The following is a 144,179-nucleotide window of genomic DNA, read 5'->3' on the forward strand; positions in this document are numbered from 1 at the left end:
GGCAAAAAGAAACACTACGGAAGTATTACACATATCCTTACCAACTAGTCTGCAGTGGAAAATTAATTAAGCTGTTCTGATTTCCGTCCTGCATAAGCGGTAAAGGACATATTCCCGAATGCATCCTATCTCAAGTCATATGAGTTCAAACCCGCTGTTAGCCAAAGTAGTGAATCTTTAGTGAGTTCATCTCACCAAAGACGAAAAATTCTCACCATTCGGCCACAATTCCACTGCGCACGACGTCAAGCAAGCCATTTCGCAAAGAGAGTGGGTACACAGAAGTCGTCCTCGTGATTTTTGGCTCGTTCTCTTCTCCTGCCGAAAAAATAAAGGCGCATGTAGTCAAAGCAACATTTACTACAAAAACCACTTTAACTTCCAGACGTAAATCAAGATAAAAGAGTTTTAGTACTTACAAATAAGATCTTGCTGGCGGTACGAACAGCGTCGGAGCTCTCCTAATATATGAGTGTGGCTTTTCGCGTGCACAGACTATGAAGGGTGCTAGCTCGAGTGTGCATGTATTTTCGTCGCGTTGGTTGTGCACGTGGTTGAGCTCCGCCGTGCAGTCAAGAATGCCTTATTGTGATGAGTCGCGCGGTTCCAAGACAAGCAGTGGAGACGATGGTGTGTGTGTGTGGGGGGGGGGGGGGTGGCTGGAATGGAGAGAGTAATTTTCCTTTATACAGGTTTTGTGGTTCCGAGAAAAGTCCTCGAGCTGAAAGGTGGAGACAGGGAGGTGGAGGAACAGCGAAGCGCGTAGCTGCGCGCGAGGGAAAACAGCTTTGAGAAAGTGACAACCAAAAAGAAAAAATAGCGCTTCGCGGGGTGGGGGGTTAGCCCGCTACCTGGAAAAGGGCACTTCTTAATCTCATCCGCCCACCTAACTTTCTGCCGTCCCCTGCTACGTTTGCCTTCTCTTGGAATCCACTCCGTTACCCTTAAGGACCAGCGGTTATCTTGCCTCCGCATTACATGCCCTGCCCAAGCCCATTTCTTCCTCTTGATTTCAACTAGGATGTCATTAAAGCGTGTTTGTTCCCTCACCCACTCCGTCCTCTTCCGATCTCTTAACGTTCCTAAACGTGCTTTAGGAACTTATGATTAGCCATTCATTGGCAAAGCCAGTCCCCTCAACTAGGGTCTAACAACAGCGCTTCAATGATTCTCCTATGCTTTCGCGGCTAACGAGTCAAGATTCGCTCTAGTCAAGATGCGAATGTCCGCAAGAGTCTTGAATAAACAGCGCGAACGAAGACAAGCACAAAAGACAAGAAAACGGACCACACAGCGCTGACTAACAACTGAGCGTTTATTGCTGATCACACAAGAATAAATACATAGATGTCGGCAGAGAGGGAAAGGTTTACAAAGTGCAAAAAAAACATAAATATGACAACAGCAACAGAAGCGCGCTTGAAATCAGCGGAGATTATCAGCCCCCAGGAGTGACAGCCCTTTTTGCAGTAGTGTTAGCGAAGGAGTGCTTATACATGCATTTCCCTGCTTGAATATGTTGTAGGCCTCGATAATTTCCCTCGCAGTTTTTTCCCGATTTTTGGCAATGACCTTGGTTTCATGATTTAGCGGTACGCACTGTTTTTTCTCTGTCTTTGCCCATTCACAATCCGGGCAATGAATGCCGAGGTGACCGGAAACTACTTTTGACACTTTATAGCTGTGTTCGCTCAGCCTTTTATTGATACATCGTCCCGTCTGTCCAACGTACAGCCCTCCACAGGGCAGAGGGATGTTATAAACAACCCCCTTATCACAAGGGACGAAGCGTGACTGGTGCTTAGTTGTGCACTTCGCCACTTTTCCTTTGATCTCATTAACAGATCGGCACAAACCAGCTGCAAAAACAGCTGTCACTCCTGGGGACTGATAATCTCCGCTGATATCTAGGGCGCTTCTGTTGCTGTTGTCACATTTATGTTTTGTTTTGTTTTTGTTTTTTTTGCACTTTGTAAACCTTTCCCTCTCTGCCGACATCTATGTAGTTATACTTGTGTGATCAACAATAAACCCTCAGTTGTTAGTCAGCGCTGTGTCGTCCGTTTTCTTGTCTTTTGTGCTCGTCTTCGTTCGCGCTGTTTATTCAAGATGCTTAACCAACTAGCCCGCCAAAACGTGTTACCGCAAGAGTCTTCGTGTACAAAATCATGAGCGTCTACACTAAATCAAGCAGAAAATCGTCGCATCTCCTACAAAAAGCGGCACCTGTGGCTGTTTACACCAACAGCTTAGCCGGACTTGTGGCCATAGAATATGCGCTGCCTTGCATTGTAGAGGCAATCTACAAAGAAGCCGCTGCCTAAAGGCAGCGGCTTCTTTGTTCCGGAACAGGCGAGGAACGCTCTGGCGATTCGTGAAAGCGCGTTAGGGTCGTCGTTTTTATTTTCTTGTATTTTACCTTTTCTGCACTGCTCTCCATCGTCTTTGTCTCCCAAATTCCCTTCCCCATGCAGAGCAGCGTGCAAATAATTTTTAAACACCAGCTTAAATTCTCTGCTTTTCACTAAAGTGTTACTCTCTCTCTCGCTCAACAGGCCCCTAGTTGGCCTACGTATACTTGCATACCATTAGTGAAAGCCATTAGAGCTGCGCTGTTGTAGAGAAAAGGAGACATTCAACGTTGAAGACGCTTCACTGTGCCTCCACAACTCTTCTTATTGCTCGAGTATCCGTGGGTAGTTCCGCTGCCAGTCCCGAAGAAATGCTGCCAATCCCGAGGTCAACTTGCTTTCTGTGGCAGGATTGTAGTTCAAGTACACGTTAATGTTCTCCATTGCTTGAAGCCGAAAGCGAGATTTGGTGAGGCTCTAGGTGGCGACGGAAATATACACCTCTGAATTAAGTTATTCTGCGCGAAAGTTTGTTGCAGCTGTTTCATTCTTTCTTCTGATAGTTACTGCACCTGTGATGCCCCTGTAAGACGCTTGATACTTTGCCTTTAAACTTTTTGATCGACAAAATAGTTCATACCATAAAATTATTAGGGTGCAAATTTTGACTATAGAGCGCTCTATAACTGCTGCTGCAAAAAAAATTGCCCCTTAGTGTGCTTCCTGAGTGATATGCAAAGGTGTGATCATGAACTGTAATTCCCACGGCAATCCTTATATTTAGCTAGCCTTTGTATAACGCAGTTTGTTGTTAATTCTTCAATTCAGTTTATGGTTTTGTCGCCAAAATGTAATAGTCTGCCCATCCATGCGGGGATCAAAATGTGCTTCGTACTCTTTAAGCGTACATGTATACGCGACAAATGTCTTTTCATAATTTTAATATATTTCCTTTTTGCCTTATAAATGCAGGCAAACTTCTTTTGAATTCAAACTTTAATTTGGGTTGTAACCAGCCGTGCACGCATTACAGAAAACAACCCATTACAATTACGTCATTTCGAAATTCAAGTGATTTCAGAGGGCAATTATAGGTCCATGAAAAAATAACTTAACAACCACAGAAAAGCAATCGATTAAGGTTACTTTTTATCAGTCTGTTAATTGCAAAGAAAAACTATGCACGAAGGGGATGAGCTGGTGCGGCTTCATTTATCTACAGCCTTGTCCGCTGTAAAGTAGGTTTGCGCCCACATTCTTTCCACGTTTCCTTGTGAACACATCGGTAGATATATAAGAGTGTCTTGATGCGCGAGGTGAAGGCAAGCGCGCTGGCTTAGTATACGAGCCAGCAAATCAGGACTAGTCAAATAGTCGCCGTGTTTCTAATGCGGAGAAGTCAACGGGTGCGGCCTTACCGTAGTGCGACCACTATAGCTCTAACCGGAAATTATTCCGGGCAACAAAAGTTTGGCCGCTGAATTTATGCTCTCGAGATTATACCGCTAGTTACACTTCGTTTTTAGTAGAACTGCAACTTATGGGTGGTAAGAGATTACTCATAAAACATTATTAGGACAACCAAAAACATAACCCCTTCCAGAAACTTAAAATGCGTTATGAATTTCCACTGAATTCTCTATTTAAAACAAGTAATAAATTACTGGCAAGGCATGACGCACAAGACTATGTATAGCTTCTAGATCTGCAACAAATGTCTGAACGTCTCTAAAATATCCGATGTCTCTTTTTCAGGACATAATAGGATTCTAACCGCACTTGTTACGATGTGTAAACGGATGCTCTAAACGGCGCTATATTCCAAATACTGCAGATTCTGAACAATAAAGAACTCCTTCGCAAGTTATTTGTATTTTTGTACCGTGAGCACGAAAACAACATCTTATTACCCGCAAATATCTCACATTCTATATCACAGGGCACAAAAATGCATACATTTGCATCGCAGAAAGAAACGCATATATTTGCTGCAAACAACGCAAAATGATTTGAAAACTGAACGAGCTTTATCTCTTTACAATTCCATTTTTGAAGAGCAAAGGTGTAGAGTGCTCTGGAATGGCTCAAAGATACCTTCACTTAGCACTTGGCTCCTGGTTGTGCTATGGCCTTCGCCGTCTCTTTCTTTGTAACATGGCCAATTCACCCGATTTTCCTGACGGCTTTCGACGCATGACGAGTGTAACAAACCACGTCTCTTTTGAGCACGCTAGACGACGGTTGCTCGCGTGGTACTCTGCGTGCCCTCTGTTTCGTTATTATACTGTTCCCTATAGAAAATGATCTCAATTCCTTCGCTCCTTAAAGTCTTTCAAGCGCCGAGACAATCGCCCATTTTTGGAATTAACGGTGGGTTTGGCCACCTTATTAAATACCATGCGTCTATATAAACCTTCTAAGAGGCTTTCTGCTGGCCAGTTACTGTGCTCCATCGCACGGCTATTGCGGTAGCACTTGTCACCCAACTTCGCGCACTATTAAGAGTGAAGTTCCCAGACACCCTAAGAGCGTGTGGGGATAGCAGTCTCGGATTCAAAGGAGATGCCGTGGACTCAGCGTGGAGAGCTCGGCGGAGACCAGCTACCAAGTGACGAGGTTTTTGGTCGTTTGGTGCCCAGCTTCCGCCGGTCGCAAGCCAGAGAATGGATCGGAGCCAAAGCTTCAAAAACAAAACAAAGTTTATACTGCAATGAGACGATACAGAGGATTTCCAAATCACTAGTACAAACACATGCAAAGTGATTAGCAAAACAATACAACTCGTGCAAAGTTAAACTCGAGAGAGAATACAATACAAAGGCAATATTGCACCTAAAGTGCACTAACACAAGAGAGAGAGGCAAACAAACAAAACACAATTAGTTCACCGGGCACTGCGACAGTCCGACGACCAGAGGTCCACGACGATGCCGTCCCGCAGACTGGCGCACGTTGCCTCGTTGGTCCGCAGCTGGTCGAGTGGTGTGGTCCCGGGAGTCAAACGGTCGCGCTTCTCCAAAGCATAAAGGCGGCTTGGACTAATCTGTCAGCGGTCAACGTCCTTCTTTTATAGGCTCGCTCATGCATATGTTTGTTCTACGCGCCAGAGTAGACGCGCACATACACTCAGCATCGGCTGTGCTGTCTCCTTTTCCTCTTCACACCGGCCGCGCGTTTCCATTGGTCAGAGTCGGGGGTCCCTTCTCGAAGGTTCAGGCTAGTTCTGGTGTAGTGCCGTCGCCGATGTCCGAGTGCAGAGGAGGGGGACATGTCTTAACGCAGCAAGGCTACGCCCTTTTCGCCCGGTTAGCAGTAGAAGCGACTCGGACGTTCGAGAGAATTCGGCGGCATGGATGCCTCATTCCCTGCCCGCACGCCGTATCGGTGAGCGGTGGTGGAGGGGGCAGCAACGCACAACAGGTTAGGTTCTATGCGGGGGTTCCCTTCTCCCCCGTTTTACGACCGCGCCGGCGAGACGCTTCCGCGCAGCGCTGTTTTTATTTCTTTTTTCCAAAATTGCGCCGAATTTTGTGACAGCACTGATCCCGCCGAGCATTTGGAGGAGCAGTAACGAACAGAGGTCAGTGCAGACGCCGATTTAAAAAGCGAAGCGCGCATGGAAACCAATGAAAACTCGTAGAGCTGGAAGGAGCGGCGAATTAGAATGGTCTCAGGCGCTGCAGCACGAAACCTTTCTTTAGGGCGTGGCGCTGCCTGTGAAATAACGCGTGCCCATAGTTTGAAACCGTAGTTGAACCTTGAGGATAGAGAAATTTCGGAATGTCTTCATATGAGTCAGCTTAAATTTCACTACCCGTCATGGTGGCTCAGTGGAAGGGCGCTTAGATTCTTAGGCGGAATACCCGAGTGCGAACCCAGCAACTCCAACAGTGCTTCGATGGAGGCCAATCGTACACTGCATCGGCATTACGGGTGATATCAGCGCAAGTTAAATCCCAATCGGTGGACGAAATTATTCTACAGCCCGTCATTACCGCTCTACTTTCTCTATTTCTTCTTTGGCTCCGTGCTTCACCCCTTCCCACACAGTGCAGTTGAGGTGTCCACAGAGAAGTGAAGCAGCTACTGCACAATGTTATCGCTCGAATACCAGTTTCCTTTTTCAGTTTCGACGTTTAAGTTCACTCCCGTTAACGATAAGTATTCCCCTCAATTTGGCAAGAATGGCTGCTAAAATGGTTCACAATAATAATGGATTCGAGATATCTGTGACTGAAGTTGGATTTAGCTACAGCGATGTTGTAGAGGTAGAGCATCCGCCTCGTATGCAAGAGAACCGGAGTTCGAATCCCGGTGCCATGTAATTCTCCAACGGAGAAAAAACGCGTGTCGATGGAATTGCATAGCCAGGCCTAGAGTGCGGCCTGATTTCGGTGACCAGAACCGACAACGCACTTCTTCACCAGAACAGGATTTGGCCACCCTGGTGTAGTACTTGGCCACAACCTTCTATGAACAAACCACTCAAACCTCGGCCCTCAGTTCCCAGCGGCTGAGGAGCAACTGACCAAGGCGGCGGTCAGATCTGTGACGCAGCGGAGGGTGCTAAGAATCTCTGGCTCCGGACAGCCCGCCATTGGAGACTGAACCTGGCAACGTTTAACGCAAGAACCTTATCAAGTGAGGCTAGCTTAGCAGTGATGTTGGATGAATTAGCCGGTATTAAATGGGATGTCATAGGCCTTAGTGAGGTTAGGAGGACAGATGAGGTGTATAGAGTACTAAAGGGCTGGCATGTACTGTGCTATCGTGGATTAGCAGATAGGCGAGAACTAGGTGTGGGATTCCTCATAAATTAGGACATCGCTGGCAACATCGAGGAGTTTTACAGTATTAATGAGAGAGTGGCAGCTATCGTAATTAGGCTTAATAAGAGGTACAAGCTGAACGCGGTGCAGGCCTATGCGCCTACATCAGGCTATGATGATCAGATAGATGAAAGCTTCTATGAGGAAGTGGAATCGGCAATGACCAAAGTAAAATCACAGTACACTGTACTGATGGGCGACTTTAATTCGAAGGTAGGTAAAAAGCAGGCTGGAGACCAGGCTGTAGGTGACTATGGCATAGGTTCTAGGAACAGTAGGCGAGAGTTATTAGTAGAGTTCGCAGATAGAAATAATTTACGGATTATGAATACCTTCTTCCGCAGACGATCAAACAGGAAGTGTACGTGGCAGAGCCCCAATGGTGAGACTAAAAATGAAATAGACTTCATACTGTGTGCTCACCCTGGCATCGTAGAGGATGTGGAGGTCCTCGGTAAGGTCGGTTGTAGCGACCACAGAATGGTAAGGTCGCGTGTTAGCTTAGATTTGAAGAGGGAACGGAGGAAACTGGTGAAGCGAAAGGCTATTAACGAGTTAGCGTTAAGAGGGAAAGCAGAGGAATTCAGAATGTCGCTGCAGAACATATTTTCCGCTTTAACTGAAGAAGACGACCATAGTGTTGAAACAATGAATGATAATCTCAAAGCTATCGTAACGGAGTGCGCCGCAGAAGTACGTGGTAGGATGGTTCGACAGGATACCAGCAAGCTATAACAGGAGTCTAAATATCTGATTAAGAAACGCCAAAGCATGAGGACGTCTAACTCCACAGACAGGATAGAACTAGCAGAGCTATCGAAGTTAATAAATAGCCCAAGATAGTCGACATAAGAAAGATTCACATGGAGAAAATCGAGCATGCTCTAAGGAACGGAGGTAGCCTAAAATCAGTGAGGAGAAAACTGGGCATAGGTAAAAACCAGATGTATGTGCTGAAAGACAAAGAGGGCAATGTCATCAGATATATGGATAAGATAGTTAAATTAGCCGAAGAGTTCTACACAAATCGATACAGTAGCGAATGCAATCATGAAGTTACTGAAGGAGGCAGTCGAGCACAGCATTAGGACATCCCGCCAGTGATGAAGGAGGAAGTAAAGAAAGCCTTAGGACCAATGCAAAGAGGGAAAGCAGCTGGTGAGGATCAGGTAACAGCAGATTTGTTGAAGGACAGAGGAGAGGTTGTGCTACAAAAACTAGCCACCCTGTATACGCAATGCCCTGTGAACTCGGGAGTACCAGAAGCTTCGAAGAACGCTAACATTATCTTATTTGATAAGAAAGGAGACGTCAAGGACTTGAAGAATTACAGACCGATCAGCTTATTGTCCGTTGCCTCCAAGTTATTTACTAAGGTAATCGCTAATACAGTGAGGACAACCTTGGACTTTAGTCAACCAAATGATCAGGCAGACTTTCCTAAAGGATACTCGACAATAGACCACATTCACACCATCAATCAGGAGATAGAGAAATGCGCAGAATGTAACCAACCCCTATATATAGTAAGGCTGAGATCTGGGCGAGTTGGTATGCATTCATTCTGGTGAACAGCGCAAAAAAGGCGGGACAACAACAAGACAAGCGCTGACTATCAACTGGGTTTATTGAAGGACGGAAGGGTATATATACAAGGGTGTATATGTTTTTGTATATATACCCTACCGTCCTTCAATAAACCCAGTTGATAGTCAGCGCTTGTCTTGTTGTTGTCCCGCCTTTTTTGCGCTGTTCACCAGTATGAACCCTATATATAGCCTTCATTGATTACGAGAAAGCATTTGACTTAGTGGAAACCTCAGCTGTCATGCAGGCATTGCGGAATCAGGGTGTGGAAGAGTGTTATGTGAAAATATTGAAGGATATTTATAACAATTCCACAGCTACTATAGTTCTCCATAAAGTCAGCAATAAAATTCCAATACGCAAAGGTATCAGGCAGGGAGACAGGATCTCGCCAATGCTCTTCACTGCCTGCTTACAGGAGGTATTCCGAAGACTGGAATGGGAACAGTTGGGGATAAGAGTTAATGGAGAATACCTAAGTCATTTGCGATTCACTGATGACATTGCCTTGTTAAGCCACTCAGGACAAGAAATACAAAGCATGATCAATCAGTTGGACAGGCAGAGCAGAACGGTGGGGATAAAAATTAACATGCATAAAACCAAAGTAATGCTCCACAGCCTAGCAAGGGAACACCAGATCGCAACTGGTAGCGAGATGCTGGAAGTAGTAAGAGTTTGTGTCTACTTAGGGCAGGTAGTGATCGCAGATCCGGATCATGAGAGGGAAATAACTAGAAGAATAAGAATGGGGTAGAGCGCATATGGCAGGTTCTCTCAGGTCATGGATGGTAGCTTACCAATATCCCACTATTCCCAACGCATTCCTGAAGCGTTATGCAGAATGGTGTGCCAAGTAGTTATGCATCTTATTTAACAAATCACTAAATGAAGGATCATTACCGGATGACTGGAGAACGGCAAGAATCAAACCAATTCACAAAACTGGACACAAAGCATCTATTCAGAACTACCGTCCGATATCGTTAACATCTACAGCATGCAAGGTTTTGGAACACATCATTCATAAACATATAGCAGATTTTCTTGAACAAAACAATTTTCTAACTAATGCACAGCATGACTTCAGACGAGGATTTTCCACTGCCACTCAGCTAGTACAAACTATACATGATTTTGCGCAGGCAATAAATGAAGGAAAGCAGACTGACGCTATATTTATGGACTTTAAAAAAGCATTTGATAAAGTTTCGCATAACAAGCTTCTTCACAAATTAGGTAATGTACTAAAAAATGACAAATTACTCGCATGGATTACAGCCTACTTAAGAAACCGTCGTCAGTTTGTAGTAGTAAATAATTGCCCTTCCCCTCCAGTTCCTGTTGATTCCGGCGTTCCCCAAGGATCTGTTCTTGGGCCGCTCCTCTTCTTGATTTTTATTAATGACATTGTCGATAACATCTCAGTTTCTGTTAGATTGTATGCTGACGATTGTGTGTTATATGAAAAGATTACTACTACTGAGGACCAAGTACGGTTAAATAACGATTTAACTAAGATAATAACATGGCGTGACCAATGGCAAATGTGCGTTAATTATGATAAAACAGTGTTCATGCGTATAACCCAGAAAAAGAAGCCTCTTTTGTTTAACTATACTGCTAAAAACAAAGTTCTCTCTCAAGTGAATACTTACAAATACCTAGGTCTGCGGATCTGCAATAACCTCTCCTGGACAGAGCACGTTGACAACGTTACAGCTAATGCCCTACGCAAACTATTTTTCCTCCGACGTGCTCTGAAGCTCGGCCCCCTCAGTGTACGTTCACTTTCGTATAACACTATTATTCGCCCTATGTTAGAATATGCCGTCATAATCTGGGATCCTTTCACTAAATCTAACATTGCTAAATTAGACAGAGTCCGAAAGAAAGCAACATGGTTCATTTACAATTCATATAACCGCACATCTATCACTGCACTTCTTAATCAAAGTGGTTTGCTTCCAGTCTCTCACAGAAATCGCATCTGTCGTCTAAAAGTTTTATTTAAGTTAATCAAAGGTCAGTACAATATTGACACATCCAATATTATATCGTTCTCCTCAGGGTACAACACAAGACAACGTATTGATTTTACAGTAACACCATTAAACGCACGAATTAACACCTTTAAGTACTCCTTTTTCCCCAGAACGATTACAGACTGGAATAATCTAACTAATGATGCAGTAACACCAACTTCACTAAAAAGGTTTGAAAGCCACCTTTAACTTTTTTATAATGTCGTACCGCTACATTTCTTTGTTTCGTTTGTACTTTTTGAAATTGTGTTCTTGATCTTAAATTGTTGATCAATTGTTCTTGTATTGTTTGCTTGTTCCTGAGGTCGTTTTTGTTGTTTCTAGAATTTATGTATTGTGTGCCCACCCTGCGAAGGTCTTGTAAAAGATCGCAGTATCAATAAATCAAATCAAATCAATCCCTGAAGAGAAAAGTATACAACAGCTGTATCTTACCGGTACTCACCTGTGGGGCAGAAACGTGGAGGCTAACAAAGAGGGTTCAGCTTAAGTTAAGAACAACGCAGCGAGCTATCGAAAGGAAAAAGATAGGTGTAATGCTAAGAGATCGGAAGAGGGCGGAGTGGGTGAGGGAACAAACGTGGGTTAATGACATCTTAGTTGAAATCAAGAGGAAGAAATGGGCTTGGGCAGGACATGTAATGGGAAGGCAAGATAACCGCTGGTCCTTATAGGTAACGGAGTGGATTCCGACAGAAGGCAAGCGTAGCAGGGGACAGCAGAAAGTTAGGTGGCCGGATGAGATTAAGAAGTTTGCGGGGATACAGTGGCCGCAACTGACAAAGGACAGGGTTAATTGGAGAGACATGGGAGAGGCCTTTGCCCTGCAGTGGGTGTAGTCCGGCTGATGATGATGATGATGACGATAATTACCTTCACGGTTTTAGCCAACTCATTGTTTTTACTCTAAGCCGAGGACATGGGGCAGAATTATTTCTGACGGTGGAGGTAGGCAGAGGGTTAAAATGCCCCCAAAATTTGAAGATCGCCTAATCTATGACAGTGGAACATCATATGAACCTCATTTCGAGCTGCAAAGCCCGGCCGCAGATAGCGTACAGATGGAGACCATGCTTGTCCTGTCTCCAGTTTGAAGCCTGCTAACTGTAGCAGGCGGCAGGTCGCAGCTGGCTTTCTAGTGCGCCAACCTTGGCAGCACCCTGCGGTCTAGGTGCCGCTTGCCAGCTTTTTTGTGAAAAATTGTGCCTTCCAGACTGGGCGCTAGAAACTGGTGGTCTTTACAACACGATGCAGCCGTGAACAGACTTCACACACCCGTCCTAATAACTTCTGACGGTGAAGGTAGCCGCTGGGGTAAAATCCTCAAAAATATGGAGGTCGCCTAATTAGCATTATCTCTGAGAGTGCAAAATCATATCAGCCTTGTTTGAAGCTGTAAAGAACGGCCACAAATAGCGTATAGATGGAGACCATGCTGCGCCTCTCTGCACTTTGAAACCTGCCAATTCTAGCAGGCGGCAGGGCGCAGCTGGCTGTTTAGTGTGCCAACCTTGGCAGGAGCCCGATGCCTAGATGCCACTTGCCGGCTTGTTTAAGGAAATTGTGGCATCGAGACTGGATGCCAGGAAGTGGTGATATTCACAACATGACGGGTAGAGAACAGTGGAGCGCTCCGCGCAATGAGCAACACAACCCGCCTGTTAACAGAACCCAACAGAACCCACGGAGCCTTTTCGTTTCAGATCTAAAGAAATTACTGACGGCATTTTAAAAGGCTGTGAAAGGCAGCCACGTTTATATGACATGCTCTCGCGCTTTATTTACCAGATATGTTCTGCTCTCTGCTGCGCCGTATGAATGAAACTGTTCTATGGTGGCCTTTACAACATGATTGAGCCGTGGCGAGGCTTCACGCACGCGACAGAATTATTTTTGACGGTGAAGGCACGCGCTTGGTTGAAATGATAGAAAATTTGGAGGTCGCCTAATTAGCATTATCTCTGACCGTGGAACGCCATATGAACATGGTTTGGAGCTAAAAAGCACGGCCACAGATAGCGTACTTTGAAGATAATAGTGACGAAACACCGCAGCAATGGTCTGTTTTCACTGATTTAAAGCAGCCCTCCAAGCCTTACAGTGTGCTCTTCGACATGGATCCCATGACAAACTGGTTGCGCAAATCCAATAGCTACACCACATAGCCGTAATGAAGGGCACGATATTATCGATCAATGGCTGCCAGGGCACAGCGGCATTGCTGGGACCACCTCGCGGGCGAGGCCGTGCGAACAGCTCACAGCGAGGGGGATTTTGTGTCCATCCCCATCTCGAGATCCGAAGTTGCGGGTAGGCTTTGAACACTGGAGCTAGAAACCCCGCTTGCCTTGTGGACTTCCAGCCAGTTTTCGAAACAGGGTCTATTATCATTGTATTCTGGACTTCTTTGTGAATGCGCCGTTCTCTCAAGAAATTCTCTCCGCCTTGCGCTGGAACCCCCGCTCACGCCCGCTAATGAGTTACAGATTCTTGGACACTGGTCATGGAGATCATCGGCGGTGAAGCCCTGCCAGGCCCTCCTGCGGTTCATGCGAGTGTCAGGCCTGCTCGGCAGGCTGTGACTTTGCCTAAGCCTTTTCCGTTTGTACTTATTCTGATCTCTCCCTTTCCTCCCTTACCTTTATATCCCCTCATCCCTTTCCCCCAGTGCAAGGTAGCAATGGTTTCAGCTACCAGTTAACCTCTCTACCCTTCCTCCACCTCTTCTTCTTCCTCCTCATCCTATGCACATCAACGCTGATGTCAGCCTCCCGCTTCCAATTAAAGGAAAAACGATTGTCGCAAATAAATTACGTATATTTTTCGCCGTTACTTGAGGTTCGGTCTTGCCACCCGGGGTGTTTTCTTTCTTTCGGGCTCTTTTTTAATGGCGCCTAGCGGCACAAGATAAATCGTTTCGTTCTATGGGCTCCAACATCCCAAGAAATTTAGGTTATATGGGATACTGAAGTGGAGGGCTCCACAATATTTCGACCACATGAGGTTCATTAACATGCATTATCAGCACATTGTTCATGAACCCACCTCCTTCGTGTCAGCAGACGAGCATCGTAGCTATTCAGCCACCAGAGCGGCAGTAACAACATAAACGATGACGAGGTGAAACATAGGTCTCGACGGCTCATGACAGCCTTGCCCCACGGAGAATCATCATGTTTATGAGTCTAATATGTTCGGAGTTGTCGGACTTAAGTCAGCTAGGAATTGGGAAGCAGGAGCCGCGGCCCTATGTCTGACGGTTAATTGGTCCACCTATAGAGTTAAACCGCAGCAAGGTTTAAGGCGAAACCCTTTAATGGCTCATGCTCGCGGTCTCCGTCCATTCTCGCCGTGTCCGTCCTTGCGCTGGAACCATGCCAACTGTGGCCTCTCCTCCGCGCAGCGGCGCAACCTCCTCCGTTATTTCCTTTCCTCAAATTCATTTTGTTCCGTACGGGTCATTTTTCTGTTCCTTCTTTCACTCCCACATCCTCTCTTCCTCAGCAAACGGATGACGGCTGTCCACCGAGAGATGCGAGACAGTTACTGCGTAATTTCCTTTCCTCAAATAGAATTTTCATTTTCTTACCCGCCGCGGTAAATTGGTAAATTTGTTTTTGAGGAAATGAAATGGCGCAGTATCTGTCTCACATAGCTCGGCGGACACCTGAACCGAGCCATAAAGAAAGGGAGGAAGGTGGGAGTGAAAGAACAAAGAGAGAAAGAGGTGCCGTAGTGGAGGTCTCCGGAATAATTTCGTCCACCTGGGGATCTTTGAAGGAACCAAGTTGCGCTATAAAATAGACAGCTACAGGAAAAAGCCAAGGAGACAGACAGAGCGCAAACTATCAACTCAGTTTATTTGTGTAAAAGAAAACATAAAAGAAAGCGGTGATAAATGTGTAAGCGACACTTCTGTCAAACTGTATAATAAGGAAAAATATTTTCTGCGCACCTGTTGTTGACCAGGAGTTGAATGGCTGTACCCCCTCTCTCATTCCCCTATTCTTTTGCTGTGATTATGACTATATAAGGCACTTTCAAAAAATACACAAATAAACTCAGTTGATAGTTTGCGCTCTGTCTGTCTCCTTGGCTTTTTCCTGTAGCTGTTTTTTTTATAGCGCAACTTGGTTCCTTCAAAGCAATGCACCAACTTGCCCAAAAAGAAGTTCTTCTAAACTACCTGGGGATCTTCAACGTGCACTGACATCGCAAAGCACACGGGCGGCTCTTGCGTTTCGCCTCCATAGAAACGTGGCGGCTCAGTGGTTACAGCGCTCGGCTGTTGGCCCGAAGACGCGGGTTCGATCCCGGCCGCGGCGGCTGAATTTCGATGGAGGCGGAATTCTAGAGGCCCTGTAGTGTGCGATGTCAGTGCACGGTAAAGAGCCCCAGGTGGTCGAAATTTACGGAATCCTTCACTACGGCGTCGCTCATAGCCTGAGTCGCTTCCGGACGTTAAACCCCAATAAACCAAAACCATTTTCTTCACTACTGCCCTTCTCACAGCCGCAACAACAACACAAAAGCGCGATTCAGGCATCCACTGACCCAGGGAGCCAGTTATGAGCGCTTCCTTTCCTTCCGTCCGGCTCCTACTCCTGCTTGGGCCAAGCAGGAGTGGTATTCCTGCAGTATTCCTGCAGTAGGCCTGCCGTATTCTGAAATAAATAAATAAATAAATAAATAAATAAATAAATAAATAAAATGATCGGAGTGTAAAACGTACAACGCCAACGTCTATGAGCACAATGAACGCCGAACGGACAACGGCGACGGCGACGCCGCGAAATGGGCGCCAAAGAGCTGTGCTCTAAAACACTGCAGTCAAAATAGAGACCGCAGTCGCCAAATACAATAAAAAGCACACATGCCGGAAGCCCGCCACGCGCCAAGCGGTTCGGGAAATCGGCGGTGGGTTGACCACAAGGCTTTCGCCAAGCACACTTTAGAATTTCCAAAGTGTCTTCGGTAATTTTTTTATGTCCTTGTGGACTTTGCGCTGTTTTCCTCTGTGATGAACTATATACTTACTCGTTCAAGATGCGTTATTCGTTCTGACAAGCTACGCCAAAAGTATCATCCATGGGCTTCTCCTTTTTCTTACATGCATTAATGATCTTCACTTCAGTGCTTCATCTAGCAGTCTTCAGTGATGACAATGCCGTCTCCCATCCTGCAATCGATACCAATATTAAGACCCTCCAGAACAACTCTCCCTGCGCACGAGAATAGTGCTGCACTAATGTGTTTTACTTCTAGGACACTACAAATTTCCAACATATAAGACTTTGCGAAAACAGTGATATTCACTTATTTCTTGCTAAAATACTCAGTAAGCAAAAATTACAGCCTCTCATGGTTTCCGCATATTAAACCTCCTACAACCACCAAGGGTCTAGTTAGTTGACAATAATAGGGAATTGACGGGCTCTTGACACATATATGAAGAAAACAAACAGTCACTCAAGCCGAGAAAAGCAAACGACAATTTTGCTAGTGAAAAAAGCAAATACATTTCATTATGCTTACCTCGCCTTCAGTGACTGTTGTAACACCGTGTTTACACAGTAACGTCATCTGAGCAACGCCTGCTGAGCTACTCGATTTCAATACTCTAGCACAAACTCGACCTGGGGTTCCGACCTGGGGTTCTCGCGGGAGCGCATGCACTCATTCAGTGAAATGACGCAGGCCTACAAAGCCGAGCGTCGGCTCTACCCCCCACCTCATCCTTCCCTCGACAATTACCATCAGACACTTTGGAGGCGGCTCCAAACACGCACTTTGCCCTTATATATATACTTATATATATACTTATATATACTTTGCCCTTATATACGCTCGCGATATCACCCAGTCCACACGAACCCTTCCTGTACCCTCTGCCACCACCCCAAAGCCACCCTCGACCATATTCTTTTCCTCTGCCCGGCGGATCCTCCCCCGCGGGGCCTGGAGCACCTTACCTCATGGGAGGCTTGGGAGACCCTACTGCGCTCCGAGGACCCGGCCAAGCAAGCCATCGCCACCGGCTGGGCTGCCAGCGTCATGAGCCTCCGGGACATGAACGTTTGAGTGCAGTGGGGCCGTGCGGGGGCCCAAGGACCGACGTGTCCAAAACTCCCTTGTTATAAATAAAGTTTTCATCATCATCATCACAAACTCGGCTGGCATATGCTAATGCCACATGCCTGTGTGACACCATTATAACTTCGCTGAGGTCTTTGGATAAGGTCAAAATCAAGTTGCCAGTTTTATTCTCCCAGACAATCCTTGATGTCCTGTGACGCAGCATTAAAATGAAATTTTAAAATTCTTTCAATTCAGGCACGAACTGCAGGCTTTTCTGCTCTTTACGACCGCTAACCAAATGACCTGTTACAATCCCAGGTTACCCCACACGAGCCTCAAAAACACTGTTGAGTTTTGGCTATTGTTATTGCATTTCAACGCCACTTTTTGTACATGCCGCATTGAATGGTCTTCATTCAATCCGGTCTTCCAAACAGCTGTGCTCACTCGCCTCTGGTCCTTCAAACTGGTCACTGCAGAAACCTCTGCAGTAAATGATGAGCCGCCTAGCGCCTACTCTGTAAGCTGCTTACGAGCTTACCCCTCAAGTATTGGCATTTAGGGCAGTTAAGCCTGAATGAATATTAAAATAAAGAGGCCTGATTAAAGACACTTACTGCGGAAACCAAAACAATTGTATCTGGACTACGTGCCCACTGAGATTTTTCCTGATAACCTATTTCAAGCAATATTAAAGCAGACTTACGCAACAGTTGCGTTCTCGTTAAATTCTGTATTGTCCACAGGCTACCTCTGTACGACGAAATTCATGCACTCTAGAGCTTGACATTCATTACAACTCTACTCTGCTCTTGCTTCTCTTCGCACCAAGTGTAGGTTCGGGTCCATATTCCTTGGTATCGGTGCTACTTTGATGGTGTTTCTGCATTCATCTGGTGTCGTCTCCGTGCTTTGTGTCTACTGTATTGTAGCTTCACCGCCGTATCTGCTCAGGAGCCTTCTGCCCGTGGCCGACAATTTTAGTCTTTCGATTTGTGCTATCATTTGCGCTTCTTGGACAAAGCACACTGGCAACTCGAAACCACACTGTGTACGTAGACGCCGCTACATACACTGGTAACAGAAACCACAAGAAAAGCAAAGTGGCAACGGTGATCAATTCGGACCTAAAAGAAATCACCAGCGTGTAAATCCGGAACTGTACGGTAGTCGAGGCCGAAGAAGCAGCCGTGGCTCTAGCGGCAGCGGAGGGCTACCGATCCAACAGATCCTTAACAATACTTATCGATCCACAAGCTACAAACGGCAGAATCAGCCAGACCGCGCTCCTCATTCTCCGCTCAAGAGGCAACACCGAAAACAACCAGGCCAAATACACGGTAGTTTGGGTGCCGGCACATACCGAAATTACGGGAAATCAGGAGGCCGATAGGATAGCTCGAGGTTACGCAACAAACCGAGCATCCAACATTCCCGACCCCGCTGAGGAACCAGAGCCGGTTGCCCAAAGCTATACAGACATCTTCACTATTACAGAGGGATGAGACGAAAATACCTGCCCCCACACAAACAACTCAATAGACAAGACGCCGTAGCATGGCGACAGTTACAAACAGGAACATTCCCGTGCCTAAACATCCTAAGTAAAATCTACCCCGCACAGTACAAGAGCGAGTGCCCGTGGTGTGGAGACAAACCAACATTATACCATACCACATGGGCATGCCAGAAAATAGACAAGCTATTCAAAATTAAAAACACGAGTGCGGAACAGCGGGAGAGTATGCTTTCCAGCGACATCCTGAAAGTCCAGCAAGGCCTAGTAAGGCGTGCACGCAGGGCAGCTACCCTCACCGGAGCCCTGGACTAGGGGAACCGACCCTGATGATAATGCCACGTTGTAGTGACGGCAGTCCAGCGTTCAGGAATACAGCAACAAGGCTTGCAAACGAAGCTCTACGAATTGCAAAAACAGCGCAATCAAAGACGAGACACAAAAAGGACAAAACACTAGCGCTGACTAACAACCAAATGGTTTATTGCTACAAGTGAGGCAGCATATAAATGAAATGGCACGAGTAAAAACACCACATAAGCATGAGAGAAAGATACCGCACAACCACACAACTTGACTAAAAAAAGGCACGTCACTGTTTAAGATACGCAAGTTCCTTTGATAGTAGATTTATCGATGGGCTGCTGATACAGATGTTACCAAGCTCTTTGATATGACAAGCCTCCGAAATGAGCCTTGTGGTCTCATCTTTATAACGGGCGATGATAGTGGTCCGACTGAGGTGCGCTTCGCAATCTTCACACACAGCACAGTGCACAGCAAGATGGTTTCTGCGAGACTTGTTCTCTATACCTTTTGCATGTTCACGCAGCCTATCGATGATGCATAGTCCCGTCTCACCGATGTAGAAACTGCCACAAGAGGTCGGGATCTTGTAAACGACACCAACACGACACTGAACAAACTTCCGCTTATGCTTCTTCTGGCAGCCTTTTTTGCTTCCATCCTAATTAACACGCTTGCACAATCCGCTAAGTTTATTCCTGGCTGAAACAACCAGCCTAATGCCTCCTTTGCTCACTATCTCCTTTAGATTGTGCGAAACTTTGTGCACATACGGGATGCACACTGTTCTTTTTCTTTCTGCCAGACCCGCATCGGTGCCCTTGATCTTTCTCACACTACATTCTGCAAGCAGGGACTCAGCCACATTTGAAACCATCTTCGTGGGGTATCCTGCTGCAGATAGCCTGTTCACCTGTGCGTAGAAACGGCCTTTTGTCTGATGCAGACATGATCTTTGTAGTGCGGCTCTTAAGCATGCCTTGGCGATACCGCGCTTAACAATCTTCGAGTGAGCTGACCGGAAAGGGAGAAGGCTCTTCCTGGACCGCGGCGAGTATGCCCAACAAATATGGTTGTTATAAATTGTCAGTTCCATGTCTAAAAACCTGAGCCTATTATTAGAGGGCAGCTCTGAAGTCAATTGGAGGTCATTAAGTTCATAACTGAACACGTCAAAAATCTCTGCAGCCATTTGCTGTGCGTCATTAGTGCGATATAAAATTAGAAAGTCAACATATCGCATTATCTTAACAATGGGGGCGTCATCGAGATTAGTTCGAAGATACCCGTCATAACTTGCTAGAAGTAAATCGCTTAGTACAGGAGCGATGCTTGAGCCAATGCAGACTCCTTGTTTTTGGATAAAAAATTTACTGTCTATAGTGACAAAGGTTGATTTCATGTAAAAACTTCGCAGTTCTAAAAACCTGCTAACGTTCATTCCACATGCGTTTTGGAATCTTTCTCTCATGCTTATTTTGTGTTTTTACTCGTGCCATTTCATTTATATGCTGCCTCACCTGTAGCAATAAACCATTTGGTTGTTAGTCAGCGCTAGTGTTTTGTCCTTCTTGTGTCTCGTCTTTGATTGCGCTGTTTTTCCAATTCGTAGAACATGTACCAACCAGCCCGTATTTGCCCTCTTCTGGCAAACGAAGCTCTTTATTTGGGCTGACTTGCGCCCGCAAAAGAACTGAATCACTCGGCGGCGGCGTAAGCAACAAACGTGCTCGTCAGTCGTCTAACTACGAATGCCCGCTGCTCGCGGCATCGTTCAATTTAAAGCCGGCAAGGAAACTTCGAAATAACAGGTCGAGATCATCTAGAGTAATCTAGAAACACGTAGATGCAGCTGTTCATGGCTGTGAACAATCGAGATTATTGCACTAAGGTATTTGTTTGGGCTAGTCGGTACATTGTTAAAACTGAAGGCACAGCGCACGAAAAACAGGACCAAGATAGGGACAGTGCTGTGTTTGTCCCTATCTTAGTCCTGTCTTTCGTGCGCTGTGCCTTCAGTTTTAAATCGAGATTAGTCCGGTCGCTTCTCGCGTCACGAACAAAAATGATAACACCCCTTTTCTGCAGCCTTGCGCGAACGAACGGACGCTACAATGATACGTGGCATTACCCCCCTCCCAAAGAAGCATCGTCTCAAGGCTTTAAAATGAAAATAAACATGGAGAATGCAAACTTTGAGTCCTTTAGCGTTCATAATATGGCTTCAGGCGTACGACATGTACGACTTCCAGGCGTGTGCGGTGTCGCTGAGATGCTGTCGTGCCGTCGGGGATGACCTTATAGTCGAGGTCACCGATGCGACGGAGAACCCTGTACGGGCCAAAGTATGCAGAAGGGTTGAAATGCGGGCCAGTTGGTACATTGTAAACGAAAAAACCAGTCACACAAGATGACGGACAAGAAGAGTGTACACACAGTACAGTCGTTGTGGTGTGTACACTCTTCTTGTCCGTCGTCGTGTGTGACTGGATTTTTCGTTTACAATGGGCCAAAGTAGCGTCGCAGCAACTTTTCACTCTGTCCACGGCGGCGAACTGGCGTCCAAACACGATCACCTGGCTTGTAATGCGTGTCTCGTAGGCGCAGATTGCAGCGTCGCGCGTCGGTGTGCTGCTGGTCTTGAATGCGAAGCCGCGCAAGTCTTCGGGCTTCCTCGGCACAATGAAGGTAGGCGGCGACGTCGAGGTTGTCTTCGTCAGAAATGTGCGGCAGCACTGCGTCGAGTGTTGTAGTGGGCTACCTGCCGTATACCAGCTGGAATGGGGTAAACCTAGTTGTCTCCTGGACGGCAGTATTATAAGCGAAGATCACGTAGGGCACAATGGAGTCCCACGTCTTGTGTTCGGCGTCGATGTACATGGAGAGCATGTCTGCGATGGTCTTTTTCAGACGCTCTGTGAGTCCGTTGGTTTGTGGATGATAGGCAGTGGTCCTCCGATGGCTTGTCTGGCTGTAGTTTAAAATGGCTTGCGTCAGCTCCGCTGTAAACGCCGTTCCTCTGTCTGTGATGAGCACTTCCGGGGCGCCGTGTCGCAGGAGAGTTTGTTCGACAAAAAATTTTGCAACTTCTGTTGCGGTACCACAAGGCAACGCTTTTCCTTCGGCATAGCGGGTCATGTAGTCAGTGGCTACGATGATCCACTTGTGACCTGATGAAGAAGTCGGAAAGGGGCCGAGGAGGTCCATCCCCATTTGCTGAAAGGGCTTAGTTGGCGGTGGTATGGGGTTCAGGAGTCCGGCTGGTCTAGTCGGAGGCGTTTTGCGTCGCTGACACTCACGGCCCGTTTTCACGTAATGGGAAACGTCGGTAGCGAGCCGAGGCCAGTAGTACTTCTCCTGGATGCGGTGCAACGTGCGAGCAATCCCGAGATGCCCAGCAGTCGGCTCATCATGACATGATTGCATAATTTCTTGCCTGAGATTTTTGGGCACGACAAGAAGATGCACTGTCCTGTTGGGCGCGAAGTTCTTCTTCAGGAGGATATTATTGTGAAGGACGAAGGACGACAGTTGGCGCTTGAACCCCCGGGGAGGCGATGTGGTCTTGCCTTTCAAATAATCAACCAGGCTTTGCAACTCAGGATCCGAGCGCTGCTGCTGCTGCGCGAAACTGCTGGCGCTTACTGGCCCTAGGAAAGCGTCGTCGTCTTCCTCTTCCGGTGCTGCATCTACGGGGGCTCGCGATTGGCAGTCTGCATTGGAATGCTTGCGGCCAGATTTGTAGACTACAGTTATGTCGAATTCTTGAGGACACAGGCTCCAACGAGCAAGGCGGCCGGAGGGATTTTTCAAATCAAAAGAATTTCAAAAGATTTTTCAAAAGAATATTTGGCAACAGATGCGGGAGATTTCATTTCCTGGCGGAATGATTACCTTCTTCAAGCACCGCCCCCGTTCCATGTGACCTGCCCGGACCTTCGTTTAAAAGACCGACAGCCAGGCTTCAACTTCAGTGGGCACAGCGGACCGCACATAGGCATGTTGCCTTACGCTTCGTTGTTCTGCTTTGCACAGGTTGGTTGTTATTCTACTACAATTAGAAGTGATTGCCGCGGTCTTTTGGTCCTGCCGTGCCCACAACGCTGTGTTATCATTGCCCAAGACGTGTTTTGTGTTTGCGCGCTGCTTTTATGTGGTGACATTGAATGTAACCCTGGGCCTGATAATTCAAATGAGGACAGTACAGAACTATTAAAGCAGTTGCTTACAGCTCATTCCAAGTTAACAGCAGAGATTGTAGCCCTCAGAACACAACAAGAAGATTTGGAAAAAACAATATCTGACTTAAACTCTCGCTTTGCGGACTTTGAAAAACAAACAGAACGTATTGATAATATGGAACGCACAATTCACGCCTTGCAGTCGAAACTGGTCTATATGGAAGATTACAGTAGACGTTCCAATTTAGTCGTTTTTGGTGTAAGCGAGGAACCAGATGAGACAGAATCTGATCTAAAACAGAAGGTTCTGACTGAAATTTTCTCGGAAACACTTGATGTCCATTGTACTTCTGTCGGTAGAATTCATCGTTTAGGAAAGAACACTGTCAACAGGCCTGTGATCATATTTTTTCAGGATTACAATGAAAAGCAAAAAGTCCTTAAAAACGCTCACAAGCTCAAAGGAAAAAAAGTATCTATTCAGAATGACTACTCAAAGGAAACCCTCAGGAAACGAAAACTATTATGGGATAGTACTAAAACTGAGAGAGACAAGAAAATGAAGGTGACCTTAATCAATGATAAGTTGCTCGTTGCTGGCCAGATGTTTTCGTGGGATGATACCACTAGCACAAGGGTGAAACTGCCATCGCGGAACACACGAAAAAGTGAATGACGTAGTACGCGGATCAAGAAGGAATTAAGACTTATAAACCTTAATGCGCGGAGTATAATCAACAAAAGCGAACAGCTTGAGGCACTTCTTCTTGGGTACAATCCACATATCGTCATCATTACGGAGACATGGCTTCGCGATGAAATAGATAACAAAGACGTTTTCCCTCCAACTTATCAAATCTATCGGCGTGACAGATTATCAAGAGGTGGTGGAGTGGCGGTTTTGGTTAAAAACAATATTCATGCGACTTTAACTCGGCAAATTGATGACCATGAAAGCATTTCCCTAAAGCTATCTTTTAGGGGCCGTTCCATTTTTCTATTTGCTGTTTACCGAGCTCCAGATTCCCCTCCTCAGTTTCTACGCGATTTGTCGGAACACATGTCATCATTCAAACATAAAAACGTAGTTCTTGTCGGTGACTTTAACTTACCTAACACTAATTGGGAGTTGGCCTCATCTAATTCACGACACTGCGCAAATGCTGAACACTTATTTGATATTATGCTGTGTCACAATTTGAAACAGGTAGTCGGACAACCTACACGTATTCAAGGCTCATCTGCTTCCATTCTTGACTTGATTTTTGTGAACCGCTCTTTTGAAATGTTTTCTGTTTCGATCCATCAAGGACTATCTGATCATGAGTTGGTGTATTTCACTTGCGATTTCGTCGCTGATAAATGTGCCGTACCGTCCAAAACTGTGTTTGTAAAAGATTTCTCGCGTGCCAGGGATGAGAGTGTATTAGATTGTTTAGATCTGTGTCTCAGCACCTTTGTCGGAACTGACACATCTGATCTCTGGACCAAGTTTAAAGACATATGCACATATTGTATCAACCAATTTATTCCATCAAGAGCTAAAAAAAGTGGCAAATCTAATCCCTGGATTACGCGAGAAATCTTGCATCTCAAAAGAAAACTTAAACGCTTAAGGAGAGCCCGTGTCCCTCACAACATCATTCAAATGAAGCAGGCTTCTTTGACCAAAGCTGTTGCGGCTGCTAAGCGACATTACTTTCAAAACATTTTGCCAAATTTTATTCGTAACGCTCCTCAGAAATTTTGGAATTTTTTAAGCAAAGAAAAAAAATCTCTGCCTGCGATGATGCATGAGGGCACGTTGCTCACCAACAAAAAATATATTGCTGACAAGTTCAATTCATATTTTCACAGTGTGTTTTCCCAACCTGCAAATAATTTCACAACTCGTGATTCTTGTTCCCAGCCTGTGCACGATCTCGTATCTCAACCTGGTATTTTTGCAATGCTTTTGAATCTTAAAACAAAAGCAACTCCTGGGCCTGACGAAATACCTAATTCATTTTTACATCGTTATGCTGAGATGGTTTCGCACTTTCTTGCTATCATTTTTCGTGCTTCTCTTTTGTCTTCAAGTCTACCACCCGATTGGAGGGTGGCCCGTGTCGTTCCCATACACAAAACAGGTGATGCCGCATTGTTTAATAATTACCGTCCCATATCGTTGACCTCTTCATGCTGCAAACTTCTTGAACATATCGTAGCCAATTACATTAAAACATTTCTCGATGACAACAACAAATTATCGGCTTTTCAGCATGGTTTTCGCAAAGGCTTTTCTACGGTCACCCAACTTACATCCGTAATTCATAATTTCGCTCAAGTTCTGGACAATTCCGGCCAAATAGATGTCATATTTCTAGATTTTAAGAAAGCTTTTGATTTAGTTCCGCACAATAAACTTATCCATAAACTTGAATCTGTAGGTCTTCCTTCTTTTATTGTTAATTGGGTTGCGGCTTATTTATCTAACCGATTTCAATATGTTAGTATCGATGGTCATTGTTCTAACAAACTTCCAGTCACTTCTGGTGTCCCGCAGGGCAGTGTCCTTGGGCCATTACTGTTTCTAATCTATATTAATGACATTACAGACATCATCTCTCATCCTGTTCAAATTAGGTTGTTTGCCGACGATTGTGTTTTGTTTAATGAAGTTAAAGTTCCAGGCGACCAAATTTTACTTAATCATAACCTACAGAATGTTAGTGAATGGTGCGTTAAATGGGGAATGGAACTAAACGCTGACAAGACAGTATTTATGCGGATCACTAATAAAAGAAACAGTCATTCCTTTTCATATAATCTTCCCACTCGGCACCTTTCAGAAGTCAAAGAATACAAGTACCTAGGAGTAACACTAACGAATAATCTTAGTTGGAATAAACATATTGAAACCGTATGCTCTTCTTCGTTTCGCAATCTCTGTTTTCTTAGGCACAAGTTAAAACAAGCTCCACCTAACGTTAAGCAATTGGCATATTACACCATGATTAGACCAAAACTTGAGTATGCATGCACTGTTTGGGATCCTCACACAAAGACTAACATTAATGCCCTAGAAAAAATTCAGCGCAAAGCAGTTCGGTTTATATTTTCTAAATATCGCACCACTGACTCACCATCTGCTCTGTTGCTTCAACATAATATACAGTCCCTTGAAACTCGGCGTAGAATACTAAGGTTAAGATTTCTCTTTCTATTGAAAACTAACAAACTGTCAATGGCCCCCGATTTGTATCTCCAACCGATAACGTCCAGGTCAACCAGAAACAGGCACACTGAATCGTTAAAACCTTACTTTGCCAGAACTAACATATTCAAATTCTCTTTTTTTCCCCGCACTATTAACGAGTGGAATCAGTTGCCACCATCATCAACAGTTGACATTGATGCCATTGAACAGGCCGTTCATTGATTTTTTTTTTACTTGCCTTGTACTTTTTGTTTTGTACTTTTTTGTATTGTGTTTATTGTGCCCCTCCTGCCAGGGCCCTTCACTGGGCCTGCAGTATGTCCTAAATAAATAAATAAATAAATAAATAAATAAATAAATAAATTGGCCAGCCAGCACAGAGCAAGGTGATTGCTCACAACCTCGAATGGTCGTCCGTATAGGTAGGGGCGAAATTTGGACGTGGCCCAAATAATGGCGAGACATTCTTTCTCCGTCGTCGAATAGTTGGCCTCGGCTCTCGACAGTGAACGGCTTGCGTACGCGATAACTTTCACCTGTCTGCCATTTTTCTGAACGAGGACCGCTCCTAAGCCCACACTGCTTGCATAGGTATGAACTTCGGTTTGGGCGTTTTCATAAAAGTGCCCGAGCACAGGAGGGGACTGTAAGCGGCGCTTCAGCTCGTTGAAAGCTTCCTCTTGCGGCATTTCCCATATAAAAGGCACGTCAGCCTTGGTAAGTTGGGTCAAAGGTTCAGCGATGCGCGAAAAGTTCTTGACGAATCGCCGGTAATAAGCGCACAATCCAAGGAATCTGCGTATAGCTTTCTTGTCATCAGGCTGTGGAAACTCTTCGATCGCAGCCGTCTTCTGGGGGTCTGGGCGAACTCCATCCTTGCTTACGACGTGACCCAGGAACAGCAGCTCCTCGTGGGAGAAGTGGCACTTCTCTGGTTTCAGTGTCAGGCCTGAAGACTTGATCGTTTCCAGCACTATCCGAAGCCTTCTGAGGTGGTCTTCAAAGCTTGAGGAAAAGACAACTTCATCTAAGTAGACTAGGCAAATCTGCCACTTCAAGCCTGCGAGCACCGCATCCATTACTTGCTGAAACGTCGCTTGGGCAGAGCAGAGGCCGAATGGCATAACCTTGAGCTCGAAGAGTCCGTCTGGCGTGATGAACGCAGTCTTCTCGCGATCTCTTTCGTCGACTTCAATTTGCCAGTAGCCGCTCTTCAGGTCCATCGATGAGAAGCACTTAGCGTTGCATAGCCGATCCAATGTGTAGTCGATGCGGGGGAGGGGGTAGACATCCTTCTTCGTAATACTGTTCAGGCGGCGGTAATCGACGCAGAAGCAAAGGGTGCCGTCTTTCGTTTTCACTAGGACAACTGGTGCTGCCCAGAGGCTCCTTGATGGCTGGATGATGTCGTCACGTAGCATTTCCTCTACTTGCTTGCGGATAGCTTGGCGTTCTATCGGCGATACGCGGTAGGGGCTCTGCCGCAGTGGTCGGGAGTGCTCGTCTGTGACAATGCGGTACTTAGCAAGCTGGGTTCGTCGCACATTTGATGCTGATGAGAAGCAATCGCTGTACCTTTGAAGAAGACTGCGTATTTGGTCTTGTCTGCTAAGGGGTAATGCCGGGTTGATGTCGAACGTGGGTTGATAGCCTTGGTCAGATGGTTCTGTGGGTTGGTCGGGGAGAGCAAATATGTCTCTGATGTCTGGCAGCTCGTCGAGGAAAGCGATCGTCGTACCTTTGTTTAGATGCCGGTATTCTTCGGTGAAGTTAGTTAGCAGCACCTGGGGTTGTCCATTTCGGATTTCGGCGACTCCCCTTGCGACGCCCAATCCTCGATCCATGAGTAGCTGGGTGTTCCCCTCGATGACGCCTTCGGCATTTTCGATGTCTCCAGTACCTATGCAGGCGAGAACACTTGATCGGGGCGGCACGCTCAGTGCTTCGTCGAAGACGTTTAAAGCAACGTGATGAGTCGTGCTCGTCTCAACAGGTATGGCTTTGTCTGCGGAAAGCTTGATCGACTTAGATCGAAGGTTGATGATCGCCCGATGTTCATTCAGGAAGTCCATTCCCAAAATCAAATCTCGCGAGCATTTCTGTAGGACCAGGAAGGTTGTAGCATAGGTTCGCCCATTTACTGTAACTCTCGCGGTGCAGCGTCCTGACGGCGTAATAAGGTTACCACCTGCGGTGCGGATCTGCGGGCCATCCCAAGTTGTTGTCACTTTCCTGAGTCGGACAGCGAGTGGCCCGCTCATGACGGAGTAGTCAGCTCCCGTGTCGACCAAGGCAGTCACCGCGTGACCGTCGACCGTAACTTCAAGGTCACCTGTTCGCGTTTTCGTATTATATGTGGTCTTCGGTGTACGATCTCGGCTTCGTCGAGCAGTGAGGCTGCGGTGTGCGTACTCCGACGTTACTTCACTGAGCAGCGGTAAAAGCTTCAAGTCTGGCCGCGTCGTCGTCGTCGTCGTAGTTTAGGCATGGTCTTGAGTACTCGTCGATGGAGGATCATTGTCATTGCGGTTAGAAGCAACCTCACCTTCAGAGGCTGCTTTACTCAGTTTAACCTTCGGGGGCTGTTGGAGCGTCCACGCACGGCGTAACGTCGGCTAGGAGATACAAAGCGCGGGGACGACGGTGACGGCGAACGTGATAGGCGGCTCGGCGATGAACATTCTTCCCGACGCAAAAATTCCTCGATTTCGGCTGGTCGCTGGCCGGGTCGGGGACGTGGAACGTCGTAAGAGAACCCTCGGATGCCCAGTCTTCTGTATGGGCAGTGCCGGAGGATGTGACCTGCTTCGCCACAGTGGAAGCATAGTGGGTGGCGCTGGTCGGGAGTTCTCCACTCGTCGCATTTCCTCGGCTGTGTGGGACGCTCGTATGACGGGCGGGTTGGGGCGAGAGGGCGGCGGTCCAACACAGCTGGTTGAGGGCGATAGGGGCTTGGGTACCGTCGTCGAGGTGCAGGACGGCGCACAGCTGCGGCGTAAGTCATGGCTGGGGGCTGCAGAGGCTGCGTGGGTGTCAGCGCCACTCCCAAGGCCTGTTGAACCTCGTCCCGGACGACGTCAGTGAGCGATGAAAGCTGCGGCTGCGTTCCCGTTGGCAGCAATCGTCGCAGCTCTTCTCGCACAACTTCACGGATAACTTCCCGCAGGTTATCGTTGTTAACTGTGTCCAGGTAGTTTGCAGAGAAGACGCGCTGCTAGCGGTAATATTGGCGGGCTCGGGCGTCAAGAGTTTTTTCCATTGTGGATGCCTCTTCTACCAATTCCGCGACGGGTTTCGGTGGGTTGCGGACGAGGCCGGCAAAGAGTTGCTCTTTAACTCCTCGCATAAGCAGCTTTACTTTTTCTTCTTCCTTCATGTTTGCGTCGGCACGCCGGAAGAGACGCTTCATCTCCTCAGTGTACATTGCAACGGTCTCGTCTGGATGTTGTATGCGAGACTGTAGCAGCTGTTGGGCTCTCTCCTTTCGCACGACGTTCGTGAAGACCTTCAGAAGCTGCTCCTTGAAGTTTTCCCAGTTCGTGAGACTAGCTTCCTCATTCTCAAACCAGATCCTTGCTGGTCCCTCCAAGGCGAAGAAGACGTACCTAAGTTTCATAGCATCATCCCAGTTGTTGAAGACAGCCACACGGTCGAACTGTTCCAGCCATTCTTCGGGGTCGGCGCCAGGCGAAGCGTCGAAGGTTGGTGGCACCCGGGGCTGGTGAAGAATGATTGGAGTGGTCGACTGGGCCAAGGTCATGGTGGACGTTGCTACTGACTTCCGCTTCCGGGTAGGGTCCGGCAGTATCCCGAACTCAGGTGCGTCTCCTTGCAGACGTCGGCTTGCGCGGTGGACTGGACTCAGGTCCTGCGGTAAATGACTCAGAGGGCTGGCGTCACAACTTGTAGGGGGTGTCCGGAACATGGGAGGCTACCCCGCACCTCCACCAGATGTCACGTTGTAGCGACGGCAGTCCAGCGGTCAGGAATACAGCAACAAGGCTTGCAAACGAAGCTCTCTATTTGGGCTGACTTGAGCCCGCAAAAGAACTGAAACACTCGGCGGCGGCGTAGAAAGAGAAGTTTATTTTTTTCTAATGGCAACAAAAATATAAAGCAAAACTGCTGAACTCAATGCTCTGATCAGTCAAGCACATGCGCAGTGACGCAGCACTGAGCACGTCAATAAGGCAGCAAGAAAGCCGACACTCGACCGCCGCGCAGGACGATGAAATATGTCGACCATTTGCGCAAGAACTCTGCCTCGCTCATTGACAGTGCGTCCACGCATGCTTGCTTAAAGAGCCGCGCGCGGAGGCGCTGCAACATTGGAAACATTGCTCTTTGCGGACGCCCATTTAAGGAAGCCGCTCCACGTTGCCGCCACAAAACGACCATGCCGACACAGAAGAGCATATTAACAACAAACGTAAGCAACAAACGTACTCGTCAGTCGTCGAACTACGAATGCCTGCTGCTCGCGGCATCGTTTAATTTAAAGCCGGCAAGGAAACTTCGAGATAACTGGTCGAGATCATCTAGAGTAATCTGGAAACACGTAGATGCAGCTCGGCATGGCTGTGATCAATCGAGATTAGTCCGGTCGCTTCTCGCGTCGCGAACACAAATGATAACACCCTTTTCCTGCGGCCTTGCGCGAACGCACGGCACACACGGATCCGTTCGTCAACTGCCGCACGTGTGTCGTCTACAGCTTTCCCCTTTCCTGCGGAGCCCGCTACATCGGACAGACCGGCCGTTGCTTGAACAAGCGTTTGCAAGAACACAACAACAACTTAGATAAAGGCAATGACCAATCTTATATTGTTACTCATTGTAAGGGGTGCGCAGTGATGAAAAGCAAGAAGAAAAAGTGCACTGCTTTGTTAAGTCAAGCAAAGGTGTTGTATTCTCGCAGAGATCAAACCACGCGGGAAGTAGCAGAAGCATACTTCATCGCAACGGAGCAACGGGGCTGCGTTAGCAAACCTTCGGTTGCTTTAAGTGGTAACGAGATCACGTTTCTTGGCAGAATTTGGTCTTCGGGCGCACGCTAGTTTTATCATTGTCATAGTTTTGTATGTTCAATTTTGTTTTCATGTATAATGCCTTCCTTATATACCCAGGTTTTCGCAATAAAGCCTTAGTTGTGAGTTCAGCGCTTGTCCTGTCGTCGCCTTTACTCTTGTGTCTAGTCTTTTGTGCGCTGTTTTTCAACCATGCAAGCTAAGGAGAGTCGAGCCGCTGCCCAACGGCGCAGAAGACTGGAAAATGTAAATTCTTCCGATGCCGAGGTTGTCTAAGCATAACCGTCGCTTTAGGCTACGTATATCCAGGCATAGCAGAGGTAAGGCACTGCCAATTTTTTGTTTCTTGCTGAGGAGGGGAGGAGGTGGCGCTTTTACCCTCTCCTGGTTATAACGGACGACGACGCCGCGAAACGCAGAAACGGGCGCCTCAGAGCTGCGCTCTAAAGGCCGGGATACATGCGACGTTTTTTGCGACGACATTCGCGCGGCAGAAAACGTCGCGGCGGCGCGACGCCCGGCTGGAGATACAAGGAGCGTTGAAGCGGCGGCGCGTCGCCGCGTATCTCTCGACGCGAAAGCAAATGTGATCAACAAGTGGCAAACACCACTGCGCAAGGTGGTCTGTGAGAACAGCGACGCTGACCATTCTGTTAAAATCAGGAAAGTTTCACTTCGACAACATTGTACAAATTTTAGCATGCGCTGGTGTCCGCTCAGCCGCGGACACCAGCGGTTGCGGTTGTCTTCGACACATTCGCTTCAGGGAGGGAGCGCAGGCATTCCGATCCATGATTCTGCCGTGTTCTCGAAAAAAAGCGACATTTCAAGTCCGATCAAGCGTTTATTTTCACGACAATAACATTTCCGTGCCAAAAACACAGCCTAGCTCCACGGCCATGGCGGCCATGTTGGCGGCGGCAGGCAGAGGACCGGAAGAGCGGGCTTACTGCGCTGCTATTGGCTCCCTTCAACCGCCGCTTCCGGTCTCACCGGACGCCGGGCGTCAAAATCCAGCCGGTCCTAATCGGCAGCGGCGGGCGTTTTTCTCGACGCCGGACGTCAAATCTGCGCCGTCGGGCGAAAGTCGACGACTCGCCGCGGTAAAAACGCTCCATGTATTCCGGCCTTAAAAGTAGTGGCGTGCTTTCACTGTACAGAACAAAGCCATGCATTCCAGCCGAGTGATGCGTGGCTTGACCTGCAAAAATTGCAGCCACACTGTGCTGTTTCTATTTTCGCTTTCGAAATAGACTGAAAAACATGAGAAAAAAAATCAGGATCTGCCCTGTCAGTCTTCTGGGAAATGTTGAACCGTTGCAGTCACAACTGACCTTATTGCACCTTATTGTGTTTATTGACCTTATTGTGTTATTGACCTTATTGTGTTTATTGCAACCAGAGACTTAGATGAGACTGAAATAAATTAAACTCTGACCTAAAGAAGGGTTAGGGTTCGGGAAAGTGGGTAGCAAACATGAGGATCCATAGCGCACGTTAGAGATGAGGGGCCAGATAGTCTGGCTCGTCACTGCCATGGTCACAAGTGCGCGCCTAAGTTCGAGGAGTGTTCAGTGTTATGAAAAAATAGTGATCAAAAAACAAGGGAGATAATTGAGGCTGTAGCGATGGGAAAAAAGGGATTGGAAAATTGTACTAGTGGTCCTTCGGTGTCATTATCAAGGAAAGACTTAGCTTTCCTAGATTTAAGGCAGCGGGCGATAGTGTGAAACGTGCTCACTGATTGATGGCTTGCATTGTGTTTTTTTCTCATTCTTTGACACATCATGAACTTGACAAAATAATCGTTCTTAGTCATCTATACCTGTACGTTGCATGATCTTTATAAGGTTGTCCGCGCCAAATGAAGATCGTTCAGTGAAAGTTTAGCGCTTGTGTTGTGTCCCTTCAATTTTGTGCGCTATAGATCCTCATGTTGATCTAAAGAAAGCGCGAACGGTGTGTTGCGTCAACAAATTTGCAGACAACTAAAACTGCTCCCAGAAAACTTGGAGGCTAATGAAATCATTACTTTCTAAAAACCGCAGCTCGATACCGCAAGAGCTTAGCATTGATGGTGTCACTGATTCGGGGTCTGACCTAGTTGACAAATTAAATGCTCACTTTTTATCTTCCGGCATATCGGGTAGTAGCTGCGGAAATAGCCCGAACGTTGAGTTCTTGACTGACAGAATAGAAGAACCATAACATAAGAGTAGCGCAAAACCAGGACGGCAGACAAAAGGGAAAAGAATACACCTGTTTTGTGGGTGTGTGTTCTCTCCCCTTTTGTCCGTCCTCCTGGCTTTGCGCTACTCTTACGTTATGGATCAATACCGACTTGCCCAAATTTCTACCCTAGAGTAGAATAAAGCATCTTTCTGCAGCCAATTATGCCACATGAAATTGTTGCTGTTATCGTGAAGTTGAAATATGGTCGCCCAAGTTGACGATGAAGAAAGAACGCCGACCAAAGAAAACAAAAACAAAAACAGACGTTTTTTGTCTGTTTTTGTTTTTGTTTTTCTTTGGTCGGCGTTCTTTCTTCATCGTCAACATGTTTGTCCCCGACCAGACGAGTTTTCGTCGAACTCTCGACTTCATGGTCGCCCAAGTGGTTTTGATGACATCGCAGTTCGTTCAGTGAAAGCTGTGTCACATATTTTATGCGTTCCTATTTCGCACATATGCAATCTTATTCTGAGAGAGGGGTTGTTTCCCGAGAAAACGAAAATCGCCCGCGTCTGAGCAGTTCATAAAGGCGGCCATCGAGCAGTTCTTGGAAATTACAGACTATATCCGTGTTACCCGTGTTTTCCAAAATAGGAGAGCAAGTAATAAACTAAGTTTATTTGTTTTTTGGTTAATAAAAGGACCATAACCGAGCATCAAAACGGGTTTCAGAAAGGCAAGTCCGTTGAGTCTGCCTAGCTCAGTATTAAGGAAAAAATAATTGAAAACATGGAAACAGAATTTACAGACTTGGAATATTCTTAGACTTCAAGAAGGCTTTTGATTCTATAAAACAAATAATATTCTTTCCTCAAAGCTAGATCGATATGGAATTCGGCGTATTGCACTCGACTTGATGAAAAGTTATTTGCTGAATCGCTTTCAATTTGCAGGCCTCGGGAACAATAAATCGGGTTTGGGAATCATCAAGTGTGGTGTCCCCCAAGTTTCGATCTTAGGGCCGATCCTATTCTTAGCCTACACGTATAAACGACAGTGTAAATATACGTGCAATATTGGACATTTTTATACGCAGATGATATGAACATCTTCTTTAAAGGAAGTAGCATAACCAGCCTAATAACCCAAGCAAATACATAACTGCAAGGCCTGTCGTCCTGGTTCTGTTGAAATCAGTTGAACTTGAACACTGAAAAAAACAAACTACATTCTTTTTCGTGCAAAAACCAAATTTGCTGATGTCTCGATTCATTCTGTTTTTCAAGGGAAACCGCTGAAACGCGCGAGCGTGCACAAAATTGTGGTAGTATTTTTTGATGAATATTTGAGCTGGACTCGACACCTAACGCAGTTAAGTACTCGTATAGAGGTTACTAAAATCACTGGAATGTTGAATCAACTGAAGTCTGATATACCTATCCGGTTTAAACGCCAATTGTACTACGCGTTAATTTACTCTCGTCTACACTATTGCATATTAGTATGGCGAACTACAACGAGAAACAATCTTGAAAGACTACACGTGGTACAAAAGAACGCTATAAGAATAATCGCAAATAAGCCACGATATGAACACACCGCACCTATTTTTCAGAAATATAAGATATTGACAGTTTTCAACATGTTTCGGTCCATCGTCGCTATGCAGGTGTATCACGGTGTCAAATCTGTTGGTTTAACGTTTCTTGAATCTTATAGACGCCAGAATTATGGTTATAATTAACGTGAAGGCAAACATGTCAAAAACAGAGCTCGAGCATCGTACGCTATAACGTGAAGGCAAACATGTCAAAAACAGAGCTCGAACATCGTACGCTACTCAGCTAGCTAGCCATCAAATTCCCGAACTGCTCAATACATATCCTCAGCTAGTCGACGCCCTATCCAAGTCAAATTAATCATCTGGGTTAGAAGAAACGGGTGAAACACCTCCTTATCAGTGTACAGTATGCATAGGAAACGAACCTTTCTAGCTGTGTGTAGTGCGTACCTACGCTGTGCATTCATGTTTGAAATCATGCTACCCATAGATCCCCCCAAAATTATGATCTTCATAGTGTTATTGTATTAGTGTATTTTTGATAGTGTTATTGTATTAGTGTCTATGTAGGAGTAGTTTACTCCCCTAATGCTCTTGAAGACCTTTCTCTGTGACGGAGAGCACACAGTCTCTATTAATGACCATACATCTAACATAGCTTTAATTAACAAGGGTGTTCCACAAGGCTCAATTCTTGGCCCTGTATTGTTTTCACTCTACATTAATGATTTACCATCCTGTTTAAAGAATTGCAATAGTATACTATACGCAGATGACTCTACCATGCTATCATCGCACCAGGACATTAATCAGCTGATACTTAACCAACACAATGATCTTAATTCTCTTGAGCGCTGGTGCCACATTAATCGCCTGTTCGTGAACGTCACTAAAACTTATTTTCAGATTTTCCATCCCCCTCAGAACCCATTGCCCATCACACCACTTCTATACCTCAATTCTGCTGCTATTTTGTCGCAAGATCGAGCTTCTTTTCTGGGTGTTATCATTGACCCTCACTTAAAATTCCATCATCATGAAGCTGAAGCGTGCAAGAAAATTTCTTATGAGTTACGCGCACTAATTAAAGCCCGAAGCTATTTTCCAGTCCAAACTTTATTATCTCTTTACTAAGCATTCATCCACAGCCACTTAAACTACGGTATCTCATCTTGGGATAACGCCTATCATATTCATCTCTGGCCTTTAATAAAACTGCAAAAGCAAGCCATGCGCATCATAACCTATACCCCTCGAATGTCACCCTCCCGCATTTTGTTCATAGATTTAAACGTTCTACCTATCTCGGCCCTTTATTTTTACAACATTGGTATCCTATTCTTTAAGATTCTTCATCATAATCTCCCGCTAAGCATATTTTCTCCCGGCACGATCATGAGCAACATCGGCACACGTTTTGCGCTGCGTAATAACTTTTTACTACCTAAGGTCAGAACTAACTACGGGAAACAAGGCCTTCATTTTTCATCCGTATCATTTTGCAAATCTTTGAACATAGACATCAAACAAACTAATAGGCTTTTTTTATTCAAGGTCAAACTAAAGCTTTTCCTTCTTAATTTGTGATTTTTTTTGTTTTTGATCCTATGTGTCGCGGCATCAGTGAGTGTTTTATTGTACATTATCCTGCATTACATTGTTTGTATTTAAATATTTCAGTAACTAATATTACACTATGTACCTATATTTATTCTGTGCGTCGCTAATTATTGTGCTGTGTACTTTATAATATGTTGCATATTGAAATTCATTTTCATGGGAGGTCCCGCCCGCGGTCTTGTACCATGGGATCTCTCGCTGTATACAATTGCAAATTTGATTGTATTCCTCAATAAACTTTCAACTTTCAACTTATAGTAATAGTAATTGTAAGGTTATTGCATGCATTCTCTGTGCAGACCGCTTCTGTGTATTGTTATATTTTAGTCCTTATGCTTTTGTTGGTGCGCGTACATCGTTTAATATTGTACTTACTCAGTGCAACACAACCTTTTTGCTTTTGTTTACTTTTGTGCTTTCTGTTTTTTCTCCCCATCTGTGCAGTGTTACTTTTAACCATTGCGCCGTTGTTTGAGTCATGTGTGCAATAAAGGTTCCGAGGCCCCGTCAGACGTTTGGATAGCCTTTTTCCTCGGCTACCCAGACAGGAAAATTAAATAAGTATAAGCATTTACACTGTACCGGTTTCTGTCAAAAATAAATCCATTAAAAAAAATACACTCCAAATTATCAGTAACGTCTCAATTTTTTCGTATTTCCATTTGTATTTAGCTGTAATATGGTAAATTTTGGCTCTTTTTTAATGGATGCATAACTGAGTCATACATTCCGTATAGCAATCAAAAGATACATGTCTTACAGATGGAGTGGGCGCGGCGGAAGCACTGCGAGCAAGGTGCTCAAAATGCCCCGTCTTTTCCTGGTACAGGCTAGTTATGTTTGCACCATACGATCTGACGATCGGTTTCTTGTTCTCTTGCCGTGCCCACGCACATGTCTAAACTGTGCCTATAGCTGCTATGGCTCATGTATGCTGCTTATTTGTGAAGATATAGAGATGAATCCAGGCCCAACAGTTGATGAAATGTTTCAGACACTTATTGAGCGGCAAAAAGACATTAGGCTTCGTTTAGAGGCTACAGAAAGGGCACTGGGCAACTTTGGTGATCGCTTAAATGACAAAGAGGCAAACATAAAAGAGCTGCGGATGAAAACAGATGAAATTGAAAACATAAGCACAACTTTGAATGGTGTGCAGGATGCACTTGCACGGCATCATGCCAGGCTTGAAGATTTAGAAAATAGAAGTCGGAGGTCAAATTTAATTTTTTTTGCGTACAGAAAGATCCTATTGAATCAGAATCAGATTTGCGCAGGAAAGTTATCGATTATATTTTTTCAGCTAAATTGGGAGTACATTGTTCATCTGTAGCTCGAATTCATAGAATGGGGAACAGTTCTTCTAATCGCCCTGTCATAATGTGCTTTCAGGACTATAGGGAAAAGGAGGCAGTCTGGAGCAATGTGTCTAAACTAAAAGGAGAAAACATTAGAATCGATAATGACTACTGCGCGGAAACGTTGTGCAAACGAAAGCATCTTTGGCTAAGTGCAAAACTTGAAAAAAAAAAGGCTGGAAGTAAGGTTTCCTTGATTTATGACAAGCTTAAGGTCGATGGGCGGCACTATGAATGGGATGCTGTTCTATACTCCAGGAGACTGACAGAACGCAACATCAGATCTTTATCTGAAAGTTAATATCCAGATACGTCCGATGTGCCGTTAGTTTATCTCAATGCCAGAGGCATTGTGAACAAAACAGAAAAACTGGAAGAATGTTTGCTCATTTTGGATCCGCACGTGTGTGTCATAACTGAAACCTGGCTACACGAGCAAATCAGCGACGATGACATCGTCCCACCAGGTTATCAGTTATATCGGCGGGACCGAGGATTTAGAGGGGGTGGTGTTCCTGTTGTTGTTAAATCCTGTGTCGATGTTGACGTCGAAAGCCAGATTGCTGAGCATGAAAGCCTTTTTTTGAAAATCAAAGTGAAGGAAATAGCGTTCCATTTGTGTGCAGTTTATCGTGCTCCAGATGCTGGTGAAAGCTTCTTGAGTAAATTGTATGATTGATTGCTGTTTTTACGAAACAAGAATGGGATTGTAACGGGTGACTTTAATTTGCCTTTATTAAATTGGGACAATCTGTATCGCATACGAGCGATATGATCCTTGATGTTATGCTTGCTGTTGGTCTTTATCAAATAGTTACTGAATGTACTCCCGAAACATCAATTCTTGACCTGCTGTTCATTAGCGAAAGATTTAAGAAGGAACGGTTACAATGGAACCCGGTATATCTGACCATTAGTTAGTTCCTTTTTTCTGGAAGGTTGAAAAATTAAAAACACACGCGCTTGATGTCGCTACAGTTAAGGAATTTAGTCGAGCTGACGATGTGGCGATTATTGACTATATTGAAGAAAATCTTGTGATTACATGTGATGATGTGGAAAGCTCTTAGCAACGGTTCGCTAATGTGCTCAGGCATTGCATTAATGATTATGCTCCAGACAGAAAAACATTTAAAGGGCGGAAACATCCATGGATTACTCGTGAAATTATACACATTAAGCGTAGACTTAAGACATATCGTAAAAAGCATAGGACGTCAATGCCGCTGTTTAAAGACATCAAACATGACCCGTCATCAAAAGTGAGCAGCGCCAGGACTAAATATCTTTCGCACACTTTAGCAGAGTTTCTAAAGTCTGATCCGCAGAAATTTTGGCGGCACTTGAGTAAACCTAAAGATGCACTTACCAAAATAAAAGTTGGCAACTCGATTTTCACGGACGCTGCCGAAATAGCTGAGAATTTTAATCAGTATTTTTACGAGGTGTTTTCAGAATTAGATTAATATGAAATAAAAGCAGCGGCTGCACCAGAGGAGTGCATTGAAGTGACTCGTGAGGGTGTCCTGGCGATGCTCTTGAAACTGGAACTAAAAAATCCGCTGGACCCGATGGTCTTCCAAATGTACTTTTGAGGCGATACGCAGAACAAATATCATGTTGCCTCACAGACATCTTTAAACTATCATTAGCATGTGGAAACATTCCTTCAGGTTGGAAAATAACACGTGTGGTTCCTGTATATAAAAAAGGTGACTGATTGTCAGTTTCAAATTATCCGCCTGTTTCCATAACATGCAGTTGCTGTAAGATGTTGGAGCATATTGTAGCCGGCTACCTGCGAAATTTCATGAGTGATCATAATCTTTTGTCTTATAATCAGCACGAGTTTAGGCAGGGGTTATCCCCAGTTACTCAGACAGTTTTCGCTGTGCACGAATTTGCGCGGGTGCTTGATATGTCCGGGCAAACGGACGTGGTTTTGTTTGATTTCAGCAAGGTGCCACTGGTGCCACTGGCAAACTTCTCTATAAGATGGAATGTATGGGTGTGCCTTTTTTATCATTCAGTGGATTCAAGCCTACCTTACAGACAGACGGCAATATGTGGAAACTAATAAGACCGCTTCTAGTGTTGTTAGTGTTCACTCCGGAGTTCCTCAGGGAAGTGTGCTTGGGCCATTGTTGTTTTAATATATGTCAATGATTTAGTTACGGTTGTTCCTGAAGATGTTTCTGTTAAGTTATTCGCAGACGACTGTGTTCTGTTTAAACAAATTTCATCCGAACATGACCACAGCTCTGCACAAAAAGCAGTTTTTGCCATTGAAGAATGGTGTCTGAAATGGGCTATGGGACTTAATAGTAAAAAAACTGTTCTCTTACGTATAACTAGACAAAACTCTCAGTTTGCTGCCTTACTTTCTTCGCGGTAATATGATTTTGGAACTTGAGAAATATAAATATTGTCACGACCAGAGGGGCCGTGAAGATAGGCGTCGGGAAGAACCCAAGACTGGGAGCCTTCTTTTAATTACAGCGCCAGGTTCCAGGACACCGAACAGAACAAGCGCGCCTCGAGATCCCACCGCCGCTTCGTCGTCGTCTTCGACTCAGCGCGGAGGCCGCGCGGCGCGTTAGGCGCGTGGCATTATTCCCCCCCCCCCCTTCGCCCCCGCGAAAGCAAACATCGTCTCGATGTGGAATGGGATATGTACAGTGGGAGGAGGAGGAACAGAAAAAAAAGAATAGGAGTGAGGTGAACTATACAGTGCGCGCTAGATGACATGCGGGGAGAGTCAAGTTCACACGTGGGGTAAGGAGAAAAAGGTACGAAACGAAGCGTGAACACAGCGCTCAGTCACGAGCAAAGTACGGCTTTAAGCGCACTACATGCACGATTTCCGGCCGTTGACGCTGAGGGCCGGCGATCACAGTTCCATGGGGGACAACTTCATAGTTGACGCTATTCAGGTGGCGCAGGACTCTGTACGGGCCAAAACCCCTATTTATAAGCTTCTCGCACAATCCCTTGCTGCGCACGGGTGTCCACACCCACACGTGGTCGCCCGGCTCGTAGTGCACGTCCCTGTGCCGAAGGTTATAGTGTCGGGCATCGGCGGATTGCTGGTCCTTGATGTGCAAGCGGGCCAGCTGACGGGCCTACTCTGCTTGCTCCACGAAGTGGCCAGCTTCAGGGGGAAGCTCTGCGTCGCCGTACGGCAGCATGGCGTCTAGCATCATGCGGACCTCTCTGCCATACACCAGACGGAACGGGGTGAACTGGGTGGTTTCCTGCGTCGCGGTATTATATGCGAAGGTGACGTACGGCAAGACCTCATCCCAGGTTTTGTGTTAAACGTCGACGTACATCGAGATCATGTCCGCCAATGTTTTGTTGAGCCGTTCCGTTAGACCATTGGTTTGGGTATGATACGCTGTTGTTGGTCGATGAGCAGTATGGCTAAGCGCTAAGATGTCACGTAGGAGTCGGGCTGTAAACGCCTTGCCTAGGTCAGTAATGATGGCCGATGGGGCGCCGTGTCTAAGCACGATGTCGTGCATATAGAAGTGGGCAACCTCGGCGGCAGTACCTCGCGCAAGGGCCTTCGTTTCAGCGTAGCGGGTCAAGTAGTCGGTGGCGACTTCGATCCGCTTGTGGGCGGTCGACGAAAGAGGAAATGGGCCCAGAAGGTCCATGCCGACTTTGTCGAATGGTACTTGTGGCGGCTCGATGCACCGAAGCAGTCCAGGAGGCTTGAGCGCGGGTTTTTTTTCCGCCGCTGGCATTGCCGGCATGTCTGGACATAATGATTCACACTTGAAGTAAGGTTGGGCCAGTAATAGTTCTGCCGGATTCGGAACAAGGTGCATGTAACTCCAAGGTGGCCGAAAGTCGGTTCATCATGGCAGGCAAGGAGGACTTCATCCCGTAGATCATACGGTATGACGAGCAGGTAAGTTGTCGGACTTGAAGTAGAGTTCTTTTTATAAAGCACTCCTCTCCGCAAGCAGAACGACGACAGTCCACGAGCGAGGTATCGTGGTATTTCAGGGCACCGACCTTCGAGATGATCGATGAGCAGACGCAGCTCGGCGTCGGAACGCTGTCTGGAAACGAGCTCAGACGTGCTGACCGCTCCAAGGAAGCTATCATCGTCGGTGGCGTCTTGTGGAGGAGGTTCGACGGGAGCGCGGGACAAGCTGTCAGCGTCGGTGTGTTTCCGGCCTGACTTGTAGGTGACGGTGAAATCGAATTCCTGCAGGCGTAATGCCCAACGAGCTAGGCGGCCGCAAGGGTCCTTCAAATTTTTCAGCCAGCACAGCGAGTGGTGGTCGGTGACGATACAAAACGGTCTGCCATACAGGTATGGGCGGAACTTAGCGGCAGCCCAGACTACCGCTAAACATTCTTTTTCCGTGGTAGAGTAGTTCAACTCAGCGCGCGACAGTGCGCGGCTGGCGTAGGCAATTACTTTGTCGACACCGCTTTGCCGCTAACTAGAACGGCGCCAAGGCCGACGTTGCTCGCATCCGTGTGAATCTCTGTGTCGGCATCTTCGTCGAAATGTGCCAAGATGGGCGGCGATTGGAGTCGGCGTCGTAATTCGTCGAAGGCAGCCTGCTGTTCGTTGCCCCAGGAAAATGACGTGTCATCACGGGTTAGGAGCGTCAGAGGGCTGGCGAGCTGGGCGAAGTTTCTAATGAAGCGGCGATAATAGGAGCACAGGCCCAGAAAGCGTCGGACTGCTTTTTTGTGGACGGGGACCGGAAAGGCAGCAACGGCAGCAAGCTTCTCTGGGTCAGCTCGGATTCCGTCAGCATTAATGACGCGCCCGAGGAACTTCAATTCGGTGAACCCAAAGTGGCATTTTTCTGGTTTGAGGGAGAGGTTGGCGGATCGAACGGCTTCGAGGACAGTCCTGAGAAGGTGCAGATGTTCCGTGAACGTTGCGGAAAAAATGATGACATCATCAAGATAAACAAGGCAGGTCTGCCACTTCAAACCTGTTAGAACGGTGTCCATCATTCTTTGGAACGTGGCAGGAGCACAGCAGAGCCCGAATGGGAGGACGCGAAATTCATACAGCCCGTCCGGTGTGATGGAGGCGGTTTTCTCACGGACCCTCTCATCAACTTCTATCTGCCAATAACCACTCCTGAGGTCGACCGAAGAGAAGTACTTGGCTTGACGAAGTCTGTCGAGGGAGCCGTCGATACGCGGGAGCGGATACACGTCTTTCTTGGTCACACTGTTCAGCTCCCGTCAGTGTCCCGTCTTTCTTTTTCACGAGCGCGACAGGAGACGACCGCGGACTGCTTGACCGTTGGATGACGCCGTCTGCGAGCATCTCTTCGACCTGTGTTTGGATAGCATCTCGCTCACGAGGGGACACACGATAGGGCTGCTGATGGATGGGTCGTGCTCCTTCATGCGTGATAATGCGGTGTTTAACTATCGATGTTTGTCGCACTTTAGGCGACGACGTGAAACATGCACCAAACTCCCGCACGAGGTCCTGGAGTTGCCTCTTTTCAGCTGGTGGAAGGCCTGGATTGGTGTCTACGTTGGTGACCGCTTCGGTGTCAGCTCCAGATGTGCCCTCCTCGCAAGCAAAGCATTCGGTCACTTCCTGAACATAGTCGACGTAAGCGATGGCTGTGCCACGAAACAGATGTCGATGCTCATTGCAGAAGTTGGTGACAAGGACCTCTGTACAACCGTCATGAAGGGATCCAGGGCCCCGTGCCACCGCAACTCCCTTAGTGAGTACGAGGGAGACATTAGGCTCGACAACCCGCAGTCCCCTACGTGGCTCGTCACAGGTAACTCTTGCTAGAATGCTGGCACGTGGTGGCACCGTAACGGTATCGTCGGCAACTCGCAGGGCGGACCGAGAACCCTGGTGCGCAGGTTCTCCTGAGGCCATTGCGGTAGAAAATGTCACCAAGCGATTCGGGAGGTCTATGATAGCACCGTCCTCGCGAAGAAAGTCGATGCCAAGGATGACATCGCGGGAACATTCGCGCAGAACGAGAAAAGTGGCAACGAATGTGCAGCCTCGGACCGTAACCCGGGCCGCACACATACCGAGTGGTGCGACAAGATGTCCGCCGGCCGTACGTATGTCGGGGCCGTCCCAGGGTGTCGGCACTTTTTTCAGGGCCGTCGCAAGCCGTCCGCTAAGGATAGAGTAATCTGCGCCCGTATCGACCAACGCGCTGACCTCCTTTGTGTCGACGAGAACAGGAACAAAGAGACCCTTCCTTCAGCGCGGCCCGTCGATGGCTGTTGTGGATGACTCAGTCGGTGCGGCGGCGGAAACTTGTCGGCGTCTGGGGTTGCGTCGTCGGGGCGATTCAAGCGGCGCGTTGGGGAAACTCTTCGGCGATGCGGCGTTCGGCGTCGGGGCGATTGGGTCGGTGCGGCGGCGGAAGCGGGTCGGCGATTGGGGTTACGGCATCGCGGCGAGTCGAAAGGCGCGTCGGGAAAAACCGTACAGCGACGCGGCATGCGACGTCGGGGCTATTCGGTTGCTGCGGCGGTGGAAGCTTTGCGGCGGATCGGCGTTCGGCGGCCTCGCCTCCAAAGGCCGCCGGAGCTAGTTTTCCCGACGAGGGCTCGAGGAACCGCGTTGTCTTGAGGAGAAACAGGGCCCAGAGGGGGAAGAGCGGCGTGGAGAAGGCGATCGCGACTCGCGGCGCGGAGGAGACGGTGAACTACGCTGGCTGGTGACATACTCGGCGATGTCCAGGCCGTGGACGGGGGCTGTCGATAGAAAATCCGCGTAGTCCCATCCGCGATAGGGGCACCGCCGGTAGAGATGGCCGGCCTCACCACAGTGGTAGCAGAGCGGTCGTTGATCCGGGGTGCGCCAGAGGTCAGTCTTCCGCGGTGCCTGGCGCCGATCCGCCCAGTAAGGAGTCGGCTGAGCAGAGTGCACCGCGACCAATGGTGCGGTGTAAGGCGAAGGCCCAGGAGGTGGGGCCGCGCGGCGCAAGACGTCCGCGTACGTGACTGGCTGGACCGGAGTCGGATACGGCGCGGGATCGTATGGAGTCGGTTGCGGCGCCGGCACAACTGCAGCCTCTTGTGCTCTGAGGGCCTGCCGGACTTCCTCGCGGATGACGCTGGAGACGGAATCGACGCGATGGGCAAAGGTTCCTTGAAGGTGCTGCAGCTCCTCGCAGACCACTGAACGGATGAGTTCTCGAAGGGTGTCCGGATTCGTCCTGGGATCATGGTCGAACCGGTCCAACGTTGACAGTGTCGGCGACGGACGCAGTTGCCGGGCGTACTGTTGGGATCTCAGCTGCAGCAATTTCTCCATGTGCACGGCCTCAGCCAGAAACTCTGCGACGGTGTTGGGCGGGTTCCGCACGAGGCCGGAAAAGAGCTGGTCTTTTACGCCGCGCATGAGGTGCCGCAGCTTTTTTTCTTCAGGCATTGCCGCATCGGCGCGATGACAAAGACGCGTCACATCCTCGACGTACATGGCAACACCCCCATTGGGGAGCTGAATTCTAGAGGACAGGGTACGCTCCGCGCTCTCCCGGCGGTCGCTGTTGGCGTACGTACTCAGGAGCTGACGTCGAAAGTCCGGCCGCGTCGAGAAAGTAGCCTCACGGTTTTCGAACCACGTGCGTGCAGAGTCCTCAAGGCTAAAGTACACGTTACGCAGCTTTGTAGCGGCGTCCCAGCAGTTGAAGGTCGCAACCCGTTCGTAGTGCGCCAACCAGTCTTCGGCATCTTCAAACAGGTCACCGTGAAAGGGCTTAGGCGTTCGTGGGGTTTGAAGAGTGAGATAGGTGGGGCTGGCTGCAGGGAAAGTCGGAGGCAGGGCGGGTATTGGCGTCGCCATGAGTGTAGGGGTAGTCGAGGGCGCACCGACAAAAGGGAGGGCCTCGGGGGACAGGCCTCGGATCCTCCGGCTGGCACGATGGACAGGGGTGGTCACAAGAGGCGGGCGCGTCGAGTCGTCCTCAGCAGTAGGGAGCATCGGCCGCACCTCCACCAGTGTCACGACCAGAGGAGCCGTGAAGGTAGGCGTCGGGAAGAACCCAAGACTGGGAGCCTTCTTTTGGTTGGTTTTGGTTTTGTGGGGTTTAACGTCCCAAAGCGACTAAGGCTATGTCTCTCATAGCCCGTAGTGGAGGGCTCCGGAAATTTCGACCACCTGGGGTTCCTTAACGTGCACTGACATCGCACAGCACACAGGCCTCTAGAATTTCTCCTCCAAAGAAATTCTAGCCGCCGCGGCCGGGATCGAACCCGCGTCTTTTGGGCCAGCAGCCGAGCACCATAGCCACTGAGCCACCGCGGCGGGCTGGGAGCCTTCTTTTAATTACAGCGCCAGGTTCCAGGACACCGAACAGAACAAGCGCGCCTCGAGAGCCCACCGCCGCTTCGTCGTCGTCTTCGACTCAGCGCGGAGGCCGCGCGGCGCGTTAGGCGCGTGGAAATATTTAGGTGTTACACTCGACAGTAAGTTAAAATGGTCGTCACAGATGTCAGTGAACGTTAAAGAACCCCAGGTGGTCGAAATTTCCGGAGCCCTTCACCAGGGCGTCCTTCATAGCCTGAGTCGCTTTGGGACGTTAAACCCCATAAACCAAACCAAACCATTACTATCGTTTTAACAGCTGCATTGCAAAAGCTATGGGTTTTACGACGAAAGCTAAAAACTGCCCCAGCCCACATGAAAAAAATTGGCTTACGAAACTTGTCTGCGGTCTTTAATTGAATATGCTTCAGTCGTGTGGGACCCGTATACGAAAAAGGACATAATGGTCCTTGAAAAAGTCAATAAGAAAGCGGTTATGATTATATGCAGAAAATACAAAAGGGAAGACTCTCCCTCCCAGTTAATGATATTAAATAACATTCCTACACTAGGAATCCGCAGAAAGATTAACAGATTGGTATTCTTGTTTATATGATTAAGAGGAAAAAAACTGAAGCTTCCGGAGTGCATTAAGGTCCTCTAGTGAGAAGGGCTCGGAGCGTTCATGACCATTCACTTACTCCCCTTTTCGCCAAAACTAATAGTGTTAAATACAGTTTTTTCCCTAGAACAGTGCAAGATTGGAATTCGTTACCGACATCTGTTTTTTTAATAGTTTTAAATACATTTTTTCCCTAGAACAGTGCAAGACTGGAATTCGTTACCGACATCTGTTTTTTCCTCGCAAAATTTTTCTGATGCGTCAAATCGTCTACTTACCTTCTAATATCCTTTATATGTATGTTTTATATCCATGTGCTGCTAATATTATATAATTTTATTCTTTTGGTTATGTAACAATGTAAATTCACTCCTGCTTGGGCCAAGCAGTGGCTTGCAGTATTCTGAAATAAATAAATAAATTTCATTTATTTGTCCCTTAAAGGCCCGGAGGCATTACAATAGGGGGGGGGGGGCGTACATATAGGTTGGAGGGTAGTGGCAGAGAACAAAAATAAAGAAGAGAGGGGGAAAATGCACGGAGTACAAAAACAGTACAATAATATACAAACTAAAAGCAATAAATAAAAAACAAAAAGAAAACAGGGAACAGTTGGCACTTCAGTGTCGCAGTATGAATGATGTTTAAGAGTAGTGATTAGCTTGTTTCTCATTGAAAAGGTAGCGATCGGAGCATGTTATTATGTTGTCGGGAAGGCCATTCCAGAGCACTATGACGTCAGGAAAAAACGAACTGCTCATTGCGGAGGTGCGGATTTTAATGCGTGCGATTGGGCTACTGTGGTTTAGGCGGGATGACGTACGTGGGGGTGGCTGCAGCAACAAATGACTTGGTGAGCAATAAAAGGAAGAGTGAAAGAGGCATAGACGGGAAATTACGCGGCGAGTTGCTAGCGTTTGAAGGCCGAGGGATTGTTTTAGTAATGTTACGCTGGTATTTCTTGAGTACTGCGATGTAATGAAACGGGCGGCGCGATTTTGAATGGCTTCAAGGTCTGAGATGAGATACGATTGTGATGGATGCCAGACAGATGACGCGTACTCCAATTTAGGACCTACGAATGTTATGTATGCCAAGTTTTTTTACTTCAGGTGATGCAGATTTTAGATTGCGCCGCAGAAAACCAAGTGTGCGCGATGCTTTGGAACAGATGGTCTGAATGTGTGTTGTCCATGACAGAGATGATGTGATGTGTACTCCTAGATATTTATAAGATGATGTCCTGGTAACGCTGACCGATTTTATGTTATAAGTGCTATCAATAACGGTGTTTTTGCGGGAGAATGATACGGATTGGCATTTATTTAGATTAAGAGGCATGTGCCATTTGTCACACCACGTTGAGATAGGGATTACATCCTGTTGAAGAGCGGCAATGGCGCTAGCGCCGAGGATGGGGCTGTAAATAACGAGGATGGGGCTGTAAATAAATAGATACAGCCGTATGACTGCGCTCAGGTGGATGCCAATGAGTAATTATTCTCTTATTACAATTACACTCCACCTTGGGGGATTCCCCTAAAATTTGTTTTATGCAATAACTGCAAATTGGGGAGAGAACGAGGTCTCTTTACGCTACAGCGTCTACTGTGCATGGATACTGAAAAGGCAGGAAAATAAAGGCACTTAATTGCGTCTAAAAAGACAGCAGTGTGGTAGTTGGAATAACTGAAGATCTATCATCTGCCTGATGTTAACTATATCAGAAATAAATTCGAAATTGCCGATTGAAATAGCTAGCCATTGCTACAGATGTATACTGCTAACCTGCCTTGTTCTATTCCGTGACATTGGCCAGGAGAACTCGTAATACGAATATCGTCATCATTCTGAAGTTGTCGCACGTTTTAGGATAGCCCAATTTTCAGCGGGGGCACCATTCGCATATGAGGAGCAAAATTCATAGACCATTTGGAGAACGGTCATACATGGGCAGTTCCTTGCTGAGGCTAGCGATCGAAGAGAAGTTGTACGCGATCGCGATGTGGCGCCTTTTTTCACTTTCTCAAATATAAACAGCGCGAATGTTTAGCGTTTCCCACAGCGCTGTTTCAGGTGTTAAAGCTGGCCTGCGATGCGGCGAAGTTGTGTATTCGTTCCCAGATGGCAGAGTGGCGGCGACGAGATCAATGGCTATCATAGCCGACCGCGATTTTACCATCGGCGAACAATTTCTCAGCTATACATATCTCGATATATCGAGTGAGCCGTAATTAATGTTAGCACTTTTTCCGCAAGATATCTGCGCGTTCTGCTGGGACACATGCCTGTGCCTCGGCACTATATTGAACGGTGATGAGTGCTCGGCGCGTCAGACAGACAGCTGGATTCGCACGGTTCGGCCGTAAGTAGCAATGTGAGTGCACAACACGTCTTCCCCTCAGGATCTGCACGCGCACGAGTGTAGATGGGCAGGATGCATCGGCTTGAACCTCAAAAAAACGATCGTCCCGTTGCCTTAACGCTATCAGGCTAATCTGCACTGATTTCCTATCAAAGCAGCAACTTTCGTTCAGCGACATTGCGGAAGGCAAGTCGTCACGGTGTCTGTCTGGTTCAGCTCGGCTGCGGGAGTGAACGTTAGGCATTGAGTGCACGCCACAAATCTTCCTCTCCGCTCCTCTCTCCCCTCGAGTTCAATGTAAAGCGCACTGTTGTGCGAAAAAGCTACCTTTCTGTTATTTGCAATCGGCGTTCGGCAGCTGGAGCGGCCTCCATTTGTCGCTGTAAAGGCATGGTAGTTTTATACAATAATTTTCATTTTCAACTACACCTGCAGCTTTTCTTAGGGCAGATACTAGCACTGAAATTTGGCTGAATTCTTTTTCAGGGGTGTTTCGTTTATCAGCAATGAACAAGTGTGCCACTGGGCATGATGCTGTGGCAACAACATCGTTACTCTGGCTGACGCTCAATGTCGCAACCGAACTCATGTCTGCTTTCGGTGTTTCGGCCAGTCGTTTATTACCGAATATGCCCGTTGCGAAAGGCAACGTTAGGATGCGGCCTGCGTCGACTAATCGACGGTGGCGACGTCGAGCTGAGGCGAGCGCCTCAGATTCTTGCGTAGCACGTGCTGGTGCCACCTACTCTTCTTCGGCGACGAGCAATGCTCACGCGGTGGTGAAAAACAAAAAAGCAACGAAGACAGCAGAGTTCAATATCACCCAGCCGCCTTGCGTGGTACCCTGGTGCTTCTGTTGAATGCCGTACTTTTAGGGGGAGAATTCTGGGATGTTAAGCCGTAATCAAGTCGGATAGGCCCGCTCGCATATAATGCTGCTTGCCAGTCCTAGCTCTGTCCAATTTTTTCCCCCGAAGGGCGCAATGAAATGTTTGTTCTGCACAGCAAGCTTACTTATATTCTCAATTGAATGCCTAACAAACAGTCAGCGATGGGTACGAGCGTCTGTTATGGCAACAGCTTGTGCCATCATTGCCCCTTGCATTGCCGCGGCCACCCTATGGCAGTTGTTGTTCTCGTAACTAACTTCTACAGCGGCTCCTTGGCAACCAAAAATTTGCAAGGACTTCGGCTCAACGTACGCAGATGCAGCGATAACTGCAGTCACAGAGGCGCCATGGTGCTTTCGTAAAGTCAAGATTATTTGTTACAATGCGACATCTATAGTTAGACTGAAGAGCTGCTTAATCGTCAAAAGAAATACAAGAAAGGACAAATTTATTCCCTACTAATTTTTTTTATTGTCGAGGTAAGGCGGAGCGAAATCTCTGTACACCGTGTATAACCAGTGGACATACAGAAAAACGCAACCGCAGCGGTGGCCTTGTGTTTTAAGCACACGCGTCGCATGCGAGAGGTGTGCATGCGGTTGTACCCACCGGCCAAACAATGGCCGGTGGGTACGCTTCAAGCTTCCCTCTGGCATGGTGGTCGGCTTATTTGGGACGAAACGCTTGGGAAATGTGCCTTTAGTCTTTCCCCTTTCCCTCCACTGTGTATTGAGGGTTATCTTGTGCTACGGCGCTCTCTGACCAAAGCTGCCCTTGCGCCATCAAAATTCATCACCATCAAAAATGCAGTAACAACGGCGGATTACCAGCCATGCGAGGGGTCTCTAATAGAGCGCATTGCAACGTAGGCACAGCCCTCCCTTCGTGACGCAGTTTCTCATCTTCGCTGCATAGTTGGTCATCGCTTTTGATAGAAAGCCGCCAGTGTTGTGCTTACGCTCATTGTGTGCTTGGGTTTTCGTGGAAAGCGTTTTGTTCTTACTTCCACTCGCCACTTGCGGCGATTTGCAGCGATGGTCAGCTCTCCGCCAGAAGGCGAGAAGCAGACGACGATACTCGCACGAAATAGTTCAGAACCGTGCGCTCTCCTCATTAAATGAGATGCGTCCCCCTGCCATAGTGGTGCACGTTAGAGTTGAGATGGAGTATGTTTGCAGTATCGCATGTCGTGTTATCAGCCAGGTCTCCAATGTGAATTACGTTATTGAATCACTTGCGCCGTCCCAGGATATGCGCCATCGCAACTGCAAAAATACACGCACATCACTTCAAGCCGTAGTATGATTCGCCTGTCGTACCTATAACAAAAGTTGACGGGATGCCTCAGTTCCCGCTCGGGGATAATTGCTGTGCAGCAGATGCGCTGGTTCAGTGTTGTGAAAAAAGATATCCACGAAGCGCGAGGCTCGCTGGCACGCGGAACGCTGGGCGTGGACTGTTTGGACGTCATATATTTCCACATACAACTCAGCAAAAACTTCCTCCTACAAGTCTTTTTCTTCAACCTAAACCAAGGAAGCATATTTATTTGAATTTTCCTGCAGCGCCGTGACAGCATAATTGCAGGGGTAGATACATACTACATACATGTCAAACAAACAACATGGCCTGCCCAGTCAGTGATACATGGCAATGAAGAATAAAACAGAAATAAAGTAGTGGCATCAACGTTGAGTACACATCTGTCAGGTCAAGAAATCTATTTCGTGGTCAAACCAGTATGAGATGTCGGTCGTTGGGGTTAGCTTGCGTTGAACTCTCAGTGTTTATCCGCCGAACAATTATAGCGTAAGAAGCCGCCAACGTGTCTACATTTGATCCAGCACGAATTCCTATCCGACAGCTCTCTTGCTCCCCGTATTTCTATTTTTACAATCATTTTGATGATTTTAGCTTTCTAGTACATCGAAGGCCAATATCCTTGCAGCGAACAACAGACAATAGACATTTTTAACTTTTTATTATAAGCGGCGGAGGACCCTAGTATATTACAATGCTGCGAAAGCACAGGTGCTGGCCAGACAGAAGTTGTTTATTTATAACTTTCTGTCTCGAGGTGCACTGTCGTTTCATCTCCGAGCTCGATGCTATTAGCAGCAACGCAGTAAATGACACGAACTATCAGTTCAAGCAGCTGTGACACGGAAATGTCAGGAAGCAGTCACAAGAAGACAGGCGAACGGTGAGGCGGAGGGCCCTAGTATATTACAATGCTGCGAAAGCACAGGTGATGGCCAGACAGAAGTTGTTTATTTATAACTTTATGTCTCGAGGTGCACTGTCGTTCCATCTCCGAGCTCGATGCTATTAGCAACAACGCAGTAAATGACACGAACTATCAGTTCAAGCAGCTGTGACACGGAAATGTCAGGAAGCAGTCACAAGAAGACAGGCGAACGGTGAGGCCTCCCGCTTCCAGCAGACATAAAAGGATTGCTTGGTCTCATCCAGTTATTGCAGGAGTAGTGTGCCGTGCTACACAACACCAGTCGGAGTTGTCTACTCTTTCGTGCGAGATGACCGCCATGATATCTAAGGTTTTTCTAGTGGTTTTAGTCCTACTAGCCGTTAGGTACGAAGGCAAGCACATTCATGACCCTACCGACAGCTTCAAGGTGAGTTTATATAAAGATTTTGTGATAAAGCAAAGCCGATTTTGCAAAATTTACTTTTTTTTTTATTTCGCAATTGTGCCCTTCGGCACAAGACAGTCATTTGTATATATGCAGGCCTGTGTATACTATTAATGGCAGAAATCCTGGTTGGGTCCATATGCCCAGATTTTTCTTCCTTGTGGTCGGCTGGGGTGGAAACCGTGGCGCCGAGCTGTAGCTTGCGTGCCGGCCGAAGTCCGGGGCGGGTTAGGAAGAAGTGAGTTAACGTCGTCTCTGTAATGGTGCGGTGCCGAAAGAGCAAGTCATTAGGGAAATATAGCATGTCCAGGAGGCCCCAACCGCAGGCTTCAGCGTAGCACCCACCCGTATTCTCCGCAAAGCCACCTGCTCAAGGCGAGTTAAAATCGGGAAGATTGGATTCATGTAGTGTTTGAACAAAGGTCAAGCAAAGACCGGTGCGAACTCGCATGACTCCTCTGTTGACTGTTTCCAAGCACTCCCAATTTCTTAGTTTAAGGCGTTGGAACCGTGCTTGGTAAACGAGCCGAGGCTGCAACACAGAGCACATTAACTTCCAAGCCATATTAGAGGAGACACAATCTGCTTTCTGGGCATTTTGGCGAACCAGCTGCATTTTGTAGCGCAGATGGAATCCATGTTGCTGCAGATCCAGAGCTGTCCAGCTCGACACCTGGCACCCGTATCGAAGAGGCTTTAATGAGGAGTTGGTCGTTCAAAAACAGCTATATAGGTGTTAGGCGAAGGAGGCTTCTACCCGACTGGTTTGTAATATATATAAAGTTTGCCTTTCAACCGACAGCGCCAGGCAGATTGGTGCACCGCTGAGTGGTCTTGTCCAGAGCGGTCTTAAGGCCTTTTTGGCGACTAAGGTTCGTGTGTACTAACCAGACTGTTAATCTTCCGCATACATCAAATAAAAAATATAGGAATGGTATAAAGTTTCCATGCCAAAGGAAGAACTGCCGTGTTAAATAATAACCGGACCAACAAGAATACATAAGATACATCCTTATTAAATGAGAAGTGGCCAACACGTTCCTTATCGAGGCATACGGCGATGGAGACACCTTCCAAGAACGAGCTCAAAAAGTTGCATACCCGGGGTGGAAATGCAGCCAATGGAGAATGGCCAAAATCGCTGTGTGGCTGACGTTGTCATAGGCCTTGTGAGACTTCATGGTTAGAAGTGCATGAATTCTGAAAGGTCTGCCTCCTAGTAGCACTCGATAGGCGGTCTCAGATGGGTGGTACCAATGATACTTTTCAAGCCACCGTGAGTGCCGTGCAGCTAGCATCCGTTCTAGTAGCTTACATACTGTGGCACGCCCGGTCTTAGGGATCCGGACTTAGGGATCCGGATCCGCCCTGAGCATGTTTCTACGAGGTTGGTACATCGTCGGTGTTCCAAGTCGTGTTCACAGCCTCAGGTAACTACTCCAGTGCCAAGCCTTCAATATTTTTGAAGTCGTGATTTGTAAGCCTATCTGGCCCACTATCTTTCCACAGTTTCGTTTGGTCTATGCCCACGAGAACCTCAAACATGGTGAACGGCTTCTGCATACCCTGAACATGCAGCGCTGACAGACCAGGGACGAAGGAGAGACGACGCACACAGGCGCTGACACACACAGCTTCAGCGCCCTGTGTGCGTCGTCTCTCCTTTGTCCTTCGTCTGTCAGTGCTGCATGTTCAGGATGTCAAACCAACTTGCCCAGCAACACACCCTGCTCTGCATACCGTTGAGGCCCTCTTTGCTTGTAGGCGAACCCGCTTCTTAAGAAAGAGAATTCGGGTAGGTGAACGGTGCCGGAGTCGGATCGAAAGCCGGAAATCAAGTCCTGGTGACCTTTTATCCGAACTGGGTTCGCATCTGCCTCGGCCCTCGAACGAAGACATGGAGAGCGAGCGGATCCTTGAACTTCTGCTGATTTCCTTGGAACGAAATGTAGGAGCAGTCGTTGACCATGATCCAAGAGACGCGCAGCAGTCCTGCAACCGCTGACGAGAGAGGCGCTTTTCATGCCGGCGTGCCGCAGCTGTTAGCCTGTGTAATGTTTCTCGGCGTTGCGATGACAGCGGGCCTCGAGTGACCGTGAATTCCGCACGATGACGGGCCGCCCGTAAAGACCGATGAAGGTGCAGGCCCGGAGGCGGTCGTCTTTCCTCCGCCAAATTCTACTGAGTTGCTTTGATATGCTATGGACAAAGCTATCTGCGGATTCGGTGAGGCTGATAGCTGGCAGTCGCTGAGTGCGTCATGAACAAGTCCCAGTCTGTGACATGGCAACAGCGTTTACCGCGACGAGCATGGGATGGTGACCGCTGTCCCAGCAGTCTCCACACCACCATGTCAGGTCTGGAGAGGAGGGAGGAGAATGGGCATGATCCAAACGGCGGGTCGCGGTGCCTGAAGAACCGAGAATCTCGAACTCTGCCTCATTATGCCAGGTGTCTCAGCTAAATGTAATTAAGCTTTAAAAAATACGGGGTGTCCAAGCCGTCTGAAACCAGCTGAGGGTTGTTTAGAGTCGTGTGACCCTAGTCTGCAGTATTTTTTTCCGTTCTTCAAGGTTGACTATTTAGTTAAGCTTAATTAACTAACTTTTTAATTATTGACGTGAGGAACAAAGTGTGAATGGAAAAGTTGTAGATCGCTTTGAAAACCAGCTTACTGAGACAATTGCAGCAAAGTAATATTTACGTAAACTAGTTTTTTTACCGACCTTAACCATAACCCGCACAATAAGAAAAAGCTTCCACATTAAAACTATGCCACTTCAACGTCCCAAGACGCGCCGTAAAGAATAAAACCTATTTTTTCTGAAGTCCTCTCCTCGATGAGACTTTGGGTGCCCATTGGGGCAGAGAAGTGAGCGAGCAGCTGGTCGCGTGACAACTTTCTTTTAAGGCCAATAAATGAAGCTACGTAAATCGTAACTTGACGTAAACAGCACTACTGGCTGTTTTTCGAGGAGATCTAAAACTTTTGCTTTGACACTTTCTTCCTGAAGTTAATAATTAAAAAGTTAGCTAATTAAACTGAACTAATGAATTAACTTTGAGGAGCGAAAAAATACTCAAGATTAGGCCACGCGACTATGAAAAACCCTGAGTTGGTTTCACTGGACTAGGACACTTCGCCTTTTTTAAAAGTTTGGTTACATTTAGCTGCGACACCCGGTATATGTCCAGCACTACACTTCCTAGAGATAGCCCCATGTCTGCCTTGGCTTATATTATGATTGCTAACTGAAATAAGGCGTCCCGGGTTATGTGCAACGAATGTGAGCTATCCATCCTAGCTGCAGGCGAGGACCTCTGCCACTATAGGGACGCATGTAGTACGACACAAGAATCACGTCAGAGAAAGAGATCTTCAATTGAAAAACAAAATTCAGCCATCGTTTAAATCTGCTAACTTCCTATTCTGCGTGGGGATGGGATTCGAAGAGAGAAAGACCGAACTGGAGAGGTGTAGAAAATGGTATGACAAAGATTACTGCCTAAAGCATGTGCAGTGAGAGTGCTGAACGGAGGGATTAGTTTTGTCTAGAAGACGAATGTCATCTAAATAATCATATAAAAAGTTTGTAGCGCATATCTGCTGCCCATGGCCGGCTAAGGGTTCTAATACGCAGTCGAGCCTTAGAGGCGCCGGAATGGGGGATTCCATAAGATGTTCAAAATGTTCACGCTCCTCAGCATACGCTGGGCATTCAAACAAAATATGCTCTACTTTGTCTTCTAAGCCCCAGTTATCGCAATACGGTCTTTTCGATTCACCTAAACGGAACTGTAAGGCTTTTGTAAATGCTGTGTTTAGACGAAATCGATGACAAAGAGCTTCTAGATGGCGAGGAAGTTAGGATGATAGTCTCGACTTTAAGTGTGAGTCTATGGACTGCAGAATTCGGTTTTCCTTGTGAGTGCTTTTATTGGATAGTTTTGACGACTTAGACCTCGTGAGTAACTCAACTGGTAATTCCGGCTTGTAATCACGTCAGTGCGGGGACGATGAACTAGCACTACCATAACTTCCTGCCAACTGTTGCACCAAGGCTCCAGTGGAACTCCAGTCAAAGGCTAACAAGTCACTATAGGTATATACGGCTGCCTTTCCAGGCATTCGGGAGGCAGCACTGGTACGGCTGTCTTGCATAGTGGGGCAAGAGTAGGTAGTAAATCCAAAAAGGGAAAGGGGGGGGGGTGAATTGTCTCTTATACAAATAATGCCCACGCAGGAAGTCTACCGAAGCGCAATCGACGCATCTCACCTAGCGTGTTCAGGAAACCCCGGCAGTTCGATTGCACGCATATAGGTCGCTCTTGAGTGTGGTATCCATAGTTACGAAACCAAAGGAAGGTTAGTGATCAACACCTTTGTCAATTGCTGCAGTTGTCGCGCCACGAAGTGTAACAGCTCTATATAATAGAGCTGAGCAGCGTGTGGGGTTGCACAAGGGGCAAGCGATTTGTGCGCATTTGTCTGCGCTACAGTGCATAGCCCATGGCTACAGCGTGAGGGATGGATAACAAGGGATGAGGATAATAACTGGTGTCTTTTTAAAGAGAAAATGTTATCGCTTATAGAAGCTTACGTCCCGCTCATCTGCATTCGAGGGGATGCCAATAAACCATGGTACTCTAATGCGCTGAGGAAGTTGTCGCGAAAGAAAAAACGCCTATTCCGTAATGCAAATTAATCAGGATGCGCTAGGAAGTGGGACAAATACTTTGCAAGTCTGCACGAATAGACGCAGTTATTACGAACTTCAAAACGAAAATTCTACTGTAACAATCTTATAGAGATATGCGGGTAAACCCTAAGAAGTTTTGGAACTTGCTCACGCTCAATAAAAACAGTTCGCACAATATTTCCCTGAAGGCACGAGACGGCTCCGATGTTCCAGTTTCCGAGCGCTCCGACGTCAGGAATTCCTATTTCACGTCCGTGTTTACCCAGGAGCCAACAGCAAGCATCGTTTCCGTGCCAAGTCTAAATTATGCACCTATGCTACCTGTTACCATCACATAAGAGGGAATTTTAAAACTCATAGATAATCTAAAGATATCCACTTCCCCTGGACCAGACAACCTCCCTGCTAACATTTTTAAAGCAACTAAATATTTCACAAGCCAAATCTTGCAACTCATTTTTGCCCAGTCTCTTAACACTAGTCAGATTCCAGACGACTGGAAATTAAGCAAAGTTGTACCTGTCTTCAAAGCTGCAGATCGCTCCTACCCCTCAAATTATCGACCAATTTCACTGACATGTATCTCTTGTAAAGTTTTCGAAGATATAATATACTTGCACATCGCATGTCACCTTGACCACAACCGTTTCTTCTTTCCCAATCAGCATGGTTTCAGGGCAAGTTTTTCGTGCGAAACTCGACTGTTCGAACTTACGACTAATCTTCACTTAAATCTAGACTCTGCCTTCCAAACCGACATAATTTATTTAGACTTCGCCAAGGCATTCGATCGCGTCCCTCACCAGCGTCTCTTTTCCAAACTCTCAGCTCTGTCGCTTGACCCGCTTGTCTTATCCTGGATGCACTGTTTCCTAACTAATCGCTTGCAATTCACCGTCATCGCCAGTCATGCATCTGAAACTACTAGAGTAATCTCCGGGGTTCCCCAAGGATCGGTTCTTGCTCCATTACTCTTTTTAATCTTCATCAACGATTTGCCATCTGGTATTTTATAATCTGTCCTTCATTTTGCGGACGACTGCGTCATTTATCCCCGCATCAACAATAGCAGTGATCAGGAATTATTACAGGATGAGCTAAGCCGAATTCAGAAGTGGTGTTCCGACTGGCTAATGCAGCTCAACGTTTCTAAATGTAAGTTCATGCACATCTCACGTAAACGTTCGATTCTTCATTTTTCGTACTCCCTGAACTCCATAGCGCTGTCTCAAACTAATTCATACCGGTACCTCGGCATCGAGATAACAACCAACCTAACCTGGGCTAATCACATCACGAAACTATGTGCTAGTGCCTCCAGATCACTCGTATTCATCAGGAGATCACTTTCCATGTCCACCGCAGCCACCAGACAACTAGCATATGAAACATACATTCGGACTAAACTAGAATACACCTCAACAACATGGACTCCTCACCAGGCCTACTTGATAGATTCACTCGAAGCCATCCAGAATCGGGCAGCACGCTTCATCACCTCATAGTATAAATCTCAGCTCAGCATCACAGCGTTGAAATCATCTCTCGGCATCAAGTCCTTTCGCAGGAAAACTTCAATTCTTTGTCTTTTTCACAAACTGTACTTTAACTTTCCAGCACTTCGAGAAAACCTTCTACGAGCTCCGGTACGATCATCTCGTCGTTTATTTAACTCCTTAAGCATACAGCGTTTGCACGGCTCCACCAATTCTTTCAAGAAATCTTTCCTTCCCAGTGCGATAGAAAGCTGGAATAACCTCCCCGAACACATCATCATTGAGACTAATCCTTCCAGATTCGGACAGCTCCTAATCGACCATCTCAACGACAAATAATTTTTTCCTGCACCCTATGCTAGCTCCCAAGCCCTGCAAACTGACCAGCCTGTTCTACTTCCGAAGGTTGTAATCGGTTTTTGTTTATAATTCTGCTACACTCTGTCATGACTTGATTATTTGAATTTGTTACTTCTGTCTTTTTCGTCTTGTTCTACTTTTTTTTCTATTCTATACTTTATATTTTCTATATTTTTCTGTATTTCTATATTCCTTCTATATTTCTATTCCTTCTATATTTATATTCATGTATGACTGCTGAACACCCCTGTACCACCTCTCCCCCTTATGTAATTTATTTAAAGATACCCCTAAAGGCCCTCTTTCACGAGGGTATTACATAGGGGGTGGTAAAAATAACAAATTGTATACATAAAAACATTTAACGTGAGTAACAGGGCAAAAAAGAAGCAAGAAAAGAGCAATAACTGCAGAAGGGTTGAAATGCGGGCCAGTTGGTACATTGAAAACGGAGAAAAAACCAGTCACACAAGACGACGGACAAGAAGAGTGTACACACCACAACGACTGGACTAACAACTGATTGGTTGCGAGTGTTGTGCCTCGCGGGACGTGACGAGCTGTCAGGAGCTCGCTGCCTCCAGGAGCACCGCCGTTTGGCAGGCCAGGCAGCGGAAGCGTTCTGGAATCAGCTGAGGGTGCATCTGCCAAAAAAAGAACGGGCAAAGGAAAACAGAGCCTCAGTTGTATACCTGGAAGGTGCGACAGTGCCCAAGGATGTTGATGACCTGCTGAAAAATGGCCCTAAGTACAGCCTCACACCAAGCTTAAGGAGCCATGAGCTGCTAGCCACCGTACATCGGCTGGCTGATAAAGCACACAAGGATGAGAAACAGCGCTGTTTGTCTGAAGGGGTGGACGTTCTTTTGAAGGTTGATGGCAAGCAGTTTGTGCAGAGCAAACGAGCGCTAAACCGAGTTGTCGACCACTTCATCGAAAATGACCTGACCCTCCTCCAAGCGGACAAGGAAGGTGGCTTCGTGGTCCTCCCGACAAAGTCTTTTGGAGAGAAGGCATTGGCTGCTGTGTCGAAGAACTTCGTGCCTACTAGTCGGAAGCCCTCAAGGATAAAGACCGCCGCCATGAAGCTCCTGAAAGAAAACAACTTGGAGAAACTTTCGAATGGTGTCATGAAAAGCAAGGGTGACCGCCTGCAAGTGTTCTTTTCAGCTAAAACACACAAGGTGGGTTGCCCTCTGAGAGCCATCGTTACGGAGACGGGTTCATGGCAGAAGGTAGTGAGCCAATTTCTTCAGCAGCAGTTGACGGCCCTTCCTGTATAGCGTGGCCAGCTCGGCTGCGGTTGTTGACGCACTTAATCTCGGCATCCCCGGTGCCACCACGGCTTTTTCGGTTGACATTGAGGACCTCTTCTACAGCATTCCCCATGATGAACTCTTTGCAGCCGTGCGTGATCTTATTGATTATTGCAGTCCTGTGAACTTTCAGAACGCATGTGGCATGCCGGTTGATTCTTTTTTGGAGTTGTTATCTTTTTACCTGTCATCTACTGTTGTTGAATTCAAAGGTTCCTTGTTCCTTCAGAAAAATGGAATATGTATTGGTTCTAGCGTTGCCCCAGTGCTTTCCCAGATATTTTTAGCAAAATTTGACAGAACACTTCAAAACTTACTTCATGACAAGCGTGTGTGCAAAGTTTTTAGGTATGTGGACGATTTTTTAGTATTTTTAGACCTTTCACCTAATGACACTCTGCCCGCAGCAGTAGACGATGTTTTGACTGCTTTTAAAGCTTCTTCACGCACTCTTAATTTTACTCATGAACTCCCTAGCAATCATTCTATCAGGTTCCTAGAACTGCAACTAACATTCCTTGACGATGGCCATTTATGCTGGATGTTTTCGCCTAGAAGTAAGAAAGCTTTGTTACCTTTCGGTTCTGCGCACTCTAAGATTGTAAAGAGAGGGATTGCGATGAGCTGTTTCCGCAATGCACTGGGAAAAAGCTGTCACCATACCATCAAAACCAGCCTTGACAATCAATGCAAAGGTTTGGAAGCCGCTGGGTTCCCTAAACCCCTTTTGAAGGCAGTGGCTGAATCGCTGCTTCAGAACCTCAAGAAAGGACTCACGAAGAGGACTGACGTTGGGCCAACTGAACGAAAGAAGTTCGAGGTCATGCCGTACGTGCACAAAGTGAGCCACAACTTGAAAAAAGTGGCGGCCAAGCAGGGAGTGAGCATGGTGTTCTCTGCTCCTTGCAAGCTGTCGGGACTGTGTTCGCGCATTTCTCGAGGCAGGGAAAGGAACCACGTTTGCACAACGCAGCATGAGAATCGCTTCACGACATGTGTCGCACAGGTGGTGTACAAGTTCCCCCTCACATGCGAGAGAGTTTACATCGGCCAAACTGGCCGGTGTATTAATGACCGGCTTCGTGAGCATCACTCCTCCCTGGGGTCCGGTGGCGGTGCAAACTTGCCTCGCCATTGCAATGAATGTGGCTGTTATCCTTTGTTTAGCAATGCCACCATTCTTGGTAGAGGCAAGGGAAAACAGGAGCGGGAAATACTGGAGGCATATCATATCGGTTTGTTAGGCTCTGATTGTATAAGCACAACTTCGGTGCGCCTACTTGAAAAAGAATTTGCTTTTTTAGGTCGTCCACGATAGTTTAGATTTCTTGTCTTTGTCTCTTTTGCGCAGTGATTAGTGATGGTGCTGTTGCGCATGCTCTGCTGGCCTTGCTCGGACCATGTATTTTCCAATAAACTTCAGTTGTTAGTCCAGTCGTTGTGGTGTGTACACTCTTCTTGTCCGTCGTCTTGTGTGACTGGTTTTTTCTCCGTTTAGCAATAACTGGTAGTTAGCAACAATCGAAATGTGGCGGAACAACAAGACGCAAAAAACAAACAAAAAATAAAAACATCGGAATAAACAGAACGAAAAGCGAAACTCAAACACATTACGGTGAACAGAACAGAACTAGAAGAAAACTACACATCCCTTTGATTTTTTAAAAGTTCATGAAATGATCTCGCGTTAGTTTCAGTTGCGATTGTGGAAGGCAGCCGGTTCCAGTCAATAATGGTTTTGGGTATGAACGATTTGGCAAAACTTGAAGTGTGACATGTGATGCGTTTGATCTTGAAAGGATGGTCACGGCGTGGAAACACTGCTGTGGGTAAGTGAAAGAAATCGTCGTGAAGCAAAGGATGATGGTAAATTTTGTGAAAAAGAGTTAATCGGGAGAGTTTACGACGATGGGAAATGCTGTGAAGACCAGCACGAGCTTTTAACGCGGTGACGCTAGTAAAACGTGAGTAGTCGGAATAAATGAAACGAGCAGCACGATTTTGCAGGGCTTCTATGTTATCTTTGATGTAGGCTTGATCTGGGTCCCATATGGCGGAAGCGTACTCAGTCTTAGGTCGAATTAGTGTAATATAAGCAAGTTTACCCACGTATGCCGAAGCATGTCGAAGGTTAAGTTTTAAAAGGCCAAGAGAACGGTTAGCAGCTGCTAGAATGAAGTTAATATGATAGTTCCAGGTTAAGTCTGATTGAAGGTAAACTCCTAGATACTTGTAAGTGGAAGTTCTTTCAACTGGTATGTCATTAAGAGAGTATGTGGTTGGGATGCGATAAGAATTTGTAGTAAAGGAGACGAGCTTTGTCTTAAATGTCCCTAACGGGACCTTTAAGGGTTAATAAATGATGATGATAATAGAACAAGCAGCCACCAACGCAATATCGTCACCAACTCACCCAATAAATAACTTCGCCGCACAGTCGATAAGTCACCAGTATGGAGGTGGACAATCGGGCAAATAAGCCTCGTTTTTGGCTGAAGCGTTGGACCTCCGCCTGCAGAACTTCAACCCGTTTATCTAATTCGGCAATGCCATCTGCAGGTTGCTCTGCCAGAACCGAGTTTTGCGTGGTCTGTAAGAACCTGCTTTGTTCCGCTTCAATAGTCATGAGAGTCACGGTGTTTTAGGACTGCGCTATATATTATGTGCTCCAACATTTTACAGTACACACTGGTTAAAGAAGTCGGTCGCTAATTAACAATAAAGATTTTTGGACCACTTTTATGCACTGGTACCACATTATGATTTTTCCAGTCATTTGGCAGAGACGCCGAGTTAAGAGATGTTCAGAACATGATGACAAAGTAATGAGAGATTTCATTCTCTTGTGACTTTAAAAGAAAGTTAGGTACACTATCAGGACCACCGGCAGAAGATGAATTGATATTACTAAGCAATTTTAATATACCTTGGCGAGTAAAACCAATTAAGACATGTTTTCAGTTACAGATTCACGAGTTAATGGAAGTTCTCCGATGTACCTTGGCGCAAAATCACACTGCGAGCAAGCATTAAAGCAGCATGACTTATCGCCATAATTAGTAATGACCTCAGCATCGAGGTCTAAATTCGGAATTCCGACTGGTTCACGTCCGTTGTGTTTTCACAACGTCCACAATTCTTTGGGATTATCACGCAGTTTTGATCCCAAGTCATTGAAAAGCAATGCTTATGAGCTTTAATTTGAGTTTTTAGTGTACAGCCAAGAACACGAATAGACTGCAATGCTGCATGGCGTCGATTTTTTTTGTATGATTCTAGAAGGCGATGTTTTCCCCTGATAAGCATCTGGTCGGCCGCGTGATCCACGGTTTGACGCCGCGAAACTTTCCAGAAAGACCTGTAGATGTGATATAAAGATCAATTAGGCATTCCAGCTTAATCTTGAATACTTCCCAAAGCGTTTGGTTTGGTTTGGTTTATGGGGTATAACGTCCAAGCGACTAAGGCTATGAGAGACGCCGTAGTGGAGGGCTCCGGAATTCGACCACCTGGGGTTCTTTAACGTGCACTGACATCGCACAGTACACTTCCCAAAGGGAACTACAGTCTAAATGCTGGCTTACATGAATAAATTCAGGAAGGAAAGACGCCAGTTCGTTCTTCACTGATGTATAGTCGCCCTTATTAAAATGAAAACCTAACGAGGTCGACCTCTGGAATCAAATAAGGAAAATACCGAACGTTAGCGACAACATAACTGTGGTCGCCTATTCCTGGTATGATCACACTGTCACGCATTACTGAAGGCCGGTTCCAGATCATCAAATCTAACACTGAAGATGAGTGTGACAGAAGCCAACAGCCACAGAAACCAAGGGGCACAGGGGATTTTTTTTTTAAGTTATTTATTTTGTGGTGTTGATCAATTTAGAATATTACTGAAAATGTTATCGTTTAAAGATAACTGATTAGAAAAGCAGAAGAAAAAACAACCACCTGCCGCCGGTGGGATCCGAACCCACGACCTCCGAATTACGCGTCCGGTGCTCTACCTGTGAGCTACGGCGACGGCTGTCAATTCTTCTGCTTTCGGGGGTATTTATGTTTACAAGTATCCTAACCTTGAGAGTGTTCATCAGCGCCACCCACGTTCACAAGCGGCGGACGTAGAACGTCCTGAGTTACCGCAGGTGTGACGTAGAACGTCATCGAACGGAGAGGGTGGAAGCTGCGTGAGAACCCTCTTATGCTTCCTAAGGCGTCAAGGCTGACAGAATCGAGGCCCTCGCTAAGCAATTAAGCAAACAAGGGAAGGGGATGAGGGGCTCGTTATAAATATGACAGAAGCCAACAGCCACAGAAACCAAGGGGCACAGGGGATTTTTTTAAGTTATTTATTTTGTGGTGTTGATCAATTTAGAATCTTACTGAATATGTTATCGTTTAAAGATAACTGATTAGAAAAGCAGAAGAAAAAGTGCTCAGTTTCCCGTGTCGGCTCAGTGATGTACTGATATAGGTCATTAGTAGTGAACTCAATGAAGACATTGAAGAAAGGCTCGTATGAAGAGGTTTAGATCTACCCGAAAAGTTCTACACAAATCTATTCAGTACCGAATGTAATGACCAAGTTACTGAGGGAGGCAGTCGAGCACAGCAATGGGACATCCTGCCAGTAACGAAGGAGGAAGTAAAGAAAGGCTTAGGAGCAATGCAAAGAGGGAAAGCAGCTGGTGAGGATTAGGTAACAGCAGATTTGTTGAAGGACGGAGGAGAGACTGTGCTACAAAAACTAGCCACCCCGTATACGCAATGCTTTGTGACCTCGAGAGAACCAGAAGCTTGGAAGAACGCTAACATTATCTTAATTCATAAGAAAGGAGACGTCAAGGACTTCAAGAATTACAGACCAATCAGCTTATTGTCCGTTGCCTACAAGGTATTTACTAAGGTAATCGCTAATAGAGTCAGGACAACCTTGGACTTTAGTCAACCAAATGATCAGCCAGGCTTTCTTAAAGGATACTCGACAATAGACCACATTCACACTATCAATCAGGTGATAGAGAAATGCGCAGAATATACCCAACCCCTATATATAGCCTTCATTGATTACGAGAAAGCATTTGACTCAGTGGAAACCTCAGCTGTCATGCAGGCATTGCGGAATAAGGGTGCAGAAGAGTGTTATGTGAAAATATTGGAAGATATTTTTAACGATTGCAAAGCTACTATAGTTCTCCACAAAGTCAGCAATAAAATTCCAATACGGAAAGGTGTCAGGCAGGGAGACACGATCTCGGCAATGCTCTTCACTGCCTGCTTACAGGAGGTATTCCGGGGACTGGAATGGGAACAGTTGGGGATAAGAGTTACTGGAGAATACCTGAGTAATTTGCGATTCGCTGATGACATTGCCTTGCTAAGCCACTCAGGACTAGGACTGCAAAGCATGATCAATGAGACAGGCAGAGCAGAACGGTGGGGCTAAAATTAACAAGCATAAAACCAAAGTAATGCTCGACCGCCTAGCAAGGGAACACCAGTTCGCAACTGGTAGCGATATGCTGGAAGTAGTAAGAGTTTATGTCTACTTAGGGCAGGTAGTGATCGCAGATCCGGATCATGAGAGGGAAATAACTAGAAGAATAAGAATGGGGTAGAGCGCATATGACAGGTTCTCTGAGGTCATGGATGGTAGCTTACCAATATCCCTGAAGAGAAAAGTATACAACAGCTGTATTTTACCGGTACTCACCTGTGGGGCAGAAACGTGGAGGCTAAGAAAGAGGGTTCAGCTTAAGTTAAGAACAACGCAGCGAGCTATCGAAAGGAAAATGATAGGTGTATTGCTAAGAGATCGGAAGAGGGCGGAGTGGGTGAGAGAACAAACGCGGGTTAATGACATCTTAGTTGAAATGAAGAGAAAGAAATGGGCTTGGGCAGGACATGTAATGCGAAGGAAAGATAACCGCTGGTCCTTAAGGGTAACGGAGTAGATTCCAAGAGAAAGCAAACGTAGCAGGGGACGGCAGAAAGTTAGGTGGGCGGATGAGATAAAGAAGTTTGCGGGGATACAGTGGCGGCAACTGACAAAGGACAGGGTTAATTGGAGAGACATGGAAGAGGCGTTTGCCCTGCAGTGGGTGTAGTGAGGCTGATGATGATGATGATTTGAAATCAGGCATGTTGAAGTCCCTACCTAAAAGAAAGTCATTCTTTAAGCTGAGTAGAAAATCAGACAGCGAACTGAAAGCGACCGGGTTGGTAAAGGAGGAAGACGGTAGTCTCAGCCAATAGCCAAATTCTTTCTATTGTTTAGGCAAAGGTTGCTCCATACTTACTCGCAACCATATAGGGGCGCTGTTATTAATGAAGAGCTAAAACACGGGCCAACAAGTAAGAAGACCCCTCCACTATGCAAGTGTCGCTCGCTACGGCACGCGTCATAACCGGTGGGAAATATTTCAAATCTGAGAACGGAATTGACCAGCCACTATTCAGTGCCAATTATAATATGAGGTTTTAGAGAGGAAACAAGGGTGCAATTTCAGTTTTGATACTCTTGCAATTCACGACGAACAGTTATCAATTCAAAATTTGATGACGCCAAGGGCATAGAATGAAAGGTGGACATGAGAAGCGGAGCGGACAGTTGCGTCCCTTTTTTGTCATTCTCCAAGCTCGCCGACTCGGTCATGTTCAGAATCATAGACAAAACACTTCTTGTTGCCGAGGAGCTTATCAAATCCAAACTTGGAAGGAAAAGTCACGTCACGTACGTATTGTGAAAGCCTGAAGAGTGCCTTTCTGACTGCGGGCGTGACGTCTTCGCGTATGGCAAACTTAGTGTCCTTTAGGTTAGCACCGCACAATAAGATATTGTCTTTGACTTTATAACTTCAAAATTTAACGAAAATCGGTCGGTGCTTGCTTTCAACAAAACGGCCTATTCAATGAGTCCTTTCGATGCTTTCAGGTGCAACATTTTGGTTAAGAGGAGAAGGGAAGAATTCGCGCGCATTTTTTCAGATTCAGATCAGCTCTCTGTTGCGGAGTCATTTAGACCTAGAATAAGCAACTTATTCCTGCAGGACCTATTGGACGTTAAAAGAGTAGAAAACTGAGCTAGTTGGTTGATACTTCTTGGTGGGAACAGCCGAAATAACAAAACGCAGACACAGAAAGGAACACATCTACGTCTACGTTCTATGTGTTCTACGTTCTATGTGTTCCTTTCTGTGTCTGCGCTTTGTTATTTCGGCTGTTCCCACCAAGAAGGACCTATTGGAAACATCTTCAAAACAGGCCTTAAGATGGGTAACGTCCCTGGTCAATGTGTCAACATACTGTGATGCGTTTGAATCGCCAGCCCTTGCGGCCAGCCGTGAGAAATGCATGTCGTTGTCTAGTGCAGTGATCCTGCCCCGTAAACTTTTTAAGGACGTACTTTTAGCGTCCTGCTGCTGTTTAAGCATATGAAGTTTATGAAGGAACTGTGACTGGCGAAGTTACAGTCGTTTTATTACAGCGTAAATGCCATTAATTACTTATTATCCGAATTCGTATCGTGTGTATAAAAACCGGGACCAGGGTTGCTCTCAACATCACCGCATAATAACAGTAAAATTTTAAATAACAGGCCATGACCATACTTCAACTTAGCAATGAGGTTGTTCCGGCATGACCTGTTTTCAGCGTCATCTATGCGGGTTTCTCGTTTGTGGATTATACGATCCACGTTGCTTGTATCAGCCTACATGTTTTGAGTGTCGTTTCCGAGAGGAAGTAGTGCTTGGTAATCCGTTTGAAGATCGGCCATTCATATGCATAATTCGGTTATCCTTTTATCAGTAGTAGTCACTTGAGTTTTCAGGTCCTGTGATTCGGCTGTTAATTCAGCTTGGCGTGCGGTTAGTTTCTGAAGATCTGCCAGTACCCGCTACTGTTGTTGGGACCAGGGTTAGTTTCAATACTTTAGTTTGATGTTGTAATCCGCCACCGTCAATGCTGCACTGTAAGAGGAAGTCAGGACCTCTCAAGCTGTCTATACAGCTTTTTCCCTGGCTGTCCTCGCAACACCTAGTTGCGGAGATAAACCTTCAACCTTCAATATCTCCTGAAACATGAGCAATGAGTGAATAACACAAGCACCCTCCGGTTAGCAGGCCTACTGGATAAATCAGCACATGCGTGTGTGGCCGCTGGCAAATTATCTAAATTAAAAGGAGAAGCGAAGTAGGCACTAGATAGAGGCAACGCTGAAGTCGAAACTAAAGCGCTCGGTCGGAGATCGACCTCTGGCAGCAACGTTTGCACCTTGGATACAAGGCTTAGGGTGTGCCATGTTGGTTCAGCCGGTCACGTGGTATGTGTCGCATGCCCAGTCGGCTATCAATCAACTGCGATGTTACCGCGTGTATGAAGCGCGCCCCATGGTTGGACGAACGTGGGCACGTCGCAACGCTTCGTCGTGGCACAGCTGCTCGGAGCTTACATCGCCGGCCGGGACGACTTTATTGGAGGGGATGATGGCGCCGACAATGCAAAAAACCATAAACTGAAGAAGCACTTTGCAATTGCAGGTTTTTTGCGAATACGATGACGAACAGGATGACGTACCACTAGCTGAGGGGTTTTCATCAATGGCGGTTTGTTATTAATGCAAAAGCATTACTAGTCCTATTGCAAGAAAAGCCAGTAGCGTGTGTGTGTTAGAGTGCGTACTAGCAGATGGTACAGAAAGTCCCAGTGATGGCAAGATATACACGGTGATGTCATCAAGCGGCCGTACGACGTACACAGCAAGCCGAACACCGCCGTTATATACAGGGTGCTTTTTTGTTACCGTTTACAGATTTTTTTTTTTAAAAGGCGCTGATAGTATTGTGAACGCGCCTTCACGGAATGTATATTCGGCTCGACGGACTCAAGATAAGGCCATAGCGATAAAATTTATATAATTAATCAGCCAAATTTTGTTAATTGTTTTTTAACTCTTTGCTTTACGCTGCCCATTGCAACCGCAATATTTAAGATTGTAAAGATTCAAAGCTAATACAATTTGCAGCATGTCCCTAAGTGCAACAGATATTGAGATATTCGCGATTGAATTTTCAGTCTTTCCAGATCCGATTCGAGAGTGCGCCGGTAATACCGTCCATGATACTACGTAAGATATTGACGAAATTATGACGAACACCGACGGCAGGGAGGCTAGCTCTGACTCCGGCAGGCAGGCGCTCGAGAAGAGCGCATAGTCACTGCCTCCGTGAGCAGCACGCGCTCTTTTTTTGTCATTGGCATTTAACTTGGAGACACGTTTCCTGCCGACAGCGGCTTTGAAAAAGCAGCACGGTGAAAACGCGCAAGATTTACCTTTCCGCTCCGGCTCCGACAAGAAAGGACCCTGGCTTATCGGCTTGCGATTTATTATTTTTCACCGGAATCCCCACTGGTCCGCTGCCGGCTGCCGATTCTGTTTGTAGTCCTTGGTAAGGAAACCGGCCGCACCTTACCACTCACAGCACGTTTCTACGCATTTGTCTCATCTTCAGGTCTATTTTCTCGTCCGTTGCGTCGTGGCATAGGCGACTTAGGCTGCCAGTGCGTTGCCACAAAAACTCTAGAGCATTTTAGCGAAGATAATTTTTCAGATTGCATGTTAAAACTGTCCCATAATTAACAGGAAATATAATTTTGCTTGATTCCAGCTCAGCGGCAACAAAACTGGGAATGGAACTTGATCGTATTGCGCTTTCATGCACTGATTTTCATCCTGCTTATTTTTTCTATGACATAAAGGGTATTTGAAGCATTGTCATTACGGGACAGCGCAAAAAAAGGGTTGAGAGACTTGAAGGAACACAGGACGAGCGTTTACTATTAGCAAATGTGTTTATTAACACGATGGGTATAAATATGCAGCAGATAATCTAGAAAAAGAATCCGTTTCACCGTTAGTGTAAGGGGTGGCTCGCTCACACAGTGACCCCTCTTGGCAATGTAGCAGCCTCGCACAATCTCTCGAGTCTCCTGATACTGATGTTCAGATGATATTCAGATGATTTTCAGAGATTACAGATGTTCTCTCTAGGTGGGCTTCACAGGTTTTATCTGTTTCCTGGTGTTTTCTCGCGTGACAAGCAAGGTGAGCTCTGTGACATCTTTTATCGCTCTGCGGTGTTCAGTCAGTCGCATACTGATGCAACCGCCAGTTTGGCCGATGTACACAGCACCACATGACACAAGGATCTCAGATACCATGTTTCTCTAGCAGCCTGCCATCTGTCTTCTATGCTTGGTTGTTTTTTTTTTATGCGCCGTATTTACACCTAGCGTGTGAATAAACGCATTTGTTGACTGTAATGCATCGTCGGGCGTTCCCTCAAGCTTCTTATCCCTTTCTTGCGTTATTCTTCCATCAAAATTAACTAATACCAACATTACCAACTTTCCACTCTGCGTCACTATGTTTGAAGCAATCTTAATCGTTATACGCTCCCTGCCACAAGAGCTTAGGTCGCTAAGAGCACACAGCTGGCAGGTTGGTTGCTGTTCACGAGATTAAACATAGTACCAGCGCCAAGAGAGAGATGTGCAATCAACAGCAAACACTAACACTAAAGACGCTTGACTTGAGCTTTAACTCGAGCGTTTGTTGTCTCTACTATCCCAGCGCCCTTTGTCTCTGCCATGGTTTGATGGTTCTATGGTACCATGGTTCATTCTCTCAAGAGCGTAGTTCGCCTATGAAATCTGTCGATTATTGCGTATGTTGCGAGCGTGGCTGATCGGGCTAGTTGGCTATTCATGACAGGTAGCAATAGAACGCACCGCAGTTTAGGAAAAGAGGAAGGCTGTTTGCGTATCGTTGTTATTACATCAGTTGTGTAGTAAAATGCTGCATATTTTTGTGCTGTTTTTCAGGCCGCTTATCGTTAGCCTCCACTGCAATGTAAAAAAAAATTTGTGTGGCTTAGCTTGGTTAAGCCCGGTAATTGCGAAAGCAAAAATTGGCCCAGGCTTAGCTTGGTTAAGCCAAGAATGCGTTGCATATTGCGCGGTCTTTTTGCGCGAGGTATTGCTTGGCGGCACTCGATTTTCTCAGCAGCTTTTCCTCCGTGGCGTATGAATGAATGGATGGATGGATGGATGGATAGGAGCGCCCCCTTTGAAACGGGGCGATGGCAACCGCCAGCATGCTCAGCCGTCCTTTTAATTTTTTTCTTTCTTTCTGTTTTTCTTTTTTTTCTTTCTTTTTTTTCACGGGGTTTGGTGACGTGACGTCACGTGGTTTGGTGGCTGCCCGGCCGCGCCCAAAGGCTGAACTGAGCGATTGCAATATGCCACGCATAATATCCGTAGCTACGCCATGGTTCAGCTGGTAGTGTAGCTGGTGGTGGTGCTTGTGGTTAGACTTGTGGTGATGCATCGGTTATACAATCAAATCCTATCCAATCCAACTCATTCCAATACAATCCAAACCAACACAATCCAAACAAATCCAATCCAATCCAATACAATCCAATTCAATCCACTGCAATCCAAATCATTCCACTCCAATCCAATGCAATAAAATCCAATCCAATCCAATGCAATGCAATCCAATCCAAACCAATCCAATCCAATGCAATGCTATCCAATGCAATCCACTCCAATCCTATGCAATCCAATCCAGTCCACTCCAATCCAATCCAATGTAATGTAATCGAAACTAATCCAATCCAATCCAAGGAAGTCCAATGAAATCCACTCCAACACAATCCACTCCAATCCAATGCAATCCGATCCAATGGAATACAATCCAATCCATCTCAATCAAGTCCAATCCAATGTAATGTAGTCTAATCTAGTGTAATCTAATCCAATCCACTCCAGTCGAATCCAATCCAATCCAATCTAGTCTAATCTAATTCAATCTAATCCAATCTAATGCAATCAAGGTCACATGAAGGTCACAATCAAGGTCACACAGTTCGCACTTCGAGTTATTGATCACTTCGCTCTCGTCCTACCATAAGCTTCCATAAGGGGTTCGAACCCCGGACCAGGACGAATTTTTCTTCAACTACGAAGTTTCTGAGAAAGCTGTATAGCTTTCATTTGTAGCCGTATGGCTGCGCTTGGGTGGATGCCAATGAGTAATTACTCCCTTTTTACAAATCTACTCCACCTTGGGGGATTCCCCTAAACATCTGACCAACATGAAGGTCAATGGTGGTCACCTCCGCGGCACGATGGTGGTCACCGGCCGCGGCACGGCAAAGGCGTGAAAGGGCAAGTAGTATTGCTTTCGCAATAAAAGTGGTCTATAAGTGGGAAGTAAAGGGGCCGAGGAATGGAACACAGTGCTCCAAGCTCATGATGCGTGTGTCATGATACGTGCGTTTAGCTCTTTATGACGCTAGTTTATATTGTCTTAGCTCGAAATTTTGGGCTGTTTGAGAAAATAGTCGCTCATTCTCAAGTATAATAAATTCGCTCCACTTATGACTTCGTTTGCCGTTTACGACTGTACAGGCTACCCAATGTGACGCTGTCATCAATGTGATTTGTTGTGTTCGGAAGTGGCTGATTCCGAAGCTTTTATTTTTCGTCAGAACCATGCATAGCACGGAGAAAAATTCAGTCAATTTCCTATATCAATCCTTATATAACGGAGTGGTCTCTGCACGATGCTGGGCCGGGCAGCAAAATAGTTGGCATCGACTCGAGGCGTGACTTAATGCCATTATGAAAGGCACTTGCATAGAACAGATGAGTCTATATGAAAGAAAAAAACAAGAACGGTATTTTTGATGTTCAAACGCTCGCTAAAGGGAGCTTAGTGCAGCTGGATGCAAAGTCTTTGATTACTAACTTAAGCGCGTCTGCGCTAGACAGCTGGCAGGAATATGGACTGGACTATGGACTGTGTCACCTTCATCAATGTAGTACATTTCCTGGAGCGCACCTTTTCTGCTGCCAGCTACAGGGAAAAAAAACTGATGGGAACTAAAATAAGCCGAAAAATCACTGAACCGAACGTGTTCCTATTGCGTGTATCGCTTTCGTGTATTCAAAGATTCTACCATCTTTGCACTATGAATCAATAGGCTCAGCAATTCATGGGCCACAAATTACTATCGGGAACAAAATTCTCTGGACCATGGGCTCCGTAAACGAAGCTGACACGTATGCTATAACGCGGCGCTGTTGGCCACACTTGTGAAGGTGAAAGTGAAAATCCTGTTCTTTCACCTCCTGAAGTATGGTCTCCAGCCGGCGGCTAATAGATCTATAAGCTTTGTTTACAGAACAGGTGGTCCAGAGACTTTTGTCCCCTACTGTACTTGGAAAAGCGACAGCTAGGCAGCTTTCAGTGGCGCCTGTATAGGCAGCTCACGGTACGGATATCCCCAGTATTTCACAAAAGGGCAGCTTATATATTGTCACAAATAGAACCGGAATCAAAAGGGCTAGGCACAAGCCGCAAGCAGAGAAGCGGAGTCCCAGCTGCGAGAGCACGCTAGTCCCTCACTTTTTTGTCATCTGTGCGCCGCCCAGGGGCACCTGGCGGCATTATTCCCCTCACCGCTCCCCCCCCCCCCCCCGCAACAAAAAGAAAGCAAGAACATGAGCGCAATTTGAGCAAACGGGAGGAAGCAAGCAAGCGAACGGTCACGTGCCGCTCAACGGCTGCAGGCACAAATAAAAAGAAAACGCGGAAGAGGCGCTCGTTACTGCGTAAAGTAAGGCTTCATACGCACGACGTGCACGACCTCAGGCTGAGGTCGACTGCGCGAACTCGGCAGAGTGCCATTGGGAAGACTTCTACGTCACATCCGTGATGCGGCGCTGCACTGTGTACGCTCCAAATTAGCGGCTCAGGAGCTTCTTCGACGGGCCTGGGCGAAGTACTGGGGTCCATACCCACACTTTGTCGCCGGGGTGGTAGTCGACGTGTCGATGTCGTTGGTTGCAGCATTGTGCATCCGAGGCGTGCTGCCGTCGGATGTGCATACGGGCCAGTTGTCGGGCTTCCTCTGCGTGCCGGGTAAACTCCTCTGCGCCTGACATGAACTCCTAGTCGTCAGGAGTGCACGGAAGCTTGGCATCGAGCATTGTTTGTACGTCACGCCCGTAGACGAGGCGAAACGGCGTAAAGCGAGTAGTTTTCTGAACTGCCGTCTTATAGGCAAACGTCACGTATGGGAGGATCTCGTCCCAGGTCTTGTGCTGTACGTAGACGTATATTGCGAGTATGTCCGCTAAGGTTTTGTTGAGGCGCTCCGTGAGCCCGTTTGACTGCGGGTGGTATGCAGTAGTCTTGCGGTGGGTCGTGTGACTCAGCTGGAACACCTCGTGCATGAGCTGTACAGTAAACGCAGTGCCTCTGTCGGTGATTACGGAAGACGGAGCGCCGTGTCGTAAAACGATGTGGTGTATGAAGAAATGCGCGATTTGCGAGGATGTACTGCGCGGCACCGCCTTGGTTTCCGCATAGCGCGTCAAATATTCAGTCGCAACTATAATCCACTTATTGCCAGAAGATGATACAGGGAACGGACCCAGGTGACCAATGCCGACTTGGTCAAAAGGTGCGCGAGATGGACCAATTGGATGGAGCAAACCTGCAGGCTTTAGCGGTGGCGACATAGACGCTGGCACGTAGCGGTGGATGGTCGCTGCAGGTTCGGGCCAATAATAGGCCTGACGCACTCGAGCGAGCGTGCGTGCAAACTACAAGTGGACAGAGGTAGGCTCATTATGACACGCGGAAAGGATGTCGTCGCGGCGATCTGATGGTATGACTAGGAGGTAGGTCCGGTCACCGTTACGTGTTTTTTTTTTGTTTAGTATGCCATTGCGAATGCAAAAAGACGACAAGTGGCGGGAAAATGGTCGAGGTACGTTGGAAATATGGCCCTCTAGGTGATCCATGACAGACCGCCGGTCTGCGTCAGCACGCTGCCTTGCCACCAAGTCCGAACTGCTGATCACGCCTAGGAAACGATTGTCATCCTCTGTGCTGTCATCAGCTTTCTCGGCGGGTGCGCGCGAGAGCGTGTCGGCATCTTAGTGTTTACTTGCGGACTTATAGGAAATCGTGTAAACAAATTCCTGAAGGCGAAGGCTCCAGCATGCTAGGTGGCCTGATGGATCCCGGAGATTGGTCAGCCAGCACAAGGAATGGTGGTCTGTGACCACTTTGAAATGGCGACCGCAGAAATAAGGCCGAAATTTCATCGTGGCCCAGACGACAGTGAAGCACTCCTTATCTGAGGTGGAGTAGTTGATTTCGGTGCGCGAGAGTGCAAATCGCGCGAGAGTGTGCGACTCGCGTACGCGATCACACGTTCCACGCCCTCTTTATGTGGAACGAGGACGGCACCAAGCCCAATATTGCTAGCATCGGTGCGTATCTCGGTAGCAGCTTCCTCATCAAAGTGAGCAAACACAGGGATGCTTTCACAGCTCTGTGAAAGCAGTGTGTTGCACGGCAGTCCCGACGAATGGTGTATCGTGAGCGGTTAAACGGGTCAGCGGTTCAGCAATCTTGGAGAAGTCTGCGATAAAACGGCGGTAGTAGGCGCATAAACCCAAGAAGCGCTTGAGCGCTTTCTTTGTAGTAGGACGAAGAAATTCGGCTACGGAGGAAGTTTTCTCGGGATCGGGTCTTACACCATCGGCGCTGACAACATGGCCGAGAAACTTGAGCTTTTTATAGCCAAAGTAGCACTTCTCGGGTTTTAGTGTCAAGTCGGCTAACCGCGGGGCGTTCAGGGTGTTGGTCGAAGGTTTCTGAAAACACCACCACGTCATCTAAGTAAACTAAACAGGTTTGCCAGTTCAGGCCCGCCAGGACAGTGTCCATCAAGCGCTGAAACGTCGCCGGCGCTGAGCAAAGGCCAAAGGGCAACAACTTAAATTCATATAGGTCGTCGGGTGTGACGAAGGCAGTTTTTTCGCGGTCACGTTCATCAACCTCAATCTGCCAATATCCGCTCTGCTGGGTCACGTACTCTTAAATCCCAGGTTGCCGTTGGCCAAATCGAGGTCTTCGCGCATACGAGGAAAAACCCTGCAGGCCAAGCTCTCGATATGGGCGCCGGCGGGACAGGTGACCGGGCTCCCCACAATGGAACCACAAACGCCGTCGGTCAGGGCTACGCCAGACGTCCGCTCTGCGCAGGGATCGTCGGTCACTCGGGATGTGCTGCACTGGCTGCACGGAGGGTAGCGGGACGTCGTAATGGGTTTGAACAAATTCCGCTGGATTTGAGGCAGGACATCGTAGAGCGTCAGCATATGTCGGGCGGCAGTAGTCTGTCTGGATGGCCTCTGGAAATGCCGCCGGATTTGGGGCAGGGCGTCGCAGAGCTTCAGCGTACGTCGAGCGGTAGCAGTCGGTCTGGATTGGCTGTGGTTCGCCGCGTAGTAACGGAGACCTGATACCTTGCTGCACATCTTCGCGGATAGCGCCCATAAGGGAGCAGCTGGTCGTTGGCTGCGACGTACCGCAAATCTTTTGTAGCTGTTCACGGACGGCAGCGTGCATCATGTTAAGGGGGAAGTCGGTATTGCTGTTGAACGCCGGGAGAGATTCCGTAACAGAGGCAGCAAGGACGTACGCGGTGGAACGCTGCCGGAGGACCTGCTCCATCATGACAGCCTCTGCTAGAAACTCGGCCACAGTGCTTGGGGGGCTGCGCACGAGGCCGGCGAAAAGCTGCTCTCTAACTCCACGCATTAGCTGCCACAGCTTTCTGGCTTCCGACATGGCTGGGTCAGCTCGTCGGAAGAGACGCGCAATGTCTTCGACGTACATCGTAACCGTTTCGTTGGGAATTTGCATGCGGGACTGTAGGGCACGTTCAACTCGCTCCCGACGATCAGCGCTGACGTACGTGGCTAGCAGTTGAGGTCGAAACTCATGCCATGATAAATAGTGTCCTCACAGGTTTTCGTACCGCGTACGAGCACCGTCCTCCAAGCTGAAAAAAACGTTCCTCAGCTTGGCGGCGTCATCCCATTGATTAAATGTGGAGACACGTTCAAACTGCTGGAGTCAATCTTCCAAGTCCTCCAGCTGAATCACGTGAAAGCACTGTGGCAGCCGTGGTTCTCGGCGTTGTTGTACGCGGCGCCTTGCATAACTGGTTGAGGGGCAGGCGGCGAGGTAGAGCCAAATGGCCTGAGCTCAGGAGGCAGCCGGCCAGGCGCCGAGGTAGTCTCCAACAGCCCATGCTCAGGGGACCGTCCTAGATTCCGGCGACTGACCAGATGCACTGGCGTGTTGACAGGGAGAAGTCTGGGGTTCTCGGCGTTAGGAACGTTGTACGACATATTCCAGGGCGATTTACCCACCGCACTCCAACACAATGTCACGAATAGAACCGGAATCAAAAGGGCAGGGCACAGGCCGCAAGCACAAAAGGAAAGTCCCAGCTGTTGTTGTTGTTGTTGCCAGCTGCAAGAGCAAGCGGGTCCCTTACTCGCCGCCCGGATACACCTGGCGGCAATATTTCTTGAATTAAATGTTTGAACTAATGTTTTAAACAAACATTATTGTAAACAATAATGTTTTAGTCGACGGCTTGCTTGGTGAGTGGTGTGAAGCTGCCTGGGAGCTAGCAAAGAGGCCAGCTTTCACGGCTCAACGGAGGCATGCAAATTTTCAAGTGCTACTCAGCACCTCCAGCAGGTGCAAAGCATGTGTTCACGACAATCAGTGATGGTGGAAAACATTTATCTTCTACTAAATTATGGCAGAGAAGTGATTGGGGTAGGGCCCTATTGGCCCTTTTCCCTCACCATACTATTCCGGAGCCCCTATTCCGGGCCCCCCAAGCAACGCGCCTGCGTCCTCTTAAAACAAGGCCTTTGGCTCCTGAGGTCTTCACAGCCGGACAGGGCAGCCTCCCAGTCTTCTTTGGTGGGGCTGGGGTTGGGGGTGATAGATGGGATTGATTGACACGGCCAAACCACGTGGAAGATGCCAGCCACCTCCCAAGAGAACTGGCACACGCCATAAAACGATGTGTTGAAATATTATTTATTTATTTATTTATTTATTTATTTATTTATTTATTTATTTATTTATTTATTTATTTATTTATTTATTTATTTATTTATTTATTTATTTATTTATTTATTTATTTATTTATTTATTTATTTATTTATCGACTATCAGCGTCAATTGAAACGCGAACAGCACAACTCGTAGATATTATACTAGGGAGGCAAAATACATGAGAAGTGGATTTTCCCATCGAAGCCGAAAAGACCGCTCTTCTGAAATGTTAAGAGCCCACGCCTGTATTTCACCTCCATCCTCTAATATGCTTGATTTTTTGTGCTCGCGTTTCGGGTGTCTTGTTCGCATTTCATTTGACGCTGATAGTACATACTGCAGACCATGGTTAGGTCCAAGCAGGAAGGGCAGGTTCACAAAAAGCAAAATTATAACAAAAATACACCAATACAGCAACAATAATGTAGTAAAACAACAATACAGCAGTGCAAGACAAGGCAGAAAAAATACATAATACGCAATATCAAACATGGCTGAGGAACGCGTCTGATTTTTCAGGGTTGATTAGGTTCAGTTAATGAGCTCCAGTCGGATATGGTGCGTGGGAAAACGGAAAACTTGTACGAGTTGGTCCGGGCAAAATGTGGTTTTAAAAAAGCATTGTGATAGTGTCATGTATTCCGTGTTGGCATGGGGAAAGGTAAAAAAGGGTCAAGTCTGAGTTTATTGTTAAGAAGTAATGAAAGAAAATCTAAACAAAAATTTCGTCTTCTTATCTGTAGTTCTTCAATACCATTAGCATGCATCAGGTCTGAGGGGGAGTCAGTGGGTAGATATTGTGAATAGATGAATCTAATTGCTTTCCTTTGAATGTTCTCGAGCTTTCTTATGTTAGACTTAGTATACGTGTCCCAAATTATGCAAGCATATTCAAGCTTTGGTCTAATTAGAGTATTATAACCTAAGAGCTTAACGTTAGCGGGGACGTTTGGAAGTTTATGCCTTAAATAACAGAGCTTACGGAATGCGAGTGAACAGATGTTATCTATATAATAGTTTCAAGAAAGTTTAATAGTAAGTGTTACACCGAAGTATTTTACGGACGCTACTTGTTGCAATGGTGACGATTCTAAATTATATACACATTGTAAGCGTTTATCTTGTTAGTTATGCGAAGAGAAACGCTTTTATCTGCGTTCAGTGTCATGTCCCAGCGCTTCCATCACTGTACAAAATTAGTAAGCGTATTTTGTAGGTCACTCTGATCGTTTTCATTGCTAACATCGCGAAATAAGACACAGTCATCAGCATATACTCGAATATGTACACCAGGGCAAACCTCACCGATGATGTCGTTAATGTATACTAGAAAGAGTAATGGCCCCAGCACGCTCCCCTGTGGCACACCTGATCTGACTGGGAGACAACGAGACTGGTGCCGACCGACTGCAACATGTTGACTCCGGTTAGTTAAATAATCATTTATCCAGGAAATAAAAATAGGGGGAAGTCCAATAGTTTTTAGTTTTAGAATTACGCTGCAGTGTGGAACTTTGTACAACGCTTTGCTGAAAGTAGTTCGGACGGCGCGAAAACAACAAAGACAAAGGAGACACGAACACAACAGGACGGGCGCCAACTTGCAACTGAAGTTTATTGCACCAGACCCCTACATTTTATGCATCACCCGAGCCATATCTCGCAAGCCTATCTCACAACAAAACGAAATTGTCATCAAAAGTCCGAACACCGGAAGTAGGCGCAACTATTACAGACAGATATGCGTTCTGCACTATACACATGATAACATTTTCCTTATTTTATAAGTCTCAAGATTAGAAGAGCGCGCAACACACATGAAAGCAATCCATTCTCAAAAGAAATACACACGCTTGAACAAGGCAACCAGAGCGCAAACTCAACAATCCTGATTTAACACAAATTGTGATAATGAAAGAAAGACCAACAACAAATGCGGAAAATTTTTTGGTGGACATGAAAACTTAAACCTTCGGGGAAACCTCCCAGCGTCAATGAACTATTTCTAGCGTCTAAATCATTGAAAAAACCTCCCAGCGTCAAAGATAAAACGTTAAAATCTAAACACAGCCTTCGAGAAAAGCCACCTCAGCGTCACTAATTGAAATTGAAGGCCTACTCACGCATGCGCTTCCCATGCGCATGCGCATGTTTTAATGAACGTGCCAGCGAACACATGCGGAATGTGCGCCAACAACAAGGAAGTTTCCTTGCTGACCACTGCAAGACTTGCAAAGGGTGTAGTCCGGAATTGAGCAAAACAGTTTTTTTGAAGAGCGGTAAAGACAGATTTGAGCGGGAAGTAGTGGAGGCACTTTTTATTAAGAAAGCGGGAAGCGCATGCGTGAATAGGCCTTCAATTTCAATTAGTGACGCTGAGGTGGCTTTTCTCCAAGGCTGTCTTTAGATTTTACGTTTTATCTTTGACGCTGGGAGGTTTTCTCAATGATGTTGACGCTAGAAATAGTTCATTGACGCTGGGAGGTTTCCCCGAAGGTTTAAGTTTTTATGTCCACCAAAAAATTTTCCGCGTTTGTTGTCGGTCTTTCTTTCATTATCACAATTTGTGTTAAATCAGGATTGTTGAGTTTGCGCTCTGGTTGCCTTGTTCAAGCGTGTGTATTTCTTTTGAGAATTAATTGCTTTTATGTGGGTTGCGCGCTCTTCTAATCTTGAGACTTATAAAATAAGGAAAATGTTATCATGTGTATAGTGCAGAACGCACATCTGTCTGTAATAGTTGCGCCTACTTCCGGTGTTAGGACTTTTGATGACAATTTCGTTTTGTTGTGTGATAGGCTTGCGAGATATGGCTCGGGTGATGCATAAAATGTAGGGGTCTGGTGCAATAAACTTCAGTTGCAAGTTGGCGCCCGTCCTGTTGTGTTCGTGTCTCCTTTGTCTTTGTTGTTTTCGCGCCGTCCGAACTACTTTCAAGATATGAACCAACTAGCCCAAATCAAAGTACTGCTTTGCTGAAATCTAGAAAGATCGCGTCAATCCGGCCGTTATTGTCAAGTGATGCCGCAAATGAGTGGATAACTGAAAGTAGTTGAGTTACTGCGGAAAACCCTTTGCGAAAACCATGCTTGTAATCTGTCAGAAAGTTGTTGCGATCTATGAATTCATTAATGCTAGTTGCGACAATATGTTCCATTAATTTGCAGCAAGATGACGTGAGGGATATAGGTCGATAATTGGTCACCTGAAGGCGGTCGCCTTTTTTGAATGCAGGTACGACTCGGGCTATCTTCCAGTCCTCAGGTACACACCCGGTTAATAATGACGCGTGAAATATAATAACCAAAAACCTGGCCAGATTTTCAGCATACCTCAGAAGAACACCGTTAGGAATATCGTCGGGGCCTGGGGATGATTTTGTTTTCAGGTTTAGTAACATGGAAACGACAACATCATACGAGATGAAGTTAACTTCAAATGGATGTGCTGAAGTTGCGCTTGGTGCATCGTACGGTTTTGATTGAGAAAATACGCTGTGAAAGTAATTGTTAAAATGCTGAGCGGTGGCAGATTGATTAGTAACCGTTGTACCATTGATAGTCATTTCTGATATAGGCGCTTTTTTATCGCTTTACCCAAAATTTACCCGGGCCATTTTATATGAAGTTCGGCAGAGTTGTTTTAAAATGATAATCTTTTGAACGGCGTACAGCAAGGGCGAGGCTGTGCGTGTTGCTCTTTTAGCCTTTTGATTCGGCGTCTGAGATGAATGATACTGCGTGTCATCCAATGTCTGCTTGCGAACGTTTTTGTATTTTACAGGCATGAAATTTTTAAGGCAATAGTGACACATTTTATAAACTGATTCCAGAGTGCGCAGGCGTCGGTTCCATCAAATTCGACAATGCATGTTTCAAGATGTTCAATAACTTAGGCGCCTTCGGCACGTGTGAAGTCCATGATACGATGTGCTTTACATGTTTTTGTCTTGGCAAGCGGTTTTATGGGAATGAAAACACTAACAAGATGATGATCTGAAAGTCCTGATGCGACAGATACGTTGCAGTCATGGCAAACATGGGGAACAAATGCAAGATCTAGCACTGTATTACTCATGCGAAATTCGCGGGTTGGCTCGCGAACCACTTGGCACAAGTTGTGCGTAAACATAATGTCGAATACAATATCGACGTTTTTTTGTACCTGGAACACGATTGCAGACGTTCCCAGTAAACGCCAGGTAAGTTGAAATCACCGAATAGCAATATTTTACTCTTTTTGTAATTTGATATGTGAACTTGTAACTCAGTTAGATAATCTTGTGTTACATTAGGAGACCTGTTGACCGCATACAAAATAAAGCAATGTCCCCAGAAAAACAGTTTCATGCAAAGGCACTCAAGATCAGGTACATCTTCTAGCAAAACAGCCTGTATATTGTTTTTAATGAGTACTGCAACTCCTGCACCTCTCGAGGGCCTATCCTTGCGAAATACCTTGTACGAGAGTGGAAAGATGAGGTCATCGGTAATCTCGCTGTGCGGCCATGTTTATGTTATAACCACCACGTGAGGGTCATGTTGAAGGAGAAGGATTTCAAGCTGCTCGGTTTTATTGGCGACGCTCGAGCGTTAACATTAATTGAAGGTTGAAGGTTGAAGTTCATTTTGACAACGATACAGTTGTCAAGGAGGTTGACAAATAGGCAACAGCATGCCTGACTAGGTGTCAACCTCCTGCAACGTGTGACACATCATATACAGCATGACAAGAAGGAAAGTTTCAATGCAAAGAATAAAATGTAGAATACATATTCGCTACATCAAGGACGTACATTTCAAGTTACCGTAAACATATGAACTGCAAACAAAACTTTTAAAAACAAGCACTTGGGACATTACAAGATGTTTCATGTAGAGACAATACATACTTGTGAATACTCTTTTTGAATGTACCTACAGACTTGCTTTCATTTATGATAGATATAATTATGGGATGGTGATTTAAGAGATCTGCAATTTGGTTGGTTAGTTTCTGTGAACCATAGTTCATGCGCATTATTTCTTTTTGGTATATTGTGTGGCGGAGATCATAATTGTGCTGCCTGGAGAGATATTGTTGAGTGAAAGTATACGGATCGCATTTTAAATTTTCGTAGATAACCATAGCTAACTTTTTCTTCATTACGTTATTCACGGTTAGTATTTGATTTTTCCTGAAAAGAAGTGCAGTGTGACTCTTGAGTCGAACATTTTCAATAAGGCGTACAATTCTTTATTGGAGAGTAAGCAAACTAACCATATTGCTCTGTGTAGTGGTTCCCCAAATGATCAAGCAGTAATAAAGCCGTGAATGGATGAGAGTGTAATATAATTGCTTCTTTAACCAGCTGGGTATTAAATATCTAAATCTGCATGGAATTCCAATAGATCTTGATATTTCGCATCGTATTTTTTGTACATGAGGTGACCAGTTCAGATTTTCTTGAAACACAACACTGAGGAAACTGTGTAGAGACTCGCTCTATGATGTCGTCGTGAAACCTTATAGACGGCAAGTGGTGTATGGGCTTTTTCCGTGGATGAAAAATAATATATTTAGTCTTTTTCGTGTTCAATTCCATCTTGTTTTTCTGGAGCCATAAAGAAAGATTCAGAAGCCAGCTATTTGTTTCCCTTTCCAGTGTGAGCAGGTCTGTGCCAGAAAAAATATATTTGTGTACATTTAGAGTAATGCATGGTGTGTCTGGTATGTTGACTATATCGTTGATGTACACTAAAAAGAGTAGTGGCCCAAGAATCGAACCCTGCGGAACGCCGAACTTTGTGCGTCCTATTTCCGATTTAACGTGGCTTATATTTGTATATTGTGACCGGTTAGTTAAGTAACTTTTTAAAAGTTCGAGGCAGATGCCTCTGATACCAACATTGCACAACTTATCCAATAGTATATCGTGTTTGATAGTGTCGAACGCTTTTCTAAAATCAAGAAATACCCCTAGTGTGTATAGTTTCTGTTCAAAATTATCGATTATTTTATCTTTAATTTTTACCAATGCTTTTTCTGAAGACTTGCGCTTTAGGAAACCGTACTGTTTAGTTTAGTTTAGTTTAGTTTATGGGGTTTAACGTCCCAAAGCGGCTGAGGCTATGAGAGACGCCGTAGTGAAGGGCTCCGGAAATTTCGACCACCTGGGGTTCTTTAACGTGCACTGACATCGCACAGTACAGCCTCTAGAATTTCTCCTCCAAAGAAAATCCGGCGGTCGCGGCCGGGATCGAACCCGCGTCTTTCGGGTCAGCAGCCGAGCACCATAACCACTCAGCCACCGCGGCGGATGAGATAACTTTTTAGCTAATACTGATAGGCATTTGAATGCAACTAGAGGTCTGTAGTCGGCCGTTAGTAGCAGTCATAATTTTTTAGAATTTTTAGAATTTTTTAGAACAATCCGCTTGCACAATCAGCCAGGAATAAACTTAGCGGATTGTGCAAGCATGTTAATGAGGATGGAAGCAAAAAAAGGCTGCCAGAAGAAGCATAAGCGGAAGTTCGTTCAGTGTCGTGTTGGTGTCGTTTACAAGATCCCGACCTCTTGCGGCAGTTTCTACATCGGTGAGACGGGACGATGCATCAACGATAGACTGCGTGAACATGCAAAAGATATAGAGAATAAGTCTCACAGAAACCACCTTGCTGTGCACTGTGCTGAGTGTGAAGATTGCGAAGCGCACCTCAATCGGACCACTATCATCGCCCGTTATAAAGATGAGACCACAAGGCTCATTTCGGAGGCTTGCCATATCAGAAAGCTCGGTAACACCTGTATCAGCAGCCCATCCATAAATCTACTCTGAAAGGAACTTGCGTATCTTAGTCAGTGACGTGCCTTTTTTTAGTCAAGTTGTGTGGTTGTGCGGTATCTTTTTCTCATGCTTATTTTGTGTTTTTACTCGTGCCATTTCATATATATGCTGCCTTGCCTGTAGCAATAAACCATTTGGTTGTTAGTCAGCGCTGGTGTTTTGTCCTTCTCTTGTGTCTCGTCTTTGATTGCGCTGTTTTTCCAATTCGTAAAAAATATTGAATTCTTGATGCTTTCAGCGACATAGGAATTGCAGTATGAATCGCTTATAACGGATGAACTCGATCCTCCACAGTTTAAGAAATGCTGATTGAATTTATTGGCGAGGTTGGTTCCTGCGTATGACATACCTTCTATTGTGAGCTCAGAACCTATAGTTTTTCCATTTCTTGACGTTATGTCATTAAATACTTGCCATACCTTTTTAGAATCATGAGCATGTTTAGCAAATATTTGCTCATAGTAGATTGCGCGAGCGCGTTTAAGATCAGCGCCGAGCCTATTTCTAAATTTCTTGAATTTTTCCAAATGTTCGAGGTTTCTAGTTCTTATGAACAGCGCGAAAAGTTTGTCTCGATGCCTGATTCTTTTCAGGAGCGCGTTGTCAATCCACGGTTTTTTAGATTTCGTGCTTTTCTCTGTTCCGTGACAGGGAACGCTTGGGCATACAGTTGGGTGAATTTGCGTATAAACACATCATATGCAGTGTCAGAGTCATTTGTTTGCAACACCTCATCCCAATCAGCTGCCACAACTAGCTCTTGAAAAATGGCTATGTTATTTGTATCAATTTTCCTATACTTGATGGCGGCGGCAGCAGATGATGCATTTTGCGATTTGTGGGGTGTGCAAAGAATAAAGATAAATAGATGGTCACTTATAGAAGATATTAAAACACCGGCTCGTAAATTTTCAACATGGTAGTTTGTAAAACACAAGTCAATTAAGGACTAACATGTATTTGTATTTCTAGTCGGCGAAAGTATCACATTTTCATAGCCAAATGATACAAAAAGGTCAAAAAGTTGTTGCTTGGTGGGGCTCGTTGACAATGCAGCAATATTATAATCACCGCAGATAATGACAGGCATATGAGATTGTGTGCAGTATTCCAAAACAGTCTCCAGAAAATCAAGAAATATACCAACTGCACTAGAAGGGGGCCTATAAACAACTACATTTAAGGTGTTAAGACACTTAATCATGAGGGATTCACAGCGGTCAGTCATCAGGCAGTACTGCGAGATCAGACCACAATTTAGATGACTTCTTATGTAAAGAGCGACACCACCACCTCTCGTATTTCTTCTACATAACGGTACACACATGCACCCTGGGAACTGTACAGCATCATTTTCATCAGTGAACCAGGTCTCGGTAAACGCCAGGATATCGAAAGACTGATCTAGCGTATCCATAAACATATCAACAGCATCCCTTTTACACCTTAAATTTTGTGCGTTCAAATTAAGTAAAGAAAATGCTTTGCTGCCGCACTGGGATTTATAGCATTCATTATTACAGCGCAAAGACGGCACAGAAGAAGAAGGGGACACAACAGCGCTGTTGTGTCCCCTTCTTGTTCTGTGCCGTCTTTGCGCTGTAATAATGAATGTACGTAACCAACTCGCCCAAAATGTTGTATTAGGGATTTATAGCACTTCAAAGAAACAGGGTCGTAATAACTGCCAAAAAGGCACGTCATGGTTGAGGATGCACAAAATGTTCCGAGTGACTACCTGTCATCGTATTTTTCCCAGGTCATCTATCGAACTAATCTTGATGACACGACCGCGGGGACTACGACGCACGAACATTTTCCCGTTTTTCACCCAGGCGAATTGGTACTCTTTTTCAGCGGCTTTGGATTTCATCATCCAGAAAGGTTTTTTGTTGTAGGGTGAAAGGTTTTCATTTAGGAAAATTTTCTTTGTGCCTTCCTTGAGCTTAGCTTTCTTTTCAAGCCATGCATCTCTTATGCGGGGGCATGCGAAACGAACAAGCACGGGAGCAACTTTTTCCTTCTCCGATTCAGTGGTATTCTCCGAGAACCTTCGGGGAATTCGGTGTACAGCTTCCACGTCCGTCTCTGTAAGCTGTGGGAGCTGGAGGTCATTTGCCAAGCAGTTAAGCTTCTCCATCAGATTTTCATTTTGCATGGTGCGGAAGGCCATGTATTTCCAAGTTTACCCTTCTGCTGTACTGATCTAAGTCATTAACTTGTTGTTTGAGTTCCTCGACTTTTTGCTCGTCAGCTTTAAGCTCCAGCTTTTCCACGCGCTTTTTGAGAGCGCATATGTCGGCATCCTGACGTTTCATGTGACTTAGCACTTCATCGTACTTGTTTGCTAACTCCTGCATTGAAAGTTCTATGCCGTCCACAGTCGTCTTGATGTTGTCAATAGCATCCACTTTCGGCTTATTCTCGAGCAGAATGGTTAGTTTACGGTGAATTTCACGAATTTCATTTGTAAGGCCCACTTCTGTCTGCTGAGATTCTTTTGAGGCATCCTGGTTGCTTCTAGCCTTACTTGTTTTGCAGGTAGGACACTTCCAGGTTTTTTTCGCACGGTCGCTTTTCTTTTTATACGACGATTCATTTACTCCCGAGCATGATCCGACGTGGTAACTGTATTCGCATTCATAACAGCGCAAGTATGTTCCATCATCGGGAATCCGTTCATGGCAGGTAAGATACGAAGTCATGATCAAAATGTGACGATCACGGTGACATGGAATCAGAGTAATCAGCTGTAGGATCACTCGGGTCGCTCAGCAGCAGTGGCGTCTAATATATACAGTTGAAAAAGGTATAAAAAGTGAAAAACCAACCTGCGTAATCAAACAGATTTCTTTAGACGCTTGAAAAAGGCCTCGCCGGTGCCACTGCTGCTGATTGTGTGTCGATTCTTCGTCGGTGGAGCAGGGTTTTGTAGCTTCTTGATTGTGACGTAGTGTCCGTGTTGACTTCAGGGCCAATGACAGTCCCTGGAGCTGTGGCGTAATGTTGACAGTTTCCAAAGATTTCCACGAGTCCTGCGTAATCAAACAGATTTCTTTAGACGCTTGAAAAAGGCCTCGCCGGTGCCACTGCTGCTCAGTGTGTGTCGATTCTTCGTCGGTGGAGCAGGGTTTTGTATCTTCTTGATTGTGACGTAGTGTCCGTGTTGACTTGAGGGCTAATGACAGTCCCTGGAGCTGTGGCGTAATGTTGACAGTTTCCAAAGATTTCCACGAGTCCTGCGTAATCAAACAGATTTCTTTAGACGCTTGAAAAAGGCCTCGCCGGTGCCACTGCTGCTCAGTGTGTGTCGATTCTTCGTCGGTGGAGCAGGGTTTTGTATCTTCTTGATTGTGACGTAGTGTCCGTGTTGACTTGAGGGCTAATGACAGTCCCTGGAGCTGTGGCGTAATGTTGACAGTTTCCAAAGATTTCCACGAGTCCTGCGTAATCAAACAGATTTCTTTAGACGCTTGAAAAAGGCCTCGCCGGTGCCACTGCTGCTCAGTGTGTGTCGATTCTTCGTCGGTGGAGCAGGGTTTTGTATCTTCTTGATTGTGACGTAGTGTCCGTGTTGACTTGAGGGCTAATGACAGTCCCTGGAGCTGTGGCGTAATGTTGACAGTTTCCAAAGATTTCCACGAGTCCTGCGTAATCAAACAGATTTCTTTAGACGCTTGAAAAAGGCCTCGCCGGTGCCACTGCTGCTGATTGTGTGTCGATTCTTCGTCGGTGGAGCAGGGTTTTGTATCTTCTTGATTGTGACGTAGTGTCCGTGTTGACTTGAGGGCTAATGACAGTCCCTGGAGCTGTGGCGTAATGTTGACAGTTTCCAAAGATTTCCACGAGTCCTGCGTAATCAAACAGATTTCTTTAGACGCTTGAAAAAGGCCTCGCCGGTGCCACTGCTGCTCAGTGTGTGTCGATTCTTCGTCGGTGGAGCAGGGTTTTGTATCTTCTTGATTGTGACGTAGTGTCCGTGTTGACTTGAGGGCTAATGACAGTCCCTGGAGCTGTGGCGTAATGTTGACAGTTTCCAAAGATTTCCACGAGTCCTGCGTAATCAAACAGATTTCTTTAGACGCTTGAAAAAGGCCTCGCCGGTGCCACTGCTGCTCAGTGTGTGTCGATTCTTCGTCGGTGGAGCAGGGTTTTGTATCTTCTTGATTGTGACGTAGTGTCCGTGTTGACTTGAGGGCTAATGACAGTCCCTGGAGCTGTGGCGTAATGTTGACAGTTTCCAAAGATTTCCACGAGTCCTGCGTAATCAAACAGATTTCTTTAGACGCTTGAAAAAGGCCTCGCCGGTGCCACTGCTGCTCAGTGTGTGTCGATTCTTCGTCGGTGGAGCAGGGTTTTGTATCTTCTTGATTGTGACGTAGTGTCCGTGTTGACTTGAGGGCTAATGACAGTCCCTGGAGCTGTGGCGTAATGTTGACAGTTTCCAAAGATTTCCACGAGTCCTGCGTAATCAAACAGATTTCTTTAGACGCTTGAAAAAGGCCTCGCCGGTGCCACTGCTGCTCAGTGTGTGTCGATTCTTCGTCGGTGGAGCAGGGTTTTGTATCTTCTTGATTGTGACGTAGTGTCCGTGTTGACTTGAGGGCTAATGACAGTCCCTGGAGCTGTGGCGTAATGTTGACAGTTTCCAAAGATTTCCACGAGTCCTGCGTAATCAAACAGATTTCTTTAGACGCTTGAAAAGGGCCTCGCCGGAGCCACGGCTGCGGAGATGCTTATTCACTGCCGTAATTCCTTTGTCTCCTCTATTACGTTTATGTTGGGGAAATCGGTATTTAGAAGCAGATACTTTTTTATGGCTTAGAATTGCGTGATCTGTGGAGTTGACTGCACCACTGGAGGCGTGATGGTTCGAGTCTGTTTCGTACGATAGTTTTTTCGCAAAGGCACCTTGTCGTTCTTTTCATAGTCCCAAACGTAAACTAGACTGTTGATAAAAATTTTGTCGAATACTAATGAAACTTTGTCGCCTTTATCGCGGTTCGGCTTGGTACTCTTGCAGAGATTTCTTCTGATGTCTCTTATTTTATAGGAAAAGTCTTCGTCGATCGATATACCTCTGTCTTTCATCTTACGTACTTGCTTTAGAATTTCGGTTTTTTGACGAGAGTCCAGGACCTTGAATATAACTGGCCTAGTTTTGTTCTCTGCAGGTTTTCCCAAACGATGAATGTTCTCTATGGTAACTGGTGCGAGATCAAGTTTGTCTTGAATGATCTTTTGGTTAGAATCACGCGCCAGGGACTCAGAAGTCTCGTCTTCTTCTTCTTTGAAGCCGTAAACAATTAAGTTTGACCTACGGCTGTGGTTTTCCAAGCATCTATTCTGTTTTCCAGGTTTTGAATTACACGATTCATAGATCTTAATCCTGAAGATCTAAATGCTTAAGAACCGCCAGGCACAGTACAATATTTGTGAGAATTTTTATGAGGAGGCGCTTGTCAGTGCGATCCAGGGGCCGGGCAGCGCCGGTGCTCCTCCTCCTAGTAATCGGTGATGTGTTTGGTTTGGTTTATTGGGGTTTAACGTCCCACATCAACGCAGACTATGAGGGACGCCGTATTGAAGGGCTCCGGAAATTTCGACCACCTGTGGCTCTTTAACGTCCATTGACATCGCACGGTATACGGGCCTCTAGAATTTCGCCTCCATAGAAATTTGGCCGCCGCGGCCGGGACTGAACCCGCGTCTTTCGGGCCAGTAGCCGATGGCCGTAACCACTGAGCCACCACGGCGGGGTGGTGATGTGTTTGAATGTAAGGGCCAGATTAATTGGGAGTAGGCTTTCACGGACAGAGAGATAGCCCTGATCGACCTGCTCGTTTCCCTGGGGTTCCGGTCACCGGGGACCCAAATCAGGTTACGTAGAGTTGGATCTTCGTATCGGCAGCTAGATTGCTGAATCCGCCAGGCAAGCCGGGGAGCCAATCCCAGCTCATAGTTCCGACAGGCCCCTGGCGAGTCGGTGATGTGTTTCGACTTGGGATCAGTGACAGCCAGAGTAATGGCAATCTCCTCCGCGTGTGTTGCGCTGTATGCTTTGAAAGTGAGCCCGTTAACTGTGTTTATGTTGTGTACAACTGCGGCCGTGTACCACCCCCCGTGGTGTGGTCCGGCAACGTCCAGGAGATACCCGTGTTACTAATGACCATAGTATCGCGCCAACGCTTCCGTGCGCGCATGGCCGCTATGGTATTCTCTGTACATGTTGCGGGGAAGAGGTCGCACCCGGGAGGTGCGTCTCAATGAATCTATAGTCGAAATAAAAGTTTTACTGCGCCACCACCGGGTTCAAGATGATGATGACCGGGCAACTATATGCAGCTTGGCGTCTGTAGAGTTGAGTGCGTTCCGGACACAAGACAGACATCGTACCCAACCTACCACCCTGGCAGGTGGCAGTTAATAGTTCATCGCGAGCGTATGCTCACCCAAAGAATTGCTGCACTGCCGCGTGTCTGTCACAACGTTGTCTATGCTAACGCATGCAGCCCACATCTTTCTCTCTCACTACCCCATGTACCTCAAAGCACGAATCAGGCGTCCTCTGACCCAGGGAGCTAGTTATGCACACTTACTTTGCTTAAAATAATCGGAGTCTAAAGCGTTGTCGACGCCAACGGCAATGAACGCCATAAATGCCGACGGCCAATGGCTTCAGTGCCGAGTTTCTACCACAATGTTCCCTATGCCAATGCTTGCAGCGCACGTCTCTCACTACCGCCACATTGCTTAAAGCACGACGGACATTTCCACTGTCCCAGGGGGCCAGTTACGCGCCCTTCCTTTCCGTCTCTTTGTCTGAAGGTTAAACGGAGGCGAAATCTCCAGACACGGTGAATTCGGCTTTACCTAGCGTAGTGAAGCTTTCTCTTCAAAACGGCCGTCGCCGTGGGGATCAAACCCTCAACCTGAGGACTAGCAACTGAACACCAAAGGCACTGATCCGCCGACAGAACTGGCAAGTTCTATGTAGCTTGTGTGCACATACAGCAAAACTATATTGTAAGCATTCACCAACTTGATGAAGTCTCTCTTCCCACGAGAGAGCATCGCAGCGTATACGGTTTCGGAGTCGCGTCTGTATTAGTACAGAGGGCAGAACGCATGTCTAGAACACGTTCTGAGCGTGTTTCGGGCTGATCACGCGATACCTACCGATAAGATTTGGTTAAAAATAGTCTGGATGTAAACATGTGCAGTTAGATTCACAGAACTTAGTAGTCAATTTTTGCCTTCTTGGTCGCAGCGGCTTTGGGAGCGACGGAAAACGCAATTTGGTTGTTCTAGGCATGTGTTTTGCCCTCTGTACAAAGCGCTATTCATATTTCTTCTGCGCAGATGATTGAAGCTTTCCCAGAACTTGTTGCACTCTACTCCTCAAGCGAAGACTCCTCCTTGGAATGCGTGATCATCACGCGAACGGAATACAACGACAAGACAAAGGTTGCCACCTACGTCTGGAATCTTAAAGGCAACGGTAATTCGAAGTAAGTGCGCTTCAAATTGCTACAAGTGTTAGCTTCCCCAGAGAGTTTTTTTTTCTAAAAGGATTGAGCGCCAAAACCGACAGCGCACAGCAAGAGAGACGGTGTAACAGTAGCTTGGTTTGGGCTAGTTGGTAGCAGCGCCTGTCCTGTCCACTTCTGTGTCGTCCGTGTCCTTTTTGCTCTATATTTTCGAAGAAGAGAGACGGGGCAAGCGCATCCGACATCGAGACAAGCGGGACAAGCGGTGGACTGTGTGCTGTTTGTTTTGGCGCCAAATACTTTTAAGAAAAATGAACCAGTTAGCCCCCAGAAAATATTACTAAAGCACTATACTTCCCCAGAGGTTTCTTTTATATTTGCTGAAAGCAGCAGCCGCTGCGAAATGAATGCCATCAAGTAATATGTCCGTGTGGGCTAATTGGTCATTCATACAGAAGTTGGCAGCGCAAAAAGAAAAAAAAAAACAGGCATGACATCAAAAAAACAGATCAAAGGACAAGCGCTGCCCTACCAACTCAATTTTTATTGAAAATCAGACCAAATTCTGTAGATGCTAAGACATAATAAGTCTACTTATCCGGATGCCAAATCAGGTTTGTTCCTGATAACTGGTGATGCCATTAGCGTTCATTTTTGCAAAAACCTACGTCCTCCTGCGTCTTCCAACTCAAAAAACAGTACGTTTTTCACGCAGCGCTGGCAGAGAAATAGCCAGCGCTGTGAATGTTTTAATGCATGCAGCTATGACCGTAATAATTCAGAACATCAGCGGGAAATTCCGGGAGCCTAAAAGCAGCTTGAGCGCTGCTTCAGCGGTAATGGTACAGCGGCGGCCGCGACTTCGTGACTTGAGCCTGCAGAGCCGACCTATTTACTCCGAATAGACGCGGGAAAGTAACAAGGTCTACCCAGTTTCTTCTTGTGGCCTCGTGGTTTTTTTTTTTTTTTAACATGGTATTCTTTACAGTGAACCAAAGTTCTATGTACATTAACTAAGCACAAAACACGAAGAAAACAATCGCAAATAAACACCTAAACCAAGTTCGTTTAACAGGCCCTTTTGCTGGGCTAGTTGGTGTGACATTGTGTTCAGGAAAGTAAAAAAAGTGCTAAATTCTATACAAACCACACAGAAAGACGGACAGGACGGGCGCCCGTCCTGTCGCAACACAGGGCACATAACTAGCACAACATATGGCAAATGGGCAGTGGAAAGAGCAGCACTAGGAGTGCTCGCCACTGCGGTTCAAACTCGGTCTGGGCGCACAATTCCTTTAGATGAATAGTGGTCACTAGCAGAAACAGAAGCTTCACAATGTCAGTCCATCATGCGCGTTTTCCAGAGGCTGTGCAGTGCAAGCAGAAGGGACGTGTCTATGGGTTTATCAGCAGTTGGCAGTGCAGTGAGATATATCGTACAGAAGGGGGTGTAAAATTAAGCATTTTTCATTGTTCGTTGCAAAATATCCCGAAGCAGTATTACATCTTTGCGATCGATGAAACAGTGTTGAATCGTTTCGCGAGCAAAACAAATTTCACAATTTACCGTTCTGTCGTAGTGGATACAGCATGCCGGCCAGGTAGACACAAGGTACTTAGTTTGAATCCCGCCTTTAACAACTTTTTTCTCATCCTTATCTTTATTTTATTTTTCAGGGTTTTAAATCTATTCCACCAACTTGATCGTTTTTATTTTTTTAACCCAGGCCCTCTTTTTTTACGCTTGAAACCAGCGCCGCGTTCCGGTATGTATCTCAGTATGCCGCGTCCCAGTCTCGAGCGCTATACTGGGCCCATTATCCGGTATGGCGCTGTCAGTATAGAGCTCAGTGGCACTGAGTTTCGCAAGAGGGATGTATAAATTGTGGTCTTACTTGAAAATAACAGCTGAGATGGCAGTGCAGCTACTCTGCTTTGGTCTATATTCATTCGAAGTCGTCCCCATTTTCATTGCGCTGTAATTTTCCATGAGACCAATGTTCCCCTGCCACTGCAGCTGTTGGTGAAAAATGGGAACACTGCATAATGAAGTGTAGACTAAAGAAGATTGGCTGTAATATCCAGTAAAAACTATACATCCAGGCTGAGGAGAAACGGAGGACTGGTGTCGACGTTGTATCACAAGTAGTCAGGAGGAAAAATACTCTTGCGCTCGTTGACTTGCGCTCGTTGCGCTCGTTGAAAGCACCAATCTTCAGAGCCTGCTTATTTCCAAAAGTCATGTTTCTTGGAGATAACCATAAATACTGCTCCGCGTGAGACTGCTTTCTTATTACTGAAGAGGCATCAATCCCAACACTGAAAAATTTGCTGATTGTTTAGCATGGTTAAACCTGGTAAAAAGCGATAGCTTCATCTTCGGTCTCTTCTGCACGTCGCCGCCGCACGGTTTCATTCCAACGGCGGTATCTGGCTTCCTTCAGCCGAGCCCACTCGTCCATCTCTATCCGGGGCTGCACCGACAAACGCCTCTTTTATACAACCGCTTCGCCTCCTCTCCGTACTCTTGCGGATGCGCAGCTGGCGGAGCGCCGGTGCCGACACGGCCGCTGCAGCCACGCTAACCGCACCAAGTGCCAGGCCAAGCGAGGCCCCATCCCAGGTGCGGCGGTTGCCATGACAACGACTATGCTCTCCGGCTCCGACAAGGCTGAGGCGCAGCCACGCTGATGGCTTGAAACCTGGCGAAGTGAAGCTGTCGCTTCAAAATGCACTGAAGACCTGGTCATCACCATCAGCACCCCACTACGGCCGCTGCAGGACGTTCGCCTCCTCACAGTGACCTCCAATTCGTGAAAGCTGGGGTCACTCTATGCTCGAAAACTAAATAAGCTGCTGCCTACCCGCGTCTCTGCTATACCACCTACATTTACTTCGCCTCGGTTTCTGCTCTGTTGCAGTGAGGCGGATACAGACGACGGCGTGAAACTGGACTTGTTCAGGCGGACTGCATATCACGTGTTGCTATCGGCACTCCTTCGAGCTTAATTATAACGCATGGCTCGCGCCACGTGATCTTTCTATTTCTCATCCTTCTCCTCTCCCTATTTGATCAATTGTGAACCCGTACTATCTCTGTAAGAGTGGGCTGACAGACTGGTTCCCGCGTGTTGCCTTCTCCGTGTACAGATCGTCTCTGCGGCGCCAAAGTGTAATATCATTCGTCTTCGAAGTTTCATGACGCCACAGAGGACACAGTCTGCCGGCTGCTTCTCCCGTATTTGTGTTCGTCGTTATTCGCGTGACCAAGTGGCAAAATTGGCACGGACAAAGATGATAACAAAGCTGCTGTTATTGGGGAATGATTTCACGTCAATTTAATCAGTACGTTCGTTTCGTCGTATTATGAGGGCTGCTCCCATGCAAGGGCTGCTTCCACTCAGGTTACGCTGTGAAAGTGTATAGGCAACACAAGGGTATCGTGCGACTTGATATGAATTAACTGGTGGCGCGTACGGAATATGTACCATGCGATTATTTAGCGTACACTCTTCCATTGCGTATGCCTGCGTACAAGTGCGTCCGCGGAACTATTTCCAGGGGGTGCACCCGATGGCCGGGTATAGGGGAGGCGGTAGGTTAGCACCAAAAATGAACTATTTGTGGTCTAAACTGCGCACATGAAAAAAAAAATTAGAAGCAGCAAATTAGTGCTAGGCTTGGAGAACAAACATTAGAGTTTATTAATGAACAATGAATTGAACTCAATAAGCAAAATCCGATAACTTCCGACACCTAAGCGTGCTAATCAATTTGTATAGTCGTTTTTTACTGGTGCATATATAATGTCCGTAATTCCACGGAGGGGGGGAGGGGGTGCGAACCCCTTCTCGGACGCCCATGTCCGCGTACGCTACGCTAAGCTCTCTCTTCGTAATTCCACACTCTCAGCCGATGCAGCTCGGCCCATCGCATATGAAGGCACGAGTCTCCGCGCTCTCCTCAGGCACCCACAATGTGCGCCCGCGAGAATAGCATAACAGTTGGTGTCACTTTTGCGCACCAAGGATAGTATAAATGTGGTGCGGGCACCTCTTTTTGCGCAGAATGTTTTATCCCTAGACTGTCAGGCACCCCCGAACGCGTTTTGAGCAGATTCGAATCAGAAACCCGCGGTGCCTGTCAACAGTGCAGGGTGGTGAGCCATTCGGAGGCTTTATTTCCAACAACTCCATAAAACAGTTACTCACCGTGAGTTATCCTTCACCGGTTGTGCCGATAATGAGTTCTCTCCTTTGAGCAAACACTAGCGCAACTCTCCTGGGCTACTGTTTTGTTTATTGTTCTAATGATTTTTTTCTCCACTGCTCGCACTCTTTTCAGAAAGCAGTCTGTGTTTCACATAAAGAAAGGCAACGCTCTGGACCAAGTACAGTACATTCTCGACGACGGTGAGCAGCCGCCACCCATTCCTCCGTCCATTCGGCCGAATGCACGAATTTTTATCTGACAGGTCATGCCCCTGTGATGAATATGGTGGTTCAGTGAAAAAGCTACATCGATAGTTTGCAATAATTATTAAGCGCCCTTAAAAATACATGCACGCGTTACCACATTCCTTGAATTTGTATTTCACTTCATCTAAATTTGGAAATTTATATCGCCTTAACTCCGGTTGGTTTCTTTATTAACTTTAAAGCACTTTGTTATGCGGCACACAAAAGCTTGTTTGCAAAAATGGTACAGCGTTTTGTCAAAGAAAGGAGGGAAGCTTTCTTTCACTCCCACATTCCTTCCTTCGCTTACGGCGCGGTTTGGGTATCCACCAAGATGCAATTACTGTGCCAATTCCTTTCCTCAAAAAAAAAAGCGATCAAGGCGAGACATTCTTCGAGTGCTCACATACATATATAATGAAGCCGTTCGGACTTGCAAAACATGGCGCAGTGAAACTGGCTACACCAAAAGTCTTCAGCCAGACCGCACGCTTCTATTGACGTTCTCAGAACGTCGGGTTTCACAGTAAACGCCATGTAGAATTTCACTCAGTGAGCGGAACAGCGGCAGCTCTAGACGTTCTTGTGCTACCTCTGGGATCAAGAAGATCTGCCTTATGCTGTGGTGGTGGTGGTGGTGAAAATATTTATGAGGAAGGGAGAGGAGGTATGCTCAGACCGTGTGGGTTTCTGAGTGGGCACAGGCCACCAGCCACCGCGGGTTCGAGCTTCGTGCGAACCAAGGACCCCGATCAGTCGTCACCACACGCACCCTGAGGCACCGCTGCGGCACACTCAACCTCCGCAGGGAGGAGAGCGATTTGCCGCAAAGAAATAGGCCTCCAAATTCACAATGGAGACGCTTATTCACGTCGTCCTCCAGCAGGTACACACACACACTAGAAGCGTGTGTGTGTCTAGATTCTGTGTCTAGATCTGTCAATAAGGTAGAAGCTTTGTTTCACTCAGTGCCATAATGCGGAAGCTTTTGTTTTGTTTTTTTCTTTTTTTCCTGCTCTTTTCTACCGTTTGGTTTTGGTTGGAATGATGTTCTGTTTCAGATAACAAGTTCTAGTGTTAATATATTTTACAAAGTGTTGTACATTGTGAATACCTTTGTAACCCACTGCCTCTATAGGCCTGTCGAAGGCTTACAGTATTGCTAAATAAATAAATAAATAGTCACCCCGTCCCGGGGGCTCGCGAGGAGCAAGACTCCGCTGCGCGCACGGAGCGACCAGTGCAATGCGCGCCCCTAGCACGCCGCTGCAGGAGAATGTCCTCGCGGCAGTGCTGTGATGTCTCTCTCGTGTCGACCAAGAGGCCGTTTGCGAGAGAGTGTGTGCAGTCAACGCAAGGTACGCCTGTCGGAGGTCGCTGGACCCCGCTGGACAGGCTCGAGCCGCTGCAGGTCAGAGGACACGTGCTGGCGAGCTCGAGTATGCACTGGTCCGAACGGCAAAGGCCATCACGGACAAACAGTAGCGTACGCACCTTCACTGACTCGGAGGGATCTCTGTCTGGGCTCTGCTCGGACGGTCGCGCGGCGCGCGGCCGCCCAAGCGGGTCCCGAAATCCCGCCAAAAGGCGCCAATGGCAAAGGCCCTTGGGGAGCCGGAGTGGATCTGTGCCCAAATGACAGTGATTAGTCAATTAGCCGCCCCTGGACCGCCTGAGGCGGGAGAGGGAAAGAGGAGAACAACGCGGGAAGCCGGCAACAGCCGCGCGAAGGCCACGGCGGAAAGCCAGGATTCCCACACCCATTAGGTGAATGTCCCACACAAGCATTAGGTGAATGTCCCTAGTTCGGGACCCCAGTGGCAGTGGCCGCCACCCGGGCACGCCGCACCAAGGCTTGTTGGGCCTGTAAGTCGTGGCAGCCGAGCAGTACCGCCTCCCAGTCCTCCCGGGTTGGGTTGGGGATGCGGGGAATAGCCGGGTTCGAGGAGCAGGCCCACACCATGTGATAGGTGTCCGAAGAAACCGCACTACGATGCGGACACCTGCGGCTAAAGGAGGGGTCAAAATGTTTAAGTGCTGCCGGGCACAGCAATGTATTGGGCAGAATACGGAGAAGGAGCCGCTCATCCGCCTACTTGAGCCCTTTACATGGGCGAGGGTAAAAGCGATGACTATCTTGATAGTAGGGGGTAATGGCGATAACTATTTTGAGAGTAGGTTGTAATATCTTTGAAGGTATAGACGGGGTTAAAGTCGGGTTGCTATGAACAGACGAGAATGGGACAGATGATAGGCCCGTTTGGATGTGCGGACGAAAAAGCCCGGTAGCACTTGAAAGACAATGAAGAGGATTCTTACTTACTTTTCTCTTTCGCTTGAATTAAAAAGAAATTTAATTTGAATGTAGTTTGAGGGCAGCGATATTCATGCAGATCATAGAGGAACAAAAATGGCTGTTGCTTAGCTCAGCTATGCCTTAACACGTTTTGGCGGGCTAGTTGGTTAAGCATCTTGAATAAACAGCGCGAACGAAGACGAGCACAAAAGACAAGAAAATGGACGACACAGCGCTGACTAACAACTGAGGGTTTATTGCTGATCACACAAGTATAAATGCATAGATGTCGGCAGAGAGGGAAAGGTATACAAAGTCCAAAACAAACAAAAATCCATAAATGTGACAACAGCAACAGAAGCGCGCTAGAAATCAGCGGAGATTATCAGTCCCCAGGAGTGATAGCTCTTTTTCCAGTAGTGTTAGCGAAGGAGTGCTTATACATGCATTTCCCTGCTTGTTGTAGGCCTCAATAATTTCCCTCGCAGTTTTTTGCTGATTTTTGGCAATGACCTTGGTTTCATGATATAGCGGTACGCACTGTTTTTTCTCTGTCTTTGCCCATTCACAGTCCCGGCAATGAATGCCGAGGTGACCGGAAACTACTTTTGACACTTTATAGCTGTGTTCGCTCAGCCTTTTATTGATACATCGTCCCGTCTGTCCAACGTACTGCCCTCCACAGGGCAGAGGGATGTTATAAACAACCCCCTTATAAACAACCCGCAGCTATGCCTGGATATATAAATGAAAGCTTTAAAATGCCCTTGTTGTCGCACAGAATACGAGGCCACAGCCGTTCACATACGTTGCACACATATCCAAATGGACTACACGTAAAGTCTCTCTCGAAGGTCCTCGTAGCCGAAGCACAGAATGGCAGACCGATGACGTCGTCTGTCTTACGTTCCGCACTGCGAGAACTCGCATCGGTTGGCTGCCTAGAATCCACCGCAGCTGCAGCTCCACGGGTCTTCGCTGCCGTCTTTCGGCGTCTTTCAATTGCCGCTGAGCCAGGTGATGCCGCCGCTCTTCGTCGGTTTCTGCCGCCAGCTTGGCTCGTTTCCGCTCCCCTCCATTCGCTGAATCCCTCCCATGAATGGCAATGCCAACCGGATGATCAGACTCGGCCCGCCGCCTGCGAGAAGACGTCGGATCGAACCGACTCGCTTCATCCATAGTGAGAAACTGGCAGCCGTGCAGACGAGAGCGGCGCCTTCGCTTTTTTAAGCAGTCGGAGTCATGTGGCTAGTCAAGTGACCACAGCTGACAAGACGACGGTCGGTGCAGCAACGGCGACCCACGTGGTTAGTCACGTGACAGACACACCCCCACCGCTCCTCCGCTCCTTGGTTTTCATTCTGTTACGAATTTTTTATTTCTTGAGTCATTGTTTAGTTTTATTGCAGGCATTCTCTTGTTGACATTTCATGCAATATTCTATGATATTAAGAACTGCCTTCATCGTAGATTTGTTCCATACATGCCTGTATTTATATTCCTAATAACTGTACCAAGTCGCTTACCTTCTGTGAGCTTTCATTTGTCTTTCTTTTGCTTTTTTTTCTGAGAGCTGTGTACAATTAACTTGGCACAATTTTCTCTTGCTGTATGCCATGCTGCCATGTAGAAAACGGCCGTGGGCCTAGTCAAGCCCATAAAGGGGCTTTTTGTCCACGACCCTCAGCATTTTTGCGATGCTGAAATAAAGATTTGATTTGATTTGATTTGAAGATGAATAGTGGCCTCCCATTGACCTTGGCTCTTGCTAGCCCAGTAAAACTCTCGGTTTAAAACAATGACATTCTGCCGATGACAGCGCAGCCTAAAACTTCCAATGGCGAGTACGGTGTTCTACCACTTGAGGTACGCGGCGACTGCCTCACTTCCTGCATTTCACGTAGCCCTTGCATAAATGCGAATTACCACATTTCTTTAACAATTTCTCTGTATTGATTACAGCCGCGTACAAATGCTTCTACTTTACTATTAAAAGTTATAGTAGGTGACTCCCCCGCCGTATCTCGAAAGTTCTTTTTCAGCATTAAAATTGAGCGCGGCCGGGTATGGAGGTGATTTTGCCACACCTGTGCGAATCATAATCGTGATCAAATTCATTGACCACCAACTTGCTATTGGCTGTGAACCCAAACCTTTACTGCCACATTAGGTACAACAACATAAACACATGTTAAGATCTAGTAACCGCATAGTTAGGCAAGGAAAACACATGGAAATGACGTTCCCTATAGAATACTGGTTCCAATAGAGTTCATCTTTATTATTTTTAAAGCCTGCTCACGCTTTCAGTTTTGCAACCTTTGATTTGGCTATCCTTCTATGGTCATGATGAAAACTCATCTCTTACAGACGAGAAGCATCCACACACGGCCTACTACAACTACACCGACTACAAGAACTGCATCATTACCATTATTCCGTACTACAAAGAAGACCGTGAGTAAGCCATCATGCACTGTGCACCTTGAGGAAGGATGTAGTTTAAGTATACGTCGATAGGGAAGCACTGGAATAGGCATACACAGTACGGATCGAAAGAACTGGCGTTATGATCGGTGCAGAAAAAATATTGTTTTTTAGCTATGAAACGCTCTGGTAAAGCGTGAAAAAATTAAGGCACCAGCAAGACTTATATCATAGTTTTCTTCTACGAATGCTTCAAAAATTTTGGGGCTTTGGATGGTTCAATCCGAAGGGAATTAGTGAGCATGATGCGATTCATGACAGTTGAAAGCACATTTATCAAGGAACATTTTAAACTTGGCGGACGTCAGCCCGGTTTGCGAGAGCAAGAGGATCACCTCGACATCACTTACCACGAGTTAGCATAACCAGACGTCAGGCCACCCGTGATGACCCGCTGTCGGGAGCGCATGTGCTACGAACTCCCGCCGTGTACGGCCTCCTCTTCCATGGCTGTCGAGGGTGCGTTCGTTCGTCCTTCCCTCCTCTCCATTCCCGGCGTGGTGGTGGTGGTGAAATCATTTATTAAATCATAGGGAGAGGTGTTGGGGGTCGTGACCTGAAGGGTCACGCCCTTACAACCACTAGGTGGGATGCCTAGACAGGTACCCCATTGGCGTTTGCCGCAGCCCGGGCGCGCTGCGATAAGGCCCTTTGGGCCTCGAGGGTGCAGCAACCGGACAGGGTCGCCTCCCAGTCCTCTCGGGTGGGGTTTGGGATAGGGGGTAGGGATGGGTTCTGCTGGCAGGCCCACACCATGTGGTAAGTGTCAGACACCTCCCCACAGTGTGAGCACCGCCCGTCGAATTGAGGATCGAAATGTTGCAGAGTTGCCGGGCGCAACATCGTGTTGGTGAGCAGGCGCAGGAGTACCCGCTCGTTGACCTTCCCCAGCCCTTTGCACGGGGTGGGAAGAGTTTGGTGCATGGATTTGTAATACTCGCATATTTCTTTAAAAGTATAAATCGGATTGAAATCAGTGTCCTGGTCGGCGTCGGGTCCCGTGGGAAATGCCCGGAGAGAGAGCGCGCGGGCGGCGGCGTCGGCTGCCTCATTTCCGTGGACGCCTTGGTGACCTGGAGCCCAAACGAGAGATCGGTGCGCGGGATCCGAGTCTCGGCTACAATTCTGGTAAATGCGATAAGCTAGGGGAGTAACCCACCCTTGCGTGACGTTACGGCAAGCCCCTCGCGAGTCGGTGATTATGTATTTGGAGGAGGTGTGAGAGGCTGCCAAAGCGATGGCAACCTCTTCTGCGTGAATTGCTGACTGGGCCTTGAAAGTAAGGGCGTCTACTGTTTTACCCTCGTGGACAACCGCGGCCCTGTACCATCCCCTGGGGTCCCGGCCGGACGCGTCCACGTAGAAGACTCCTGGTTTGCTCTGAAAATGGCGGTCCAAGGCTTCCGCCCGCGCCAGGCGCCTGCCATTATGATCCTCTTTGGACATATTGGTGGGGAGAGGCCGCACGTGGAGGGCGCGTCTCCAGTGTACGGGAAGGCGGCATCTCTCCTCTGTGAATTGAGTGTGCTGGATGTGAAGTCGGGCTAAAAGGCGGCGACCCGACCCTGTCTTTGTGAGACGAGTGTATTGGTTGTTGAGGTGGGCCTCCCGAAGCTCCCTAAAAGTGTTAACCATCCCCAGTGCCAAAAGGCGGCTGGTAGAGGTAGAGACCGGGAGGTCCAGCGCTCGTTTCTTGATTTTGCGGAGGATGACCTCGAGGGCATCCTCCTCCTGTTTCCGCAGGTGGAGATAGGGAGTCGAATGCAAGATTCGACTGGACACGAATGCGTTCGCCAGCCGCAAGGCGTCTTTGCATCGTAACCCACCGCGCTTGTTGGAAACTCGGCGGACCATGCGGCCCACCTGGTCCCCCACCTGCCGGAGCTTGGCGGGTGTTGTGTCGCAGCGTCGCTGGTTGTGTATGAAAAGTCCGAGGACTCTGATTTCCTTGGATTCGCGAATGGGACCGCTTTGCAACGAGAGATTGATTTGGGTCGAGCATCGAGCATGTGCGCGAGGGACGCAAATGCACGAATTCCGATTTCTGCGGGGAGCATTGCAGACCACAGTCTCGAGCATAGCGGTCCACTATGCTGGCGGCCGTTTGCAGGCTGGTCTCCATATCCCCCAGGCGCCCTTGCGTAGCCCAGATGGTGATGTCGTCGGCGTACAGCGCGTGCTGGACCCCTTCGACCGCACCCAGTAGGGCGGGTAGGCGCATCATGGCAATGTTGAATAGCAGAGGGGACAGCACCGCGCCTTGTGGAGTCCCCCTCGTGCCGAGCAGGAAAGGTCCGTGCTCTTCGTCCTGTATTCTGATGTAGGATAGTCTGTCCGTGAGAAATTGTTTAACGTAATTGAAGGTATTGGTGCCGCAGTGAGTTTAACTCAAATGTGTGAGTATGATCTCGTGAGTTACGTTATCGAACGCTCCTTTCAGGTCGAGCGCAAGGACTATTTTGTCGTTTTGGGGGTGTGTAATGGGGTTCAAGATTTCGCGGTCGAGTTGGAGCAGGACATCCTGTGCGGATCTATGTGGGCGAAATCCGAACATAGTGTCCGCGAAGGTGTTGTGTTGTTCGAGGTACTCGGACAGCCGATCCCGCACCATCGTCTCCATCAATTTGCCCACACACGAGGTGAGAGAGATGGGGCGGAGGTTGTCCGTGTCGATCGGTTTTCCGGCCTTCGGGATGAAGGTGACAAGGGCCGTTTTCCAGTCAATGGGGAGCGGGGTTTCCCCCGTCCATATCGCATTGATGTATTCTAGAAGGCACTGGTATGCTGAATCAGGAAGGTTCGCCAAAAGTTTGACGGTGACCTTGTCCCGGCCCGGCGTGGTGCCCCTCTTCATTTTGGCCAGACCCGCCCGCAGATCGTGAAGCTGGAAAGGCTTATCCAACTCCGAGTTTTCTCTGCCAGCGTAGGAGTAGGCCGATCTGCGGGCGTCCTGAGTTGTGCACAGGTAGCGATCCCGGAGCGCCTGTGCCAACTGCGTTGTATTTCCTTGGAATGAGTGCATGGCTTTGTGTAGTTGCTTCTGCGTTTCTGTACGGGTATGTGTTGGGTTGATGAGGGCTCGGAAGAGCCGCCACGTGTTGCGGCTCGACATCTGCCTCGCCGCCGTGTTGCAGCGGTCTACCCAGTTTGAGTCAGCGAGTTGGGCCGCGTACTCAGCTGCCTGCCGGGTGAGGTCCGCAATCATCATCATCATCATCATTTAATGGCCCTTAAAGACCCCTGGCGGGGTATTACATAAGGGGGGGGGCGAACATCGAAGCAAGTAATGACATTATTAGGTCAAAAAAATACATATACAAAAAAAGTACAGTAAAACAGTGAAAAAAAAACTGAAAAAAAGTATACAGTGAAGAAAAAGTATACAGTGAAACAATCGTTGCTTGGGGAAGAGAAAAAAAAAGAAAAACACGTTTATAAATCAGGCAGACAGGTGCAGTAGTATATCAAACAATCATAACATAAAAATAAAACGCAAAGGCAACAGTTACCCACATTGGGATTTCAAGTGCAATGACAGCATTTGGCGGAATTTCAGAGCATCGCGTTCAGTGACAATTAATTCGGGTAGTGAATTCCATTCATTAATGGCAAGAGGCAGAAATGACTTGTTAAATGCGTTTGAGGAGCCATGAAGTCTTAGGATGCTCATGGAGTTGAAAAGACGGCGTGATGTTCGGAGGGGAGGGAGCAGAAGGGAGTGTCGAAGTGAGGGAAAACAATAGTACAATTTATGGAATAATGATAAACGGGCAATTATACGCCTATGCGCGAGAGGCTCGATGTCGGCAGATAATTTTATTTTGGTAATGCTAGAGCGGGTGTCATAGTTGGAGGAAATAAAGCGGGCTGCACGGTTTTGGACGGCTTCTAGGCTGGCTATTAAGTAGGCTTGATGTGGGTTCCATATTGGGGATGCAAATTCAAGTTTGCTACGGACGAAAGTTTTGTAGGCTAGGCTGCGAATGGAAGAAGGGGAGAAACTGAGGTTGCGTCTGATAAAGCCGAGTGTTTTAGATGCATCAGCAGCAATCTTCGTGATGTGCTCGGACCAAGTGAGGTTGCTCGTGATATGGATGCCAAGATACCGGTATGATTCGGCTTTAGTAAGGATGGTTGAACTGAGTGAATAAGCGTAGTCGATATTAGTGCGCTTGCGTGATACCTGCATGTATTTGCATTTCGTTACGTTGAGCGTCATTAGCCATGTGGAACACCAGCTTTCAATCCTGTTTAGGTCGCTTTGGAGCAATTCCTGATCATTGTTAGTAGTTATGCGGCGGTACAGGACGCAGTCATCTGCGAAAAGACGAATTGTCGATGAAATGTCGGAAGGAAGATCATTGATGAAGATTAAAAATAAAAGTGGGCCGAGCACCGAGCCCTGAGGCACACCAGAGAAAACTTTTGTTGTGGGAGAATTGTCATTATCGATAGCAGTGAATTGAGAGCGATCAGTTAGGAAGCAGCGAAACCATTTTAATATCAGGGGATCGAGGCATAAGCATGAAAGTTTAGCTAAAAGGCGTTGGTGGGGTACACGATCAAATGCTTTTGAAAAATCAAGGTAAATGACGTCTGTCTGGAATGAAGAATCTAAGTTTAGGTTAAGGTCGGTAGTGAATTCGAATAGTTGGGTTTCGCATGAGTAACCGGATCGGAAGCCGTGCTGATTGGAAAAAAAGAAAGAGTTAGAATCAAGGTGAGATGCGGTTTGTGAATATATAATATGCTCTAATAGTTTGCATGCAATGCAGGTTAAAGAAATTGGACGGTAGTTGGACGGATCATGACGGTTGCCTGCTTTAAAAACTGGTACTACTCGACTTAGCTTCCAGTCGTCCGGAATTAAGCTGGTAGCAATAGATTGATCAAAGATTATTTGCAAAATTTGACTGGAGATTTCCTTGGTGCATTTCAGTATCTTAACTGGTATATTGTCTGGTCCCGGGGCACTTGATACTTTAAGTTTTTCGATGAGGCCTCCAATACCGTTAGCTGTTATAGTAACAGGCGGCATTTGCGAAAATGAAAACTTCGATACAGGAGGAATGTCTGAAGTAGATTCATTGGTGAAAACCGAGGAGAAATAAGAGTTCATTACAGCACTGCGTTCGCCTGATGCGACCACAGAGCCATCCGGGTTAACCAAGGAGATGTGATGCGTAGACCTATTACCTGGCGTAAGGAGATTCCAGAATTTCTTTGGATTGGAGCGCATGATTTCTAGCAAGTCCTGGTGGTAAAATTTCTTTTTTGAGCTTCGTAAAAGTCTCGTGTATTCGCAAAGACACGCGAAATACTTATCCCACCTTGAGACACCGGGAGAATGCTTTGCAAGACGGAAAAGACGTTTTTTTTTCATTAAAAGTTTTCTGAGGGCATTGGAAAACCAAGGTTTGCTGGCATCACCTCGAATGCGTACGAGGGGTACATATAGATGAATAAGTGATATTAATTTTTGTTTGAAGAGCAACCAGTTATCATTGACGGTTCTTGTGGAAGAGGACATACGAAAGTGATGGAAAAACTTTTCTAGCTCAGCAATGATACTTGGAACATCGGCCTTATTATAGTCACGAATGAATTTAACTGAAGGTTGACGAGTAGCGATGGGTATAGATAAGTTAAACAACAAGGTACAATGATCGCTGAAGCCCGGAATGGATGATAATGACTGGACACATTCAGGATCTGAAACACGAACAAGGTCGAGGGTATTGTTTAGGCGAGTTGGAGTGTGAACTGTTTGCACAAGGTTAAAGGTAAGAACTAAGTTTAGAAACTCACTCGATTGGCCAGAATGTGCGGATAAGTTGTACCAGTCAATATCAGGAAAGTTGAAATCGCCGCATAGTAAGTAAGTTGCATGGGGATAACGGGTATTAAGGTCGAGTAGTATTGAGTACAGTTCATTAACAAATGATATGTCGCTGTCTGGAGGACGATAGCATGCAAGCAATATGACTGTGCTAGAAGGAAGCAATAACCTTATCGCAACGATTTCATGATTGCAGATGGGCAAAAGAGGAAAAGAAGGCGTGCTCGATTTTACAAAAACCAATACACCACCTCCTCTCCGCATCACCCTATCGCGTCTGTGGACCGTGAAAGATCGCGTATCGTGCAGCAGCTCTTCATTCGAGATGTCCGAGGTCAGCCACGATTCAGTAAATATAGCTATATCAGTATCGCTATCGTTTAGGAAGGCTTCAACGGCATCTTTTTTGGGCAGATAGCTGCGGACGTTGGAAAGTAGAACTGCTAAGGTTTGATAACTCGGGGCTGCGTATGTCACTTGTGGTGACTGACGAAGTAGGTGTGGCGGAGGCCGATGAGCGGATGGCAAACGCTATAACTTCACTTCTTGGACAGAATCTGTTTCAGAGTTATAAATAAATTGACGGTCATTCATCAGGAGCTTGTCGAAACGGATCTTAAATGTGGTGCTTCTTCCTTGGGCGTAAGAATAAAGCTTACTTCTGGCCATTCGCACACGTTTTGAGTAATCTTCGCGAATTGCAAAAGAATTGCAAGTCCGCAATGCGCGCTTTGAGCTTCTTGTTGTGTTTCTGGCGCTTCCAGCGGCGCGTGAGGCCGCGGCGCGCTTCCCAGAGATGGAGGAGGTGGTTGTCCACGTCCGTGACCACCTCGGTGAGCTGTATCTGCTTCTCGTGAGAGCGAAGGTGCGATATGACTGACCGGGACCAGTTTGCGTATCCCTGCTCTGTGATGTTCGTGTTGGTGTCGGACGGGAAATTTTGGCGAAAGGTGGTCCAATTGGGGATGCGTGCTATTGTGGTAGGGCGCTTTAGGGAGCGTGTATAAACAGTGGTGTTGATGATGCAGTGGTCGCTGCCGAGGGTATCCTCAGTGTTGATCCAGTCTGCGTGTCTTATGTTGCGAGTGAAGGTGAGGTCCGGGCATGTGTCTTGGGTCACCGAGTTGCCTACGCGAGTAGGAAATGCCGGGTCGGTGTGGAGGGTGAGGCCCAGTGTGGACGCCAACTCCGCCAGCATGCGTCCGCGCACTTCCTCCTTACGATATCCCCATAGCTGGCTAGGGGCGTTGAAGTCGCCCACAATCAGCAGGGGGTCGCGACCCGCCTCTTTAAGTGCACGGCTAAAGAGGTCCGCGAAGGTCACTCGCTTCAGTTTCGGGGAGCAGTATACATTAAGTACGTGCACTGGAGGATCCGATCGGCGAAGGGGAAGGATCCTTACCATGGCGTACGAGTACGGTATGTTGAGATCGAGGTCGATTTCGGTGGCTGTGTACGACTTGTGTACGAGGAGACACGACGAGGGGTCTCGCTGGAACGTCACGTAGTTAGTCAATTTCGCCGCCGCTCCTGGCTCCTGGAGGGCGACCACGGCGGGTAAAGCCTCGAAAGTTTCTAGGTAGAGGCGCAGGTTCGCGCGTTTCTGGCGAGCCTTGAAGCCTCTGCAATTCCATTGCGTTACGGTTACCAACGTGTGTGTTTCCCGGCGTGGCGTCACTCGCCAGTCGACTTCTGCTGTCATGTTCCCTCCAATGCATAAACACCAACCCGCCCAGTTTTGCGTTATTGCGCATCAAGCAGGTCGCATTAAAACCCCAGAGCCTGCTGCGGATATCGGTCTCTGTGGGAAGCAGGGTTCACAAACAGGAGGGAGAGAATTCCTGTGGTGGCGTTGATAATGCTGATATATGGCCTCTAAATTTAGTTAATGCCGCGGGGCTCAGGTAGGTATATAAACTCGAGCCTTGATGCCCGAGTCTTGTGTTCCATGGCTCATACATGACTTTCTCTGACCTACTGAGATGTCGCGCTAGTTTAATCACTGGTGTCACCAATAGCAAAACGTAAGTAACTTTTACGCATGACATGGCGGTAGTATAGTGAATAAACTGAACTTGTATTGCGTAAGCCATGGAGTCAATGAATGTTGCGTAGTTTAAAGGGATACTGAACCAAACTTTTGGAGCTGCTCTTTTACATGTAAACAAGAGCTTGACAGCTAAAATTGATAAATGCGACAAGCATTTTAGCACAAAAAGGCGGATAGCACGTTTTTTTTTTCAAGATTTATTGCCGTACCGTTGCACCTGGGGGCCGCCTGTGGAAGACTAGACGTCATAACACCCGCGCGCACACTGTTCCTGGAGGAGCACGATTGCCATCGCTACTCGCGGGTTTTGCCAGTTTTGCGTCGGCAGCGTCCAATGTGGGGAGCCTTACCGCTTGGTCTACCCAAACTTCAGTGCGACATCGCGCTTCGAGTGACACGACCGGTTGGCTGTCGGACGAGGGTGTCATGACATCACGCTGTTCACCTGACGCCGGTCGGGAGGGCTTCGCGCGCTCATAAAACATCAAAAAATGAAACCATCAGCTGAAAAATATGCGAAGTGATGACTAGATTTCGGTGTAATCACATTCCGAGAGTCTATTTTCAGCGTTTTTGTTGTTCTAAGATTTTCTAATTCTAAGATTTTGCTTCAGTATCCCTTTAACGCATCGCTATAAGCATAGAAGCCATAGCGCCGTACTGCAGCACCGCCGCTGCCCCTGAATTGTTCGGCATGCATATCCTTCCTGTAAGACAAGTACCGAATATTGGGAAAAATATTATAATTGTATTCTTTTAGATTCCATTACTGTTCTAGTTATATTGTATTGAGTTTTTAGCTAAGCTATTTGTATTCGATTCCATAGCAAAGCTGCACCTTTTCCAATCAGATTAAAATTTGCAAACCGTACTACTCGCACAGACCTACACAATAGCTACAAGCTGCCGTGTCTATCAGGAAAAGATCGGACAGCTGAAAACAAACTTGTTTTATCTTGTGGTTTTATTTATGTTCGCGTTACTTGACTAGGGCGTGAAAGCAACTTCTGCTTTAATAACAATTAAAGCGCTGCTTCTCGACACTGTGACACTGAAGAAAGGACGTCCCAGCGCGAGTTTTTTTCTGAGTGTCATAGCGAAATTGATTTGCCTTTGATATGGGCGCCTGCGGTTTTGATTCTCCATACTGAACTACCCTTTGCAAAAATATTTCACTCATATTGCCCATAACCCCACCACCTTACAGTCGGGTGGCGACATGCGATTCGTTCACTTCGTTTCCCACTCCCTGTGAGGGGAAGCTTCTTGCTGGATATGTGATTTTGTTCGACGCCCGCTGAAGGCGCAGCCAGGTGAAGAGGTGCGCAGGCGGCATACTTAGTGGCAGCTTCTGTTTCACATAAAGAGAAGGCTACAGTTGGGCAGCCTTCGCAACTGTGGTGTTCCTCCAAATAGTTCGGCCGCATGACCTAACCACCTGGCACGTTGCTCTCTCAGCTGTAGCATCATCAATCAGCGCTAGTGCAGCTGGCGCCGTCTACGGATCCTTGATGTAAGAAGGCTCGCATGTCAAATTCGTTTTAATCAAAAGAGCCGTTTTTCTTCACTTTGTAATCTTGAAAGCTAGCATTGTGATAGAGCGCACGTTGTTCGGATAGCCTGTCAATGATGGTAAATAAAAGGGGCTACTGCGCAAAAAGACATGGACAAGAAGGTAATACAACAAGCGCTTGTTCTGTTACCTTCTTGTCCGTGTCTTTTTGTGCGCATTAGCCCCCTTTTATTTACCATCATTCGTGTGATCAATATGCTTACAATAACGAACGTTGGCACTATCCCAGGTACCACAAGTAATTAGCCCAACATTGGAAATGGATGGTTTCACTGTGGTCTTTTGTAGAACCGGCCTTTGCCAATACATTTCCAATATCAGGCATAATACCTGTGCCGCTTAGAGTATATTCGAAAGCAAGCAAATAACTGCAAGAGGGCCCTACATCCAGCAGCTTAGTCTCAAAGACCGAGCTGTAGGTCGGTAGCTTCCGTCCGATTTCGAGAAAAAAGCTGTCGCGCAGTAGCAGAGCACAATAAATTCAGGGGGCACTTTGACTGTCTAAAGTGGGTAGAGGCGGAAGCGTTTTCCGCACCACCTTCGCTGTTTCTGTGGCACTGGTGGCGTCACATATATTTGAGTACTAATTACTAAGTGATTGGAAATCACTAATTAATTGTTAATTACTGATTAATGCCTGAATACTAATTAACTGCTAATTAATGACGCTTAAGCTTCGTCTTTAGGAGTGGAACGCGACAGCGCATTGTAACGCTGCCAGGGAGTCCACGGAACGCCACCACCCGTTCGGCGCGATGCCTTGCCCTTTGAACGCAACGCTTTTTGAGGAAAGGAAGTGGCGCAGTAATTCTCTGTCATCTCGGTGGACACCTGAACCAACTGCTCCACACTGGAGTCCCAAAGGGCTCTGGTCAAGCGGGCGCGAGACGGGGCCTCGTCGTGCGGTGTCCCGAAATAAGGATACCGACCATGCAGCAGGGTTTTTTTATGCGAAGCATACTGCTAGAGCTACCACTCACGCCGTCGCCGTGGGACCCCCACGTGACACCGTGACGTCACACCACGTGACATCTTGACGTCACACCACGTGACATCGGATGAGACAGCCGGCCTCCACCTCGCGCCGTCGCCGTGGGACCCCTAGCCGTCACGCCACGTGACACCGTGACGTCACACCACGTGACATCGGATGAGAGAGCCGGCCCCCACCTGCCCTAAATCCCGCCAATCTATGGCAATAAAGTTGTTTCTCTCTCTCTCTCCACCTCGCGCCGTCGCCGTGGGACCCCTAGCCGTCACACCCGCGCATTCCCGCGCATTTCGAACGCGCGTTCACACTCGGTGTAGGTGAAACGCTCGCTCCACCGGGCAGGCAGACGCGGCTTCCGTGGCAATCCAGGCGCCCACCCAACGCGCGTCTCGCGGTTAGTCGGCGTTCCGCTGTAGCCATGCCGTTGTCTTCCCCCACGACGAAGGCCTCTAGTGGTTGTATTAAAATGACCAAGTATTCAACCAAGGAAACCCATGTATTACCAAGCCTAGCCACTAATATGCTTCGCATTCCCCAGGCTTAGCCAAGCTGAGCCTCAGCAATTTTTTTTACCCTGAAGCTCTCTTTGATTAAAGTTTTTCACCACCACCACCACCACCACCACCATAGAGGAAGGGAGGAAGTGGGAGTGATAGAAGATAGATAAAGAGGAGCCGTAATGAAGAAAATGAAAATTGTATTTGAGGAAAGGAAATTACGCAGTCACTGTCTCACAAAATTCAGGGGGGCACTTTTTTGACGTAAAGTGTGGTCACTGATGTGTGGTTAAGATGTTAAGCTTCGCCCCTAAGAGCGGAACGCGACAGCGTCTTGCAACGCTGCCAAGGAGTCCATACAACGCCATCGCCCATTCGGTTCTACGCCTCGCTCGTCGGTAAATTGGTTTTTGAGGAAAGGAAATGTATCTGTCTCTCATTTGTCGGTGGACACCTAAACCTCGCCGGAAAGGAATGGAGGAGGATGAGAGTGAGTGAAGACACCGTATTCACTAGACGCGCCTTTATTCATTCCAAACCATCGAGCTGGCATGGCGGAGTGGATAGCATGCTCGTCTCTCACGCCGAAGACCGGGGTTCGATTCCTGAGCTCGACCAATTTCTTAATCGGTTTTATTTATTTATATGGCCTGACTAGTAAAGATAATTAGGTAATTAAGCAATTAACTAAGCTCAGTCCCACTTACTTGGAGCATCACTATACGATTGGTTGCATGGTTACTAACCCCGTTTGCAATTCGCGCACTGTGACGTCACGACCGTTTCCACCAATTGAAAAGCGTGACATTTTCTGTCGACAACTGCTGCTTACAACGATGAGACATTAAAGGCTTCCGCCTGAAAACCCCGCCTCGTGCCACTCGAGGTAGTGCTTGGTCTTTGCGGTTATTTGTGACATCGCCAACACTCTTCCACAAGTCTGCAGCGCTCGAACGGCGCACCGGGGAAGTATACCTTTGTCATTTAAGAGCGTAATAATGCTCTAAACAAGACTATGTCGCGCATGTGCACCGCCATACACATTGCCATAGATCGTGTTCAGCTCCTCACGTCTTTCAAAGCTGCATCGGTCTCGTAAGGCAGCGCCAGTGTTCATATGCGCACAGCAAAGCCCACAGTTCGCGACCTCTAGACAAGCCCATGGGCGACTGTACTCCACTCCTCCATCAATGTTTTTCTTCCAACAAGCCACACGATTGCGCAGTTCCCTCCGTGTGACTTTCTCACGCCGACAAGCGCACATGCGGCGGCGGAATCTCCAAAGCCTTCTCCACTCCCCAGCTCTGAATGGTCCTGTGATGTTCTCTTCCACGCACGCCGCCTACGGCATTCGGTCCTTCTGATGCCCCTGCACCTAGTGGTAGCCGGTAAAAATAAATAAAACAGCTAGACGATGCTGGCCGCCCAAACTATGTCATTCATGGTTGGCTTCGTGATTGGGGTCAGTCGAAAGAGATATGTAGGGAGAAATACAGAGTTGTAAACAATGATAAAAGGCAGAAGAGAGCACCGAAGTAGAAGAGGGAGGTTAAAGCTCTCGCAACGTACGTGCTAACATTTGTACTCACAAACACGCGAACAAAACAAAATAAGTAAAAACTACAGCGTATTAATTGTGTTATTACAGTCCAGCACGTGGAACAGCATCTCCCTCTAATGAAAAAGGTGCAGCACCCAAACTAAACGCTTGACTTCTACTCTTAAATAAACTCATTCTTTCTCTCGCTCTACGCTTTAGAGATAAATCATGTTTCACTCTGCATAAAAAAATCTATAAAACAAGATAATAATAATAATAATAATAATAATAATAATAGTTTATTTTTCCTGTTTTACAAGGAAAGGAGCAGCCGCGAAAAAGCTGCTTCAGAGAGCAGCTTGACGGGGCGACTGCACTCTTACTGACGGCATTTGGCAGCGCAGGATAAATGAACTGACTGAATTTTTATATCAATAAATTAAAATTGAATGCAATTCGAGTTAAAGTACGAAAGAAATCAAAGTGCATCATGTACAAATCACTAAATGAGGACATAGACAAACTGTTCATAAAACATTTGACGGAATTGTTGTACGGAAACAACTGTAAAATCTTTCCGACTATTGCGTGAGTGCTGATTGAGTAAAACTGGAAGCCTGTTACGAAGCATCTGCTTGCCATAGTTTGTGCGACAGCCAGTGATATGCCTAACGTTCTTGATTTCGGACCTTATGTGTATTAATGTTCTGTTGAAGCGCCGCTAATAGCAATAAAGATGAAGTGACCTTGAGCGTTAAAACATTGCTACTACGCTGTATCCCATCGTTTCAACACTATGGGGCTGCACTACTTACCACCTGCTGTTTCAATAGATCGCATCGTTTTTGTGTCCGTTTTATTTCCACTTAGAATTACTTGGGACTGTTCCTAGATCGAACAAATTTTCTGGTGAGGGGCTGCCTTCGTTCCTATGAATGGAAGAGCCCAGCACCAATAGCAAAGTGGCGCAATGTCTCGAGTGGGCTTGTACGAAATTACACATTAAAACATGCCTGATCATGCGCCTAAAAACTTAGGGGCAAAGTTACTGTCCTGAAAAGTAATGGCAAAGCGACGGCGGCATTATAGCACGACAATGTTTAAAGCTGGGCCGGCATACGTTTTTGATTCGAGCTTATACCTGCAAGATATCAAATACCGAGTGCAGCTTCGGCATACACAGCTTGCGTCCGCTGAACGAACAGATGTTCTGAAAAGTAATTTACGGTGCTTGTAAGAAAACCAAAGCGCAGTCTGGCCAGTCATGCCGCAATAATTCCGGTGCGACGAAACATCCATGCCCGGGAAAATAACAGGAAAGTTTAGAGCATACAACTCGCAGACAACAAAACGTAGTAGACGCGGCACAGCGCAACTAATTCCGCTCCGTCGTCGCCGTCGGGTTGGTTGCAAGTGGTTGCAAGTGGTTGCAAACTGCCCGCAGTGGCAGGTGGTAACCCGCAAATTGGACTGCCAGCAAAACTGCCCTCCTTAGCCGGCAGCAGTTAAACATTGGTCGCGAGGGGCTGCTCAGCAAGAGCAAACCTGCGTCTCACATTTATTTATTTTATTTATACAGAATACCCCTAAAGGCCCTCGAGAGGGTATTACATGGGGGGGGGGGGGCACAGGCAATTGAACAGAATAAAACAAAACCACAAATATAAAACAAACAACAAAAGCACAAATAAGACACTTTGGATGACATAAGTAAGGAAAAGAATCAATCAAAAGCACAAATAAGACACTTTGCATGACATAAGTAAGCAAAAGAAACAAAAGAATGGCAGCGCGGCAAAGAACGAAGATTACTGCAGTATTAAAATTATAAAAACAGAACACTAATACAATGAATCTTTTTACTAACAAACCCTGCAAAAAAGGAAGCCATGAACAAATAAAATAACAATGTATGCGAAGAGTTAAGCAGTAGTTATTGAAGATATAAGTTTAAAATATTTATCAGGATCAGTGGTGGTTGCGATATGTGAAGGCAGAGTGTTCCAGTCAGATATTGTGCGTGGTAAGAATGAATGCGCATAGATAAATGTTCTGCACGTGAAACGTCTAACTTTAAAAGGATCATCGCGGCGGTCAAAAATCGAAGGAGGCAAAGAAAAAATGTCGTTATGAAGTGATGGATGATGATAAAGTTTATGGAAAAGTGATAGTCGTGCAATTTTACGGCAGAGACATAAATCCTGGAGACCTGCGCGTTTCTTTAAGGCTGTGATGCTGATGCTGTGATGAATAATCGCAGTAAATAAAACGAACGGCGCGGTTCTGCAATGATTCAATGTTATTTATTAGGTAAGATTGGTAAGGGTCCCAAACAGCCGAGGCATATTCAATTTTAGGTCGAATTAGAGTGGTATAGGCATGAGCACGGAGGTGAGGAGGAGCATGCTTTAGGTCATGTTTTAAGAGACCTAATGACCGATTAGCAGATGCAAGCATAAGGTTAATATGGTGGTTCTATGCTAAGTCTGAATGAAGGTGAAGTCCTAAGTACTTATACGTGGTGACTAGCTCAAGTGAGCTATTATTTAAGGAGTATGGTGTTTGAATTCGAGACTTTCGGTTAGTAAAAGACATCAATTTAGTTTTTGAATGATTAAGTTGCATAAGCCAGGTTGAGCACCATGCTGTTACTTAATCCAGGTCAGATTGAAGGGATTGGCAATCGGTGTTAGAATAAATTTTGCGATAAATTACACAATCATCAGCAAAAAGTCTGAAATGAGAAGAAATGGAATCCGGTAAATCGTTGATAAATATTAGGAAAAGTAAGGGGCCAAGCACACTTCCTTGTGGGACGCCAGAGTGTACTTGGCTGAAAGACGAATTGTGGTTATTGACAGTTGTAAATTGAGACCTGGAAAAGAGAAAATCTTTAACCCATGCAATGACAAGAGGGTGAATATTAAGCAGTGCTAGTTTCATTAATAACCGGTTGTGAGGTACTCTGTCGAAAGCTTTAGAAAAATCAAGAAATATGGAGTCTACTTGAATGCCAGCATCAATCGATGAGTGTATGTCTTGAATGAATCCGGCAAGTTGCGTTTCGCATGAGTAGCCTTTACGGAACCCATGTTGATATTCAAAGATAATGTTATGTTCTTCAAGATAGTTAATTACCTGTGAGTGAATTACGTGTTCAAGAAGTTTGCAAACAGTGCTAGGTAATGAAATGGGCCGGTAATTTTGTGGTGAGGAACGATCGCCAGATTTGAAAACTGGCACAACTTTAGCTAGCCGCCAGTCCAGAGGAATCACGCCTGATGATAGAGATTGTGAAAAAACAGCGGACAAGATGCGATGAATACCATCAGATGAATTTTTGAGTATTTTGTTATTAAAGCCAAGGTGGTCTGATGCTGATGTTGTTTTAAGCTTCCCTAGTAAGGATAAGATACCGGTCTCACTGAGGCATATTTCGGACATTGATGTATTAGCAGTGCTGACAGAAATAGGTGGTAGAGGCGGATCTTCACGGGTAAAAACGGATGTGAATGCGTTATTGAAAAGTTCGGGGCATTCGGCCACTGGAACACTGCTGCCTTCCGCGTTGGTAAGAGTAATGTCAGGATGATTAGCGGGGTTTATTATCTGCCAGAACTTCCGTGGATTGTTTGTTAGCATTGCCGGTAGGTCGTGTGTGAAGAAGTGCCTACGTGCAGATATCAACTCAGACTGATATTCCTTATCACATAGTTTGTACCGTTGCCAAGATTCGGAGTGTCTGTTCTTGTTGGCTTGTCTGTAAAGGCGCTTTGTCTTGTTATTAAGGCGACGTAGATGCCTATTAATCCAAGGCGCTGTGTTAGTGGAAGGGATACTGATGACGGGTATGAATCTGTCAATGAGAGTAGCAAGTTTCCCGCTGAACAGGTTCCAGTTCGTTTCCAGGGAGCGTGACGAAAAATCGTGAAGAAAATGATCAGCAAAGACTGACAACTGAGCGTTTATTTCACCGAAGTTTGCTCTGTTGTAGCACCTTATTTGTTTAGTACGAGTTACCTTTTTATGGGGCACAAAATTCAGGTTACCCGTGATTACGGAATAGTCGGAAAGGCCTTCTAAGAGCGCAATGTTGGAGCAAAGGTAAGGATCACTTGTCAAGGTAAGATCGAGAATATTGGCTGTAGTGGCGGAACGACGCGTAGGTTCAGAAATAAGTTGTTGCCCCCACTGATGGCTTTGTATGAAATAGCATCCTGTCGGGGCAGCGGCGTACCACTCAACCGCTGCACCACTTCGCCAAAAGTGTTATGAGGATTCCCAGTGATCTGAATAAAGAATTTCTGATTCGGTATATATGGCCATGGGCTGCTTCACGCGGTAGAGTTCTTAATGAGTACTTCAAGCGTTCCATCCTGTTTTTGCGCTCAGCATTCCTTTCCTAATAAGTATGCGCCACCTAGCTTGAAAGAATCTTCTGCGGGGAGAATTTCTCCTCGACTCTTTATACATTCGGTTTTATTTCTTTCCGATGGCCCGTACATATTCCAGAGATAGGCTACAATACACAATCATATGTAGGCCAAATATATGCACCTCATTGCTGTCAATACCGATGCACTTCATTTTTCTTTCTTCTTTCAGTGTGCATGATGTTGATTAACCCAGCGTCCGTGGACACCATTCCCCAAGACTGCACGGAGGAGTATGAAGACACATGCAGCGTCAAGGTTCAGGACTATGACAAGGAAAAATGCGGCGAGCTGGCCAGGAGCGCTGTGCCTCCTTTGAAATAAGCACAAATTGAGAGAGCGCCATAAACTGCTTCCTAAATGCGCATTTTTTCTCCTTCTTTGCTCGTAATGGCAGCCGCCAATGCACACATTATGTTAAAGCTCACGTGAATGCAGTAACTGTGCTTTCTAAGGAAAAAGTACGAGGCGCACTTAAGTCTCTTAACGTGCGGAAAAGCGAAAGCTGGGTGCGATCCGCCACCTGCGCCATCTGTTGGGCCACCACCATGCACAGCGACGAGGGGGGGGGGGGAGGGGTGCATTCAGTGGGTGCCGCATGATGGTGCTGCGGCTGCCCGCTAAGCACGGAGAAAATCGACCGGGAACAGAGGAAATTTGGTACTCGCATGGTTGCGACATGGGTAATGAATATGTAGCATGAGTACATATCTCTAAGATACGTTTTTAAGAACTGTGCATTCACTAGACGCGCCTTTATTCAGATTGAAACGAAGTGTAGCGGAACCATGGTTGCTCCCTGGCAAATGTGAAATTAAGATTTAGCCTGTGCTGACGATAATGCCCTCTTTTGTTCTGACCAAAAGCGTGTACTCGACGCATTACATTTGAGTGAACGTTCTTTGCTGAAACGTAGCTTCTCCTCTCTACAGAGGCACTTGCCAATACAGCCATTTCAGTAGCTAAGTCTCAGTTTAACTACCGGGGTAGTTCCCTTTCTTGGTGCTTTTACGCTTTGGCTCAGCAACAGGGACGTGGTCTCTTTCATTGGAAGCTTCGTTTTAGACACGAAACGGCTCCCACCTTAAAATCTTTCTTAAATCCAAATTCTGGGGGCTCATGCACAAAATTCATCGGCAATCAAACCATTAAAATTGTGCTTCTATAACCATCTTCCCAGTGTCAGTCACCCAACTCTCAGCAACCGCTTTTATCTTAATTTTATTTTCCCAAACTGAATTCTTTTTATTTTGCTTTTTTGAGCAATAGACAGTCGTTGCCTGTCTTGGGCCATCCCCTGGGTGCGTGTCATTTATCCCTCAAGATAAAAAAAAAGCATCGTAGAGTTTGGCACATTGTGTTGTGGCGACACGCGCTAAAATGGGGAAAGGAGGCCATGACGCTGTCCGTGCACCGTGCGCTGCTACAGACACATCCTTGCTGACAACCGTCTGCGTGGCGCCTGCCGAATGCATCCTGCGCCCCCTGCAACTCCACAAGTGCACACTCGCTACGTTGACGTCGTCACCCAGAATAAGCATGAAACCAAGCAGCGAACAGTATCACTTCAGCGCGCACGGGTCGTGATGGATGGATGACCCAGAGGCTTAGACACATACTTTTTCGTCCCGAAGGTTAGTCGTCTTTCCATATTACCTTCTCGTAACTTTAGATCAGATCATCTCTTTGTTATCGTGCTTCCATGGATTGAAGTACGTATAGCACCCTTACGCTCTTTACTTCCTGCGGGGACATTGGGCGAAATCTTTAGGACCCGGGTTCCTCTCAAATTTGGGAAACCATGCAGAACGTGAATGAGCGTTCCAAGAGAATTCAATCAGCACAGAATACGATATTGGTAACATCAGGCACGTACAAGCACAAAAAAAAAACACGGAAAGAGAAAGACTTGGACAACACGAGCGCTCACTACCAACTGAAGGTTTATTGACACACAAGCACAATTATATACACCTTGCTGCATGACGTCAAACTGATAGCCTTGTCGACATCATGTGGCAGCTTCCAAAAACATTATTTCCTTTTCAGTCAGTGTGACAGATGGTGCGCTGACGCAGGATGGAGCGGCTTTTCTAATCAAATCTGCCTCTATTATCTCCCTCACATCCTGACACCTATGGTTGGCCACAATCTTGCACGCGCTGAAGACAGGTTTACATGGTTTCTTAATCTTTTCAGCACAGCCATGACAATGTTCTGAAAGATTACCGTCTCTGTAACTGCCTACCTTTCTCCTTTGTTCTAGTAATCTTTCATTCAGACATCGGTCCGTTTGACCGATGTACCTAGAGCCACACTATAAAGAAATTTCATAAACCACACCAGAAACACATTGTACCAAAGGATTCGGTGCTTGATATCGCATGGTTCTTTAGGATTTTAAAAAGAATTAGTCAATTCGACTAGTTTCTCCAACTTCTGAGGCGCCGAGAACACTACTATGACATCACTGTGTGTTCGCAATCTTCTTCAGGCGATGCGAGGCGATGCGAGCATCGAGATCCTTTTGTAGCATGTGTTTCTGGTGTGGTTTATGAAATTCATCTATTATGTGGCTCTAGGTACATCGGTCAAACGGGCTGATGTCTGAATAAGGATTGCCGGAACACAGGAGGAAGTCAGGCAATTTTAGAGACGGTAACCTTTCAGAACATTGTCATGGAAAATTAGATCTCAATTTTCAAGCAGTGGCAACAATATGTAAAAAAGCTTCGTACTGCTGTGGAGCATCTCGAAAGCGACATATGCGCAGTGCGCTGACGTCTTGATCAAGCAGAAGATCGATGCCGTTGAAATAATCTGATATTTATGGAATATCCGACACTGCTCATGAAAGTGCACCTGAATCCGAAAAACAAGTGCTTGACCTGCCGAGTGACATGCACAAAGTTAAAGGTGCACTGAAGAGGATTCTGAACATGTCTTTTTGCCGCGGGAACTCGATCCACCCGTTCCTAGCATTCTTAGAAACAGTGACTTATTGTCCTGTGTGGCCGATTTCCCCAATTAAAACGAATTAACGTCCGGCTCCCGCCTTTTTTTTTAATTCTGCCTCGTACGGTGGGCGGAGTCTACGAACGCGTGGAGCGCCTTTCACCCAGTCCCGTGGAGCCTTTGCTTTCGCTTTATTTTGTTTTTTAGGTTTCCATGAATAAATAGTTTCATTCGCAGATAATATAGCCGCAAAATAATCCTGAATAAATAAATATACGCGCGGACTATTTGCTACTACGGACTACTACGTATTACTCCGCCGATGGCAGAGCGGCAAGCCGCCACGGGACTGGGTGAAGGCGCTCCACGCGTTGGTCGACTCCACCCACCGTACGAGGCAGAATTAAAAAAAAGGCGGGAGCCGGACGTTAATTCGATTTAATTGGGGAAATCGGCCACACAGGGCAGTAAATCGCAGTTTCTAAGAAAGCTCGGAAGGTGTAGACCGAGTTCTCGCGGCAAAAAGACAAGTTCAGATTCCTCTTCAGTGCACCTTTAATATAGCATGTAGAGTATATTAAGAGATTGACTCCTATTTTAAGATTTTCCTAAAGTCTTTGGTAAAATACTCTAAAAACACATCATGACAAAAATTTCAGGACCAAACTTGCAGCCCGATACTTTGAAATGGATTGTACCTTTTTCGAGTAATCGTTCACAGTTTGTCTTCGTTAATAACAAGAACTCTAATTCACTTTTAGCAATGTCAGGCTTCGCACAGGAATCTGTGCTCTGCATTGTACTTTTTCTCAACTACATTAATGATTTGCCGCCACATGTAAAATCTAACATGCCAATGTTCGCTGACGACCGTGTAATTATCGTGCTCTTCTCATCCCCACTGACCAATCTTATCTTTAAAATGATCTCAAATGCTGTTCAGGACTGGTGTAACGAGTGGCCAATGGAATTAAACCAACATAAGTGTAAATCTCTTTCCATTCACCGTTGCCGCAATCCTCTTATCTTCCCTCATGTAATGTATGAAGTTCTTGTACAGCTAGTGCAGTCATATAAACATCTGGGCATAGCAATCGCTAGCGATCTCTTGCACGTAGCTAACACAATACCATCTGCGAACAGGGCATTAGGACTCTTAAAGCGTATTATACATCATGCACCCGACATGTAAAGTTGTAATGTCTGCCTGCAAATCATTCGTCAGGTCAAACTACAATTTGCATTGCCCCATTGGAATCGACATCAGGCTCACCTCTTTAATATTCTCGATTCTGTTCAAAACCGAGCTGCACTTTTCACTAATTTATTGCATTGCCATGACTTCAGGGTTACCTCCTTAAAAGCAACATCTGGATTATCACCCTTATCTCTCCATCCTCACATTGTCAGCCTATCCCTATTTCACAAACGTTTTCCCAGCTATATGCGCACTGCATCTTATTATCTTTCCCAGGCACGCGTATCACACCGCACCAGCCATCAACTACAAGTTACCGGCAACGTTCTCGTACTGTCACGTTTTCAAATTCCTTTTTTTCCCGCACAGCTGCAACTGGAACGGCCTTCCAAACGACGTTATGATCACTGTGATGATCTCATGCTCATCACAGTTCGTTGAAAATGTAACAAAGTTCCTGTTGTCATCATATCATCCTGCGATCACCATATACTTGATTTTACGTTCACAATAACGCAACCGAAAACACGTCGAGAGAGGAAAGAGTTTCGTGATTACAAAAAGCTAACTTCCCCGTCATCAGAACCGAACTTTGCTCATTTCTTGGCTCTTTCTTACCACTTCACCTGGAGCTCTGCATTGAATCTAAGTGGTCCATTTTCAAAAATAAATTGGTGAGCTAATCGCCGAACGTGTTCTTCTTTGATCCATTCGCACCAACAATAAAGCACTATAGTATAACACTTATCGTGCTCGATTATCGAAGAAGAAAAAACTTTATACCGAACTGCGAAACATTCTTCCAAACGGACACATTAGGTAAGATATAAAAAGGCTGCGAAATCATATCTTAGTGCCTTGAGGTCAGGAAGATCCACATTTCGCTATTCTACATTTCCAATAATATTGGAAACTAACCCAAAACAATTTTCGGACAACATACGAAGGAACACTAATAGGCCAGTATTATCATTACTGAATAAATTCTGTGGACTCAATACCTGCCCATTTTTGTGCAACTATTCTTAACGATACGTTCACTAAATAATTCTCATCCTCTAAGATCCCTATTCAAGGTGCCTGCAGTAAGTCCTACTAACTAGCATTGCACGGATTCCACCCTATTCAATATCACTGTCATCAAAGCCATAATGAAGAACTTAAATCCCAAAGCATCACTTCGGGAAGACGATATCAATAATATATTCTTACAAAACACTGCGGAATACTGCTCCATCATACCGCAATGCATTATGTCGCAGTCATACAACTCTGGCATCGTGCCATACAATTGAAAAATGCCAAAGAAATATCCATTCACTAAAGAGGACCAGCACCCGATTAACATAGCTTCAGTCCCATTTCCTTAACATATAATCTGAAGAAAGTTTATTTCTAGACATACAGTAAATGGGCCTCGGGCGAAAAGCTATAAGAGTAAGTTAAGAGATGTTCGAGGCTCGGTAAAGGCAGAGCAGCAGAACATGTGCACATTCAAGGCGAACATCTATATAGAGAATGAAATTATATAACATGGAAAACAGCAGAAACTGGTGAAATACTTGGGCCCGTGAAACAAACAGATTGGGATGAAGACCGTATTTAATGGTCAACATTCGTCAAGCAGTATACGTAGCTGAACATAAAGAATAGTGAGTACTCGTGACAAAGCTCTCCTTGGGGATGATGAACTGCTTTCTTATTGGAAATTAGGCAATGAAGTGCCCGTGTACAGACCTGGTTCTGACATTGTGGTTTCTAAATATTGTCCCAAATCATTTTTTCTTGTGTTTGGTAGTATGTGTTGTTCACAAGTGTTATTAACCATATGAATATGCATTCATTATTAATCACTCAGCAACATGGCTTCTGTAAAGGTGTCAGTTGTGTAACACACTCAACTGAGTCAATTCATGACGTGCCTAGTGCACTTGAAGGGTTTTCTGCATATTGTGCCGTCATAGATTTCAAGGAGTCATTTGATGTTGCTCCCCATTTTCTTCGGCTGCAGAAATTGTCTTGGTATAGCATAGTTGAGAAAATTATTTATTGGATAATTTCAGAAATCAAAGTGCAGCAATCAGCGGTAAACTATCAAGAGAACGTGTTATATATAGTGTTGAATGCTCAAGGATAAGTCCTAGGAATGTTATTTTTTTGTTTTTATACGTGACAAACATTCGCCTATTTGCTGGTGAATGCGTGTTGTACAGGGCCGTCGACTCTGCGAATGACTGCATTGTATTACAGGATGACTTGAACAGGATTGCAGATGGGTGCAGTAAATTATGGCTTTGTGTCATGATGGCTCCCTTTTGTCGTGCTTCATTTAACTCCTAGGGTCTTCGTGACCCCGATCAGCAAAGGGAGTGCTTGATCTATGTGTTCTTTTTTGAAAGAATGCAATTTCGACAGCCTTGCTGGTGATATTTCTTTTCGTTTAAGCATCACCGTAGAAGCTTTCTTTTTTTTTTACGCGACCGCAGTGTTGCGTAGCATTACTTACACTGGCGTGCCGGTCAGGTGCTCACTGCACCATCGCTGTCAACAGACGGTTGATATCGGTGAGCCTTTATTTTTGACGGCCGCAGGGCTCGTTTCTTCGACGCAGACGCGCCTGTTACGCGTAGTTTTACAAACGGGTTTTTCATATCCTTGAAGTCACACTTTCTTTACGGTGTGTTCCTTCTCCTTAGCGTTTTGGTCTCGTCGGGCGACGTAAGGTATCATGGAAACTGTCTCAGGCTACCATGCTAAAGAACTGTGGAAGCCATTGAGGTGCATTCTCATGCAAGATGCACGTGTGGTTTTACATGGCGGTGATTTCGCAGAAACGCGTGCCAGGGGCCACATCGGCTACCTGCTAAGGCGGGTATATTTTCCGTGCACTCTATCGCGTACGACTTTCTGCAGTTTTTATCGGGCGCCCGTTGCTTGAGGAAAGACTACCGAATGCCGGGTACCTCACTGGCCTCGCTAAGCCTACTGCATCGGTAGGGACATTGAATGGCTGTCCTGCTGCTGTATGCGACGCTGTGAATTAATGCTGCCGCGACGTTGTTGTTGTAACTTTAAAAAATGCGACACAAGGAATTGGGAAGCAGCCCTGTAAAGTAAACATATCTCCATTACTCTCGAAACTCAGAATTGTGTAGCTACAGAAGCTGGATCAGTTTAAGCGGCTATCAACACTTCAATGTACGATAAGTAAGGACACATACACACACTTTGAAAACATTGTTAAACTTGCGAAACTACCCTTCTTTATGCTCGGTGAGATACATAGAACTTTGATATATCCCAAGTGTCAGACCAGTCTGACAGACGCTCGGGATGGTGACCAAGAAATGACCCCCTTTTAATGTTCCGTCGCAAAATATATACAGGCAGAACGGTCACATGACTTATGTGAGAACTGGGTGAGAGAAAGGAAGGCATAGCGCATATCTCAGCGCGTATCGGTGGGACGGCCGCGCGCACAGTGCTTATCAGGATGACTGCCACATCTTCCCCTGTTTTACAAGCACTGTGTGTGCCCACAAAGAAACACAAAATACACTTCAGCATTTAGTCATTGATACCGAGTCTTTTCGGCGTTCGTACGATGCCCCCATATCTCGTCGTTCTTTGCACCGGTGTTGAAGTTCCATTTTCAGGGACAGCGTTTGCCAAAAGTAACCCGGCACAGGTAGTTTGTTAATTAACCGCGTAGCGAAGAACTCATGGCAGCCCTTAAGCTCTGATTCTGTGTAAAGAAAGGTGAGACCTTGTCCTTACATTATGACACCGTTCGTCTTTAGGGCTGCTGTAAATGCCCCGTTATACGTTTGAGAAGCAAAAACCTGTTCTCGGTTACATTTGGCGAAGACTGTACGTTCGCTTGAGTGTTGTTGGATGGCTGCTCCGGCACGATGGTGTGCCAAGCGAATCAGAAGCACTTCGTGTGCTCACGTCGTTGGTGCTTGTTTCTGTAGGCTGGCTGCTTTGTTGACCCTGGTCGACCTGTGCGGGGCTGGTGTCTTTGTCCGGGAGAAGCGCCAGATGACGTTTGTTTCGGCGTATGGCTCCCCCTTCAGTCTGGACCCAGTAGGACTTTGGTGTCGAAGACGGACGAAGGAATTTGCCTCGGGCGCACCTGTCTTGCAGCCACACCTGGTTACCTGCAGACAAATGGGAAAGAGGTCTAGCAGCCAGACGTCTGTCAAAATAAAGCTTTTGTTACTGTCGGCACTTTTAGTCTTGCTTCTTCCAAGAAGCAACGACTACTCGAGGCTTTAGTGCAGATGGTATGCATGGCACTCTTGAGCGCAAGCGACGGCTCATTAGCAGTTGCGCTGGACTACAGCCGGTTGGCCCCGGGGTATTTCTGTAGTTCAGCAAGGCAATGTAGGGTTCTTGCGCTTTTTTGAGCAGCCTTTTGAGAGTCCCTACCAAGCGCTCAGCTTCACCATTAGCCTGCGGAAAAAGAGGGCTCGTCGTAACATGTTTGAAGCCATAGAATCTTGCAAACTCAATGAAAGCATATGAGATGAACTGTCGGCCATTCTCCGATATCACCGTTTTCGGGATCCCGTGCCTTGCGAAGATGCTTTTCAGATGCTGGATGACCACCTCTGACGATGTTCCTCGATCCAGCTGGGCCAGCTCAGGATACCTGTAGTGATAATCGACAACAGCGAGATAGACAGCTCCCATTATTTCGAATAAATCTACTCCGATTTTTTCCCATGGAAGCTCGGTTGTTTCAGAGGGGATCATCGGTTCAGAAAATTGGGTGCGCTCTTGCACACAGGTTGGGCAGCTGGCTACGGTTCTTGCGATTTCTTGGCTTTTGCCCGGCCATTAGACCGGTCCTTTAGCATTTGCGCGACAGCGGACGACGCCCTGATGTCCCTCGTGGACTCGATGCAGCATTTCTTTCCGCAGCGCTCGTGGAATTACTAGTCTGGAGTCCTTCAGAAGTAGCTTCTTGCACACCGTGATGTTGCCGCGATATGCCCAAAATTGTTTTAGAACTTGTGGTAGCCGGCCCTTTTCAGGGCAACCTTGCACGCACGCTTCGAACAAAGAGGCGCACTCTGGATCATTTCCCTGCTCTGAGAGTATGCGGTCTAGCACGTTACCCGAGAGCGCATATCGGACAACTCCATCCACGTAAGCCGAGACGTCAGCTTCAGACAGTTCTCCGATGGCTAGTACCGTGTTCATCCCTCTGGCGCGAGAAAGAGTGTCCGCCGTAGCGGTGCTTTTGCCTTGAACGTGTGTAAGTGTGAAGGGGTATCGCATGAGGCGCATCTTGAACCTCTGAATTCTGGGTGGGAGAGAGTCGAGTGTATCACGGCCTACCAGCGGAAGAAGGGACTTGTGGTCTGTCTCAAACATGAACGTGAGACCTCTCAGGAATTCGTCGAAGCGCTCCGCTGCCCAAGTCAAAGCCAACGCTTCCTTCTCGATCTGAGAATACCTCTGCTCAGTTTTCGTGAGCGATCTAGAGGCATATGCTACAGGACGTCTTTCGTCTGAGGGCTGATCTTGGAGTTGAACCGCCCCAAGTCCTTGCGAAGACGCGTCCGCCGACACGATTGTCGGGTACCCGGGGTTGTACCTTGCAAGGCACCTGTTCGAGCTGAGAGTAGTCTTGATCTTCTCAAAGGATTCCTCTTGTTGAGTTTCCCATAACCAATCGCTGTCTTCGCTGAGGTGGCTGCGTAGAGGCGCCGACATGGACGCAGCGCCAGGAAGGAACCTTGCGAGGTGGTTCATCATGCCTAGCAAGGAACGAACTTCAGCGACGTTTTGAGGTAGGGGCAACTCCTTGATGGCCCTAACCTTTTCACGATCTGTGCGCACACCGTTGCCATCGAAGATCATGCCAAGAAATGCTATCTGCTTGACAGAGAAACCACATTTTTCTTTGTTGAGGGTCACGCCCATCTGTTGCAGCGGGTCAAGCACTTCCCGAAGGCGGCTGTCGTGTTCCACTTTGTTCTTGCCGTACACCAAAATGTCATCCATATAGTTTAGCACACCGTCTATTCCTTCTAGGGCTTGCGAGGACTTTCTTTGGAAAAGTTCTGGTGCGGATGTGATCCCGAACGGTAACCTGCCGTAGCAGCACCGCCCATACGGCGTAATGAAGGTTGTCAACTTTTGGCACTCTTTTGAAAGCCGTATTTGGTAGAATCCGGAATTCGCGTCCAGTTTAGAGAAGACTTTAGCTTCCTGAAATCTCCCCATGACTTGCTCCACCGTTGGCAGCTGATGGTGCTCCCGACTACAAACTCGTTCAGTTGTGTTAAGTCAACGCAGATTCCTACTGCTCCAGACGGCTTTATTACGGGGACAATAAGCGCGCACCATTCCGTCGGCTCTTCCATCTTTTTTATCATTCCTTCTCGTTCTAGCCTGTCCAGGTCTTCCTTGACCATTTCTCTCATGGGTATAGGAATCCGCCGAGGCGTAGACACCGCGTACGGGATTGCACCCGGCACAAGGCGCATCTTATGCTCCCCACATATGGACCCTGTTCCGTGGAATACCTTAGGATACCTGTTTCAATTCCCCTGTCGTGCGGCAACGTCTATATAGGCCAAACAGGGAGATGCCTGAACACAAGGCTACAAGAGCACAAAAGGAACCTAAGGGACCCAAACTCACGGGAACTCGCCTTACACTGTAGCCAGTGCGAGGGCTGCACCCCTGCCCTGGAAAGAACAGTTATTCTTCGTAAGTGTCGGGACACCACCACAAGGTTGATAGCAGAAGCTCTGGCGATATCAAAATGCGCAGATAAGTGTGTCAGCAACCCCTCTGTGCGCCTTAGTGAAAAAGAAATGTCATTTCTGAACGCCAATGATATGACGAAAGATTGGAGGAACGGAAGACAATTCCGATAATCGTGCCACGAATGCGTGAGGTGATGTGTTGGTTTCTGTTTTGTTGTTTTGTGCCTAGTTCATATATAGGCTGGCTCAGAATAATAAAACACAGTTGTTAGTCTGCGTCCTTCTCGTCTCGTCCTTGCTACTTCTGGGCTGCAATTTTTCAGTATGCAGAACTAACTAGCCAATCACTATGTTTTAAGCAAATTTTCCAGTCTGTTTACTATTTCGTCAGCAGTCAGCAATTTGTCCAGGAAGTGTACGATTCCTAGGGGTTTGATAGCTGGCAATCCCAACAAGGGCGTGCGCAAGTTGTGCACAACGTAAATAGCTTGCTGCGAACGGTTTTCTTTCCAAACTACTTCAGCGCCAAATTTTCCGATTGTACGGATGCTTGCATTGCTCGGCCCGATCAGATCGCCTGCTTGGTCCAGGGAACGTGGAAGGAAACTTTTCACCTACGACAGTCACTTCTTCTTCAGTATCTACTTTCATGCCAACCGCGTGGCCGTTTATCAGCACTTTGACGAAGTGCTGATAAAGAGGGCGGAGTGGGTGAGGGAACAAACGCGGGTTAATGACATCTTAGTTGAAATGAAGAGGAAGAAATAGGCTTGGGCAGGGCATGTAATGCGAAGGCAAGATAACCGCTGGTCCTTAAGTGTAACGGAGTGGATTCCAAGAGAAAGCAAGCGTAGCAGGGGACGGCAGAAAGTTAGATGGGCGGATGAGATTAAGAAGTTTGCGGGGATACAGTGGCGGCAACTGACAAAGGACCGGGTTAATTGGAGAGACACGGGAGAGGCCTTTGCCCTGCAGTGGGTGTAGTCAGGCTGATGATGATGATGATGATGATGACGAAGTGCGCAGACGCTGTGTTTTGAGATTGCTCTACCGTGCCAAGAAATTGCTTATCAGGTTCGGCAATACCGTCGAGATTCCCGTCCGCCTGCTTCTTTTTTCGGCACGCTTTTTCGAAGTGGCCCAACTTTCGGCAGAATGTGCACCTTTCTTGCCGCGCTGGGCAGCTGCTTCTCGGATGAAACTGGCCGGCGCAGAAGCGGCAGCTCTTTTGACGCTAAGCATTCCGCGTGAAAACGTGCTCTTTCCCCCGGCTTCGCTCGACTTTACTGCGCCGACACAAGCTTCCGGGACCGTACAGTCGTTGCCTTTTACCTCCGCTTGCTGTTTCTTCACCGTTTCGCTCGTACGAGCTCTTGCCAAAGCCGTGTTTAATGTGAGCTTCGAATAAATTTGTACTTCTTCCGATAAAGCCTCATTACCTAGACCAACTACGAACCTGTCTCTAATTAGACGGTCCTTCATGTCTTCAAACTCACATCTGTCTGCTAGCCTGTTTAGCTCGGTTGCGAACTGGTCTACTGTTTCGCCCAGCTGCTGACGGCGTTGATTAAAGCGAGCACTCTCGTAGACTGTATTCTCGGTGTGGACAAAGTAGCTCTGAAACTTCGACTTTACGAAGCTGAGGTCCTTCATTTCTTCATCTTTGACATTTAGTGAATGAAGAATCTCTGGCGACTTTCTGCCCATTGTTACTTGAACTTCGGCTGTCCTCTCGTGTAGTCCGGAGGACAATCTGTAGTCGTCAAATTCGTCCATCCAGGCGGTTCAGTCAGCCACGTTCTGGAAGTCGAAGGGCCTCGGAGGCTTGATTCCCGCCATTCCGAAGTGTTGCTTGTCGCCTGTCACCGCGACGACTCGCTCTTGTTGCAGCAGCTTCTGGTCACCCTCTTGTTGGCGGCGCTTTTGCGGTGCCTCATCGGAGCCGGCCTTCATCCCACTTCTGACACCATGCCAGGCCAGTCAGACAGACGCTCGTGATGGTGACCAAGGAATGACCCCCTTTTAATGTTCCTTCGCGAATTATATACAGCCAGAACGGTCGCATGACTTATGTGAGAACTGGGTGAGGGAAAGGAAGCCATAGCGCATATCTCAGTGCGTATCGATGGGACGGTCGCGCACACAGTGCTTATCAGGGTGATTGTCACACCAAGATCTCGCATGAACTTTGGATTTGAGATGATGAAGTATAGTGTCCCATAGGTATTAAATAAATTTTCCGTCATTATAGATGACTTGCGAGTTCTGTCTAAAATTGATTTATGTGCGTGTTTTTCATAATGAGTTTTTGTAAGTTCGTTTTTGAACCTCATGCGGTATGTTTATATCTCATGCATATTTTCAACAAACTCGCATCGCAATTGTACATCTTCATGCGGGTATGTATTCCTTACATCTGTAGTGTCCGCTGCAGGTAGCGGCAGGTGGGATCTACTGAGGCTACTTATACATGGCTTTTCTGCCACTCTGCCATTTACATCACATGTGCAAACTTCTTTACCTTCGTGGTAAAAAAATTAACCTCAACACGAAAAACGCAGGGCACCGTATGAATTGAGTAGCGAGTAAAAGACAAAAAGAAAGGAAAGCCGACGGTAGCAGAAGTTGGCGAGTAGGCCGCTGGCAGTGAGGAGCCTACTTCGTTATTCCTATAACTTTTTTTAGACTGTGCGAAGCTTTCACCTTATATTCCTTTTCTTAATGGCCTCCTTTCGGCGTCCGAGGCGCCACTTTATTCTTGACGCCTCATAATATGAAGCGTTGAATTTCTCATACGCTATTCCTCTAACTGCTGTCTACGCGCCGTGAAAGGGAGAGAGAAGTGGCTCGTTCATTTGACAGACCGTTTCCGGCAGGCGTTCGCGAGCGCATCCGAGACGCTCTGCCTCGCGCGCGATAACGACCGGGCGGCCACGGTTGCCTCCGCGCGAATCTGCTGGGGAGATTCGCCGCAAACAAGAACAGCAAACGTGCGCTACAACGAGCTTGTGAAAAATATGTCTACAGGAAAAGCATTAAAAAATCCGAGCGAACATAACGAGCTGCGCTGTTCTCTGCGCACGTCGTACATAGACGAGAAGCCTTCGCTTTTAGAGCCCTGTCTGCAGCAGCGTCTCTGTCGAATGCAGCAGCGAAGCAGCTTCTTGCAAAGGCACCTTAAATCAATCTTCCATTGTAAAAGAGCCCTACGCTGGGACTTTTTTCTTCTCTTTAAGGGATGTGCCTGGGCAGACTGCCACGAGGAAGCGGCTGATCATCATGGAGAACTCTTAGGGCGCCTTTGCTCGCGTTCCCTCGAGCGAGCGTTCATTTCTCCGCGCCGTGCAGAGGAGCCGAGTCTGCGGCGTTCGTCCACCACCCTCGCACGGGGATCAATATTTCGTGCCCTTGTATTTCCTCTTCCACGCTTGCAAGCGTCCTTGTTGCGCTGCGTTTTCATTTTGTGCTCCTTCGGCCCGGTGCGTCGGCTGAATGCCCGCGTCATCGCCAGGGGAGGCGATGATCGGCGGCCGCAGAGGACGGCGTGCCCACCGGCCAGCGCACGCTCCGTCCTTTTCCGTGTTCGGCGCTGAGAAAAGGCGCTTCTGAGGCGAACAACGTTTTTGAATTTTCTAGGCTCAATGGACTTTCAGCCCAAGCAGTTCCAACTGCGCAGTCGTGGTTTGCATCTCGTGTGTCGCAATCGGTGCATGCGGGTAAACGCGTTCCCTTTAGAGTTGCGCAAATATGTGTTGCATATACAGGAATAAAAGTAAACCTAAAAGAAGAAAAAGTAGCTGCGGTTCAACAACTGCTCAACTGGGCCCGATTCTCGATATTCGCCAATCCGCTCAGAGCGGGGCGTACCCGTCCCGCGTCGAACATTTTTCAAGACTTTCAGGCCTTTGTTCACGTGTCGCGCGTGGCAGAACTAGACCCCCTGTATGTATGCGGCGCTTAGGTGCGGAACGTAGATAGGGGCGGTGAAATGTGCTGCGGCGGCGGTCTCGGCGTACTCGCCACATACATTAGCTGGGTGATGGTGCTGAATTCGACGCTAAAGGCCGTGCGACTAAAATGCGACGAAATACGACGAAAATAAGAGCTTAGCGATAATTATACTGCGTGAAGCGATCTCTGCGACGCTGCCGCTCGGTCGGAGATCGGTCTCCACAAGCGGGGCCTTACACAGCGAATGTTGGGTGCGAAAAAACGATGCCTAGCACGGCAATCCGTTTTACATTTTAGGAATCGAGGTGCATCGAACTTAACGCTAACCCTGGTTACGTTTGTGAGCAGCCGGACACTTCACTTCACCTTATTACCTTAGATACTCCCGGTTAGTGGGGGTATTACATAAGGGGTGGGTAGAGATAGAATCAAACTTTATATACAAAGATGTTATTCGTTAAATACGGCAGTTGTAGAATTCGAAAATGACGTTGGAGAGGTGGTTGCAGTGACGTCGTGTGGGAGGACGTTCCGCTCTTTGGCTGAGCGAGGAAAGAATGATGCAGCAAACGTTGTGGTATGAGTCTGTGGACGGGAAACTTGCAGGGGATGACCAAGGAGGAGTGAAATGCGTGCTGGAGGGCTAATGTAGGGTGGAACACGCAACGAGCTGTAATAAAACTTATAAAATAACACATACTGGCGATACGACGAAACACGACTGCAAATCGCGTCAAGCGCAACGCTCCGGACGCTTATAATGGCTTATTATCAGAAGCGTCAAATGAGGAACCAGAATGGGAAGATATTGTTTCCTGCCAGTATTGAAAAAAAAAATACAGAACAAAGGCAGCTAAACGTCCACTCACAACAGAAGCATATCTATCACAGTGCTGGCATTTAACCTAATCTGAATAGGTCATATACATCATTAGCATACACCGAGGCACTCATCTTTTGCTTTGTGAACATTAAATATCCAGTGTGCTTGCATGCCGACGTCACGGATGTTATATAAAAGCACCTCACGCATGCACGGTGTAGACTGGCAGGTAGATTATTTCATTCAAATAATAAAAGGCTCTCAAAAGTCCTATTTAATTTCAGTGTTTGAAAACGACCTCAGTCTCGTTAATTTTTTCTGACATTGAGCACTTAGCACTCACCATAAGCATATGGGCAGCTACACCACTCGTGTTATGGAAGCACGCACCAAAATGTGACGCGAAATAAAATTTGTCATGCACAGCCCTACAATTCCTTTGCTGTAGGATAACAGTAATGCATCCAGAAATGCACCAGACAGCTCCCTTCAATGCAGCAAGATTCCTCGTTAGAGGGAAAGGTTTGACGTCAGGAGACGTGAAGTCGGCTGGAAAAAAAATGTCTTCACATACGCTACTCAACATTGGGGAAGGGGAGGAACGTACAGGCAGGGAGTGAAGATGGAAGATGGACATATTACTCAAAGAAACTTCTCATGTGTGAGGGAAATGTTCAGGAAGAGCTGTGTTTTCATGACCATGGTTTTGGTGAGCAAAAAAAAACAGTTCAGGGATGGACAAGGAAATAAAGGGCTAAGGGCATCTGTGAAAGGCCGGAAAGAAATGTCCACGAAATCACCTGAAAGACAAGCGAGACAAAATGCAGTTGCGAGCAATCAGTCTTGCTCACACAAAAGACAGCTGTCTACAGAATGGGTCCAGCCGCATTTCAGATGAAGGCAAGTATGCATAAAATACGGAAGGCACATATGTGCAGCCAGGCTGGAATGAAATGCAAGCAGTGCCTATCAGCATCGTCATCTACAGCTTGACTATGCCTACTGCCGGGCAAAGGCCTCTCCCACGTCTCTCCAGTGAACCCTCTCCTTCGCCAGTTGCGGTCACTGTATTCCGGCAAATTTCTTAATCTCATCCGCCCACCTAACTTTCTGCCGCCCCCTGCTATGACTGCCTTCTCTTGGAACCCCCTGCGTTACCCTTAAGGACCAGCTGTTATCTTCCCTTCGCATTATGCCCTAGAACCAAACTAAATACTTTATCTGCGTGCTTTCAGCTGCAGTGTGCAAAGCATTATTCATGTTTTCGTGCAAAGCCTCAACCGATGTTAACATTTATAAACTTTCTAAACGGATAGCTCCGTTCAAAGTAGAAAACTAAACTATGTCATGTGCCTCTTCACGATTCATTCCGGCCTGACTGTACATAGCTTTCAGACCAAATGTGCAGCATGCAACCTTTCACAAATGCCATAGGCACCTGCAACCGCAGAAATCAAGCAGCTGACCAATATTTATCATAAATGCTTGGTAACCTCCTCAAAGAAACTTATCAGAGAACAAATTGAAGGTCTTCTTCAAATGCCAAATAGTTTACAATGTCATCTGGTTGTAAGGGACAAAAACCTATCACCACATTCTATTAGCCTAAAATAACACTGCATCGGAGTGCGCAGAGCATAAAAAGTGCTTAAATTTGTTGCTTCCCTTAAAAAAATTTTTCAGACAGTCATCGACTGTCTATAGACTTTAGTCTATGAAGTCTATAGACTGTCTATAGACAAATCCTTTAGACTTGTCTATAGACAGTCTATAGATTTATGGCCATACACGTTTAGTAGACTTTTGTCTATAGACAGTCTATAGACAAATATCTACAGAAAGTCTCTAGAAAGTCTATAGACGATCTATAGACTTATGGCCATACTTTTCCTATAGAGTTGTCGCCAGTGAAATGTAGTAGCGTGCGGCAGCCGAGCGGCCGCAGCAGAGAACCAGCCAAGACCGGTGCAGGAATCAGCGTTTATTGGTCTGACGCTTCTTTCGTAAGCAGCGGTTGCTTACCCGCTGCTGCTATCAGTGCGCGTCATGAACTTGACGCTATCACATATAGACGACTTATAGAGTTATAGTCATAGACTTCCTGTAGATTACTGTCTATAGACAGTCCACAGACAAAAAAGTCTACTGGTCCAGAAGACATGTCTAGACACTGGCTATAGACATTCCATAGGTGTGTGGCCTGGCAGTGCTACAGACCTTTGTCTATAGACAATCTATAGACCTCTGTCTACTAAACTGTTAGTAGACCATTATCTATAGACTGCCTATAGACAGACAGTCTACAACTGCTGAAAAAGGTCACCAGACAGAGTTCACAAATGACACAATCAATATACTTACAAATTTATCTTATTTCCAAGCTATCCAGGCTGGCAATATGCAATACATGCACCATAAGAATGCAACATAAATGTTGAAAGTAACAGTCCGGCTAGTTTCCTCAGAAGCATTCTTGCGGCTTGTTGTCTGCAGTCAATCATCCGGCCATGTTCATCTGTACAGCACAAAGGAAAAAAATAATAAAAGAGGAACTGAAAAAAAATCGTATTCCATCTCTACACATGTGCTTTACAATGGAAGGCATATCCTGGCTATGCCATTCTAGAAAGGTAATCTTGATCTCCTGGTTTGGTCTTATGGAGTTGAAAGACCCAAGGCGACACAGGCTACGAGACGCTGAAGTGAAAGGCTGCGGAATAATTTCTGCCACCTGTGCGGAGTACACACCCCTTCAGCCTTTTGCCTCTATAAAATGCGACCGCCTAGGCCGGAATCGAACCTGCATCTTTGAGGTCGCCAGACGAACATGACAGCCACTGACCTATCACGCGGCTTAATCATTTCAGTAAATACACGACAGATTATCAGTGTCTTCATAAAACACTGTAAATAAGACCCGTAATCCCTGGAGCACTCTACTCTGAATCCAGTACTGATACTGATTTATGTATGTCAATACTGTAACAGCCAATACTGATCTCTGTATGGCAATTATTTTACATTATTTGTAACAGCCACATATCTGCATTGACTCTCAAGGAGCTGTTGAGAATGCCACCTCCATAAAATATAGACTCAGTGCACCTTACACAGGAATCCAAAAAGGAGAATATTGCATCAATTATTCTTATAACCGCTAGAGAAGAAGCGCTTGAAAGTCCCAGCGTGAAGCCTGGTACACTCGGCCAAATTTTTAACTGGCTCGGGTGTTGCATCGCTAAAGGCACTTGCAAAAAAAGGTGCCTTTCATCAACACTGCTGGCATATTCATGCTGTAATTTGACGAGTTAAATGTCATTTCGTGGTTCCTTTTTGTTCATATAATGTTTGAGTGGAGTACTTGCGTGTTTAGATCAACGTTATCAAAAATATTCGTCTGCCACTACGAACAGCTGAAACAAGCAGCATGCGCAGCACTGAATCTGGGCCATCTGGCTTAATCCTCTGGATAAACTAGCACTCCTTTCATGGCAGACAAGTCGTTTACCCAGAGTAAGTGCAATTGCGCCACCAGAACCATTGCTGCGTATTCCGCTTGTTTCGGTTCTTGGTAGTGGCAGACGATCAATTTTCTGATAACTTTGATCTAAAAATGCAAGTACTCCATTCGGACGTTGTATTAACAACAAGAAACCATGAAATGCCATCTCAGGCGTCAAATTACAGCATGAATATGCCAGCAGTGTAGCCGAAAGGCACCTTTTTACAAGGTGCATTTAGCGATGCAAAACCAGAGTCAGTTAAAGATTTGGCCGGGTGTACGTAAGCCGATACTCAAACGGGCACAAGCTATACAAACCCAGCAGGCAGAAGCAACCAGTTCACCACAGATTTGCGCCTACACCTTGAAGCACAAAGACGGAACAGCATACTCATACATCAGCGCGCGCTCTTAGGAACAAGCGGGTTGCAGCGCTTCCATGCCGCTCTCATTATTCAGAAAACTCATACAGCACACAAAGGCTGCAGCTGCGCCGTTTCAAAAGCAGTCGCGAGGTTGAGACAACATATCACTGTCACAATAAAATACCGTCTTAAATTCACTTAGTCTTTCCTTCAAGTACAGCCCCAACAGCGCAGTAAAGAGGTGTGTTTCTTGCATGGAGGTAGCCTTTCCTACCTCTGCTAGAAAAATCAGCGAAAGCATTGAACGCAGGCGCAGCTATAATAACACGAGAGCTGAGTTGCATTTTAGGCGCAAATAAGCGGCGAGTTACATCGGCGCTTTCGTAACGTAGCAGTCTAATATCAGAAACACATACTTTGCCTCTCGAGCAAATGGTATTCGAGAAATCAGTGCACGCGTGAGCGGGATTCATGAACGAACCACGCGGAACGAAATGTAAGCCACCTCTCGTCGAGCCGACCTTTACCCAGCTTTCAAAATGGGAAGTGCCCGCAGGCCAGCGGCATAGGCCAACGGCTCTGTTTACAGACGTGGACGAATCCATACGTGAGCAACGAATGGGAGACGGGATGCAGCTCGTGGGTTCTTCGCGGTGTTTGAGCACGCCGGCCATTCGCGCCGGCAACGAATTTTATTCACCCATCACACTACAAGCATTCCTCCAGCGCCGCTTCACTACAACTTTGACAAACGTCTCGCGCTCCAGTCTATAGCGTTACAAGATACCTTTGCTGAAACGTCGGCGTCCACGACGCGCACCGAACGAGCGTCCACACGTAGCCAGCAATGCGCACTTCCAAAAGAGCAGACACTCCATTGTCCAGACAGGCGATAACACAAAGATCAGAAAATAAATGTAATCCACCACAGAACGAGAATGCATCTAAGTCAGTTTTCGGAGGTGCAAAGTAAATAGAGCTCACACGGCGCTAACTAACGCGCAGTTCCATTTCGGCCGTCATTCACAGGCAAAACGACATTTCTGGCCGCGCATCTACCTTGAAACACGAAAAATCTAGTAGACAGCTCGCGAGGAGCGGCTTATCATCAAGGGCACCGCACAGACTGCCTTTCCGCGCGTTAGTAAGACCTGTTTGTCAGACCTGTTCTAGAATATGCTAACACTGTTTGGTTTCTTCAGTCTGTAACCAATATTTCACGACTTGAAAAAATTCAACGTAAAGCAGTCAGATTTATTCACAAGTACAAAAAACTGACTCACCAACGCAACTAGCTGTAATCTCCGGGCTCGAAACACTATCAACTAGGGCAAAGCGCGCGCGACTAAAATTCCTTTATCAGCTTCTTAACAACACTTTTAAGATCGATTCATCAAAGTACATTTCACTGTCACAAAAACGTGCATTAAGAAACCAGCACGCGTATACGCTAACCGAGTATCCTTATCACAGTAACATTTTCAAAGATTCTTTCTTCCCACTAGCAACAAGGGAATGGAACCGTCTAGACGCATCTATAACTAACGCTGATTCATATTCAAATTTTTGTTCTGAACTAGAAGGCGCGTTTTAAAACTACAGTTGTGGTTCGAAAGCTTTTTTCAACTTCAAGGAGTATACGATGTGTTATGCCCATGTTTATATTATGCTTATGTTTCTGAACTAGCACGCTTTTTTCTCTGGATTGCTTGTGGAAATCTGTCAAACTTCTTTTCAGTTTTTCTGAGCTATGTATTGTCTAGAATGTTGTTGTCCTTTGCACAGCCGCTTTTTGAAATGTTTATCCTTTACCCTGTATTATACATGTAATTCCCACCTGCTAAGGTCTCAACCAGAGACTGGCAGTATTTCAAATAAATAAATAAAATAGTAAAGACAGCGGCACAGAGATAAGCGGCATTAGTCGATAACCCGATGGCTTCCGCCTTAGAAACGAATATAGGACGTTTGTCGCTGCGCACATAATCTGTTCTGCACACACAGCTCTGCTTGGAGTGGTTTAGGAGACCAAATTAATAAAATATAAACGTGTAGACTTACCGTAAGCAGACGATGAAGTTGGATTTTGAAGAAAACGTAATCCACGAGAAAACATGCCAACGCCACCGATGCATCCACGCACAGGATCGTTTGCAGCCCGAATGATTTCGGCCGTTTCGCGGTAAAACGGGTAAAATGTGAAAGAGAAACTCGATTCACGGTCGTATCTTTATCGCTCGCACTCTTGCCGTGTGCAGCTTGATCTCATATAGAGAAGCATAGAAGCTTATAGAGAAGCATAGAAGCGAGACCGAGAGCCATCATCCGGGCACTGAATTCCACTCATCCGGGCTCTAAAACGAGAACATCCGGGCACCGTACGAGACATAACGAGATTTAACGAGACTCTCTAAGCCCTCCTACGGGACCGGCATACAAGCGCCGGTTGCTCTCCAAACGAGTCACAAAAAATAACTGCTGCCAGTGTCTTCTCAATGTTTATCAAGATATCAGTCGAGCTGTGCATTTGATAATGCACGGAATTAAAATTTCCGATTTCTAATAACGCGTGCAAAAAGCACACACATGTCACAATACAATTCGTTGTCATACGTGATCTGTTAGGGGCTTTGAGAGACGGCCGCTTAGAGAAAGAGGGGAGCTCCAGGGCGAGAAGGGCTTTCGGCTGAAAAACTGGTTTCGCGTGCTCCCCAAGGATGGCGCTGAAGTCCTACACTCACGCATGTAAAAGACCGGCCGGAGGGCCTTCATGCCCTTTCCCCCTCTGGCAGGCAGATGTATACACGCTCGCGGAGTATTCGAACGCGCTGCATATACATTCTTGTCAGGCCTGTGTCTCGTCGTGTCCGCGTACGCTTCTGCATCGTCCTGGATTTCAATGCCGCCACCGTCACAGCTGCTTAAGCCGAGCAATGGAGCCTGTGTTAGGCCCGTAAACATTTCATGCTTACTCTACTCTCGGTTACGGGAGAGGCGCAATTTTTTCTCTGCTGTCAAATCGTCATTTTAAGCGCAGTGTATTCATTCATGCTCTTTTGTTTGCTTTTTTGTATGTTTAGGTAACCGAGTGCATTTAGCCTTGCTCTTTGTCTTTCTATGAAACCCTGTGTGTTAGCTTTTGCTCCTTTATTCGCATTTTTGCTTGCTTTTTTTGTCGCGATGTACGATATATCCTTGTACCGCTCCTGCCTTGACCACCAAATGGAGGAGGGTTGAAATGCGTGCCAGTTGGTACATTGTAAACGAAAAAAAAACCACTCACACAAGACGACGGAGAAGAAGAATGTACACACCGAAACGACTGGTGTGTACACTCTTCTTGTCCGTCGTCTTGTGTGACTGGTTTTTTTTCCGTCACCAAATGGAGGCTGGGAGTATTGAATAAATAAAATAAATAAATAAACTGGAAAGGTATAAATGGCAGATGTTAATCGCACAGAGAACCAGGCTCTTTGAGACTATTCTAATGTGTTTCTAAGGGATGGGCGCTTCCTTGAATTCTGACAACCGTCTTTCCCCCTTTATTTTCAGGGCGTTTTAAAGAGAAATGTAGAATCGTTGATGAAATGTTTCTGACTTCAGCGCGTTGGACAGTAACGAACGAAAGATAGAATAGAATTGTGTCGAGCAATTCCTTTAAGGTAAAGCGTATTCGTTCGATGTAGTACAGTTTGCGGGCGTCCTTACTTCAAGAACGTCTGCCTATCCTCGGCTTACTTGTTAGCATTACATATTTAATTGTATTGACAATATACGTCTCGATATAACGAAAAGGAGCTTATCAAGGCTCCTGAAAAAAATATACAGGAGGGTGTTGTGGTGTCCTCACGCAATACGTTTTAATTTCCGTAATAGCGAAGGAGGTGGAGGACTGCCGACATAGTTGCGGTCACCAGATGCAGGTCCCCTCAGCATACTGTGCAAAAAGAAATTTACATTGTTCTGGACTTAGTCGAAAGGCAGTGTACAGAACATTGTTAGATAAAATTAGGATTGTTATAGACTGGTCTATAGAAAATAGACTATCTATAGTGTACAGTCTACAGACGAAAGGAAATTGAGATAGTTGTAGACTGTAGACTGTGGTCTATCGAGAGTCTATAGAGCGTCTATGACGAAAGGAAATTGAAGCAGCTACAGACCGTAGTCTATAGTGAGTCTATAGACCGTCTATAGACGAAAGCAAATTGAGGCAGCTATAGACCCTAGTCAATAGACAGTCTAGAGACCATCTATAGCCGAAAGAAAATTGAGCAAGCTATAGACTTTGGTCTATAGAATGTCTATAGACAAAAAGAAATTGAGGCAGCTATAGACCTTTGTCTACAGAGAGTCTATAGACCGTCTATAGACGAAAGGGAATTGTGGCAGCTATAGACCTCAGTCTATAAAGAGTATATAGACCGTCTATAGACGAAATGAAATTGAAGCAGTTATAGACTTTAGTCTATAGAGAGTCTATAGACAGCCTAAAGACGAAAGGAAATTGAGACAGCTCCTTCATCTATAGAGAGTCTATAGACCGTCTATAGACGAAAGGAAATTGAAGAAGCTGAAGACTTTAGTGTATAGATTTTCTATACACTGTCTATAGACAAAAGGAAAAGTCTAAAGGATGGCTATAGAGTCTATAAAAAGTCTATAGAAAGTCTATAAACCATTTTTATAAGGGTTGTGAAGTCTTCAGGTGTCACTTTTAAGGAGTGTTAACTTCCCACAGGTGGTCTCACTCTGACTTGTGTGCGTATGGTTGTGTGCAACCGTGGTAACGCGGCACGTGTACATATGGTGTGGTTGCACGATGGTATAAAGGAGGGAGGAAATAAACACGAGGATTTTTTGCCTCTGATCTGTCAGCCAGCATGTGCGAGTGCTCCCTTAAGACATTCCATGCCCTAGACACATGCCCTAGACAGTACACTGCACATGATTTATCTTTGCCTTTGTTCCGAGCACATAAAAATTATCAGTGTATATGTTGAGGCACCAATGATAGTATAAAGCACTGGCTTCCTATTACTGAAGTTTACGTGCATCCGTAATGCTTTCCTTCTTTTAAAAGCACAACCAAAGCAAAGAAATTTCTCCATGTTGATCTGAAATTGCACTCCCTCAGCCTATTTTAGCAGTGATAATTTTATTCGTTTCTTTAATGACACCTCAAATGGTCCTTGCTGGGGTATTTAAATACCGAAAACAGGGCAAGCAGGAGCGAAATAACGTTAACGCAATGCACATAGCATAGAGAGCAGAAAGAGAATTTTAAAGAACACAAGCACAGCGGTATTAGGGGAAGGGCGGACCATCACACCCCATACATTTTCCCGCTCGTCGAAGCCAGGCAGCCAAGCCACGAAAGAAGGTACCGCTTCACAGCGACGAACGCACATGGGAGTAGATGATGGTAAATGAAGGCTCAGGACTGTCGAAGCATCATACATGAAATAACAATTCTTTACACGTGGGTTCGTCCAGTGCTGCTGCAGCTCCCAGTGGGGCAGAGGCATGTCGCTGGGGTTGCTTTATAGCTTGGTCCGATATTTGGGCGTTTCCGCTCGAGAAAGCGCTGCAGCCACGAAAGAAGGTTCCGCTTCACAGCAGCATCATACCTATAATGGACGTA

The 144,179-nt window shown here is 46.6% G+C and overlaps 2 pseudogenes; one reads left to right on the top strand and one right to left on the bottom strand.

The window, feature by feature from the left end:
* The first annotated feature begins 52,376 nt into the window (after nucleotides 1–52,376).
* LOC149334667 (uncharacterized) lies at nucleotides 52,377–119,383 on the top strand (annotated as a pseudogene).
* A 7,638-nt stretch (nucleotides 119,384–127,021) lies between these two features.
* Nucleotides 127,022–131,733, bottom strand: LOC149334668 (uncharacterized; annotated as a pseudogene).
* Nucleotides 131,734–144,179: the final 12,446 nt, after the last annotated feature.

This window comes from Amblyomma mixtum, chromosome 8 (assembly GCF_055824585.1).
Source record: "Amblyomma mixtum isolate Tamu chromosome 8, ASM5582458v1, whole genome shotgun sequence".
NCBI classification, from domain to species: Eukaryota; Metazoa; Arthropoda; class Arachnida; order Ixodida; family Ixodidae; genus Amblyomma; species Amblyomma mixtum.